General features: G+C 47.4%; 2 protein-coding genes across 4 annotated transcripts; one reads left to right on the forward strand and one right to left on the reverse strand.

Moving 5' to 3' along the window:
* Positions 1 to 23,010: 23,010 nt before the first annotated feature.
* On the reverse strand, positions 23,011 to 64,247 carry PI4K2B (phosphatidylinositol 4-kinase type 2 beta). 3 transcript variants are annotated; one of them, XM_063943466.1, is made up of 10 exons: positions 63,780 to 64,241; positions 43,550 to 43,704; positions 37,615 to 37,815; positions 36,307 to 36,438; positions 33,599 to 33,752; positions 33,261 to 33,352; positions 32,347 to 32,437; positions 24,966 to 25,099; positions 24,808 to 24,867; positions 23,011 to 23,570 (listed from the first exon to the last, which is right to left on the reverse strand). In XM_063943466.1, the coding sequence occupies exons 1-10, from the start codon at positions 64,075 to 64,077 to the stop codon at positions 23,397 to 23,399; spliced, it is 1,491 nt and encodes a 496-aa protein (XP_063799536.1). In that variant the 5' UTR covers positions 64,078 to 64,241; the 3' UTR covers positions 23,011 to 23,396. The 3 variants fall into 3 exon arrangements, with proteins under 3 accessions (XP_063799536.1, XP_063799538.1, XP_063799537.1); XM_063943468.1 differs by having other exon boundaries at positions 63,999 to 64,235; XM_063943467.1 differs by lacking the exon at positions 37,615 to 37,815 and having other exon boundaries at positions 63,780 to 64,247.
* Positions 64,248 to 64,526: 279 nt separating this feature from the next.
* Positions 64,527 to 73,836, forward strand: ATP5MG (ATP synthase membrane subunit g). Its single transcript, XM_063943469.1, has 3 exons — positions 64,527 to 64,777; positions 71,859 to 72,019; positions 73,635 to 73,836. Exons 1-3 carry the CDS (start codon positions 64,714 to 64,716, stop codon positions 73,731 to 73,733), a joined length of 324 nt encoding a protein of 107 aa, XP_063799539.1. The 5' UTR covers positions 64,527 to 64,713; the 3' UTR covers positions 73,734 to 73,836.
* The last annotated feature ends 70,343 nt before the right edge of the window (positions 73,837 to 144,179 follow it).

Consider the following 144,179-nt stretch of genomic DNA (forward strand, 5'->3'; position numbering starts at 1 on the left):
AACAGGACAGCACCCCTAAAAGCAGACAGGACAGCACCCCTAAAGAGCACACATTGACTCGACCCGACGCCACCACCCACAGAGAGACAGAGGTCTGTCTCCCTCACTCTCCAAGTCAAAAGTGAAAATGGTGGCGGCACACAGCTCCTTATATGGAATCCAAAAACCTGCGAGAATCCGACTGCGGGATGATGATGTTTTGCCTCATTCTGGGATCCGAGTCTGGCGGGAAGGATCATGAAGTTCAGGGGGGGTTCAGAACTCTGAGATCCGAACCCGCTTTTATCTACAGCATATACATTTAGAAAATAGGTGTACAACTTTTTGGGTACTAGAGCCACAATGTACTGTGCAGGGTATGCTATAAAATGACATTTGCTTAAATATACGACTACAGGAAAAGAGTTATGTCCTACATTCAGGGCCGTTTCTAGCCAATTTGGCTCCCAGTGAGAGATTTAAAAATGACCCCCCCCCCTCCCCCCTCCCCCCTCCCCCCATAGATATAAAGAGTAAAAGCTCCCGGCAAGGGGGCGTGGCCTCGTTAAAATGGCCGTGGCTTTGTTAAGATGGGCGTGGCCTCATCTGATCTCATCATCACGGCCACCACAGGATTAAAAAAAAAAAGTCCCCATTTTACACATTACAGCAGGCACGCGACCCCATTTTACACAGCACGGCAGGCACGTGTCCCCATTTTACACAGCACGGTAGGCAAGTGTCCCCATTTTACACAGCACGGCAGGCAAGTGTCCCCATTTTACACAGCACGGCAGGCAAGTGTCCCCATTTTACACAGCACGGCAGGCAAGTGTCCCCATTTTACACAGCACGGCAGGCAAGTGTCCCCATTTTACACATTGCGGCAGGCACGTGCCCCCATTTTACACATTGCGGCAGGAAAGTGTACCCATTTTACACATTGCGGCAGGAAAGTGTCCCCATTTTACACATTGCGGCAGGAAAGTGTCCCCATTTTACACATTGCGGCAGGAAAGTGTCCCCCTTTTACACATTGCGGCAGGAAAGTGTCCCCCTTTTACACATTGCGGCAGGCACGTGCCTCCATTTTACACATTGCGGCAGGAAAGTGTCCCCATTTTACACATTGCGGCAGGATATTGTCCCCATTTTACACATTGTGACAGGTACGTGCCCCCATTTTACACTTTGCGGCAGGCTTGTGCCCCCATTTTACACATTCCGGCAGGCAAGAGTCCTCATTTTACACATTCCGGCAGATAGGTGTCCCCATTTTACACAGTACGGCAGGTGGTGGTGGTGGGGGTGAGGGAGGGAGAGAGAGGGAGGGAGAGGGGCTGACTTACATTTGAAGCGGTTCTTCCCGCTCTTCAGCCGCCTCTCCCTCGTCTGCGCGATGCCGCGGCTTGGCTCCACCTTCTCCCTCCTCCCGAGTGCCCAGCGATTGCGTCGTGCCGTCACGATGCAATCGCGTCATTCCGCTAAACCCCGCCCCCCGAGCTGGGCACTCGGGAGGGGAGGGGGGGATTGAAAGTTCTCAAGAAGTGCCGCGGCGGGCACCTCGTGCGGTTGCACGGCTCGCCCGCCGCAAGAAACGGCACTGACTGCATCTCCCAACAATGCTAAAGAGTCCCTGCTGGAAAGCTGACATGCTTAATGTTAGTCCTGTTGGAGAAAGAGTGCTATATATTATTTTATCTGAAAAGCTGGTAAATGTAAGGGCTAATGGCAGGGCTGCCATCAGAAATTGTGGGGCCCGGGACTGCCAGAATAGGCACGGGACCACCCCCTCACCTTCCGCTTCCCCTGCATCCCAACACAATGTACCGATCTGTGCACCAGTTGCCACTCCCGGGACAAGGCCGCAGAATGCCAGGTGGTGCCCCTATCAGGAACTGCCACTGCAAATTCAAAATACTGCCAGTGCTGCCCCTCTGAGGCAGCATGTGGTGCGTGCCAATCCACACCACTGCCATGTGGGCCCTCTTGCGGTCAGGGCCCGCTATTGCAGTACCTGCAGTCCCCCTTGATGGCAGCCCTGCTCACGGGAGAGAGCTATAGAAGAGATAGTCAAAATTGACAGCCAAAATCGCACAAAGTCAGTATCGCAAGCACACTGATTATGTGCTTGCGATGCCGACCTAGCCCCTGTCGCATAGTGAGAATCGGGCATAGCCCGAATCTCACCGTGTGTATGGGCCATTAGACATGTTAAGTTTAAGAGAGCACTGGGACATCCAAGAAGAGATAGCAGAGAGACAGTTGGCTACAGGATTGAGCAGAGTAGGAGAGAGGTCAGGGGAGGAAAGGTAGATTTGAGTATCATCAGCATAGAGATGATATTATAAGTCAAAAGAGCTAACGAGTTCTCCTAAAGAGGATGTATAGAGAGAGAAAAGGAGAGGACCAAGAACAGTGCCTTGGGGGGACACATACAGTTAGTGGTGGGGGGTAAGGTGGAGCCATGAGAGGAGACAGAGAAGGAACGGTCATAGAGGTAGGAGGACAGCCAGGAGTGGGCAGTTTGACGCAGGCTAAGGGAGTGAAGGATTTGCAGAAGGAGAGGATGGTCCACAGTGTCAAAAGCAACAGAGAGGTCAAAAAGAATAAGCAAAGAGTAGTGACCCTTGGATTTAGCAGATAGGTCGTCATTGCAGACTTTTGTGAGGGCAGCTTCAGTGGAGTGGAGAAGACGGAAGCCAGACTAGAATGGGTCAAGTAGTGAGCCTGAGTAAAGAAAGGCAGTCAGGAGGTTATAGACAATATGCTCAAGGAGTTTGGAGGCAAAAGGAGATGGGTCGATAGTTGGAGAGAGTGTGTGGATCAAGGGTAGGTTTTTTAAGAATAGAGGAGATGAGTGCATGCTTGAAGGCAGAGGGGATAGTGCCTGATGAGAGGGAGAGTTTGAGGAGGTGGGCATGATGGGAGCAGGCAGAGAGAGAGAGGTAGCGGAGGAGGTGGGAGGGGATAGGGTTAAGTGGGGAGGTGGAGATACATGGGAGAAAGATGTCAGAGTTGGTAAGAGGGAAGGAGAGGGGTGGTAAAGGATAGGCGGTGACTGGTTGCTGATTTTTAGGCGGGATGTAATGTCCTGATGTATGGAATCAATTTTGGATGTGAAGTAAGTGGCAAAGTCAAGAGCAGAGAGTGAGGGGGGGAGACGAGGTGGGAGTGGGTAGAGGAGGGAGTTGAGAGTGGCAAAGAGGCACCGGGGGTTGGAAGACTGAGGTTCTTGAAGCATGACTGTTTAGCGAGGGAAAGGGCAGCACTGAATGATGAGAGCATAAATTTGAAATGGAGGAAGTCTGCCTTAGAGCACGATTTTCTCCACTGTCGCTTAGCAGTACGTCAGCATTTTTGCAAATATCTGGTGCATTTGGTGTGCCAAGGTTGAGGTGTTGATCTGCAAGGGGGAATAGTGGTTGGTGAAGCGACAAAGTTAAGAGAAGAAGAAAGGGAAGCATTGTATGTGGAAGTGGCTTGTTCAGGGCATGAGAGAGACAGTATAGGAGAGAGAAGCGAGTCGAGTAGGGAGGATAGGAAAGTGGTGTCATAATCGTGGTGTGATAGTGATTAGTATCTACTGCTGCTACTTGTAGTGAGTTTGCTACTATATTAGCACTGTTTACTGCAGAGATGGGGAGCCCTCCAGCTGTTGTTGAACTAGACATCCCAGCATGCCCTGCAACAGTTTAAGCATGGCCAAATGGCAAAACTGTAGCAGGGCAAGCGGAGATGTGTAGTTCAACAGCAGCTGGAGGGCCAAAGGTTCCCCACCCCAGGTTTAATGAATAGACCCCTTAGGACCAGAACAGGGGCATATTACGTGAGGAGGGAGCCCCGTGTGCAGTCTCCATCCATCAAGTTTGCATGGTCTCTTGGAAAATGGCGCAGCGGGCATTCTCCTGGTGATTTTTCCTACTGTGCATGTGAGAAACATTGGGAAAATGTCCACTGTGCCATTTTCCCAGTGATTTCTGCAGCGCTACTGCCGCTGTGAGACTCTGGAGGGGTAAGTTATGAAGAAATGGGTGCAGCATGTGTGATGCGAGCCTCCCTAGAACCAGAGGCCCGTGTGCACCACACACCCTGCACCCATTATAGAAACTCCAATGGACCAGAAGTGTCTTGGAACTCAGATTTTTATGAATTTCGTAATATTTGCATACCATAATGAGATATCTTAGAGATGGGACCCAAATCTAGACTCTGAATGAAGTCATGTTTTATATACACCTTATATGCATAGCCCGAAGGTTATTTTATACAATATTTTTAATAATTTTGAGCAGGACACAAAGTTTGTGTATATTGAAGTATCAGAAAGTAAAGTTGTCGCTATCTCAGTTGCGTTGCAAAAATGTTTTGAATTTGGATCAATTTGGATAAGAGAAACTCAACCTCTACACTATTTTGGTAGCCTTGTATCTGTGCTGCATGACTCATATGGATTCTGCATCTTTAATATAGACATGATATAGATAATACAATATAGGTGGACTTGCGCACAAATGTGAGTTTTAGGTAGACGCCTGATGTTGGCAATTTAGCCACTAGATTTAAAGCTCTTTTTTTTTTAAAGGCAAAACTACTGTAGGGTTGTATAATTTGCTATTTTATTGTCCGTTACTTTATGTCACTTAAACTGAGATTAAATTACATTTTTACAAATAAGTGACCTGGTGTGGATAAAGACCTCTCAAACACATGATCCAGGAGCCCATCCATCATTAGATATTCAATATTAGTTCAAACTCAAAAATAAACTGGAACGCTTACATGTTGTTCTATTAAGTCATCCGTTAATAAGTTAAAAGGAAAAACAAAATTGTGGTCAAATTACTGTAGTAGCCTGCATATTACAACAATATAGACTGGTATTGCAAAGCACTTGTGACATGAACGCTGGCCACAAATATTTTGCCTCTAGACAGAACTTTTTGTAACATGGAAATATAAAAGAATGAGAAAAAAAATCCTTGCAAAAATAAAATAAAAACATTAATAGCTCAACATTTTGAAAAAAAGCATGACTTTATATAAAGTATCTTTTTCTTTCTTGTTCAGGTATATCAAGCTCTTGGCCTTACTACAATAATTTTAGCGTTGACTGGGCAATTACTCAACGTAGCCCTTGATGCTAATGGCCTCCTCATTCCAGTCCTTAATCTTACTACTGACCTGGTTAATACTGTTGGCGGTGTTGTTACTAGCCTAGTTGGTTGAGTATCCTGCATTACAAATTACAGGTAAAAATATTATTTTTCCTACAGTAAGAGGGGTATACAAGTACCCGGGGGCCGGGGCTTATCAGGGTGTTTTGTTTCACCTGCCTCAGGCAGCCCCATGTTTGCACGAAAACAAGGCCGCGGCCAGTGAAAACACACAGGTTTCACTAAACCTGTAACACACGTTTCTTTGCAGCTAATTGGATACCCCCCTAAGTTAAATATAAACAACTTCAATCTGACAGACAACACACAATTTATAAATAAAATTCTAGGATTAAAAACAATACTTCAATGCTACATTTCCAATGAAAACAAAGTACACATAAAAAAACTGACATATTGCAAGACAAGTACATGGTTAATAAACATTTGTGCATCACTGGTCGTAGCACTCAAATAAGCAGCAGAGTGGTGGAAACCAAGGGTTAGGTGTGTTGACGGGAGTATGGAGTTGATCATAGTATAAGTAGGGAAAGGCACAGCACGAGGGAAGAGGACCCTGCTCATGAGAGCTTACATTCTAAAGGGGAGGGATGGACAGACAGTGGTGACACAGATGGAGTAGGCAGTGAGCAAGGAACAGAGTGTTAGGATGGAAGATGGCTAGGTTTGATGAAGAGGTGGGTTTTGAGAGCCTGTTTGAAGTTTTGTAGAGAGGTGTGGAGAGTTTTACAGGGAGAGGGAGAAAGTTCCAGAGGTAGGGAGCAGCACAGGCAAAATCTTGGAGGCAGTCGTAGGAGGAAGTAATCCGTTGGCAGAATAAGCTGTGTTCATTTGCGGATCAAGGAGGGTTACTGATGGTAACATTATAAATTCTTGCCATTATCATCTATTTGAATTAAATGTGACCCAAAACATGTGAGAGCCATGATTTGTAGAAGCCCGACGTGTGACTTCCGAAATATGATATGTAGCATCATTCTTAGATCCAAACGTAGAAACAAGAGCAGAGTATTGACCAGTATGAAGTATTAAAATGTCAATTATTATTAATTCATTAAATGAAACACATCTTGGGAATGTCAAGCATGCTGTACAAGGAACTTGCACAGGTGTATATCAGTCTCAAATGTATCGTATATGGAAGAGGTGGAAACCGTAATCCGATGATCGCACACATTTTAAAACAAACAAGACTGATTAGTCTGGAACTATAGTTTGGAAATAATGGACCCTTTAATTTAGCTAGCTCAAAAGCAGAATGTCAGCAGAAAGGTCTCACCAGGCATCTGCAGTACATTGGATGGGGAAGCAGGTGATCACCTGTTTACTGAAAGACTCATCAGCCTATCATATCCAGTGCTTGAAGTCGAAGCGGAGATGCCCCATAATGAGACAATGTGTCAGTCCATTAGAATACAGGGCGTCACCATTCAATACAGCATGCAGAGAATTATAGTATGCCAGGGCATGTCCTGGAATATAGGAGACTCCAGGCCAAATGTAATAGAGTGAGAGTTTCAGAAAGTGAGAGATTTGGTAGGTTTTGCAGTTTTTTTTAAAGTGGCAATCATTTACACTGCAAAACCAGGTTGATCTTGCTGTGTAAATGATTGGCACTTTAAAAAAAAATGCAAAACCTTACCAAATCTCTCACTTTCTGAAGCTCTCACTCTGTTACATTTGGCCTCCATGTCATGTTGCATCATCCCATCACATCACATCACTGCTCCATTAGGCCGGGTACACATCAGGACGATCTCGGCAAAATATGTAGTATGTTTTCCAGACAAATCGGAACACACACGGTGTGATACGTTGCTCGTCGGCTAATGGATCAGCCAGGAACACAGAGTTCTAATGCGTAGCCAGCCTATCACGCATTTTCAGAAATCCCAGATATTCGTCTACTCACTGGGGAGTCAATAAGGTCTCAATTATTCTAGTGTTGCCTGGACATTTTGGGGAGGGAGGGGGGGGGGGGGGGGGGGGGTTGAAGTTGCACCTACACATAATAGGTTAGTTGATTAATAATATTCTTATTATTACAAATTTAACCACTAAACTGGCTAATATTTTTATCAGAAACCAGTAAGAAATTGTTATTTTTTTAATGATGGACTTTGGTTAAGAACATCTATTTAAAACTTATGCCACACTATTTTATAAAAGACAATAACTATAATACACAATTTTTTTTTTTACAATTGTAAAATATAGATCTTTCAGAACATCGATAACTGATAAATCAGAATATTGCAACATCGCAACTTTGCATTTACCCAGCAGCTGCTCCTCCTTACAGGTGCCAGGTGGGGGTGGCACTGAGCTGCCTAATCTGCAGTGATTGGCTTCACAGCAGGCACTTGGGGAGGGAACAACGAAGCAGAGGGGCCAGGAGGTCCCTCTGAGGAGACAGCCGCTGGAAGATAATCTTCCAGCAGCCGCGTGGGAGTTTCTGACTGGTCACAGTCAGGGAAAGTCAAGCTTGGCATGGTCGCACACCAGGAAGATGCTGACATTCAGAGGGGGATTGGCCATAGGGCGCACAGGGAAGTTTCCTGGTGGGCCAATGTGCACATGGAGCCTGTTTTGTTTGCCGAGATGTGAGAGGTGGTGCTGTCGCCATGGTTACACAGTATACCTCTGGTGCTGCCCACGTGAGGCCAGTTCTCCAAATTGTAGAACTGGCCTCACAGTGCTATTGTGTACAGAGATGCTGAATCATTTACATACGAGGCCAAACTCAGACAGTTACTCTGCACCTACCAAAGAGCGGGGGCAACTTTTGAAGGTGCAGAAGATGGTGGCATCTAAAGACGTGCCAAGCATGATTTCAGCATCTACAGACACACAAAATGAGTGTATCAGTCCTTGCACATTTGGTTGCATGACTGTAGACCAGGGAAGGGTGACAACTGCGGCACAAGAGGCACTGACTCAGAATGAGGCCCCAACTGTCAACTGTGCATTCCACTTCCACTCTAAGCTGATCCGGAAAGATTGTGATAAAAACAGATTTTGCTTGTAAAGATCCATGTTGTGAAAGTTTACAGTTAACAGCAGATTTTAATAGTTGCGCTGGGGATTAGGATCTTATTGAAATAAATGTTTTACTCTCCTACGTTTCTATAACTCAGAGGGAATACTGGTGCATGCTGACGCAACTGTTAGTGTTGCCTACTAAAATAAATTCAATAATATCCAGAAGCCTCCTTGAAGAAAGAGGCTCACTCTGTGCTCCACTGAGACATGAGAGAGCTTCGTTGATACTCCTACCCTTCACTAAGAGAGCACTTTGGAAATGTTTTCTGGGCAAGCTGTGGTAGGAGACCCAAATGTGTGTTCAAGCCCGCTCCCCCCTCCATTTCCGCCTCTCTTATTTTGCACTTTCTAGTGTATTTGCTTATTGTGATGCGACACTCATGCATTTCATTGTATATTCAGCCGTATACAAGCATTGTGCATTTCTTTTGTAATTTCATGTTTCAATAAAGTAAGAGTTGTTTACAAAATAATAATTACTATGTTACAAGATACTGTACAGTAGTTTTACTATCACTTGATGAATTGTTATTAAAACATTGTTTATTTTCCAGGCACCATGATGATTTGCCTGAGAAGAACAAGAAAATTATCTGTCCTCTGTATGAATCAAATCCGGATGAATTCTCTAAATGACTGTCGATGATTTACTTTTCATTACGGAATCAAAATTAATAAAGTAGACATGTAGAAGTGCACATTGCTTAGTGTTTATCCCAATTACTTGCCATTTACCTTGCATGTACTTCAGGTAAAATCTAAATTTGTCAGAAGGAGTGTAAACAGAGAGCAGCAGTGGCCAACCCTGGTCCTCAAGAGCTACGAACAGTTCATGTTTTCCAGGCCACCTGTGGATCTGTAGAATGGGTCATTTAAGAATGCACTGTTTGAAAATGTGAGTTAATAATGACTACACCTGTGCACCAGCTAGGTCAGGCCTGGCCAACCTGTGGCTCTCCAGGTGTTGTGAAACTACACATCCCAGCATGCTCTGCCACAGTTTTAGCATTTCCTAATAGCAAAACTGTTGCAAGGCATGATGGGACTGTTTTACAACAGCTGGAGAGCCACAGTTTGGCCAGGCCTGAGCTAGGTGGTCTGGAAAATGTAAACTGTTGGTAGCTCTCAAGGACCAGGTTGGCTATCCCTGAAAGGCTTCCTAGGCACCAGAATTTTGGCCCGATTCAGAGGTGTACCCAATGACAGCCTTAGCTGCATTTACTGGTGGTCACCCATCTGCCACTTTATGCAACAGACTCAACAAAGCCCTTCCTGGGTGCACATCTGAGCATAAGAAGGTGCCAGGACGCAGACAGAGACGGTGCACTAATCGGGGTTATCGATCACTTCACGATGAAAACTACACCAATTTTTTTTTTTCAAAACTCATGTCAACCTATTTCAGGTGTCGCCCTAGTCACTGTCCACCCTATGATCAACACTCCTTAAAATTACATATTCCAAGACTAATCCAGAGCTCTCTTGTACCATTTTGGGTTGCTCTTCTGAAACAATCACACAGAAAGTTGGGGTGACCAATAGTAACTAATCAGAGTTAGTCACTTTTCTCCTACTGGATTGGGGGGGGGGGGGCTGGGTTTAAACTGCACACCCTAATTTTAAACATAGTAAGAGGTACTACCATGCAGAAAATAGAATGCTCTAAGCACTAAAAGTAATTATAATAAATATTTCAGTATACAGTGCATCCGGAAAGCATTCACAGCGGTTCACCGTTTCCACATTTTGTTATGTTACAGCCGTATTCCAAAATGGAATAAATTCATTTTTTTTCGCTCAAAATTCTACACACAATACCCCATACTGACAGCGTGAAAAAGGTTTTAGGATTTTTGAAAATATATTAAAAATAAACTAAGAAATCCCATCTACATAAGTATTCACAGCCTTTGCTCAATACTTTGTTGATGCACCTTTGGCAGTAATTACAGCCTCAAGTCTTTTTGACTATGATGCCACAAGCTTGGTACACCTATCTTTGGCCAGTTTTACCCATTCCTCTTTCGACCACCTCTCAAGCTCCATCAGGTTGGATGGGAAGCGTCGGTGCACAGCCATTTTCAGATCTCTCCAGAGATGTTCAATCGGATTCAAGTCTGGGCTCTGGCTGGGCCACTCAAGGACATTCACAGAGTTGTCCTGAAGCCACTTCTTTGATATCTTGGCTGTGTGCTTAGGGTCATTATCCTGCTGAAAGATGAACAGTCGCCCCAGTCTGAGGTCAAGAGCGCTCTGGAGCAGGTTTTCATTTAGGATGTCTCCGTACATTGCTGCATTCATCTTTCCCTCTAGCCTGACTAGTCTCCCAGTTCCTGCTTCTGGAAAACATCCCCACAGCATGATACTGCCACCACCATGCTTCACTGTAGGGATGGTATTTGCCTGGTGATGAGCGTTGCCTGGTTGCCTCCAAACATGACGCCTGGCATTCACGCTAAAGAGTTCAATCTTTGTCTCATCAGACCAGAGAATTTTGTTTCTGATGGTCTGCAAGTACTTCGGGTGCATTTTGGCTCCAGAAGGGCGGCCATGTGCTTTTTACTAAGGAGTGGCTTCCGTCTGGCCACTCTACCATACGGGCCTGATTGGTGGGTTGCTGCAGAGATGGTTGTCCTTCTGGAAGGTTCTCCTCTCTCCAGAGGAATGCTGTAGCTCTGACCGAGTGACTATCAGGTTCTTGGTCACTTCCCCGACTAGGGCACTTCTCACCCGGTCGCTCAGTTTACATGGCCGGCCAGCTCTAGGAAAAGTCCTGGTGGTACCGAACTTCTTCAATTTACGAATGATGGAGGCCACTGTGCTCATTGGGACCTTCAAAAGCAGCAGATATTTTTCAGTACCCATCCCCAGGTTAGTGCCTTGAGAAAATCCTGTCTCTGAGGTCTACAGACAATTCCTTTGACTTTGTGGTTGGTTTGTGCTCAGACATGCACTGTCAAGAGTGGGACCTTTTGTAGACTGGACATGATTTGGAAAGGCACACACCTATCAACTGAATTTACCACAGACGGACTCCAATTAAGCTGTTGGAACATCTCAAGGATGATCAGTGGAAACAGGATGCACATGAGCTCAATTTTGAGCTTCATGGCAAAGGCTGTGAATACTTATGGACATGCGACTTCTTAGTTTTTTAGTTTAAATAAATTTGCAAAAATCTAAAAAAAAAAAAATTCACATTGCTATTATGGGGTATTGCGTGTAAAATTTTGAGTGGAAAAAATTAATTTTATTCCATATTGGAATAGGGCTGTAAAATAACAAAATGTAGAAAACGTGAAGCGCTATGAATACTTTCCGGATGCACTGTATGTAAGCTTTTAAAGCTGGCTACACACTGGAATGATGTGTATTCAGCCGATAAATCAGCGAGACGGGCTGACATATCAGAACCAGGGTACACATTGAGCGATGTTAATGAACGGAACGATCACTGCCCCTGTGCATCACATCAAACCCGCCGACTTCGTTAATGATATCGGTCACACACACTGCCCGTTATGCACCGTTGTGAGCGATATTTCGGTCCGAGCTACCGGATTGGTTGACATATTTGCTCAGTGTGTACCCAGCTTTAGTACAGCACGTTTGGCCAAAAATGCTTGCCTATCCACCATACCAAGATGAACCCCATGAGATGAGACCCTAACAATACTAGCATGTTATATCAATTTATCAAGGCCTTACCTATAATAGTGTCCATGCTAATACTGTATGTAGACAGCATTATAGGAACCTGTGCTGATAAAAATCACCCATACAAGGGGTGCTGATGCTAAGCAAACCAGATCTGCACCTGTGCAGTGCAGCTCCTGCGTATGGACAGAACTGAACACACCAGGGATTTATATTATCATCTAAATATTACATTTACGCAAATCTCTGAATCAGGCCCTCTAAGCACTAAGTATACCAAGAATCAAAATAATGTTGATAAACTCTACAACTGATATGAAGAATAAAGTGCTTACTTAAGCCTGCATTTTTTTAGCCATACATGTACTATAGACCATGTCAAAGTGAACCCCATCAGATGGGTCCCTAAAATCCCAAATATTAACACATTATGGGGCAGATGTAGGAAGCTTCAAAAAGTGATAAAGTGGAAAAACTACCAACCACTCAGCTCCTGTCATTTTTCAAACACAGCCTGTAACATGGCAGTTAGGAGCCGACTGGCTGGTACTTTATCTCTCTCCACTTTATCAGGCTCCAATGCTTTGTACATCTCTCGTTATATCAATTTATCTAGGACTTACCTATTATAGCCCCCCATTCTAATACGTAAAACAGCAGCAATGCAACAACAATTCAGGAACCTGGACTGATTAAAATTCCCTGAGGGCAGGCACGGATGGGTGCTAATACAAAGCAGGAGTCTCAATCTTCACATGCACAATATACACATAAATGTAGAGTAAAGGGGGGCTACTTGGACTGTACACCCTAATAAGAGGAACGACTATGGTGAGACTTGTAGTAGGAGTATAAGACACAAGGCCTGTTTATTGCTCGAAGCTCTAATAGCTTTATGGAAAGACAAGATTCCCGGTTCATTTAGGGCCCCAGGGAAAAAAAAAAAAAAAAAAAGTGTCTCTTGCATGACCGCCTCACAACCGAGTAGAATCCACTGATGAACCAGAAATTGGTGACCCTTGCCAGGTGAGACAATTGAATCCACCGCAGTAGAGTGGTCGAGCCTTTGGGAACAGTGAAAACATCGGAGACCTGATCTGAAAGAAAGGGCTGTTCCACTCACACATGTAAGGTCCTGCAATGAACCTGGGCAAACTCCATCATGTCAGAAGTGGACACCATCTTGCCCTGGACCCACATGCATTGATGCACCAATACACTGTGTACGGGACTAAATAAATGCCTGTAGCGAGACAATCTTGCCCCAGGGAAGAAACGCCCTTTGAATCTGGGTGTCCAATAGGACTCCCAGGTGCACAAGCTGCTGAGCGGGTTTTCAGACTAGACTTGTGCCAGTTGAAGAGCCACGTGGGGCATTGAAGAAACTGAATAAATAGGGAGAGAATGTTTTTGCAGCGTAAACTGTAATTGGGCTGCAAGGAGAAGGTCATCCAGGTATGGAATGATCCAGACCCATTTGAGCCACAGGGCAGCCATCACTAGTGATGAGCGGGTTCGGTTTTACTCGGTTCTCAAAACAGCATCTTAATGGCTCACGGATGTCACGTGTTTTGGATAGCCCATAAGGTTCTGTTTTGAGAACCGAGTAAAACCGAACCCGCTCATCACTAACCATCACTGACATCACCTTGTTGCTCTTGACAACCCAAAAGGTCTGTAAAGCACAGAAATCGCTGGTGATACACCAAAATAAAGTACAGGCGACGACTGCATGGGCTTACCTGCTGTCTGTGACGATAGTGGCTCATTCCACCGATGCCAGGTAACTGGACACCAGCTCAGTATGTTCAGGCACCAAGAAAAAAAAAAAAAAAAAAAAGCAGAAAAACTGAATGGCCAGGACAGGTAGCAGTGTATAAAAGGAGGGGGGGGGGAGGAGTCTGAGCCACCCTAAAAGGTGTCTTCTTAGCATCCAAACTCCTCCAGCACCAGTTATACTCCACGGTCTCTCCCGTATCCCCCATGGCGGAAAGAAATAAGAGGGAATCATTTAGTGAATGCTCACCTGTGGACACACTGGTTTGTCAACGATAAATAGTATCCACACAAAAATAAACGGAAGATTCTATATAGAAACAAGTTTGATTTAATATATCTGCTCCTCATACAGCCTTCTGCACCCCAAGGTTGGCAGAAGAAAAACAAACAAAAAAATATTCTTCTTGTACTTTGGGGGTAATTCAGACCTGATCGCTCGCTAGCGGGTTTTTTTTCAGCGCTGCGATCAGGTCAGAACTGCACATGCACTGTAATGCGCAGGCAACAATCTGTGCAATGGGTTTTACGAAGAATCCATTCACACGGCCGATCGCAAGGAGATTGACAGGAAGAAGGCGTTTGTGGGTGTCAACTGACCGTTTTCAGGGAGTGGTTGGAAAAACGCAGGCGTGTCCAAGTTTTTACAGGGCGGGTGTCGGACGTCAATTCCGGCCCCGGACAAGCTGAAATGATCGCAGCGGCTGAGTAGGTCCTGGGCAACTCAAGCTGCACAAAGTTTTTTGTGGACCGCTTGGCTGCACATGCAATCGCACACTTGCACACGGTGGGCAGCGACTATGCAAACGTAGGACTGCAAAAGAAAAAGCTAGCAAGCGATCAGGAATTACCTTCTTTGTCCTGTTGCATAAACAGTGTATGTGTATTAGAACCAAATAGTCAATTATGTCCAATTTTAACATTACTTTAGGACAGTGGTTCCCAAATGTTTCTGAATTGCGGCGCCCTAGCGTATTAGAATTTTTTTCACAGCACCCTTAGGCCAAAGGTGTCTTATTGAGAAATTTAGAAAGAAATATAAAATTAAAATTGTGTTTATATGTCCCCCTTAGATTTAATTGCGTCGTGAGGGACAAGATTTGCTTCTCTTTGTCCATGTATTTTATGATAGCATCACTAGTTTTACCTATTAAAATGACAATACATCATCTGAATTGGTCCTGGACCACCAATCCAAGGCACCTGTACAAGTGCCCTGAGGCACCCCAGGGTGTCACGGCACACAGTTTGCGAACCACTGCCTTAGGATGTTAAATATTTATTACATACATCTGGTTAAAAATAAACATATGAAATAAAACACCGTTAATAATAAGAATTTACTTACCGATAATTCTATTTCTCATAGTCCGTAGTGGATGCTGGGGACTCCGAAAGGACCATGGGGAATAGCGGCTCCGCAGGAGACTGGGCACAAAGTAAAAGCTTTAGGACTAGCTGGTGTGCACTGGCTCCTCCCCCTATGACCCTCCTCCAAGCCTCAGTTAGGATACTGTGCCCGGACGAGCGTACACAATAAGGAAGGATTTTGAATCCCGGGTAAGACTCATACCAGCCACACCAATCACACCGTACAACTTGTGATCTGAACCCAGTTAACAGCATGATAACAGAAGGAGCCTCTGAAAAGATGGCTCACAACAACAATAACCCGATTTTTGTAACAATAACTATGTACAAGTAATGCAGACAATCCGCACTTGGGATGGGCGCCCAGCATCCACTACGGACTATGAGAAATAGAATTATCGGTAAGTAAATTCTTATTTTCTCTAACGTCCTAGTGGATGCTGGGGACTCCGAAAGGACCATGGGGATTATACCAAAGCTCCCAAACGGGCGGGAGAGTGCGGATGACTCTGCAGCACCGAATGAGAGAACTCCAGGTCCTCCTCAGCCAAACGTGTTTGCCCCTGACCAAAGTAGCTGCTCGGCAAAGTTGTAAAGCCGAGACCCCTCGGGCAGCCGCCCAAGATGAGCCCACTTTCCGTGTGGAATGGGCTTTTACAGATTTTGGCTGTGGCAGGCCTGCCACAGAATGTGCAAGCTGAATTGTACTGCAAATCCAACGAGCAATCGTCTGCTTAGAAGCAGGAGCACCCAGCTTGTTGGGTGCATACAGGATAAACAGCGAGTCAGATTTTCTGACTCCAGCCGTCCTGGAAACATATATTTTCAGGGCCCTGACTACGTCCAGCAACTTGGAATCCTCCAAGTCCCTAGTAGCCGCAGGCACCACAATAGGTTGGTTTAAGTGAAATGCTGAAAACACCTTAGGGAGAAATTGAGGACGAGTCCTCAATTCCGCCCTGTCCGAATGGAAAATCAGATAAGGGCTTTTACAGGATAAAGCCGCCAATTCTGACACGCGCCTGGCCCAGGCCAGGGCCAACAGCATGACCACTTTCCATGTGAGATATTTTAACTCCACAGATTTAAGTGGTTCAAACCAATGTGACTTTTGGAATCCAAAAAAAAAAAAAAACTACATTGAGATCCCAAGTGCCACTGGAGGCACAAAAGGAGGCTGTATATGCAGTACCCCTTTTACAAACGTCTGAACTTCAGGGACTGAAGCTAGTTCTTTTTGGAAGAAAATTGACAGGGCCGAAATTTGAACCTTAATGGACCCCAATTTCAGGCCCATAGACACTCCTGTTTGCAGGAAATGTAGGAATCGACCCAGTCGAATTTCCACCGTCGGGCCTTACTGGCCGCGCACCACGCAACATATTTTCGCCAATTGCAGTGATAATGTTTTTGCGGTTACATCCTTCCTGGCTTTGATCAGGATAGGGATGACTTCATCCGGAATGCCCTTTTTCCTTCAGGATCCGGCGTTCAACCGCCATGCCGTCAAACGCAGCCGCGGTAAGTCTTGGAACAGACAGGGTCCTTGCTGGAGCAGGTCCCTTCTTAGAGGTAGAGGCCACGGATCCTCCGTGAGCATCTCTTGAAGTTCCGGTTACCAAGTCCTTCTTGGCCAATCCGGAGCCACGAATATAGTGCTTACTCCTCACCATCTTATCAATCTCAGTACCTTGGGTATGAGAGGCAGAGGAGGAAACGCATACCCTGACTGGTACACCCACGGTGTTACCAGAGCGTCTACAGCTATTGCCCGAGGGTCCCTGGACCTGGCGCAATACCTGTCGAGTTTTTCCCAACGGTTTATAATCCTGTGGAAGACTTCTGGGTGAAGTCCCCACTCTCCCCGGGTGGAGGTCGTGCTGAGGAAGTCTGCTTCCCAGTTGTCCACTCCCGGAATGAATACTGCCGACAGTGCTATCCCATGATTTTCCGCCCAGCGAAGAATCCTTGCAGCTTCTGTCATTGCCCTTCTGCTTCTTGTGCCACCCTGTCTGTCTTGCTAAGCTTAGAGCATTGTAAATGTCCCTTAGCTTCAGGATATTTATGTGAAGTGATGTCTCCAGGCTTGACCATAAGTCCTGGATATTCCTTCCCTGTGTGACTGCTCCCCAGCCTCGCAGGCTGGCATCCGTGGTTACCAGGACCCAGTCCTGAATGCCGAATCTGCGGCCCTCTAGAAGATGAGCACTCTGCAACCACCACAGGAGGGGACACCCTTGTCCTTGGTGACAGGGTTATCCGCTGATGCATCTGAAGATGCGACCCGGACCATTTGTCCAGCAGGTCCCACTGGAAAGTTCTTGCGTGGAATCTGCCAAATGGGATTGCTTCGTAGGAAGCCCCCATTTTACCCAGAACCCTTGTGCATTGATGCACTGAGACTTGGCTCGGTTTGAGGAGGTTCCTGACTAGCTCGGATAACTCCCTGGCTTTCTCCTCCGGGAGAAACACCTTTTTCTGGACTGTGTCCAGGATCATCCCTAGGAACAGAAGACACGTCGACGGAACCAGCTGCGATTTTGGAATATTGAGAATCCAAATCGTGCTGCCGCAACACTATCTGAGATAGTGCTACACCGACCTCCAACTGTTCCCTGGATCTTACCCTTATCAGGGAATCGTCCAAGTAAGGGATAACTAAAATTCCCTTCCTTCGAAGGAACATCATTTAGGCCATTACCTTGGTAAAGACCCGGGGTGCCGTGGACCATCCCTACGGCAGCGTCTGAACTGATAGTGACAGTTCTGTACCATAAACCTGAGGTACCCTTGGTGAGAAGGGTAAATTTTGACATGAAGGTAAGCATCCTTGATGTCCCGAGACATCATGTAGTCCCCTTCTTCCAGGTTCTCAATCACTGCTCTGAGTGACTCAATCTTGAATTTGAACCTCTGTATGCAAGTGTTCAAAGATTTTAGAATCGGTCTCACCGAGCAGTCTGGCTTCGGTACCACAATAGTGTGGAATAATACCCCGTTCCCTGTTGCAGGAGGGGTACCTTGATTATCACCTGCTGGGAATACAGCTTGTGAATGGCTTCCAAAACTGCCTCCCTGTCAGAGGGAGACGTCGGTAAAGTCGACTTTTGGAAACGGCGAGGGGGAGACGTCTCGAATTCCAATATGTACCCCTGAGATATTACCTAAAGGATCCAGGGGTCTACTTGCGAGTGAGCCCACTGCGCACTGAAATTCATTGAGAACGGGCCCCCACCGTGCCTGAGCTTGTAAAGCCCTAGCGTCATACTGAGGGCTTGGCAGAGGCTGGAAAGGGTTTCTGTTCCTGAGAACTGGCTGATCTCTGCAGCCTTTTTCCTCTCCCTCTGTCACGAGCAGAAAAGAGGAACCTTTTCTCCGCTTGCCAACAAAGGACTGCGCCTGATAATACGGCGTCTTATTTTGAGAGGCGACCTGGGGTACAAACGTGGATTTCCCAGCTGTTGCCGTGGCCACCAGGTCTAAAAGACCGACCCCAAATGTCCCCTTTCAAAGGCAATACTTCCAAATGACGTTTGGAATCCGCATCACCTGACCATTTTACTGGTAGAATTGGACAACGCACTTATACTTGATGCCAGTCGGCAATTATTCCGCTGTGCATCATGCATATATAGAAATGCATCTTTTAAATGCTCTATAGGCAATAATATACTATCCTTATCTAGGATATCAATATTTCCAGTCAGGGAATCCGACCATGCCAACCCAGCACTGCACCTCCAGGCTGAGGCGATAGCTGGTCGCAGTATAACACCAGTATGTGTGTAAATACCTTTTTTTGGATACCCTCCTGCTTTCTATCAGCAGGATCCTTAAGGGCGGCCATCTCATGAGAGGGTAGAGCCCTTGTTCTTACAAGCGTGTGAGCGCCTTATCCCCCCTAGGGGGTGTTTCCCAATGCATCCTAACCTCTGGCGGGAAAGGGTATGCAGCCAATACTTTTTAAGAAATTATTAATTGTTATCGGGGGGAAACCCACGCATCATCACACATTTTATTTCTCAGATTCAGGAAAACTACAGGTAGTTTTTCCCTCACCGAACATAATACCCCTTTTTTGGTGGTACTCGTATTATCAGAAATGTATAAAACATTTTCCATTGTCTCAATCATGTAACGTGTGGCCCTACTGGAAATCACGGTTGTCTCTTCACCGTCGACACAGGAGTCAGTATCCGTGTCGGCGTCTGTATCTGCCATCTGCCTGACGGCCTATGAGACGTCTGGACAGGCACAAGCTGAGTAGCCGGCTGTCTCATGTCAACCACTGTTTTTTTATATAGAGCTGACACGGTCACGTAATTTTCAACAGTACATCCACTCAGGTGTCGACCCCCTAGGGGGTGACATCACTGTTACAGACACTCTGCTCCGCCTCCACATCATTTTCCTCCTCATACATGTCGACACACACGTACCGACACCCAGCACACACACAGGGAATGCTCTGATAGAGGACAGGACCCACTTAGCCCTTTGGGGAGACAGAGGGAGAGTTTGCCAGCACACACCAGAGCGCTATATATGTATAGGGACAACCTTACAATAAGTGTCTATCCCTTATAGCTGCTTATATCTGTTATTTTGCCAAATAAGTGCCCCCCTCTCTTTTTTACCCTGTTTCTGTAGTTGCAGGATGCAGGGGAGATTCTGGGAGCCTTCCTACCAGCGGAGCTGTGTGGGAAAAATGGCGCTGTGTGCTGAGGAGATAGGCCCCGCCCCCTTCACGGCGGGCTCTTCTCCCGCTTTTTACTGGAAAACTGGCAGGGGTTAAATACATCCATATAGCCCAGGAGCTATATGTGATGTATTTTTCGCCAACTAAGGTAAATTCATTGCTTCCCAGGACGCCCCCCCCCAGCGTCCTGCACCCTCAGTGACCGGAGTGTGAAGTGTGCTGAGAGCAATGGCGCACAGCTGCAGTGCTGTGCGCTACCTTATGAAGACAGGAAAGTCTTCTGCCGCCGATTTATGGACCTCTTCTTGCTTCAGCATCTGTAAGGGGGCCGGCGGCGCGGCTCCGGGACCCATCCATGGCTGGGCCTGTGATCGTCCCTCTGGAGCGAATGTCCAGTAGCCTAAGAAACCCAATCCACTCTGCACGCAGGTGAGTTCGTTTCTCTCCCCTAAGTCCCTCGATGCAGTGAGCCTGTTGCCAGCAGGTCTCACTGAAAATAAAAAACCTATTTAAACTTTTACTCTAAGCAGCTCAGGAGAGCCACCTAGATTGCACCCTTCTCGTTCGGGCACAAAATCTAACTGAGGCTTGGAGGAGGGTCATAGGTGGAGGAGCCAGTGCACACCAGCTAGTCCTAAAGCTTTTACTTTGTGCCCAGTCTCCTGCGGAGCCGCTATTCCCCATGGTCCTTTCGGAGTCCCCAGCATCCACTAGGACGTTAGAGAAAATTGTTTACTAATTTTAACAGTATTTTGGAACGGCATGCATTCCTAAAATGTTGCCTTGCATGTAAAATTTCTTATACATATTTATTAAACAAAATCTTATTCACACACATACTGTACACGTTGGGAGGAATGCCCTCATTCCTGCACGGAACCCTTCTGCTGCCCATGAAGGATGTATATTGATGCCAGCTGGCGAATAATTACTGCTTTCTTAGCCGCTAGCAAGCGCAAATGAGCCCCTTGCAGGCACGGTGGCGCATGCTATTTATTCTTCCTCCTGGGAGGTCGTGGACCCCCAGTTATCGGTATGCCGGGTGTCGGGATTTCGGCACCGGTATACCAAGTGCCGGGATCCCAACAGCCGGCATACTGAATACCACCCTGCAGGATAACTGCTCTCTAACAGCAGTAAAAATGTTTAATGGACAGGAATAAACAGAAATGGAGCTTGTTCCAGAACTCCACTAAGAAACATTTGTGGGAAGAGAATGTTTCAATAGAGCCCACCTTTGTGGATGGGGATTGCAAACTTTGACAACTACAGATGTTGTACACATACATCTAGCCTCAATACGCCATGCAGAGAGAGAGGCCTGTTGCGAGTAAGCCATCAAGACGTGTGCAACCCTTCTAGAATCAGGTGTCTTTTATTGACTAAAAGGAATCTAGGACGCACCAGGAGAGACTGTGCAGAGTCATTTAATATGCAACACTTGTATACTGTGTGTGACTAAGGGCCTAATTAAGCATGGATTGCAATTGCAAAGCAGTTTGCAGCAGCATTGCAAATGCAATCCATAGCAATGCAAGTGCAGGAGATGTATACACACCTCCCTGCTACATGTGCAATCCCAGCTGCCACCATGATGCAGCCAGTGATCATCACGACCGTTAGTTGCGTAGTTCCTCGCAGCCATCGCAGGGCAGCTTGAAAGGCCAAGGAAACTGTCTCGCAACACAGTTTTTGGCCTCGCCACGCTTGGAGAATGAGGGCAATACACCTCAGTCATCCCCCAAATGCCTGTGCCTGTCAATCAGGTGCTTCTCTGCATATTGCCTCTTTAATGTATTGGAATTGTTTACCCTTTAAGATCGAGAATGCTAGTTATGGTTTTCTCTTATCCAATAGGATTGTTAGGGGAGAAGTTTGTGGAGTCTTAGCTGATGCTAGGCAGATTAGAGTGAGTGAGTGAGTGAGTGAGTGAGTGAGTAATGCATTGGCTCATCTCATGAGCCACTCAAATGAAGACCACATGCAAAAATGTTGACCACCACCTGGGGGATTCCCTTATAACAAGCTTTAAGAAGTCACGGCACTGTGCCTGTGGTCACAGCATAATAAAAAGACATGGTGTAAACCAGCCATCCCTGCCACCCCCCGTCCGTCATATTATCTTTCAAACAGACAGAAACCGTATATAAGTACATTTTTATTTCTCCAATTACTACATAATATCAAAAAGGATATGAAACAATTTCAGTTTTAACCATTAATAAAGGCTTTTCATTTTTACATAACTAAAAACACAGAAAGGCAGAAGCAGTTTACAAAAACCACCTTCTCGTACAGTACACGTTCCTTCTGTAGAGTACATCTTCATTCATTCAGTGTATATACACATTGATCTACAGGTTGCATACATGAAACACCATCAGAAACTTAGATCTCTGGATTTTTTGTGAACCTTCATTATTCAGATACGTTTTCCTGGTTCACATATGTAGGGATATTTGAAGAGAAGAGGCAACATGCTGCCATTCATATGAAATAAAGGACCAGAAAAAAAATGAACAGTTTTACCTCTGTTGGAGGAGGAAAATGCGAGCTATGGTAAAACTTACATCTGTTAACTATCTTTGAGGTCCATAGGGTCCACAGGAAATATCATGGTATTCCCTGTGGACCCCCTTATGGAACCCGAAGAAGAAAACAAGAGTGTTTTGGTTTTATATATTAAAAAAAACAAAAAACAAAACACACACCACTTACCTTTGTTAACTCCTTCTTTGAGGTCCATAGGGTCCACCCTATATACCATGGGGGGGTTGTAAGTGGTGGCAACGACCATGGTATTCCTTGTGGAGCCTCTATGGAACCCGAAGAAAAAATACCAATATTCCAATGTATAGCTGATTGTCAAATTTAAACGCAACATTCAAAAAACAATTGAAGATAAAAGTCTACGTTCAGGTCTAGAAAAAACTTGCAGACGTAGGAGTCATCTTAAACCGCTTTTCCCTCTTATCCGGTTACTTAGGAGGAATTATAATGCCAGCATTTATAGACCAGGGTGGCACCGGTTGAGTACACCGTTTGATTTTTGGTATGAGCCTTAGTTATTTGGGTTATATTTGTGTGGATGTTCGAGAATCTTAATGTGATGGCCAACCACCATTGCTTTCATTTAGAAATAAGAATGTTAAGATTTAAAAAAAAAAATTACAAAAATACAAATAAAATTTGGTCCCATGGTTACGGTGTTTTCTAATAATGTAAACCGGCAAAGGGATTTCTTTCCCCGACTTTAAATGTCAACAGGGCACTTTTTAGAAAAAGCAAAAAAAGTGCATGAAACAGTGAAACAATACTAGACCTTAATTTAATATGGTACACTTTCTTTTAACAAAATAGTTACTTTTACAATTATAAATAAATCAAAACCAATTTGCAAAAACAAGGACGCCCCATCCCTGCACTTATCAACTTTGTGGCAGAGGCAATTATTTCCTTCACAAATTTTCTTCCCCCACAGAAAACAAAGTCTGAAGGTATAAAATACAGTACATGTTTATGCAGTCTTACCTGAATCCCTGACAATATAGATTCACATAGGACAGAACTGTAAACCAAAATACATTCAAAGACTTTCCTTAAGAGAGTAAAGGTTTGGCAACAGTTTTCACCTATTACAGTACTTGTGCAAAACAGCAGCTTTGTGAAATTAAGACAGTTGTCCTCATGTCTGGCTACCAGGAGGAGAAGAACGGCTTCCTGCAGTGAAACGTCTGTGTGAATGCATTACTCAGGTGAACAATTCGGCCCTGACTTCCACCACGACTACGTTCCACTACGACTTTAGGCATCTGGACCAGCTGAATCGGAGATTTCTCATCCTTTAGTGCTTGTGTCAGATTTAGGATCTGATTGATAAAAAGCAAAAACATAAATATACACATAAAAAAAAAAAAAAAAATGTGGAGAAGACAAATATCAAATGCATACTACATAGACTAAAATGTTTAAACGTTCATTCTTTTCGTTGGTGGTAAAATTATGCCCAGATCACTTTATAGAATAGGTTCAAAGTTAAAGAAAACCAGGGTCATTCCATGTCCGTTCAACCAGGAATGTCCACCACCCATCTCAGATTTCAATTAAAAATTTTTAGTTAAGAGTTAATAGTCAGACAGTCCAGATACTAGGAAGAAATAATTTTGGCATCCGCTCTTAACTAAAACTGAGATGGGTGGTGAACACGTGCTTCTGTCGGAAATGGGGCCAAATCAGACAGGTTTTGGTTCCCTTTCCGACAAACTCAATCCGACTTGAAAACAAGTTGGATTGAAGTGAGGAGACAAGCGGTGCTGCAGGCAGCAGGGGGAGCTGGCTGTGGGGAGACATGTCTGCGGCGGCGGGGGGGGGGGGGGGGGGGGAGGCGCTGCAGGCAGAGACCTCTCTCCCTGCAGCGCCTGCCCCCGCCGGCCGCCGATCTCTGCTCCCCCCGTGGCCCGCAGGCCCCTCTTTCCCAGCAGCACCTCCACAGACAGCTCCGGCCACCGATCTCTGCTCCCCCCGCTGCCGTCCCGCTCACGCCTGCCGCCATCTGTACTCCTGGCCGCTGCTGTCAGCGCATCCGCAGCCATCCATTGAATAGGGGTTGTCGGATCCATTGAATATACCCCTACATCTTAGATTACAGTAAATGCTGCCAGAGTAATAAGCTTGACTGTCCCTGCTTGAGTTGCAGATTCTAGTGTGGCAAAGATGGTACTTTGCCACGTTCTAATGCTCAGAACAGGACTCACTCCCTAGGACAAGGAGCAGGTAAAGTTAAGAATCCTGCTCCTTACTACAGCAAAGGCAATACACACAGCTGCACTACGTGGGTGTGACGATATAAAGGTTTGTGGGAAACAGTGAGTGGGGCTTCCAACGCTAGTTAGTGCCCGGATGACAGAGGGCAAGTTTGGGATTAGCGAATGGTCAGGGTACCCATGTTTGCTGAACAAATGCAATGCAACAACGTTTGTGAGGAATAAAGAAGCCACTTGATAGAGCAACCAGAGTGAAGAGTTGCTCTTTGGAAAGCGAACCTTTAAAAATAAATAAGGGTGTTTTAAGTTATCTAACTTAGTTCAAAAAGATTCAGTAACATACCTGTCCTCTCATTACAGACATCTGTTTCTCAAATGTTGCCTTGTCAAATCCTTTATCAGTCTACAAATGTGACAAAGTGGGAAAATGACACTCACGCAACGGATAGCCACTTTCTCATGCACATTTTATAAAGACACGCGTTATGAAGCAATACACACTTTAAACAGCTCATAAAGATCCTCACAAAGGTCTTGCACAAAATTCATGTCAGAGATACGTGGAAGAATCAGATCTCTCGTTTCCTGGCTGAAAGTTACTTTAGCCTGAGGAAGCCAGGCCCAGAGGAATGGATCTAGAACACAAGAATACAGTCCATGATCTTCATGAAGCAAAGCTCCCTTACATTTTACAGAAGGAATAGGATTTGCATAGGTTTCCATACAGACTTTCTGATGCACACTCTTTGGGTTAAATTTACTAAGACGGGAATTCTATTTAAGATGGGATGTTGCCCATAGCAACCAATCAGATTCTACTTCTCATTTACCTAGCACCTTCTAGAAGGCAACACATGGACCCGGATTGGTTGCTATGGGCAACATCCCATCTTAAACAGAACTCCCTGAACTCTAGCGGAGACCGGACTCAATACAACAGCAGTGTGTCAGACCCAGATACTTACTGAAGAGGACAAAATAGAAAAATAAGAATTTACTTACCGATAATTCTATTTCTCGTAGTCCGTAGTGGATGCTGGGGACTCCGTCAGGACCATGGGGTTTAGCGGCTCCGCAGGAGACAGGGCACAATAATAAAAGCTTTAGGATCAGGTGGTGTGCACTGGCTCCTCCCCCCATGACCCTCCTCCAAGCCTCAGTTAGGATACTGTGCCCGGACGAGCGTGCATAATAAGGAAGGATATTGAATCCCGGGTAAGACTCATACCAGCCACACCAATCACACCGTACAACCTGTGATCTGAACCCAGTTAACAGTATGATAACAACGAAGGAGCCTCTGAAAAGATGGCCCACAACAAGAATAACCCGATTTTTGTAACAATAACTATGTACAAGTATTGCAGACAATCCGCACTTGGGATGGGCGCCCAGCATCCACTACGGACTACAAGAAATAGAATTATCGGTAAGTAAATTCTTATTTTCTCTAACGTCCTAAGTGGATGCTGGGGACTCCGTCAGGACCATGGGGATTATACCAAAGCTCCCAAACGGGCGGGAGAGTGCGGATGACTCTGCAGCACCGAATGAGAGAACTCCAGGTCCTCCTCAGTCAGGGTGTGCCCCTGACCAAGTAGCAGCTCGGCAAAGTTGTAAAGCCGAGACCCCTCGGGCAGCCGCCCAAGATGAGCCCACTTCCTTGTGGAATGGGCTTTTACTGATTTTGGCTGTGGCAAGCCTGCCACAGAATGTGCAAGCTGAATTGTACTACAAATCCAGCGAGCAAACGTCTGCTTAGAAGCAGGAACACCCATCTTGTTGGGTGCATACAGGCTAAACAGCGAGTCAGATTTTCTGACTCCAGTCGTCCTGGAAACATATTTTCAGGGCCCTGACAACGTCAAGTAACTTGGAGTCCTCCAAGTCCCTAGTAGCCGCAGGTACCACAATAGGTTGGTTCATGTGAAAAACAGAAAACACCTTAAGGAGAAATTGAGGACGAGTCCTCAATTCTGCCCTGTCAGAATGAAAAATTAAGTAAGGGCTTTTATATGATAAAGCCGCCCATTCTGACACACGCCTGGCTGAAGCCAGGGCTAATAGAATCTTCACCTTCCATGTGAAATATTTTAATTCCACAGTGGTGAGTGGATCAACCAATGTGACTTTAGGAAACTCAAAACAACATTGAGATCCCAAGGTGCCACTGGGGGCACAAAAGGAGGCTGTATATGCAGTACCCCTTTTACAAACGTCTGAACTTCAAGCACTGAAGCCAGTTCTTTCTGGAAGAAATTCGACAGGGTCGAAATTTGAACCTTAATGGACCCAAATTTTAGGCCCATAGACAGTCCTGTTTTCAGGAAATGTAGGAAACGACCCAGTTGGAATTCCTCTGTAGGGACCTTCTTGGCCTCACACCACGCAACATATTTTCGCCAAATGCGGTGAAAATGTTTTGCGGTTACATCCTTCCTGGCTTCGACCAGGGTAGGGATGACTTCATCTGGAATGCCCTTTCAGGATCCGGCTTTCAACTGCCATGCCGTCAAACGCAGCCGCGGTAAGTCTTGGAACAGACAAGGCCCCTGCTGGAGCAGGTCCTCTCTTAAAGGTAGAGGCCACGGTTCTTCCGTGAGCATCTCTTGAAGTTCCGGGTACCAAGTCCTTCTTGACCCAGCCGGAACCACGAGTATCGTTCTTACTCATCTCCTTCTTATGATTCTCAGTACTTTTGGTATGAGATGCATAGGAGGGAACACATACCCTGACTGGTACACCCACAGTGTTACCAGAGCGTCCACCGCTATTGCCTGAAGGTCCCTTGACCTGGCGCAATATCTGTCTAGTTTTTTGTTCAGGCGGGACGCCATCATGTCCACCTTTGGTTTTTCCCAACGGTTTACAATCATGTGGAAGACTTCCCGCTGAAGTCCCCACTCTCCCAGGTGGAGGTTATGCCTGCTGAGGAAGTCTGCTTCCCAGTTTTCCACTCCCGGAATTACACTGCTGAGAGTGTTATCACATGATTTTTCGCCCAGCGAAGAATCCTTGCAGTTTCTGCCATTTCCCTCCTGCTTCATGTGCCGCCCTGTCTGTTTACGTGGGCGACTGCCGTGATGTTGTCCCACTGGATCAATACCGGCTGACCTTGAAGCAGAGGTCTTGCTAAGCTTAGAGCCTTGTAAATTGCCCTTAGCTCCAGTATATTTATGTGGAGAGAAGTCTCCAGACTTGATCACACTCCCTGGAAATTTTTTCCTTGTGTGACTGCTCCCCAGCCACTCAGGCTGGCATCCGTGGTCACCAGGACCCAGTCCTGAATGTCGAATCTGCGGCCCTTTCATAGATGAGCACTCTGCAGCCACCGCAGAAGAAAACACCCTTGTCCTTGGAGACAGGGTTATCCGCTGATGCATCTGAAGATGCGATCCGGACCATTTTCCCAGCAGATTCCACTGAAAGGTTCTTGCGTGAAATCTACCGAATGGGATCGCTTTGTAAGAAACCACCATTTTTCACAGGACCCTTGTGCAATGATGCACTGATACTTTTCCTGGTTTTAGGAGGTTCCTGACTAGCTCGGATAACTCCCTGGCCTTCTTCTCCGGGAGAAAACATCCTTTTCTGGACTGTGTCCAGAATCATTCCTAGGAACATTAGACGTGTCGTCGGAAAAAGCTGCGATTTTGGAATATTTAGAATCCACTCGTGCTGTCGTAGAACTACTTGAGATAGTGCTACTCCGACCGCCAACTGTTCTCTGGACCTTGCCCTTATCAGGAAAGCGTCCATATTTCTTTTAGGAAGAATCATCATTTCGGCCATTACCATGGTAAAGACCCGGGGTGCCGTGGACAATCCAAACGGCAGCGTCTGAACTGATAGTGACAGTTCTGTACCACGAACCTGAGATACCCTTGGTGAGAAGGGCAAAATTTGGACATGTAGGTAAGCGTCCCTGATATCCCCGATATCCAGTGACACCATATCGTCCTGGTTCGCTATCACTGCTCTGAGTGACTCCATCTTGATTTGAACCCTTGTATGTAATTGTTCAAATCTTTTAGATCTCACCGAGCCGTTTGGCTTCAGTACCACAATATAGTGTGGGATAATACCCCTTCCCTTGTTGTAGGAGGGGTACTTTGATTATCACCTGCTGGGAATACAGCCTGTGAATTTTTTCCCAATACTGCCTCCCTGTCGGAGGGAGACGTTGGTAAAGCAGACTTCAGGAACTTGTGAGGGGAAGACGTCTCGAATTTCCAATGTACACCTGGGATACTACGTGTAGGATCCAGGAGTCCACTTGCGAGTGAGCCCACTGCGTGCTGAAACTCTTGAGATGACCCCCCACCGCACCTGAGTCCGCTTGTATGGCCCCAGCGTCATGCTGCGGACTTGGCAGAAGCTGTGGAGGACTTCTGTTCCTGGGAATGGGCTGCCTGCTGCAGTCTTCTTCCCTTTCCTCTAACCCTGGGCAGATATGACTGGCCTTTTGCCCGCCTGCCTTTATGGGTACGAAAGGACTGAGACTGAAAAGACTGTCCTTTTCTGCTGAGATGTGACTTGGGGTAACAAAAGTGGATTTTCCAGCTGTTGCCATGGCCACCAGGTCCGATGGACCGCCCCTTTATACGGCAATACTTCCATGTGCAGTCTGGAATCTGCATCACACTGTCGTGTCTATAAACATCGTCTGGCAGATATGGACATCACATCTACTCTTGATGCCAGAATGCAAATATCCCTCTGCGCATCTCGCATATATAGAAATGCATCCTTAAAATGCTCTATAGTCAATAAAATATTGTTCCTGTCAAGGGTATCAATATTTTCAGTCAGGAAATCCGACCAAGCCCCCCCAGCGCTGCACATCCAGGCTGAGGCGATTGCTGGTCGTAGTATAACACCAGTATGTGTGTATATACTTTTTAGGATATTTTTCAGCTTCCTATCAGCTGGCTCCTTGAGGGCGGCCGTATCTGGAGACGGTAACGCCACTTGTTTTTATAAGCGTGTGAGCGCCTTATCCACCCTAAGGTGTGTTTCCCAACTCGCCCTCACTTCTGGCGGGAAAGGCTATACCTCCAATAATTTTCTATCTGAGGAAACCCACGTATCATCACACTTTAATTTATCTGATTCAGGAAAAACTACAAGTAGATTATTCCCACCCTACATAATACCCTTATTTGTGGTACTTGTAGTATCAGAAATATGTAACACCTCCTTCATTGCCCTTAACATGTAACGTGTGGCCCTAAAGGAAAATACGTTTGTTTCTTCACCGTCGACACTGAAGTCAGTGTCCGTGTCTGTGTCGACCAACTGAGGTAAATGGGCGTGTTTACAAGCCCCTGACGGTGTCTGAGACGCCTGGACAGGTACTAATTTGTTTGCCGGCCGTCTCATGTCGTCAACCGACCTTGCATCGTGTTGACATTATCACGTAATTCCTAAATAAGCCATCCATTCCGGTGTCGACTCCCTAGAGAGTGACATCACCAATACAGGCAATTTGCTCCGCCTCCTCACCAACATCGTCCTCATACATGTCGACACACACGTACCGACACACAGCACACACACAGGGAATGCTCTGATAGAGGACAGGACCCCACTAGCCCTTTGGGGAGACAGAGGGAGAGTTTGCCAGCACACACCAAAAACGCTATAATTATACAGGGACAACCCCTTATACAAGTGTTTTCCCTTATAGCATTTTCACATATGTAATCATATCGCCAAATAAGTGCCCCCCCTCTCTGTTTTAACCCTGTTTCTGTAGTGCAGTGCAGGGGAGAGCCTGGGAGCCTTCCTCACAGCAGAGCTGAGCAGGAAAATGGCGCCGTGTGCTGAGGAGAATAGGCCCCGCCCCCTAAAACGGCGGGCTCTTCTCCCGGAGTTTGTGAAATCTGGCAGGGGTTAAATACATCCATATAGCCTCAAGGGCTATATGTGATGTATTTTAGCCATAAAAAAGGTATAATACATTGCTGCCCAGGGCGCCCCCCCCAGCGCCCTGCACCCTCAGTGACCGCTGGTATGAAGTGTGCTGACAACAATGGCGCACAGCTGCAGTGCTGTGCGCTACCTTATGAAGACTGAAAGTCTTCTGCCGCCTGTTTCTGGACCTCTTCAACTTCGGCATCTGCAAGGGGGGTCGGCGGCACGGCTCCGGGACGAACCCCAGGGTGAGACCTGTGTTCCGACTCCCTCTGGAGCTAATGGTGTCCAGTAGCCTAAGAAGCAAATCCATCCTGCACGCAGGTGAGTTTACTTCTCTCCCCTAAGTCCCTCGTAGCAGTGAGCCTGTTGCCAGCAGGACTCACTGAAAATAAAAAACCTAACAAACTTTTATTCTAAGCAGCTCAGGAGAGCCACCTAGATTGCACCCTTCTCGGCCGGGCACAACAATCTAACTGAGGCTTGGAGGAGGGTCATGGGGGGAGGAGCCAGTGCACACCACCTGATCCTAAAGCTTTTATTATTGTGCCCTGTCTCCTGCGAAGCCGCTAAACCCCATGGTCCTGACGGAGTCCCCAGCATCCACTTAGGACGTTAGAGAAATAACCCTTGGACTACAATTGATGAAGGTATAAATGATACATTAAGTTTTCAATGAATGCTATAGCCAAGCAAGGTTGGCCGTAAGTTGTTGTATCAAAGCCACTGATCTATTAGAGTGTGTAGACCAGTGGATCCCAAACGCGGTCCTCAAGGCACCCCAGCAGTCCAGGTTTTAAAAGATATCCATGCTACTGCACAGGTGACTTAATTAGTACCGCAGTCAGTTTGATTCACCATCTGTGCAGATGCATGGATATCATTAAAACCTGGACTGTGAGTGCCTTGAAGACAGTTTTTGAACCACTGGTGTAGACTATACCTTATTTCACTAAACAGAAGGCGAGTCTCCTTAAATATATATGCATAAAGGGAAAACACATCACATATATGCTGCAGCTATGGGATGTTGATCAAGTACGTATGGGCAGGAAGTTTGGGTGTCTACAAGTACCGGTATATACACACTTTCCATACCAAGCACAATAGAATTAATTGCAAATGAAATAAAATAAATTAGATTACAGTTTAGGCTGTCACTTTTCCCATGCAAACGTAAATATGTATTTACTATTTTCTTAACACTAACAATCCTATGATCAAAACTTCAGGTGATAGGGTTATTAGATTTCTTAGCACAGGCAAATAAGAATTTGAATGCTTTGTAACCTACAGCTCTGTGGTTAGGTCTGCAGCACCCTCTTGTGTGAAACACTAGAACACAGATAGTTAGGGAATAAGCATTGAGGAAGAGGGGTCTGGGACTCAGGGTCGACAACAAAAAGGTCGACGCCAATTGGTCGACACACCTTAGGTCGACATGGACAAAAGGTCGACAGGAACAAGGTTGACATGGAAAAAGGTCGACATGAGTTTATGTTTTTTTGGTGTCGCTTTCTTCGTAGAGTGACCGGGAACCCCAATTAGTGCAACGCGTTCGCTCGCCATGCTTCGGGCATGGTGCCTTCGCTTCGCTCGGCACAGATTACCGTTCCAATCGTAGTCCACGTGGATCGTTAAGTATGAAAAGGTTCGAAAAAAGAAAAGAAAAGAAAAAAAAAACATAAAAACTCATGTCGACCTTTTGTCCATGTCAACCTAAGGTGTGTCGACCAATTGGCGTCGACATAAGGTGTGTCGAGCTTTTTGTTGTCGACCTGGAGTCCGGATACCGAGGAAGAGGAGGAACACCTTGTCACACATGGAGAGAGCCCTGTGAACAGTCATTATGTTACATGATATTTGGGTGAACCTATTAATTTATTTCTGAGGATTTCACAACAATCAGTCACAAGAATCAAGTCACAACAATGTAAAACTAACAACGGTACCTTGTGCTACTTACATGCTCTCCACTCATCAGGGTGTTTAAATGGAAATGCCAAACCATTGTCTATGGCAGCGACTTGAATAATTGGCTCTTTATCATTCCAGTCCTACAAAAATATAACTAATTAAACATCAAACTATTGTCGTTAGGAATGAGCAAATCCACTACAAAAATTAGCAAGGAGAGGAACATCGGGGGTCATTCAGAGTTGTTCGCTCGTTATTTTTTTTCGCTACGGAGCGATTAGTCGCAAACTGCGCATGCGCAATGTATGCAGCGCGCCTGCGCCAAGTAAATTAGCACAAAAGTTTGGTATTTTACTCACGGCCTAACGAAGTTTTTTCATCGTTCTGCTGATCGTAGTGTGATCGACAGGAAATGGGTGTTTCTGGGCGGAAACTGGCCGTTTTCTGGGAGTGTGCGGAAAAACGCAGGCGTTTCAGGGGAAAACGCGGGAGTGTCTGGAGAAACGGGGGAGTGGCTGGCCGAACGCTGGGCGTGTTTGGGACGTCAAACCAGGAATGAAACTGACTGAACTGATCGCAATCTGTGAGTAGGTCTGGAGCTACTCAGAAACTGCTAAGAAATTTCTATTCGCAATTCTGCTAATCTTTTGTTCGCAATTCTGCTAAGCTAAGATACACTCCCAGAGGGCGGCGGCCTAGCGTGTGCAATGCTGCTACAAGCAGCTAGCGAGCGAACAACTCGGAATCACCCCCATCAGTGGCAGTGTGAGGAAAGGTCAGATCATTACTTTTTCTTTATGTATTTCAGGATAGATTTAGCAACCCCAGGTATCTAGATAATGGGTCCTAAAATAGTGCTCTCTAAAACAAAACCCAGCTAGTACAAGTATGACTGGATGCAATATTATGACTCTGCAATTCTACTGGATAAGGACCCCGGTTGTAACAGAAACGACATCATACCTTGGATACTGGAAAGTCATCCTCTTTCTCTGAACCTGCAATTACGTCACCCTGGCTTTCATATCGAATTAGCCAGTTATCATTCCCTCTATCTGCAAAACAAATCGCAAATTGTTAGGTGTCTGAATAAGAAAACGGATGTTACACATGTACATTAATATATTAATCTTGAATTAAATATGAAAAACTGCAACAATTTGGTTTGGATACATATTATTCTGTACTATAAAGTCAGACAAATGTTGTCAAAGAAACAAATCGTAAAAGATGAATCTTATAAATATCTGTATGTAGGAACTGATGGGTGAGCAAACCTGAAACATCAGAAAGAGACTTACCAGTGTTCCTAATGACATAGTCCAAAATGACGAGTCTCTCAAACTGAGACTGGAGTTGCTTTCGAGTATTCTCAGGCAGAGGTTCAGTTTCAAACCGACGCAGCCAGTGGTCAGCCTCCTTATAACCATCAACAAAGAGTTGAAAAGAACCACCCTAGAATAAACAAACCATTGAAATGCATTGCTCAGAATACTGCAGTTTTCATCTAAGTGTGCACAAACACCAATATCATACCATAAATAAATTGCCCATGGGCAATGGGGAAAGGGCACAGTAAAACCAAGACTTCAGTCTAGATCAGAGGACACATCTTGAGAACTGCCAAATAGCATTTGCTATGCATACATTAATGTGAGCAATGCCATGTATACATGAACAGGTGGTTTTACCCATAGCAAGTATATAACCAGATGATTAAATTATAATATATTACATATAAGCAGAATGACAGATATAACCTCTTGTTGTAATCATACCGAGGTGGGGGAGCAAAATATTTGTATATACATGTAATTGCTGCAAGGAGGCTTTGTTATCTTGATGTTTATTAGATTTGTGAACAAATTTCAAAATACTATCAAGATGTATTGCTGGTATTTTGAAGGATACAGGCATCACTTCACTGCAAGAGTTGTCCTGGCTGTAACCGGTGAGCAGTGGAGCCTGCACTGCAGTACAAGGGCCTCTCAGCAGCTAGTGGTGTAGACCATTAACAAACCTCTATGTACTTTGGTAGGGCTTCGGTCACAATTGCCAGCTCCCTACAACCCACGTTTAAGATATACAAAACCTGCCTTTTGATAGGTCATTTATTAAGGTTATTTTTATTCTCCATAAATCTAAGAATGGTCTACATTTATGCTAGAACAGCACTCAAATTACATTTGTTTGTTTTTTTCTTAATTGTACAGGGAACAACCGGTAAATGCGTTCCAGCACACAATGCGCTGGAACGCATTATCACCCACACTTTCGGGGTGCGTCACAACTGGAAAGATTGCATACGCCGGACATACATACGGGTTGGAATGCATACCATGGATATCGGAGTTTGTGGATCAGAAATACATTGAGGGAAAGGAGACTGAACATTCCCAAATGGGACACCATAATTATATATTTTTATACAGACAATCTTGGTGGAGACAGTGGGGACCGGAAACATGTTTTTACTCTGGGATTTATACACTTTATACACTTTTATGGTGCACACAATCTTTTGTTACAGTGCTTATGCATAGGTGAAGGGACCACCTATTGGCTGTTGCTGTACCTGCGCCGGTTTATCCCTTGTTTTATACATGCAATGTAGAGTTCCAATATGGCAAATCGCGTCCAGAGCTACAACAAGATTTCCTATAAAAGGTACGCAAGAAAGTGTTCTCTACCTGAACAGACAGGACACGCTGCACTCCAGGGGTATACCTGCCTTTCGAGAAATACGCCCTGCTGGCGTTGAAACGCGTTAAGGATACAGGCTTTCTATCACAAGGATTTATACTCTAAAGCTACGGGGAGCTGTTACACATAACAGCGATAAGCCCTGCATTTTCTGGATCCACGGCTCACCACTGCGACTGGGAACATCTATGCTGCATTTCTTCATCCTTTGCAGCCAGACCGCACACGCCAAGCTGAGCGGTGGAAGCTACGTCAGCCGCCTCTTCAAGTCCGGCACAGATCGGCGAACGGAGCCCCTGTCGGATGCCCGCCCAATAGAAGTTAGGCTCCTTGTGGGTCACACACACCAGGAAAGTTTACCTCATTCAACTCCGGATATACCAGCTAATAGCCCCCGTTTGCAAAGCACGGAGGTACCGGAGACGGTGTGAATTGGGCTAGGACGGCGCATTGAGACACCCCGCACGGCACGGCTTCCAGATTGTCCACTGAGGCTCTGGTGAGTGTCTCCGTCCGGACTGTGGGACAACACCGGGGAGCAGAGACCGTAGGAGCTCCTGCCCAGTGGTAACTGTGTGCACACAGCTATTAATATACACGTGTCTTTTTTCTGCAATAGCTACCCACTGTTATGAACTTACATTTTTACAACTGGCTAAAAGAAAACAGTTGCTAGTGACTTTTGTTCTATTAATTAGTAATAATAGTGTGCATATATATAACCCATAAAAGGCTGTTTACCTTCCAGGTGTTATTTATAAACTAATTACATGCTATTAATTAGGCTCATTCAATGTTAATCCAGACATTGTGTTGTTTTAAGATTTATCACCCCCGGGAGGTTGTTGTAATTTTTACATGCATTTAAGAAAATAAATGTTTTAATTTACTCTGGTTGTCCAGCGCCACTTGTTAATTGTTTTATTTGTTGTGTTTTAAGGGATTGGCAATTCCCTTTTTCAAGAGGCTGCTGACAACCAAGTGCAGTGCTATTCACCTGAGCGCATAGCTTTTTCCATTTTTTCCACGCAAGAAAGTGTGCACTAGTGGAGGTACAATAACTATACGCAGCCGAGCACCACTGTAATTCAATTCACCCCTTACAGACATTTCACTTCTAACATTACAAATCCTTCCAGCACACAGGCAGCAGAAACAAATGTGGTACAATGGTGATAAGTGCTATTGTGGAAACTAGGCTAATGTGGTGGCAATACTGGATCCAAGTGTAAAAATACAGTTCACTACTATGACAAATAATCTGGGAGTGTAAGAACAAAATGTACAACAAGTCATAGCCTCTTACCTTAGGGGGTAAGCCTACGCGATTAAATTTGCGACCTACTTGTGGCACTTTTTCTAGAGCATATTTTTTGCCTCTTGATTTGGCACGATCTATTGCGCTGTAATTGAACGTCTCACTGACCAGCCAAACCACCTTAACAGAACAAAACAATAAAATTAGGGTGTGAAAAAGATTAGTTTAATACAATTTATGGTGTATTCTATCGAAGTGACCATAATTAAATAGGTCTAGATTCATAGACAGAAGCAAGTACCATTAGACATCAGGTTATTTAAGTAATAACAGAATACATACATTAAAGGAGTCAGAGCTTCAAATTTATAGACCCCGCCATCTCTGGAATATCTACTGTTTGAGTCGAGTCCCTCTTGGTAGTTTGAGTTAACCAATAAAAATTATTATCACAAAACCTTGTGCAACATCCGTTCCATTACGTTCTAGCAGAATTTAGTATACTGCACAGATATCTAGTCAAAAATGCCACGAGTCCACATTATAGTAATAATAGTGCTTTTAAAATAAAAGTTCCATGTGGACACACACCAAAAAGTAATAATTTATTTTTTGTCCTAAATCAATTAATCTACCTGTATGTTTTTATGGATTGTGCGAGGAAATCATACATCCACAAGACATGGTAAGAACATACAAAACGCAGTACATATAGGGCTATGGTTGGAATCAAACTCATGACCTCAGCACTTACTTAGGTAGCAATGCTAATCACTGTGCCACTGTGGCGATACACTAGTTAAAACATGTCAAACAGAAGATGATGCTCCGTCAGCATTAAACAGGATTGTGTGAACTACGCCAGTAAGAGTAATAGGTTCTAATTTTAGAGGCGATAAATAATGCACGAAAAGTCCATTATTAAGCACTCGGATGGGAACATCTGCAACACTCAAACGACTGCTCTTATTACTGGTGCTGCAAACGGTTTGCCATCAGCCGATACCAGACTTGTTCTTTTCCACTATCTACATGCAGAATAGCCATATTATAAGATGTATTAGACCACTCCATAACCAACAATTACCAGGTGTAAGTAACAAGCAATACGTGGATTTGCAGGTTTACAAAAACATGTTTTCACATTTTTCCAGCTCTTGTTAGTAAATACAGAACCATGTTTATCTCAAACAAGGCTGCAGATTAACAGGAGATAAATACAAATGTATCTATTGTCAAAGATGCCATTTAGAATCTAAATATAAAACTCATAAATAATCGCTATAATGAGCAGTTTAAGACCAAGTCAGTCAGGTTTATGGAGTGTTTCAGGAACAAATAAAAGCCCACCATCACCTTAGTTTTGGGTACAACGCCTAATCCCAGTTTTTCATCTACTAGATATGCTCCAGCTTCTGACAGATATCCCTGGTTAGGGACAAGGCAGCCGCGGCCAAAGCAGCAAGGACAGCAAACTTTGTGAAAATATTTGGTCCATTTTGGGTTAAGGTGACCATAAGGCTCTTCTGATTTTGGTTTGAACACGCCAATTATTTTCTGGGGAAAGATGGAGAAATAAATAGAGGTTGACATAGAAAATAAGATTTTACACTTACCGGTAAATCTATTTCTCGTAGTCCGTAGAGGATGCTGGGACTCCGTAAGGACCATGGGGAATAGACAGGCTCCGCAGGAGACATGGGCACTTTAAGAACGACTTTAGACTCTGGGTGTGCACTGGCTCCTCCCTCTATGCCCATCCTCCAGACCTCAGTTAGAGAAACTGTGCCCAGAGGAGATGGACAGTACGAGGAAAGGATTTATGTTAATCCAAGGGCAAGATTCATACCAGCCACACCAATCACACCGTATAACTTGTGATAAACTACCCAGTTAACAGTATGAACAAACATAGTCTCGGTCCAAGCCGATGAACTAGAATATAACCCTTATGTAAGCAATAACTATATACAAGTCTTGCAGAAGAAGAAGTCCGCACTTGGGACGGGCGCCCAGCATCCTCTACGGATTACGAGAAATGGATTTACCGGTAAGTGTAAAATCTTATTTTCTCGAACGTCCTAGAGGATGCTGGGACTCCGTAAGGACCATGGGGATTATACCAAAGCTCCCAAACGGGCGGGAGAGTGCGGATGACTCTGCAGCACCGATTGAGCAAACAGGAGGTCCTCCTCAGCCAGGGTATCAAACTTATAGAACTTTGCAAAAAAGTGTTTGACCCTGACCAAGTAGCAGCTCGGCACAGCTGTAGTGCCGAGACCCCTCGGGCAGCCGCCCAAGACGAGCCCACCTTCCTAGTGGAATGGGCCTTAACCAATTTCGGTAACGGCAATCCTGCCGTAGAATGCGCCTGCTGAATCGTGTCACAGATCCAGCGAGCAATAGTCTGCTTTGAAGCAGGGCCGCCAACCTTGTTGGCTGCATACAGGACAAACAGTGCTTCTGTTTTTCTGATCCTAGCCGTTCTGGCCACGTAAATTTTCAAAGCCCTGACCACATCAAGGGACTCGGAATCCTCCAAGTCACATGTAGCCACAGGCACGACAATAGGTTGGTTCATATGAAAGGATGAGACCACCTTAGGTAGGAATTGAGGACGGGTCCGCAACTCCGCTCTATCCATATGGAAAACCAGATAGGGGCTTTTATGTGATAAAGCCGCCAATTCCGAAACTCGCCTAGCCGAAGCCAAGGCTAACAACATGACCACCTTCCAAGTGAGATATTTCAACTCCAGTTTGAAGTGGTTCAAACCAATGTGACTTAAGGAAACTTAACACCACGTTAAGGTCCCAAGGCGCCACCGGAGGTACAAAAGGAGGCTGAATATGCAGCACTCCCTTCACAAAAGTCTGTACTTCAGGCAAAGAGGCCAATTCCTTTTGAAAGAAAATGGATAAGGCCGAAATCTGAACTTTAATGGAGCCTAATTTTAGGCCCAAATTCACTCCAGTTTGTAGGAAGTGAAGAAAACGGCCTAGATGGAATTCTTCCGTAGGAGCATTCCTGGCCTCACACCAAGAAACTTATTTTCGCCATATTCGGTGATAATGTTTAGACGTCACGTCCTTCCTAGCCTTTATTAGCGTAGGAATGACCTCATCCGGAATACCTTTTTCCGCTAGGATCCGGCGTTCAACCGCCATGCCGTCAAACGCAGCCGCGGTAAGTCTTGGAACAGACAAGGACCTTGTTGTAACAGGTCCTGCCTTAGAGGAAGAGGCCACGGATCTTCTGTGAGCATTTCTTGCAGATCCGGATACCAGGTCCTTCGTGGCCAATCTGGAACAATGAGAATTGTTCTCACTCCTCCTCTTCTTATTATCCTCAACACCTTGGGTATGAGAGGAAGAGGAGGAAACACATATACCGACTGGAACACCCACGGTGTCACTAGGGCGTCCACAGCTACCGCCTGAGGGTCTCTTGACCTGGCGCAATACTTTGTAGCTTTTTGTTGAGACGGGATGCCATGTCTATTTGGGGTAGTCCCCACCGACTTGCAATGTGCGCGAAGACTTCCTGATGAAGTCCCCACTCTCCCGGATGCAGATCGTGACTGCTGAGGAAGTCTGCTTCCCAGTTGTCCACTCCCAGAATGAACACTGCTGACAGAGCGCTTACATGATTCTCCGCCCAGCAAAGAATTCTGGTGGCTTCCGCCATTGCCACTCTGCTCCTTGTGCCGCCTTGGCGGTTTACATGAGCTACTGCGGTGATGTTGTCTGACTGGATCAGAACTGGTCGATTGCGAAGTAAGATCTCCGCTTGACGTAGGGCGTTGTATATGGCCCTTAGTTCCAGGATGTTGATGTGAAGACAAGTCTCTTGACTTGACCAAAGTCCTTGGAAATTTCTTCCCTGTGCGACTGCTCCCCAACCTCGGAGGCTCGCGTCCGTGGTCACCAGGATCCAGTCCTGAATGCCGAACCTGCGGCCTTCCAGGAGGTGAGCACTGTGCAGCCACCACAGGAGAGATATCCTGGCTCTGGGAGACAGGGTGATCCTTTGATGCATTTGTAAAGGAGACCCGGACCATTTGTCCAGTAGGTCCCATTGAAAAGTCCTCGCATGGAACCTGCCGAAGGGGATGGCCTCGTACGATGCCACCATCTTCCCCAGGACACGGGTGCAGTGAAGCACTGAAACCTTTTTTGGCTTTAATAGGTTCCTGACCAGAGCTATGAGCTCCTGAGCCTTTTCCATCGGAAGAAAAACCTTTTTCTGTTCTGTGTCCAGAATCAGGCCCAAAAAGGTCAGACGCATTGTAGGAACCAGCTGGGACTTCGGAATATTGAGAATCCAGCCCTGCTGTTGCAACGTCCTCACTGACAGTGACACGCTGTCCAGTAACTTCTCTCGAGATCTCGCCTTTATGAGGAGATCGTCCAAGTATGGGATAATTGTGACACCCTGCTTGCGCAGGAGCACCATCATTTCTGCCATTACCTTGGTGAAAATTCTCGGGGCCGTGGAAAGCCCAAACGGCAACGTCTGAAATTGGTAATGACAGTCCTGTACCGCAAATCTCAGGAACGCTTGGTGAGGAAGAAAAATCGGAACATGAAGGTAAGCATCCTTTATGTCCAGGGAAACCATCCAATCCCCCCCTCCAGGCTGGCGATGACCGCTCTGAGCGATTCCATCTTGAACTTGAACTTTTTCAAGTACAGGTTCAGGGATTTCAGATTCAAAATGGGTCTGACCGAACAGTCCGGTTTCGGAACCACAAACAGGGTTGAGTAATACCCCTTTCCTTGCTGGAGAAGAGGAACCTGGACTATCACCTGTTGCAGGTACAATTTTTGAATTGCAGATAACACTAACTCCCTTTCTGACGGAGAAGCTGGCAGAGCAGATTTGAAAAACCGGCGAGGAGGCATCTCTTCGAATTCCAGCCTGTATCCCTGAGAAACACTCTATTGCCCAGGGATCCACCTGTGAGTGAACCCAGACGTGGCTGAAAAATCGAAGACGTGCCCCCACTTGATCTGGCCCCCCCAGGGAAGCCCCAGCATCATGCGGTGGATTTTGCAGACGTAGGGGGGGGGGTGGGGGGGGGGGGGGGGATACTGCTGCTCCTGGGAACTAGCTGTGTGCAATTTTTTTCCCTTGCCTTTACCTCTGGAAAGAAAGGACGATCCCCGTACCTTTTTGCTTTTATTTGAACGAAAGGACTGCATTTGGTAATGAGGTGCCTTCTTAGTATGTTGTGGGGGAACATAAGGTAAAAAATTCGATTTACCAGCCGTAGCAGTAGAGACAAGGTCCGAGAGGCCTTCTCCAAACAACTCCTCCCCCTTGTAAGGCAACGACTCCATATGCCGCTTTGAGTCGGCATCCCCCGTCCACTGTCGGGTCCACAAGAGTCGCCTAGCAGAAATAGACATAGCATTTATTCTGGAGCTTAGTAAACAAATGTCTCTTTGAGCATCCCTCATATATAACGCAGCATCCTTGATATGTTCTAGGGTCATTAGAATGGTATCCTTATCTAGGGTCTCAATCTCCGTAGACAAGGAATCTGTCCATGCTGCGACAGCACTACAAACCCAGGCCGATGCCATAGCCGGCCTAACAATAGTACCAGAATGTGTGTAAATGTACTTCATGGTAACTTCCTGCTTACGATCCGCAGGATCCTTGAGGGTAGCAGTATCCTGGGAAGGCAGTGCCACCTTCTTGGATAAGCGTGTCAACGCCTTGTCTACTTTAGGCGAAGATTCCCATCGTATCCTGTCCTTTTGTGGGAAGGGATACGCCATAAGAATCCTTTTGGGAACTTGTAGTCTCCTGTCTGGAGATTCCCAAGCCTTTTCGCACAATTCGCTTAGCTCAAATGAGGACGGAAAGGTGATCTCAGGCTTTTTCTCTTTATACATGTGTACCCTCGTGTCAGGGAGGTTCCTCAGTAATATGCAAAACCTCTTTAATAGCAATGATCATGTAACGAATACCTTTAGCCACTTTTGGCTGTAATTTTGCATCCTCATAGTCGACACTGGAATCTGAATCCGTGTCGGTATCTGTGTCAGTGATCTGGGATAATGTGCGTTTCTGAGACCCAGAAGGTCCCGGTGCCACTGGGACAGTCATGGTCTGACTACCTGACTGATCCCTAGCCTCAGTCTTGTCTAACCTCTTATGCAATAAATTTACATTAGCATTCAAGACATTCCACATATCCATCCAGTCCGGTGTCGGCGTTGCCGACGGTGACCTGACAATCATGCACTCCCCCCCTCCTCCTTAGGCGAGCCTTCGTCAAACATGTCGACACACACGTACCGACACACTCCACACACACAGGGAAACTTTTCTGAAGACAGGTTCCCCTTTAGGCCCTTTGGAGAAAGAGAGAGAGTATGCCAGCACACACCCCAGCGCTATACGAACCCGGAGAAAAACACAGAATGTTTACCCAGTAGCGCTGCTGTAATGTATAATCGCCAATTATGTGCCCCCCCTCTACTTTAAAACCCTCTTTCACCGTGTGTCAAGCAGGGGAAAGACCGGGGAGCTTCCTCTCAGCGGTGCTGTGGAGAGAAAATGGTGCTGGTGAGTGCTGAGGGAGAAGCCCCGCCCCCTCGGCGGCGGGCTTCTGTCCCGCTCAAACTTAATAAAATATGGCGGGGGCTCTTTTATATACATGTACAGTGCCCACCTGTACATGTATATAGTCATTTGCCATAGGAGAGGTATTCTATTGCTGCCCAGGGCGCCCACCCCTGCGCCCTTACAGTGACCGGAATGTACATTACAGATATAGCTTTAGGTAGAATTAAGGTGAGTGAAACAAAATACTAAAGCAATTGTTTGGTTCCCCACCCCAGGTCTAAAACCATTAAACAAGTGAACACACAAAATTCTTAACAGTTACATATAAGGTTTGCATATTTCTATATTGCATTATCTTGTATTTTAACTAAGGCTTGTGGCAGGCAATTGCATCTGTTGCACAATCTGCAACATCATGAGAAAGCATGTAGTTCATCCTAGCTTTAGCAGATGATAAAGGGTCGTCAAATGAACCACTAAATTATTTCGTTTTATTTAGGCTTTCTGAAATATTGGTGCTGAAGACAACTATGCACCAGAGTAGTTTTTGTGTATACCACATATACAGGGACCTGAAACTACTGTCCCTAAGATACAAGCACACTCAAAACTAGCAATCGCATTGCAATTGCTACACACCACACAGCAGAGGAATACCAAGAGCTGAATGCGTACCAGGCCATGTTCATAAACTCCTGTTTATAGTACATACCCCCTTTGGATCTTTAACAAAATAGCTTCCACTTGAGCCTTGTGAAATTCTTTCTGGAAACACACCACTTTCAATAGCTTGTTCGGCTCTGTGAATCACATCAGCAAATTCGATGTCATCCAAAAATACGTTCAGCTCTTCACTACCGCCATGACCTACAATAAAGAAAAGCAGAGGGTTTATCAAAAGGTGGATAGGTACAATATTGATACAGGTGTAGTGGTCATCAACTCTTCTATTGTAAAGCAAATACTGTGTGGTGGAATCCTCGTACAATAGAGACTAATAAAACAATTTAAAACGGAATCTGTTAAGTTTAAAGGGACGGAGTAGAGTCGAGGTAAACAAGGCGTTCAGTGCTGAAGCCACCACTAGCTCATGCTTCTGTCAAATCAGCTCTACTTCTACAGACTAGTACAAAAAAAAAAAATAAGAATTTACTCACCGGTAATTCTATTTCTCGTAGTCCGTAGTGGATGCTGGGAACTCCGTAAGGACCATGGGGAATAGACGGGCTCCGCAGGAGACTGGGCACTCTAAAAAGAAAGATTAGGTCCTATCTGGTGTGTACTGGCTCCTCTCTCTATGCTCCTCCTCCAGACCTCAGTTAAGGAAACTGTGCCCGGAAGAGCTGACACAACCAGGAAAGAATTTGGAATCCAGGGTAAGACTCATACCAGCCACACCAATCACACTGTACAACTTGTGATAACCATACCCAGTTAACAGTATGAACAACAACTGAGCCTCAGTAACAGATGGCTCATAACAATAACCCTTTAGTTAAGCAATAACTATATACATGTATTGCAGAGAGTCCGCACTTGGGACGGGCGCCCAGCATCCACTACGGACTACGAGAAATAGAATTACCGGTGAGTAAATTCTTATTTTCTCTGACGTCCTAGTGGATGCAGGAAACTCCGTAAGGACCATGGGGATTATACCAAAGCTCCCAAACGGGCGGGAGAGTGCGGATGACTCTGCAGCACCGAATGAGCAAAGGCAAGGTCCTCCTCAGCCAGGGTATCAAACTTGTAGAACTTAGCAAATGTGTTTGAACCTGACCAAGTAGCAGCTCGGCAAAGCTGTAAAGCCGAGACCCCTCGGGCAGCCGCCCAAGAAGAGCCCACCTTCCTTGTGGAATGGGCCTTTACTGATTTTGGATGCGGCAATCCTGCCGCAGAATGAGCTTGCTGAATCGTGTTACAGATCCAGCGCGCAATAGTTTGCTTTGAAGCAGGAGCACCCAGCTTGTTGGGTGCATGCAGGATAAACAGCGAGTCAGTTTTCCTGACTCCAGCCGTCCTGGCTACATAGATTTTCAAAGCCCTGACTACATCCAGTAACTTGGAATCCTCCAAGTCCCGAGTAGCCGCAGGCACCACAATAGGTTGGTTCAAATGAAACGCTGATACCACCTTAGGGAGAAATTGGGGACGAGTCCTCAATTCTGCCCTGTCCATATGGAAGATCAGATAAGGGCTTTTTACATGACAAAGCCGCCAATTCTGACACACGCCTAGCCGAAGCTAAGGCCAATAGCATGACCACTTTCCACGTGAGATATTTTAGCTCCACGGTCTTAAGTGGCTCAAACCAATGTGATTTTAGGAAATCCAACACAACGTTGAGATCCCAAGGTGCCACTGGAGGCACAAAAGGGGGCTGAATATGCAGCACTCCCTTAACAAACGTCTGAACTTCAGGCAGTGAAGCCAGTTCTTTTTGAAAGAAAATAGATAGGGCCGAAATCTGGACCTTTATGGATCCTAATTTTAGGCCCATAGTCACTCCTGACTGTAGGAAGTGCAGGAATCGACCCAGCTGGAATTCCTCTGTAGGGGCCTTCCTGGCCTCACACCAAGAAACATATTTTCGCCATATACGGGGATAATGTTGTGCCGTCACGTCTTTCCTAGCCTTTATCAGCGTAGGAATCACTTCATCTGGAATGCCCTTTTCCGTTAGGATCCGGCGTTCAACCGCCATGCCGTCAAACGCAGCCACGGTAAGTCTTGGAACAGACAGGGCCCCTGCTGTAACAGGTCCCGTCTGAGAGGCAGAGGCCATGGGTCCTCTGAGATCATTTCTTGTAGTTCTGGGTACCAAGTTCTTCTTGGCCAATCCGGAACGATGAGTATAGTTCTTACTTCTCTCTTTCTTACTATCCTCAGTACCTTGGGTATGAGAGGAAGAGGAGGGAACACATAAACCGACTGGTACACCCACGGTGTCACTAGTGCGTCCACAGCCATCGCCTGAGGGTCCCTTGACCTGGCGCAATATTTTTTTTAGCTTTTTGTTGAGGCGGGACGCCATCATGTCCACCTGTGGCCGTTCCCAACGGTTTACAATCTGCGTAAAGACTTCTGGATGAAGTCCCCACTCTCCCGGGTGGAGGTCGTGCCTGCTGAGGAAGTCTGCTTCCCAGTTGTCCACTCCCGGAATGAACACTGCTGACAGTGCTAGCAGGTGATTTTCCGCCCATCGGAGAATCCTTGTGGCTTCTGCCATCGCCATCCTGCTTCTTGTGCCGCCCTGGCGGTTTACATGGGCGACCGCCGTGATGTTGTCTGATTGAATCAGCACTGGTTGGTTTTGAAGCAGGGGCTCTGCTTGACTCAGGGCATTGTAAATGGCCCTTAGTTCCAGTATATTTATGTGTAGTGAAGTCTCCTGACTTGACCACTGTCCTTGGAAGTTCCTTCCCTGAGTGACTGCCCCCCAGTCCTGTATGCCGAATCTGCGGCCCTCGAGAAGATGAGCACTCTGCAGCCACCACAGCAGAGACACCCTGGCCCTTGGGGACAGGGTGATCAACCGATGCATCTGAAGATGCGATCCGGACCATTTGTCTAACAGATCCCACTGAAAGATCCTTGCATGGAACCTGCCGAAGGGAATTGCTTCGTAAGAAGCCACCATCTTTCCCAGGACTCGCGTGCAGTGATGCACCGACACCTGTTTTGGTTTCAGGAGGTCCCTGACCAGAGATGACAATTCCTGGGCCTTCTCCACCGGGAGAAACACCTTCTTCTGTTCTGTGTCCAGAATCATGCCCAGGAAGAGCAGACGCGTCGCAGGAATCAGCTGCGACTTTGGGATATTCAGAATCCAGCCGTGCTTTGCAACACTTCCTGAGAGAGTGCTACACTGACTAACAACTGCTCTCTGGACCTCGCCTTTATAAGGAGGAGATCGTCCAAGTACAGGATAATTATAACTCCCTTTTTCCGAAGGAGAATCATCATTTCGGCCATTACCTTGGTAAATACTCTCGGTGCAGTGGACAGACCAAATGGCAACGTCTGGAATTGGTAATGACAATCCTGTACCACAAACCTGAGGTACTCCTGGTGAGGTGGGTAAACGGGGACATGCAAGTAAGCATCCTTGATGTCCAGCGACACCATAAAATCCCCCTCTTCCAGGCTTGCAATAACCGCCCTGAGCGATTCCATTTTGAACTTGAACTTCCTTATATAAGTGTTCAAGGATTTTAAATTCAGAATGGGTCTCACCGAACCGTCTGGTTTCGGTACCACAAACATTGTGGAATAGTAACCCCGTCCCTGTTGAAGGAGGGGAACCTTGATTATCACCTGCTGGAGGTACAGCTTGTGAATTGCCGCCAGTACTACCTCCCTTTCCCTGGGAGCAGCTGGCAAGGCTGATTTGAGGTAACGGCGAGGGGGAGTCGCCTCGAACTCCAGCTTGTATCCCTGAGATACAATTTGTACAGCCCAGAGATCCACTTGTGAGCGAACCCACCGGTTGCTGAAGTTTCGTAGACGTACCCCCACCGCACCCGGCTCCGCCTGTGGAGCCCCAGCGTCATGCGGTGGACTTAGAGGAAGCGGGGGAGGATTTTTGTTCCTGGGAACTGGCTGCCTGGTGCAGCTTCTTTCCTCTACCCCTGCCTCTGGGCAGAAAGGATGCGCCTCTGATCCGCTTGCCTTTCTGAGGCCGAAAGGACTGTACATGATAATACGGTGCTTTCTTAGGCTGTGAGGGAACCTGAGGTAAAAAAGTTGACTTCCCGGCTGTTGCCGTGGATACGAGGTCCAAGAGACCGTCCCCAAAAATTCCTCACCCTTATAAAGGCAAAACCTCCATGTGTCTTTTAGAATCAGCATCACCTGTCCACTGCAGAGTCCATAATACTCTCCTGGCAGAAATGGACATTGCATTAATTCTAGATGCCAGCAGGCAAATGTCCCTCTGTGCATCCCGCATATATAAAAGATGATGTCTTTTATATGTTCTATGGTTAGCAAAATAGCATCCCTGTCGAGGGAATCAATGTTGTCTGACAGGGTATCAGACCATGCGGCTGCAGCACTACACATCCATGCTGAAGCAATAGCAGGTCTCAGTATAGTACATGAGTGTGTATACACAGACTTCAGGATAGCTTCCTGCTTTCTATCCGCAGGCTCCTTTAAGGCGGCCGTATCCTGAGACGGCAGTGCCACCTTTTTTGATAAGCGTGTGAGCGCCTTGTCCACCCTAGGGGATGTTTCCCAACGTAACCTCTTAGAAATCACTAGTTTCTTATCGGGGGAACTCCACGCTTCTTCACACAATTCATTTAATTCATCAGATGGGGGAAAAGTCACTGGCTGCTTTTTCTCCCCAAACATAATACCCTTCCTGGTAGTAACCGGGTTAGTATCAGAAATGTGCAATACATTTTTCATTGCAGTAATCATGCATCGGATGGCTTTTGTAGACTGTGCATTTGTCTCATCCTCATCTACACTGGAGTCAGACTCCGTGTCGACATCTGTCTCTACCATCTGAGCTAGCGGGCGTTTATGAGCCCCTGAGACGCCTGGGCAGGCGCGGGTTGATATCCCGGCTGTCCCAAGGCTGCTGCGTCATCGAACCTTTTATGTAAGGAGTTGACACTGTTGGTTAAGACCTTCCACATATCCATCCAATCCGGTGTCGGCCCCGTCGGGGGCGACACCACACTTATCTGCCCTTGCTCCGCCTCCACATAACCCTCCTCCTCAAACATGTCGACACAGCCGTACCGACACCGCACACACACAGGGAATGCTCTGACTAAGGACAGGACCCCACAAAGTCCTTTGGGGAGACAGAGAGAGAGTATGCCAGCACACACCACAGCGCTATATAACACAGGGATTTACACTATAATGAGTGTTTTTTCCCAATAGCTGCTTATTATCTTATTTGCGCCTAAATTTATGTGCCCCCCCCTCTCTTTTTTACCCTTCTTGTACTGGATACTGCAGGGGAGAGCGTCCTTCCAGCGGAGCTGTGAAGAGAAAATGGCGCTGGTGTGCTGAGGCAGAAGGCCCCGCCCCCTCAGCGGCAGGCTTCTCCCGCGTTTTGTATATCTTAATGGCGGGGGTTTTTGCACATATACAGTTTTTCAGACTGTATTATGTGCATAATATGCCAAAAGGTAATCTTATTGCTGCCCAGGGCGCCCCCCCCCGCAGCGCCCTGCACCCTACAGTGACCGGAGTGTGTGGTGTGCAGTGGGAGCAATGGCGCACAGCTGCAGTGCTGTGCGCTATTTTAATGAAGACCGGAGTCTTCTGCCGCCGATTTCATTTCCTTCTTCTGTCTTCTGGCTCTGCAAGGGGGACGGCGGCGCGGCTCCGGGAACGGACGATCGAGGTCAGGCCCTGTGTTCGAACCCTCTGGAGCTAATGGTGTCCAGTAGCCTAAGAAGCACAAGCTAGCTGCACGCAGGTAGGTTTGCTTCTCTCCCCTCAGTCCCACGTAGCAGTGAGTCTGTTGCCAGCAGATCTCACTGAAAATAAAAAACCTAACAAATACTTTCTTTACTAGCAAGCTCAGGAGAGCCCACTAGGAGCATCCAGCTCTGGCCGGGCACAGATTCTAACTGAGGTCTGGAGGAGGGGCATAGAGGGAGGAGCCAGTGCACACCAGATAGTACCTAATCTTTCTTTTAGAGTGCCCAGTCTCCTGCGGAGCCCGTCTATTCCCCATGGTCCTTACGGAGTTCCCAGCATCCACTAGGACGTCAGAGAAATAATATTCTCAGTTTAATTAATATTGTACTGCAACAAGGTATACAGCACAGGATTTATGCTGCGAAAGAGGTAGTCCAAAAAAATAACAACCAAGTATGTAATGGGTTTTTGCTGTTCTCCCAACAACCTTCGCAACAAACTAGTAGTTTAAGCTTTTCCACTTGACCTCACAATTTGGATTATCCATTATTTTTCAGATGCCACAGCACCCTAGTGTGTATACAATTGACATGCCAACACAACAAGGGGGGGGGGGGGGGGGGGGGGGGGGGGATTCAATAAGCCGTGTTAAGTTACCACAGGCTAATTGATCCCTAAGGGCTATTCAATTGTCTCTGAAGTCAGCCCACAGGCTGCATGTAACAGGGATTTTTCTTTGAACCTCAGCAGGCTTGAATAATAACCCGCATTAAATAGCCCGTTTTCACATAGGTTTTCGGATGCACTTAAATCCAGGTTAAGTTCCCAGACCTAATTTAACAGGTGAGAAAAAGGGGCTTTAACTGAATAGCGAGTGGCATTAAAGCTTGAGGCTACCGCCCCGGGTTATACTTGCAGTCCCATTACTTTTCCTTATAGCATCACACCTTTTAGACCGGTCATCTGTGACTCCAGAGTAAGGTTTAGAGAGTCTGTGGACTCTCCCTCTAGTCTAGGGATGGGCAACATGCGGCCCGCGAACCGATCCTGCCTGGCCCGCTGTCCCCCACCAGTGCGCAATGACAAGTGGCCCGACTGGCTGAGCCGCTCGTCATTGCACTACAGCAGCTCTAAGACGCAGCGCCACTGAGAAAATCCCTGTCACAGGGGCTGCTGACCAGGATTTCCTTTCAGACGTCAGGCGCTGGGCGGAGCCAAAGCAGAGGAAGCGGGCAGCAGCAGATGGGACCAGCGGATCATCTGGGCAGCTGGACGCCCGGCTGTCACCTGCTCCCTGGCTAACCACCTTGGCCAACTAGACCTCCTGCTGCAGGGGGAGCATCATGGAGGAACAGCGGCAGCAACTCTCCACCCCCCCCACCAGGGAGGAGGAAGAAGACCTTGGCCTCCCAGTCACAGTTCCGCCTCACACCCGAAATTACTGGCGGCGCAGCTCCATGGGGCTGCACAGCACTGGTTCAGTGACCAGCATGGATCCTCCTGGCCTGTACCAGAGTCCCGCATGCGACGCCCTGCAGCTCAGTGGATTGGTGCAGAGAGAGCCTGGGAGCCCTGTACCCACCTCCCCCGTGTGACTCACTGTACCTCTTACCTCTGTGTGTGTGACCCCCACTACCACCCTCACCCCTGGTGTGTGTCCAAGTACCCTCCTACCCCTGGGTTTGTGTGCGTTACACACCTTGTACTCCCCCCCCCACCATGTTTGATACCCAGTACCCCCTACCTCTGTGTATATGGCACCCTGTACCCCTACCTCTGTGTATATGGCACCCTGTACCCCTACCTGTGTATATGGCACCCTGTACCCCTACCTGTGTATATGGCACCCTGTACCCCTACCTCTGTGTATATGGCACCCTGTACCCCTACCTGTGTATATGGCACCCTGTACCCCTACCTTCCTGACAGTGTACACCCCTTGACACTGTGTGCGACACCCTGTACCCACCTACACCTGTGTGTGTGTGTTTTTGTTATACCTTGTACCTGTGCATGCTCAGGGAGAGAGGGGAGCTGGCAACTGTGCCCAGGGAGGGAGGGAATATTTTGTGTGCGGCCCACGAATATTCGCAGGAATGTGTTAAGTGACCCCCCCCAGCTGAAATAATTGCCCACCCCTGCTCTAGTCCCAACATGATCCCCATCACACTCCCATGCTGGGAAGAGCAATTAAACATAGAGGTAATATTCTGTAACTTTAGTGACAAAATGAACAATAATGTGTACGAAATGCTCCATAAAAGAAATAATTGCAGCAGAATTACAGTAATGCTATTTTAAACACTAATTAAAGAGGTGTTATGTGTAACCTTGCTCTACAGAAACACTGCAGAAAGAAAAGACGTGTTAATTAAATTTAATTAAGATGTGTAATGCACAGATAGTTTTACATAACAGCTTGCTGCTTTAAGGTCTTCTTATGGGGCTGTCCATAAATCTGGACCACAGATGTAATGACCAAATTTGTGTTTCAGTGATAGAAACAGGAACCAGATAAAGAGGCGTGAGGGGAGGGATTCAAACGGGCGCAAGGTTTGTCTCCGCAAAAAAAAAAAAAAAAAAACTTGCGCCCAATTTTGGATTTCCAGGGATATGTGCGTGACAAACACCCGCGGTTTCCAACCGCACCTGCGGGGGTCTTTGCTGCTCCCGGTTGTCTCTCTATCTGTCCAGTTCCGACAGCTGCTGCCTCCAGGGATGAATTACAAACCAATTAAGATAATTAAAAACTTCCAATTGTTTAATTGGTCCACAGGAGGGGTGCTGCAGAGGTACCAGAGCAAGTCACAATGGTTTTTCCCCAAACACAAATTTTACTAAAAATAAGATTTTACTTACCGGTAAATCTATTTCTCGTAGTCCGTAGTGGATGTGGGGACTCCGTAAGGACCATGGGGGATAGACAGGCTCCGCAGGAGACAGTGCACTTCAAGAAAGAATTAGGATACTGGTGTGCACTGGCTCCTCCCTCTATGTCCCTCCTCCAGACCTCAGTTAGAGAAACTAACTAGGAAGAGCCGACAGTACAAGGATAGGATTTTGGAATCCAGGGTAAGACTCATACCAGCCACGCCAATCACACCGTATAACTTGTGATAACTGGGTAAGTTTAACAGTATGAACAACAACAGAGCATCAGATAACCCTGATGCAACCACAACATAACCCTTATTTAAGCAATAACTATATACAAGTATTGCAGAAGAAGTCCGCACTTGGGACGGGCGCCCAGCATCCACTACGGACTACGAGAAATAGATTTACCGGTAAGTAAAATCTTATTTTCTCTAACGTCCTAGTGGATGCTGGGGACTCCGTAAGGACCATGGGGATTATACCAAAGCTCCCAAACGGGCGGGAGTGCGGATAACTCTGCAGCACCGAATGAGCAAACACAAGGTCCTCCTCAGCCAGGGAATCAAACTTGTAGAACTTTGCAAAGGTGTTTGAACCTGACCAAGTAGCCGCCCGGTAAAGCTGTAATGCCGAGACCCCTCGGGCAGCCGCCCAAGAAGAGCCCACCTTCCTTGTGGAGTGGGCTTTTACCGATTTTGGAAGCGGCAAGCCAGCCGCAGAATGAGCCTGCTGAATCGTGTTACAGATCCAGCGAGCAATAGTTTGCTTTGAAGCAGGAGCACCCAGCTTGTTGGATGCATACAGGATAAACAGCGACTCAGTTTTCCGGACTCTAGCCGTTCTGGCTACATAAACTTTCAAAGCCCTGACTACATCTAGTAACTCGGAATCCTCCAAGTCACGAGTAGCCACAGGCACCACAATAGGTTGGTTCATATGAAAAGATGACACCACTTTTGGCAGAAATTGTGGACGAGTCCGCAATTCTGCCCTGTCCATATGGAAAACCAGATAGGGGCTTTTATGTGACAAAGCCGCCAATTCTGACACACGCCTAGCCGAAGCCAAGGCTAATAAAATATCTCACGTGGAAGGTGGACATGCTAACTCCACGGTTTTAAGTGGCTCAAACCAGTGTGATTTCAGGAAACTCAACACCACGTTAAGATCCCAAGGTGCCACTGGAGGCACAAACGGGGGCTGAATATGCAGCACTCCCTTTACAAATGTCTGAACTTCAGGAAGAGAAGCCAGTTCTTTTTGAAAGAAAATGGATAGGGCCGAAATCTGGACCTTAATGGACCCCAATTTTAGGCCCAAAGTCACTCCCGACTGTAGGAAGTGAAGGAAACGGCCCAGCTGAAATTCCTCTGTAGGGGCATTCCGGGCCTCACACCAAGCAACATATTTTCGCCATATACGGTGATAATGTTTAGCCGTCACGTCCTTCCTAGCCTTTATTAGCGTAGGAATAACCTCATCCGGAATCCCTTTTTCTGCTAGGATCCGGCGTTCAACCGCCATGCCGTCAAACGCAGCCGCGGTAAGTCTTGGAACAGACAGGGCCCCTGCTGCAACAGATCCTGCCTTAGAGGCAGAGGCCATGGGTCCTCTGTGAGCATTTCTTGCAGCTCTGGATACCAAGTCCTTCTTGGCCAATCCGGAACAATGAGTATTGTTCTCACTCCTCTTTTTCTTATGATTCTCAGCACCTTGGGTATGAGAGGAAGAGGAGGAAACACATAAACCGACTGGAACCCCCACGGTGTCACCAGTGAGTCTACAGCTATCGCCTGAGGGTCTCTTGACCTGGCGCAATACCTCTGTAGCTTTTTGTTGAGGCGGGACGCCATCATGTCCACCTGTGGCCTTTCCCAATGGTGTACAATCATTTGGAAGACTTCTGGATGAAGTCCCCACTCTCCCGGGTGGAGGTCGTGCCTGCTGAGGAAGTCTGCTTCCCAGTTGTCCACTCCCGGAATGAACACTGCTGACAGTGCTCGTACGTGATTCTCCGCCCATCGAAGAATTCTGGTGGCTTCCGCCATCGCCACCCTGCTCCTTGTGCTGCCTTGGCAGTTTACATGAGCCACTGCGGTGATGTTGTCTGATTGAATCAGCACCGATTGGTCGTGAAGCAGGGTCTCCGCTTGACTTAGGGCGTTGTATATGGCCCTTAGTTCCAGGATATTGATGTGGAGGCAAGTCTCCTGACTTGAACACAGACCCTGGAAATGTCTTCCCTGTGTGACTGCCCCCCACCCTCGGAGGCTTGCATCCGTGGTCACCAGGACCCAGTCCCGAATGCCGAATCTGCGGCCCTCGAGAAGGTGAGCACTCTGCAGCCACCACAGAAGAGACACCCTGGCCCTGGGGGATAGGGTGATCAGCCGATGCATCTGTAGATGCGATCCGGACCACTTGTCCAACAGATCCCATTGAAAGGTCCTCGCATGGAACCTGCCGAAGGGAATGGCCTCGTATGACGCCACCATCTTTCCCAGGACTCTCGTGCAGTGATGCACCGACACCGGTTTTGGTTTTAAGAGGTCTCTGACCAGTGTCACGAGTTCCTGCGCCTTCTCAGTCGGGAGAAAAACCTTCTTCTGGTCTGTGTCCAGAATCATGCCCAGGAAGGGCAGACGCGTCGTAGGAATCAGCTGCGACTTTGGAATATTCAGAATCCAGCCGTGCTGTTGTAACACTTCCCGAGAGCGTGCTACACTAATCAGCAACTGCTCTCTGGACCTCGCCTTTATGAGGAGATCGTCCAAGTATGGGATAATTGTGACTCCTTGCTTTCGCAGGAGCACCATCATTTCTGCCATTACCTTGGTAAATAGTCTCGGTGCCGTGGACAGACCAAACGGCAACGTCTGGAATTGGTAATGACAATCCTGTACCACAAATCTGAGGTACTCCTGATGAGGTGGATAAATGGGGACATGAAGGTAAGCATCCTTTATGTCCAGAGACACCATAAAATCCCCCTCCTCCAGGCTTGCGATGACCGCTCTGAGCGATTCCATCTTGAACCTTCTCAGGTATATGTTTAGGGATTTTAACTTCAATATGGGTCTGACCGAACCGTCCGGTTTCGGTACCACAAACATTGTCGAATAGTAACCCCTTCCCTGTTGAAGGAGGGGAACCTTTACCACCACCTGCTGGAGATACAATTTGTGAATTGCAGTTAACACTATTTCCCTCTCTATGGGGGAAGCTGGCAGGGCCGATTTGAGGCAACGGCGAGGGGGCATCACTTCGAATTCCAGCTTGTACCCCTGAGACACAATCTCTATAGCCCAGGGATCCACCTGAGAGTGAACCCACTTGTGGCTGAAATTTCGGAGACGCGCCCCCATTGGGCCTGGCTCCGCCTGTGGAGCCCCAGCGTCATGCGGTGGATTTAGTGGAAGCCGGGGAGGACTTCTGTTCCTGGGAACTAGCTGTATTGTGCAGCTTCTTTCCTCTACTCCTGCCTCTGGCAAGAAAGGACGCACCTCGGACTTTGCCTTTTTGTGATCGAAAGGACTGCATTTGATAATACGGTGCTTTCTTAGGTTGTGAGGGAATATATGGCAAAAACTTTGACTTTCCAGCCGTAGCTGTGGAGACCAGGTCCGAGAGACCGTCCCCAAACAATTCCTCACCCTTATAAGGTAAAACCTCCATGTGCCTTTTTGAGTCGGCATCGCCTGTCCATTGCCGAGTCCACAGGACCCTTCTGGCAGAAATCGACATTGCATTTATTCTAGAGCCCAGTAGGCTAATGTCTCTTTGGGCATCTCTCATATATAGGACAGCGTCTTTTACATGCCCCAGGGTCAGTATTATAGTATCCTTGTCCAAGGTATCAAGTTCCTCAGATAAGGTATCTGTCCATGCTGCTACAGCACTACACATCCAGGCCGACGCAATTGCCGGCCTTAGCAGAGTACCTGAATGTGTATAAATGGATTTCAGGATACCCTCCTGCTTTCTATCTGCAGCATCTTTTAGGGTGGCCGTATCCTGTGACGGCATGGCTACCCTCTTGGATAAGAGTGTTAAAGCTTTGTCTACCCTAGGGGAGGATTCCCAGCGTAACCTGTCCGTTGGCGGGAAAGGATACACCATAAGCATCCGTTTGGAAATCTGCAGTTTCCTATCTGGAGATTCCCAAGCCTTTTCACATAACTCATGTGAAGGGGGAAAGGTCACCTCTTGCCTTTTTTCCCCATACATATAAACCCTCTTGTCAGGGACTGGGGTTTCGTCTGTTATGTGCAACACATCTTTCATTGCTATAATCATGTAGCGGATGGCTTTAGCCATTTTAGGCTGCAACTTTGCATCATCGCCATCGACACTGGAGTCAGAATCCATGTCGATATCTGTGTCAACAATTTGGGATAGTGGGCGCTTCTGAAACCCTGATGGCCTCTGCGCTGTAGGATCAGGCATGGGTTGAGACCCTGACTGTCCCAAGGCTTCAGCTTTATCCAACCTTTTATGCAAGGAATTTACATCATCATTTAAAACCTTCCACATATCCATCCAATCGGGTGTCGGCGGCGACCCCACATTCATTTGTACCCGCTCTGTTTCCACATAGCCTTCCTCGTCAAACATGCCGACACAAGCGTACCGACACACCACACACACAGGGGATGCTCTATTTGAAGACAGTTCCCCCACAAGGCCTTTTGGAGAGACAGAGAGAGAGTATGCCAGCACACACCCCAGCGCTAAATGACCCAGGAATCGCACAGTAACTTAGTGTTAACCCAGTAGCTGCTGTATATCAGTTTTTGCGCCAAATTTATGTGCCCCCCCTCTCTTTTCACCCTCTTTCTACCGTGATTCTGCAGGGGAGAGCCTGGGGAGCTTCCTCTCAGCGGAGCTGTGGAGAGAAAATGGCGCTGGTGAGTGCTGAGGAAGAAGCCCCGCCCCCTCAGCGGCGGGCTTCTGTCCCGCGTTTTGTGTATAAAATAATGGCGGGGGCTCATGCATATATACAGTGCCCAACTGTATATATGCTGCTTTTTGCCATGAGGTTCCCAATTGCTGCCCAGGTCGCCCCCCCTGCGCCCTGCACCCTACAGTGACCAGAGTGTGTGGGTTTAGTGTGGGAGCAATGAAGACTGGAGTCTTCTGCCGCCGATTTCGAAGTCTTCTTGCTTCTCACGCCGGATTCCGTCTTCTGGCTCTGCGAGGGGGACGGTGGCGCGGCTCCGGGATCGGACGACCAAGGGTGCGTTCCTGTGTACGATCCCTCTGGAGCTAATGGTGTCCAGTAGCCTAAGAAGCAGGACCTATCTTCTAATTAGTAGGTCTACTTCTCTCCCCTCAGTCCCACGTAGCAGAGAGTGTTGCCAGCAGATCTCTCTGAAAATAAAAAAACCTAACAAAATACTTTCTTTTTAGCAAGCTCAGGAGAGCTCACTAAGGTGCACCCAGCTCGTCCGAGCACAGATTCAAACTAAGGTCTGGAGGAGGGACATAGAGGGAGAAGCCAGTGCACACCAGTATCCTAATTCTTTCTTGAAGTGCCCTGTCTCCTGCGGAGCCCGTCTATCCCCCATGGTCCTTACGGAGTTCCCAGCATCCACTAGGACATTAGAGAAAATCAGATTTACTCTGGGAGGAGCTTGGAGAGAAAAAACGGAAGAAAAAAAAACCGCAGTGATGTCTATAGAAATGTCCGTATCTCATTTTCTCTCCTGCAACTGAATAGCAAAACACTGCACAGCAGGTTTTTTTATTTATTTTTATTTATCTCCCTCACTTAATTGAATTCCCCTACAAGCGGTTCATTGTTCCACAACCTGAGCATTAATCATTCAAAGTGGATCTTGTGCAATAAAAGTTCAAATACTATACGGTTCTGCAAGTCACCACAGGAAACCATAGGGACTTCCATGCAAAGGGGCCCTTTAAAAACACATGGGAGACTTGACTTCTGTCTCCCATACAAACACATGCAAAATTGATCTATTTGCTGCAACAGTTCCTAGAAGAGAAGGCAAAGTCAGTGCAGCGCCACAATTGACATCATTAAGGTACAAACTACATCTGGATAAGGTGGCTGAACCAAGATAATGAGCACATTAACCAAAGTGTCTCTTAGCAACAAACACCTCTACATAATACTCTCTATTGCTGATCTAACATTATCCAGAGCAGTGAGCACTGGAAACAAGAGACGGTGATTGTTAAGGGGTGGGTGTAAACGGTTAGGATTATTTTGAACAAACCTATTTACAAAGCAGCAAAAGCTTTATACATACAGCCCGGCAGCTTATTTGCCACTGTTGATATGAATGTAAATAATCAAACAATAACGCAGAAGCAAAGTCAATCCTGTTCTTGGAAGACAACGGTGCCCTATGTCAGCATTAAGCAACCAACAAGAAATATTTTGGCTCTGCCAGTTTATTAAGCCTCCTTCCAGAATACACATATGATCAAAATGTAAACAGATATTACTCTGTGTGAACAGGTACTGGTATGACTTAAAATATATAATAAATTAAAATAAATAAAAATAGTAAAGCATTTGGCAGCCATGTAGCAATCAAACCAGCCGAACAGAATTCTGACAGACATATATGACCATGTTATCACTCCATAATCAAATATGCAATGGCCATTCATTTAAAGTAGATAACAATGTCAGAATATGTTCTGATTGCTGCCTAATGAGAACACGAACACTGGCAGTGGATGGGGTGGTAAACAGCCAGGATAGCAGGATAGTGACTAGAGAATACCTACACAGGGCCCTGATACAGGACAAGAAAGCAGTTTGTTAATTAATTTAGTAAAGGGAGAATACTCAGAAACCAGGAGACATCCAGAGTTTACACTAATGGGCCCTACACATTTAACGATCGGCCGCCGAGCTACCCGACGGCGGATACGGCCGACCCGGCGGCAGGGTGGCAGTGATGGGGGGAGTGAAGTTCCTTCACTCCCCCCCGTCACCATAGAAGCGCAGGCAAATATGGACGAGTTCGTCCATATTGGCCTGCATGCACAGCCGACGGGGCACCAGCGATGAACGAGCGAGGGGCCGCACATCGTTCATCGCTTGAGCCTCCACACTGAAAGATATGAACGGTCTAACAAGGATGTTGTTATAAGGTTGTGCAAATCCTGAGGTTACTAAACGATACTGCAATGCATCTCCTCTTCGGGATTTATAGAAGGAGAAAATGAATAACTTTGGCACATACTGTATGTAGGCTGCGCTATACACATTACTTTGAAGAGTGAATGATGCTTAATCAGGAGTGGTCCATCTGTAAGCTTGCACGTGTGAAGCCGGTGGCTTTAGCCTTATTCAAGTGTGCTTAGAGTCTTAGGGGTCTATTCAATGCCTGTCGGATCCTCTCTGACTGAGGGGATCCAAAAGTTCAGTATTCAATTTGCAGGCATTTCCGACAGGTTTTGCCCGTTTGAGAATTCTGATCCGACTTTTTTTGAAGTTGAATCAGCATTGTCGAAATCGGGCCAAAAACCTGTCTGAAATGGCCGCAAATTTGACAAAATACGTGGATCCGCGGCTAATCGACCGATCCACGTGTTTTCTGACAAGTCAGAAAAACGGCAAATCAGTTGAATTGGTTGAATCCTGATTCGACCTAAAAAAAGTCGGAACCTGCCATCTTTCCGACTTGACGGCAATTCCGACTTCAACTTCCCCCTCAGACTCTCCATCTCCCTGCAGAACTTCAAAAGGGCTCTTAAGACCCACTTTACCAAACCTAGCCAAATCTCATCCTAACCCTCTGTTCTATGCTCAGTCTACCCCATCTGTGTCACCCCTGTCTGCCCCTCCCCTTTAGAATGTAAGCTCTGACGAGTAGGGCCCTCTTCCCTCATGTGATTATCCTTTTCTTACTTTAGTAATCCGCAACTGCCCAAATCCTGCAGTTTTTTTGCCACCTTGAAACTCATTTCTATGTCGTCTACTGGTGTAGTTATGCTTAGTTACCCTGTACTTGTCCTATATTGTCTTCCACTGTAATGGGCCCTACAGACATGGCGATATGCCGCCGAGTTGCTCGACCGCAGATGCAGAAGACGGGCGACCCAGCGGCGGGGGGGGGGGCAGTGAAGTTTCTTCACTCCCCCCGTCACACGGCTCCATACAAATGCAAGCAAATATGGACGAGATCGTCCATATTGGCCTGCATGCACAGCCGACGGGGCACTAGCGATGAACGAGCGCAGGGCCGCGCATCGTTCAGCGCTGGTGCCTCCACACTGAAAGATATGAACGGTATCTCGTTCATTAATCAACGAGATCGTTCATATCTTTCAGTTACATCGACAAGTGTGTAGGGCCTATAAGTCACTGTTTTCCTGTTTTGATTATGTGCATATGTACTCTAAATGGGCGCTGCGGAACCCTTGTGGTGCCATATAAATAAAAGGATAACAACTACAACTGAATAGACCCCTTAAAAGGAGGTTCAATTATCCATAATGTGCAGCTGCCATGCACACTGTAGGTAGTTACGGCACACAAACACTGCACCTTTTTCTGTGCAGGTAAGAGAAGCAATGTTGTACCTGCTATTTAACATTAAAAATGCATTGCGTTTTTCATGGATAACTGCAAGACAGGGCAGGAAAAAGCAAGAGTGATACGAGAGCTCCTTGTTATCAACTAATGCTGGTTCTCAGCTTTAAGCAAGGGAATAGAAGAGAATTGTTACTTGTTTGCAGGCAGGTTCAAAGAATTCCAGAGAACAAGTCACATTTAGCAGTATAAAACATGCTAATATAGATAGAAAATGGACCACAAGGAAATAGAGTTAGAAGATGTGGAAGAAATGCGGGTATCGAAGTGAGAAAGAAAGGGTTCACAAACCATTGATAGCCAAATACCATTTGAAAGCTTGGGGGGGTGAAGAGTACTTACAAGGTTCATATCACCAGACCGACCTCAATACTGGATCACAATGTTGCAGATGAATGACTTCTAATAGACCACTTTAACAGAAATTTTCACTGCCAAACAGCAGAAGACATAGGGGTTTATTTAAAAAGTGGCAGCTTATGAAAGTCAATGCTGTTCAGCGTTTTTATTCCCTGAAATTAATACCCCTTTCACACAGTCTAAACACCCGGGTTTTTGCCTATGCATGCACATCAACCTGGGTCTCAACAGAACCAAAATCGGGTCGGGGTCCCAGGTTCGCGACCCTTCTCAGTAACAGGGTTATTCCAGAGATAAACCCAGGCCACCTGTAACACGAACGGCATAACCTGGGTTGCGAGGACCCGGGTCATGCCTAAAAGGTGCAGACTGGCGTTCACATTGGTGCTTAGAGATAAATAATAACCCAGGTCCAACCATCAAGTGTGAAAGGAGGTAAGTAGGGAAACCCTGCCTTGAACGCGCGTTCAGTGTCCTGGGTCTGAGCTTGGTTACATGTGTGAAAGGTATATAAAGACAGCAGTAAGTTTAAGAGCAGAATTCGGACGCCGCTTAGTAAATAAACCCAGTAAAATCTAAGCGCAAAGTGGCAAAAAACATGGAAGCAGGATGAATGACTTTTTCCCTATTCAGGAACAGCCAAAGGGTATAAGTTTCAAAGGCATAAATTTCAAGATGGTACAGACAGGCTGTTAATGAAAAGGCTCTGATAACACCCCAGGGAAAGAAGAGAGGACGGCAAGTCAGTAGCTCACACATACAGGGAGGCTTAGTGCTCAGCCAGAGCAGTATCAGGCCTAAGAAGCCACAGATTACAACACAGGTTTGATGCTGCTGTATGGTCTGGTTTACACACCAGTTCCCTGCCCCATAAGACTGGATAGCCGGGCAAACCAGGATATGGATTCTCCAACCACTCAGCTTCTGTCATTTATCTAGCACAGGCTTTGAAATGACAAAAGCTGAAAAAGTTCTCCACTTTATCTCACTCCGAGGCTTGATACATCCCCCCTCTTACTCTGTGATGCTAAGTCAATGGGTCTAATTCAGACCTGATCATAGCCGTGCACAAGCAGCCACCCTTACATGCGGGGGGACACCTGCCGCACAGGTACAGAAGCATCGCACGGCGGCGATGCTTTTGTACCTGAGGAGTAGCTCCCTACCAGCGCAGTTTCTGCGCGCTGGCAGGGAGCTACCCATCCCTCTCCGGGTAGCAGCGGCTGCGTGTGACATCATGCAGCCACCACGGCCCGCCCCCCGCATGGTTCGGGCACGCCTGCGTTGCCCGGCCTACGCCCCCAAAACTAGCGACCTAACTCAGCCGGCCTGCTCCCTCCCACCCAGCGAACACCTCTTCCTGTCAATCAGGCAGAGGCGATCGCTGGGTGCCTGCGCAGTTCAGACCTGATCGCCCACTGTGCGAAACCGCACAGCAGCGATCAGGTCTGAATTAGCCCCAATGTGTGGAATAAGAAGTTACATGAGTAATGTGCCTTCCATGGATTCTCTAAGACAGCACCCTCCTATATCTCTTCAACGTAAAAAACATGACTTTTACGGACTGGTTTCCCAAGTGTTTTCTGTCTTCACAAGGGAAAAAGGTGTTCGGTGTGCCCAAATGACTCAAGGAACCTCTCATCCGTAACACAGTCTTAGAGAATTCCTGGAAAGCTTGACACAGAATAACGTATGATTGATGTCGGTGCTTCGACAACCCAGCCACTTACAATTTGCTGCTTCTGTTTTATTTGAAACAGCCCAAAAAGGAATACAGCTGACCCTAGGATAAGCCTGAAACTAACAACAATGGTGATCTGGCGTATTACAGCTCATCATTTCAATATAATATTTTACATTTAAAGTTGGACATTAACACAGCTATGATTTACTAGAACCACGGGTCTTTAACTTCAGCCGTCCAGCTGCTGTGGAACTATACATCCCAGCATGCCCTGCCTCAGTTTTGGTATGCCTTAATAGCAAAACTGTGGCAGGGGGCACGCTGGGATGTGTAGTTCCACACCAGCTGGAGGGCCGAGGTTGAAGACCCACGTGTAACTAGATGATTAAATCTGTTGCATTAACTCTACACCCAGGCAGGGGTACATATGGTGCAATGTTAGCTGGCCTAGGATAACATCGGGCGGCTGGGGCTACGACAACACCTGGCGCAGAGCCGGCTGGGGCTACGACAACACCTGGCGCAGAGCCGGCTGGGGCTACGACAACACCTGGCGCAGAGCCGGCTGGGGCTACGACAACACCTGGCGCAGAGCCGGCTGGGGCTACGACAACACCTGGCGCAGAGCCGGCTGGGGCTACGACAACACCTGGCGCAGAGCCGGCTGGGGCTACGACAACACCGGGCGCAGAGCCGGCTGGGGCTACGACAACACCTGGCGCAGAGCCGGCTGGGGCTACGACAACACCTGGCGCAGAGCCGGCTGGGGCTACGACAACACCTGGCGCAGAGCCGGCTGGGGCTACGACAACACCTGGCGCAGAGCCGGCTGGGGCTACGACAACACCTGGCGCAGAGCCGGCTGGAGCTACGACAACACCTGGCGCAGTGCCGGCTGGGGCTACGACAACACCTGGCGCAGTGCCGGCTGGGGCTAGGATAACAGCTGTCTAGCTGCATCACTGCGCCAGATAACCAGCTGCACATCCGGTGCATGGCTGCAGACGCATTATGTAGCTGTATTCCCCATGTCACGGAGCCTCACCCAGCAGCAGTTACCTGCGGAGGAATGCAGGCTGTCACGGTCTGAGGAGGAACTGAGCCGCGGTCTCCCCTTCCTCCCCGCCTTGGGTGAGGCAGACCCGGACCTCTTCAGCAGCGGCTCCTCTTCCCCAGCCTCCTCTTCCCGACCCCTTCCAGAGAAAAAACGGACAGCACTTCCGGGTGTCACCCTGCCCTGCTGTGCGGTGACCGGACCGAGCGGCGAGGCTTCCCCACCTGCCTCCGCTGAGGGCTCCAGGAATACCAGCAGCGGCGGCTGGCCAGCCCCAGGATCTTCCTGCGTCCCCTCTGCCATCGTAGCCCCGGGGAGCCGTGTATCAGAGACTCGCGTAACCAACAACCATTCTACCCAGCGCTCAGCGCTGTATTGGGAGGTGACACCGACCACGTCACCAAGCCCCGCACTGCTAAAACTAGCTGGCGGGCGCTTCCGATTGGCTGAGCAACGCACTATCACTGTTCCTATTGGCTGAGCAGAGCCAAAGTACTCCTCCTATTGGCTGAGCAGCGCCACAGCACTCCTCCTATTGGCCGGGGGTTACCCCCACCCCCTCCAACGCAGGCCGGCTCAGCCATTGCGCATGCGTGTCCTTATCTCATACGTTACCCAATGAGAAGTACCCTAACAGTAGCGACAAGTGAGCTAAGCCGCGCCCCTCAAGCTGACCAATTAGCTTTGTCGTTGTTCAGAGGACGTGATCTCCTCAGGACCACCCCGTCGTGACGTAACCTGCACTGGTTTTCTATTGCTCGTCGTCAGAGGACAGTAGGCGCCGCTCTATCCTCTGCCAGGGCGTTCTCATCTGCTCTGGGCGGGTGACATTGGGAAGACGCTCTATCACACTGACTTCCAGTCTCGCCGGCTCAGGAGGTGACTTTCCCTGTGCACAGTGCGGCAGCAGCAGGCCTCAGGCAGTCTCCGGTGTGCAGCATGGCTCAGGTGGCTCAGAAGCTCGTTAAGACCCTCGCAGTGAAGACGCCACAGCTTGTGAGCGGTGAGAGCAGGGGGAGCGGGGTCTATGAGCATCCGGGGGGCCAGGTTACTCTACCAGGGGTGCCCAGGCCGTGTACATGGCATCATGCCCTCTGTAGAGCCGATCACTTTGCATTTAACACATGAGTTATATATTATTTCTGTTATGGCAGCAGTGGTGGTGTAGGGTCATGCGCTGAGGTCATGAGTTCAGTTCCTGACCACGGTGGAGTTTGTATGTTCTCCCCGTATTTGTGTGTGTGAGATTCCTCTCACACAACCTGCGTAATGTGTGTGCCCTGCTCCAATGCATGAGTCAGATCATTGTCATTTTCTTTTTTTCAACTGCACATGTGCACAGTCTTTATTTAAACCCTAATGGCGCCTGTGTCAAAATATTATTGATCTTAGAGAAGATCAGTATTACTTTGCTAATCCCAGTATCAGGCCACAATTATTTATAGTCATCATACATTTGTTTTTTAAATAACCTTCATATGGTTATGGTTTCACAGAGAGCCAAAGCTGGGCACCCACTGGCCAATATATTGCTGGTCTGTCGGCCAGTGTGTACCAGCGATATGTCTGTGAACAACTGGAGAGCCTAATAGCGAGTTTATCAAATCTGTATCTGATCTTCTAGTGCAAATGAGCTGCTCCCAAACAACTTTGCCACCCCAGCTGAGCCACTGTTCTGGGCTAATTTTAAAATGACAACCTAATAATAAGAATTTACTTACCGATAATTCTATTTCTCGTAGTCCGTAGTGGATGCTGGGAACTCCGTAAGGACCATGGGGAATAGCGGCTCCGCAGGAGACTGGGCACATCTAAAGAAAGCTTTAGGATCACCTGGTGTGCACTGGCTCCTCCCCCTATGACCCTCCTCCAAGCCTCAGTTAGGATACTGTGCCCGGACGAGCGTACACAATAAGGAAGGATTTTGAATCCCGGGTAAGACTCATACCAGCCACACCAATCACACTGTACAACTTGTGATCTGAACCCAGTTAACAGCATGATAATAGAGGAGCCTCTAGAAAAGATGGCTCACTACAACAATAACCCGAATTTTTTGGTAACAATAATCATGTACCAGTATTGCAGACAATCCGCACTTGGGATGGGCGCCCAGCATCCACTACGGACTACGAGAAATAGAATTATCGGTAAGTAAATTCTTATTTTCTCTGACGTCCTAGTGGATGCTGGGAACTCCGTAAGGACCATGGGGATTATACCAAAGCTCCCAAACGGGCGGGAGAGTGCGGATGACTCTGCAGCACCGAATGAGAGAACTCCAGGTCCTCCTCAGCCAGGGTATCAAATTTGTAGAATTTTACAAACGTATTTGCTCCTGACCAAGTAACTGCTCGGCAAAGTTGTAAAGCCGAGACCCCTCGGGCAGCTGCCCAAGATGAGCCCACCTTCCTTGTGGAGTGGGCATTTACAGATTTTGGCTGTGGCAGGCCTGCCACAGAATGTGCAAACTGAATTGTACTACAAATCCAACGAGCAATCGTCTGCTTAGAAGCAGGAGCACCCAGTTTGTTGGGTGCATACAGGATAAACAGCGAGTCAGATTTTCTGACTCCAGCCGTCCTGGAAACATATTTTCAGGGCCCTGACCACGTCAAGCAACTTGGAATCCTCCAAGTCCTTAGTAGCCGCAGGTACCACAATAGGGTTGGTTCATGTGAAATGCAGAAACCACCTTAGGTAGAAATTTAGGACAAGTCCTCAATTCTGCCCTGTCAGAATGAAATATTAAGTAAGGGCTTTTATATGATAAAGCCGCCAATTCTGACACACGCCTGGCTGAAGCCAGGGCTAACTCGTCACTTCCATGTGAGATATTTTAAGTCCACAGTGGTGAGTGGTTCAAACCAATGTGACTTTAGGAAACTCAACACAACATTGAGATCCCAAGGTGCCACTGGAGGCACAAAAGGAGGCTGTATATGCAATACCCCTTTTACAAATGTCTGAACTTCAGGCACTGAAGCCAGTTCTTTTTGGAAGAAAATCGACAGGGCCGAAATTTGAACCTTAATGGACCCTAATTTTAGGCCCATAGACAGTCCTGTTTGCAGGAAATGGAGGAAACGACCCAGTTGAAATTCCTCTGTAGGGGCCTTCTTGGCCTCACCCCACGCAACATATTTTCGCCAAATGCGGTGATAATGTTTTGCGGTTACGTCCTTCCTGGCCTTGACCAGGGTAGGGATGACTTCATCTGGAATGCCTTTTTCCTTCAGGATCCGGCATTCAACCGCCATGCCGTCAAACGCAGCCGCGGTAAGTCTTGGAACAGACAAGGCCCCTGCTGGAGCACGTCCTTTCTTAGAGGTAGAGGCCACGGTTCGTCCGTGAGCATATCTTGAAGTTCCGGATACCAAGTCCTTCTTGGCCAATCCGGAACCACGAGTATAGTTCTTACTCCTCTCCTTCTTATGATTCTCAGTACTTTTGGTATGAGAGGCAGAGGAGGGAACACATACACTGACTGGTACACCCACGGTGTTACCAGAGCGTCCACCGCTATTGCCTGAGGGTCCCTTGACCTGGCGCAATATCTGTCTAGTTTTTTGTTTAGACGGGACGCCATTATGTCCACCTTTGGTTTTTCCCAACGGTTTACAATCAGGTGGAAGACTTCTGGGTGAAGTCCCCACTCTCCCGGGTGAAGGTCGTGTCTGCTGAGGAAGTCTGCTTCCCAGTTGTCCACTCCCGGAATGAACACTGCTGACAGTGCTATCACATGATTTTCCGCCCAGCGAAAATCCTTGCAGCTTCTGCCATTGCCCTCCTGCTTCTCGTGCCGCCCTGTCTTTTTACGTGGGCGACTGACGTGATGTTGTCCGATTGGATCAATACCGCCTGACCCTGAAGCAGGGGTTTCGCTTGACTTAGGGCATTGTAAATGGCCCTTAGTTCCAGAATGTTTATATGAAGAGATGTCTCCAGGCTTGACCATAAGCCCTGGAAATTCCTTCCCTGTGTGACTGCTCCCCAGCCTCGCAGGCTGGCATCCGTGGCCACCAGGACCCAGTCCCGAATGCCGAATCTGCGGCCCTCTAGAAGATGAGCACTCTGCAACCACCACAGGAGGGATACCCTTGTCCCTGGTGACAGGGTTATCCGCTGAAGCATCTGAAGATGCGACCCGGACCATTTGTCCAGTAGGTCCCACTGTGCGTGGAATCTGCCGAATGGGATTGCTTCGTAGGAAGCCACCATTTTTACCCAGAACCCTTGTGCATTGATGCACTGAGACTTGGTTCGGTTTTAGGAGGTTCCTGACTAGCTCGGATAACTCCCTGGCTTTCTCCTCCGGGAGAAACACCTTCTTTCTGGACTGTGTCCAGGATCATCCCTAGGAACAGAAGACAAGTCGTCGGAACCAGCTGCGATTTTGGAATATTGAGAATCCAATCGTACTGCCGCAACACTACCTGATATAGTGCTACACCGATCTCCAACTGTTCCCTGGATCTTACCCTTATCAGGGAATCGTCCAAGTAAAGGATAACTAAAATTCCCTTCCTTCGAAGGAATATCATCATTTCGGTCATTACTTCAGTAAAGACCCGGGGTGCCGTGGACCATCCCTACGGCAGCGTCCGAACTGATACAGTTCTGTACCATAACCTGAAATACCCTTGGTGAGAAGGGTAAATTTTGACATGAAGGTAAGCATCCTTGATGTCCCGAGACATCATGTAGTCCCCTTCTTCCAGGTTTGCAATCACTGCTCTGAGTGACTCAATTTTGAATTTGAACCTCTGTATGCAAGTGTTCAAAGATTTTAGATTTTAAAATCGGTCTCACCGAGCCGTCTGGCTTCGGTACCACAATAGTGTGGAATAATACCCCGTTCCCTGTTGCAGGAGTGGTACCTTGATTATCACCTGCTGGGAATACAGCTTGTGAATGGCTTCCAAAACTGCCTCCCTGTCAGCGGGAGACGTCAGTAAAACAGACTTTTGGAAACAGCGAGGGGAATACGTCTCGAATTCCAATTTGTACCCCTGAAATATTATCTGAAGGATCCAGGGGTCTACTTGCGAGTGAGCCCACTGTGCACTGAAATTCATTGAGAACGGGACCCCACCGTGCCTGAACTTGTAAAGCCCTAGCGTCATACTGAGGGCTTGGCAGAGGCGGAAAAGGGTTTCTGTTCCTTGGAACTGGCTGATCTCTGCAGCCATTTTCCTCTCCCTCTGTCACGAGCAGAAAAGAGGAACCCTTTTGTCCGCTTGCCAACCAGGACTGCACCTGATAATACGGCGTCTTATTTTGAGAGGCGACCTGGGGTACATCCCCTCTTTTAAGGCAATACTTCCAAATGCCGTTTGGAATCCGCATCACCTGACCACTTTACTGGAATAATTGGACAACGCACTTATACTTGATGCCAGTCGGCAAATATTCCGCTGTGCATCATGCATATATAGAAATGCATCTTTTAATTGCTCTATAGGCAATAATATACTGTCCTTATCTAGGATATCATATTTCCAGTCAGGGAATCCGACCACGCCAACCCAGCACTGCACATCCAGGCTGAGGCGATTGCTGGTCGCAGTATAACACCAGTATGTGTGTAAATACATTTTAGGATACGCTCCTGCTTTCTATCAGCAGGATCCTTAAGGGCGGCCATCTCAAGAGAGGGTAGAGCCCTTGTTCTTACAAGCGTGTGAGCGCCTTATCCCCCCTAGGGGGTGTTTCCCAACGCACCCTAACCTCTGGCGGGAAAAGGTATACTGCCAATAACTTTTTAGAAATTATCAATTGTTATCGGGGGGAAACCCACGCATCATCACACACCTCATTTTATTTCTCAGATTCAGGAAAACTACAGGAAGTTTTTCCTCACCAAACATAATACCCCTTTTTTTGGTGGTATTCATATTATCAGAAAAGTGTAAACTTTTTCCATTGCCTCAATCATGCAATGTGTGGCCCTATTGGAAATCACGGTTGTCTCTTCACCGTCGACACAGGAGTCAGTACCCGTGTCGGCGTCTGTATCTGAGGTAACGGGCGCTTTAGGGCCCCTGTATGAGACGTCTGGACATGCACAAGCTGAGTAGCCGGCTGTCTCATGTCAACCACTGTCTTTTATACAAAGCTGACACTGTCACGCAATTTCAACAGTACATCCACTCAGGTGTCGACCCCCTAGGGGGTGACAACACTATTACAGACACTCTACTCCGTCTCCTCATCATTTTTCTCCTCATACATGTCGACACAAACGTACCGACACACAGCACACACACAGGGAATGCTCTGATAGAGGACAGGACCCCACTAGCCCTTTGGGGAGACAGAGGGAGAGTTTGCCAGCACACACCAGAGCGCTATATATATACAGGGATAACCTTATATAAGTGTTTTTCCCTTTATAGCTGCTGTATTGTTTATACTGCGCCTAATTTGTGCCCCCATCTCTTTTTTAACCCCTTTCTGTAGTGTAGTGACTGCAGGGGAGAGCCAGGGAGCTTCCCTCCAACTGAGCTGTGAGGGAAAATGGCGCCAGTGTGCTGAGGAGATAGGCTCCGCCCCTTTCTCGGCGTCCTTATCATCCTTTTTCTGTATGTTTTGGCAGGGGTTAAATGCATCCATATAGCCCAGGAGTTATATGTGATGCATTTATTTTAGCCATATAAGGTTTTATCGATTTATTGCGTCTCAGGGCGCTGCCCCCCCCAGCGCCCTGCACCCTCAGTGACCGGAGTGTGAAGTGTGCTGAGAGCAATGGCGCACAGCTGCGGTGCTGTGCGCTACCTTATCTGAAGACAGGATCGTCTTCTGCCGCCGATTTTTCCGGACCTCTTCGCTCTTCTGGCTCTGTAAGGGGGCCGGCGGCGCGGCTCCGGGACCCATCCAGGCTGAACCTGTGATCGTCCCTCTGGAGCTAATGTCCAGTAGCCTAAGAAGCCCAATCCACTCTGCACGCAGGCGAGTTCGCTTCTTCTCCCCTTAGTCCCTCGATGCAGTGAGCCTGTTGCCAGCAGGTCTCACTGAAAATAATAAACCTAAACTAAAACTTTCACAAAGAGCTCAGGAGAGCCCCTAGTGTGCACCCTTCTCGTCGGGCACAGAAATCTAACTGAGGCTTGGAGGAGGGTCATAGGGGGAGGAGCCAGTGCACACCAGGTGATCCTAAAGCTTTCTTTAGATGTGCCCAGTCTCCTGCGGTGCCGCTATTCCCCATGGTCCTTACGGAGTTCCCAGCATCCACTAGGACGTCAGAGAAAAAGCGGTTGGTCACCCATCCAGTCACATCATATTGAGTCCACAATCTAATCCTGTACAAAAAAACCGTTACGGATCAGTAGATCTACAGTCAGGTCTACAATCGTTATGTCGACAGTGAAAAGGTCATTGGGTGGACCTATGAAAGGTCGACACAGGAAATGGTCGATGGATACAAAAGGTTGACAAGTAAAAAGGTAGACTTGGAAAATGGTCGACACATGAAAAGGTCGAAACAAAAAAAGTGCATATTTTTTTGGTGTCTTTTTCGTCGTCTTCACACGTGGACCCCCAATTAGTGTACTGCGTCCCTTTGCATGGCGAGCGAGAGTCGGGCAAGGTGCCTCACTCTGCTTCTGCAGTGCTCGGCACATGTTACTATTTCCAGTTTTAGTCCACGTGGATGGTAAAGTATGGAAAAAAAAAATGCATGTCGACCATAAACGCTGTCAACCTTTCACAGGTTGACCTAATGACCATGTCGACATTTTGACCTAATGCTTATTGACCATATGGTGTCGGCCTGTCTAACCAGACACTGTATATCTATTGACCACGTACCATAAAAACAATCCAAGGGTGAATATATTTTCAATTTGTTATTAAGATCATTTCTGCTTTTCACTGTTAAACATTAGTGATCTTTACAGTTTTATTGCCTTACCAAGCAATGGTTCTGCAAGTGGACCACATAGGGGGACTCTCGGTATAGAATGCACTGGAGGTGACAATCGCTAGCTGTCTGGACAGTTTCATGCCTGCAATCTAAAAGATTGTGTGTATTTTCTACACTTGCTGCTTCATTTGATCTAATGCTGTTGTCTTGTTTTCTGTAGCCGCTGTCAGCTACTCACGGCCACGACTTGCAACTTTCTGGTACTATGCTCGCGTTGAGCTGACCCCTCCGAGTCCTGCAGAAATTCCAAAAGCCATTGACAGCATGAAGGGACTAGTGCAGTCCTTCCAGAAAGGCCGGTTATCTGAAGTTACCGTCAAGGTAAGCAATTGTGTGACCTTAAAACTCAGCGCTCCATTTTTGTTTGGATCAGAGCTGCACCATATGTGATATTTAGGTGTTCTATACGGTACTTCTCCATAAAAACAGAGCAGCAGAGAGCAGCACACGGTCGGGATTAATGTCTTTACCATGTGTGTATGACTTTGTTACGCCCTGTATCATGCCCAACCCGTTATGGATTGCTGTGCAAAGTGGCCAGCCAAAGACAATTATGAAGTGGGAATGCGTCACTCGCTCGTTTGCCTCCTGAATCAAAAATAAAAGCACCCTTTAACAATCTTAATGCAAAACAAATGGCAGTGGGTATAAGGTCTAATCTGGTTTAGCCCTTTGGGTCATGGTCAAGAAGTTTGTGTAGAAAACGTGGTTTCGGCCATAGTGTTAGATCTTTGCCATAGCAACTAAACTTTTCTTCCTGTAGAATCATTTTAATAATTGTCTTGAAGGCTCTCGTGTAGTCCTTATCGGTTCCGGTATGAATGGTCGACCATTTTATGGTCGACAGTCATTAGGTCGACCACTATTGGTCGACATTGACATGGTCGACATGGACACATGGTCGACACATGAAAATGGTCGACACATGAAATGGTCGACATGGGTTTTTTAACCTTTTTTTTTGTGTCGTATTTTGCGTAAAGTGACTGGGAACCCCAATTAGTACACCGCTTCGCTCGCCATGCTTCGGGCATGGTGCCTTCGCTCCGCTGCCGCTTCGCTCGGCACAGATTACCGTTCCAATCGTAGTCCATGTGGATCGTAAAGTATAGAAAAGTTCCCCAAAAGTAAAAAAACTCATGTCGACCTTTCATGTGTCGACCATTTTCACATGTCGATCATGTGTCCATGTCGACCAATAATAACTGATCCCAGAGTGTCTGTTTTCATGGTCATATATGCCCCGCAGTCTTTTCCTGCCTGTTTGCCATTTGTGTACTGCTGTGCTAATAAGGCTCCACTACTCAAATGGAAACTTCATAAGTAGCCAATCAGGGCATGCTGTATTCAGTTAACTAAACTTTTTTATTTGAGACTTGTTACCAGCCCGGAAAAATTATGAAATGGTAATGTCCATACAGGCAGGTGTGCGCGCTGGAACAGAGTATCACTTAAATTGCTCTGTCGGGCACCTAGTGGTCGTCGTCTTCTCCTCTGGCATGTATTAATGTGTGGCGCAGGTTAGTTTTATACACCAGAAGTTGATATGTTAATAAAGCACGCTGTGTCCTACTGGAGAAAATCGTGCTGTGTAAATACAATTATTATTATTATTAATTGTCATTTATGGGTTGTGTACTTGATTAATCTCTCTCTCTCTCTCTCTCCCCCTCTCCATCTCTCTCTCTCTCTCCCCCTCTCCATCTCTCTCTCTCCCCCCCTCTCTCTCCCCCCCTCTCTCTCCCCCCCTCTCTCTCCCCCCCTCTCTCTCCCCCCCTCTCTCTCCCCCCCTCTCTCTCCCCCCCTCTCTCTCCCCCCCTCTCTCTCTCCCCCTCTCTCTCTCCCCCCTCTCTCTCTCCCCCCCCCTCCCCCCCTCCCCCTCTCCCTCTCTCCCTCTCTCCCTCTCTCTCTCTCTTCTCCCCCCCCCCCCCCACAGGATGCCCTGAGGAATGGACTGGTTGCAACTGAGGTCTTGTTCTGGTTCTACATTGGAGAGTGCATCGGGAAAGGAGGCTTGGTTGGCTACAATGTCTGAGACTCTTTAGTTCCAGTTTGTAAAGCCTGTGCTGTGACCTGTATCTCTAACATTATGGACTCAATAAATGAAACTGCAAGTGGCAGCCCCTCTGCACAACATATACTTGGCACCTACTGTCCTTTTTACACGTCCAGATAATGTTCATCATCAACCTTATGTTATATTAATATTGAGGACTGCAATATTTTCTGGAGCAGGACTCTCCTTCTGCAGGTATTAAGATCAGTTAAAATGTCCACTCTCCTCTAACGGTCTGCTTACAGGGGTGCTCCCATGCCAAATTACAGTGTGCTTCTATTTAAATGTAGCTTTGCGAAAAGCATTAGGGGTTGATTCTAATTTGGGAGCAAAGTAATTAAAGCAGGTGACTTTGTACCTGGAATAAAGCACATTGCAATGCTAGAGGTGCAAATACATATATTGTTTTTGTATGCAGGATAAATGTCTGCTTTTGCATGTAACCCACTAGAGCTGTTCAGCTTTATTTATACACTGCAATGTAAGCTAGGTACACATCGGACAGATTTGCTTACAACTACAAAAATGTAGACTATGGGTATGAGGTGTACACCCTGCATGATAATTGCTTAGTTTCAAACGGTCACCTTGGCTTCAGATTGTTGAGATGATGGGCCCATATACAGCACACGCACTTAACAAGTGGGTGTAGTATGTGTTGCCAGCGGTCGGGCTCCCGGCGACCAGCATACCGGCACCGGAATCCCGAACGACATCATACCGACAGCTGGGCGAGCGCAAATGAGCCCCTTGCGGGCACGGGGGCGTGCTACGCACGCCGCGCTATCCTCCCTCCAGGGGGGTCGTGGACCCCCAAGAGGGAGAAAAGTTGGAGGTATGCCGGCGGTCGGGATTCCGGCGCTGGTATGGTGATCGTCGGGAGGCCGGCCACCGGCAATCTGAAGGCCACCCTTAACAGGTCTCTACCCAATATCTGAAAAAAAACAAAAATGTTGGAAATATGGTCAGTTTATCGAGAATGCTTACACACTCAACATTAAGACAGAATTTTTTTTTGTCTTGGCTGACTGATTTGACATTAACCTGCAATGGAAAAATTCTCCAAAAACAAATAGCAGATTTATAAAGGCTATTGGGTGATATTTTCAGAAAACAGACTAAAAAAGTTCCATCGGGTACCAGTTTTCCGCAAACTCAAATTTTCGCTATTAGAATTTCCAGAATTACTATATTAAGCTTTAAAACAAAAAAAAATTATTAGTGCTTTAATAAATAAAAAAAATTATACTATCATTTGATCAAGGTTTTAAGAAGGAGCACTCTAAGATATTCCAAAACTTGAGCTTTCCAGATAGTCGGAAACTGGGGGAGATTCAATTGGGTGTCTGTTTTTTCCTATCTAGTAGACCGGAAAAAACAGACACCCAACCGACTTTTCAAACATTTGAATCTCCCCCATATTACACTTTTTCCCCATTTTTTTTATTCATTCTCTATGATAAAGAAAAACCTTATTCGATGGAGACATTTGGTGGCGATATTTGAAATTGGCTTGCCAAAACCGTAAGAATCATCCAATTACAGACCATTTCAATTACTCCAATTTTGCAGGCCTGTGTAATTAAAGGAGAGTGTTTGACTATGATTTCTCCAGTTTATCGGTTAAACACTGAAATGATCATATACACTATACAATAAAATAAGCTGAGCGCCAGAATATTGGCAAATTGGTCCTATAATTGTATACGGCAGGCATTCCGAACCTCAGTCCTCAAGGCACACTGACAGTGTATGTATTAGTGATAGTCAGTCTTCAGCACAGATGGTTAAATCAAAATAATGGAGGTACTAATTAAATGACCTGTGCTCAAGTAAAGATATCCTAAAACCTGGACTGGTAATGCCTGGTATAGTGTGTACCCAGCTTCAATCTCTGTCCACAAAGTGCAGAATGGTGTTACCAAGGTGCAGTTACTTGCTCCTTTTTTTTTTCTGCTGCTGGGTACACTGGGCTCCACAAGTCTGGACAATGGGATGTAGAGTAGGATCTTGATCCGAGGCACCAACAGGCTCAAAGCTTTGACTGTTCCCAGAATGCACAGCTCCGCCTCCTATATCACCCCGCCTCCCAGCACAGGAGCTCAGTTTGTCAGTTGGTGCTGCAGTAAGCAGGCACTAAACAGAGGTGCTGCTCCAAGCAGCCCTGAGAAAAGCTTTTTATGAGGTAAAAAGTGAAGACTTCAAGGGCAGCAGCGGTGGTAAATGTCTTGTGACATTCACTGCTGCAGCTGCAGCTCTCCCCAGCGGCACTGTACACTCCCGAGCCCTGGTTGCCGGGTGCCTACAGCGGAGGCTCCGGTTTTCTTCATGTTAGACACACACGGCTGGGGCTCTCCAGGATCGCGTGGCCGCGCTTCAGGAGGTGGTAAGTGGGTCCCGCTCGCGGGACCCAGTCTTTATTGCAATCCGGCGCGGTCAGTGGGAGGCGGGCCGCGCGCGCTGGCGGTGGATACAGGCGATCCCACTAGATCACCAGGGCATGGGCGCAGGTCAGGTTTTCTCTTAAAACAGATTTTAATATCGCCCACAGTACCCGGTGGTTTTGGCAGCAAGGGGGATAAGGCTTAGACCTGAAGCCCCTCCCCCAGCACCAGGGCGCCATTTCCAGCAAGTGTTCCCGCCCTGGAGCTGCATCTGTCTTTTCCTCACTCCCTGTCGGTGTCTGCGGCGCCATTACTCCTCAGCTCACTGTTCCTGGGACTGCTTGGGCAAATCCTCCTATGTAAAGCCGCCTGGTTGTCAGTGCTGTGCCTTTACATGACACTTAAGTATTCTACCTGCCTTTTTAGTCAGTGTTAGTAAGAAAGAGTGCATTTAGTCAGGGGTTTATAGTACAATTACCCTGTGATATACATCCAGTTTCTTACTGTGTACTGTTATATCTACTGTTTTATATAGCTGTGTAAGCTAGTCCAGTGCAGTATTATTGTCTGTAATAACCTCTGCATTGTACAAACTGTGACTATTTGTGTGTGCATTGATAGCTGAGTGGTGTCCATCTCGTGTCTTTCACTCAACTTGCTATCCCTATATTCCATAACCTGAGGGGGCTTGGTGCGTCAGGTTTTATCTAATATAGGATTTTCACAAAGATATACTGTATTACGTATTTTTCTCTGTGATTTAGTCACCATATCTCTCCTTTATCTCTGCTGGTGCTGACTACACTGCGCAGGGGTTTGGGTTTAGGGATATAGTGCTGCTAATAATTGTATTGTGTTACCTCATACTGCAAGTTATATCATGTCTGCTTCTGAGGGTAACGGTTCTGGGGCTGAACACACTGCTGGTGTTGCTGAAGCCACAGGCACATATCGGGAGAATATAGCAGCTGTGGGCTCTGGTCCTGGGGGCTCCTTGCCCCCCAGTGGGACTGTGGCAACGAAGGCACATACTGACCCTCCGTGGGCCGCTTATTCCACGCTTCTGCATACGCTAGTTCATAAACTAACACCCCCTATGGGACCCCCAATGCCGGTACAACCGTATGTGGTCCCTGCAGCTAACCCGCCGTGGGCGGACGATTTATCTGCTCAATTGAAGAAGTTGAACCAGTCCCTGACTACTAAAAAGTCTGACCAATAAGTCCAAGAGGTCCTCTAAGCGAGTGCTCGTCTCCTCACAATCCACTGCTGTCACTGACACCTCGTCTGATGAAGACAGCACATACACTGACCCCACAGGTCCTGACTCAGATACGGCTGATGGGGAGGGTAGTTCACATGTGGATGTTCCTGATCTTTTGGAGGCTATTAAGTAAATTCTGCAGATTACGGATGATCCCGAGCCATCCGTTCCTCCTAAGAAACCAGATAGGTTCAAGCGTCAGAAGGTGATTAAACAAGTTTTACCTCACTCTGACCACCTAGTGGATATACGTCAGGAACCATGGCAAAGCCCGGGTACGAAGTTTGTGCCTCAAAAGAAGATGCTGGCTCGCTATCCCCTCGCGCCAGAGCTGTCTAAGAATTGGGAAACGCCTCCTCCAGTACACTCACATGTGGCTAGGATGGTGGTTTCCTCAGCTCTACCTGTCACTACCGTCACGTCTCTAAAAGAGCCTACGGATAAACGTGTCGAGGGTTGTCTAAAAGCGATTTACACCCTCACAGGTGCTGCACAAAGGCCCACTATTGCAGCAACATGGGCGGCAGAGGCTATTGAAGCATGGGCCTTGGAGTTAGAGGCTCAAAATCTCCTCTGACCTTGCTAGACAATGCTTGTCATATATTGTCACAGCTTCTCGTTATATTAGAGGCGGCTTCTGATGCCGGTATCCTAGCAGCCAAGGCCTCTACTACGTCAGTCCTGGCTCGCAGGATATTGTGGCTGAGATCCTGGTCTGTGGATCTGGACTCTAGAAAAACCCTGGAGGTACTCCCTTTCAAGGGGGATATTCTGTTTGGGGAGGACTTAAATAAGATAGTGGCTGACTTGGCTACTTCCAAAACTGCCTGTCTGCCTAATACAGCTCCTTCTGTGTCGAAGGCCAAAGGCACGTCCTTTCGCCCCTTTCGTCCTTCAGGTAAAGCAAAAGGTCAGGCGTACCATAAGCAGGCCCGCACTTCCAACCCCTGGTTAGCCGAAGCCCAAAAGAGCCTGGGCTGCCCGTCAGCCAGCAGCCAAGACCGATAAGCCTGCCGCATGACGGGGCGGGCCTCCCCCTGGGGAATCCCAGGGTGGGGGGCCGGCTTCTAGGGTATACCCAGGAATGGTTGAAGACCACTTCAGATGCCTGGGTACGGGAAGTCGTCACTCGAGGTTACGCCATAGCCTTCAAAAACCGACCCCCTCATCGATTTTGCCAGACAGACGTCCCGTCGGACCAGACAAAGGCAAACACTCTGCATTCGGTGGTACAGATCCTCCTGGATACAGGAGTCGTAGTACAAGTGCCTCTTGCTCAGAGGGGCCGGGGGTACTATTCTCCGCTGTTTCTAGTCCCGAAACCGAATGGGTCCTCCCGGCCCATTCTCAACCTCAAGGCACAGAACAAGTTTGTGAAGGTTTCCAAGTTCCGTATGGAAACCCTTCGCTCTATAGTTCTAGCCTTGGAACCTGGGGACTACATGGTCTCCCTGGACATACAGGATGCTTACCTGCATATTCCTATAGCAGTGTCACATCAACAATACCTGATGTTCGCTATTGACAACCTCCATTACCAGTTTCGGGCGTTACCTTTTGGTTTAACAACGGCTCCGCGAGTCTTCACCAAAGTTCTGGTGGCTCCAGGACCGACAATTGTGCAGAGGCCGTTCCTTCTGGATATCCAACTGGGTCCTGTTGATGACAGATGCCAGTCTAAGAGGTTGGGGCGCGGTGCTTGAGCAGCACTCCTTGCAGGGTTGGTGGACCAAGGAGGAATCTCTCCTCTCGATCAACATTCTGGAATTGCGGGCGGTCTTCAATGCGTTGAACCTAGCCCAGCATTTGATTCAGAACCGTCCTGTTCAAGTACAGTCTGACAACGCCACCACAGTGGCTTACATAAATCATCAAGGCGGCACTCGAAGCCGTTTGGCAATGAAGGAAGCCTCACGGATTCTACATTGGGCAGAACGCCATCTACCGGCAATATTCATTTCGGGACTCCTGAATTGGGAAGCGGACTTTCTCAGACGTTAGGACGTGCATGCCGGCGAGTGGGGCCTCCATCCAGAAGTGTTTCAACTCCTCGTGGAAAGGTGGGGTCTTCGAGATGTGGATCTGATGGCGTCTCGACACAATCACAAGGTTCCGGTCTTCGGAGCAAGGACAAGGGATCCTCAAGCAGCATTCATGGATGCGCTGGCAGTGCCGTGGAGGTTTCGGCTGCCGTACGTGTTCCCTCCAGTGTCACTCCTGCCCAGGGTAATTCGGAGGTTCAAGCAAGAAAAAGGAAATCTGCTTCTCATAGCTCTGGCGTGGCCCAGACGGCACTGGTTCTCAGACCTGCAAGGCCTATCGTCAGAGAGTCCACTTCTACTTCCACAACGCCCAGACCTCCTCGTTCAGGGCCCCTGTGTCTACCAGGACCTAGCCCGGCTGTCTTTGACGGCGTGGCTCTTGAAGCTTCCATCTTAAGAGCTAAGGGTTTTTCTGAAGTGGTCATTAAAACTATGTTGCGGGCCCGGAAACCGGCCTCTGCTCGGATTTACCATCGGGTCTGGCATTCCTACTTTGTTTGGTGCGCATCTAACCATTATGACGCTTCCAAGTTTAGTACAGCCAAACTTTTGGCTTTTCTACAGCAGGGCCTAGATTTAGGCCTGCGTCTGGCCTCCCTCAAGGTTCATATTTCTGCCTTGTCGGTGTGGTTTCAGAGAAAAATTGCGACTTTACCTGATGTTCATACTTTCACTCAGGGTGTGTTGTGTATCCAACCTCCCTATGTCCCGCCTGTGGCTCCTTGGGACTTGTCAGTGGTTTTGGAGGCTCCATTTGAACCTCTTGGTTCAGCTGACCTTAAGTGGCTTTCCCTTAAAGTTGTGTTCTTGCTGGCTATTGCCTCTGCTAGAAGAGTTCCGGATTTGGGTGCCTTGTCTTGTAGTTCCCCATATCTGATTTTTCACTGTGACCGAGTGGTTCTTAGGACTCGTCCGGATATTTACCTAAGGTGGTTTCTTCGTTCCACCTTAATCAGGAGATTGTGGTTCCAGCTTTTGTCTCCTGATTTGTCTCCCAAAGAGCGGTCTTTGGATGTGGTACGGGCTCTCCGTATCTATGTGAAGAGGACTGCTTCTATTCGAAAGTCTGATTCTCTCTTTGTTTTGTTTGGATTTCACAAACGTGGCTGGCCTGCTCACAAGCAGACCCTGGCCAGGTGGATTAGAATGGTGATTGCGCATGCTTATGTGAAGGCTGGTCTGTCAGCTCCTGTTCACATTACGGCCCATTCTACTCGGTCTGTTGGACCTTCTTGGACGGCCCAACGTGGTGCGACCCTTGATCAATTGTGCAAGGCGGCTACGTGGTCCTCCGGGAACACGTTCATAAGGTTCTATGCCTTCAATACTGCCGCTTCCCAGGATGCTTCCTTTGTGCCCGCTACAGTGTGTCCCCTCCCATAAGGAGCTGCTTTAGGACATCCCCATTGTCCAGACTTGTGGAGCCCAGTGTACCCCGCAGCAGAAAACGAGTTTTATGGTAAAAACTTACCCTTGTTAAAACTCTTTCTGCGAGGTACACAGGGCTCCACAAGGCGCCCACCCTGACGCACTTAGCTTCTTTGGGTTGATATGGCATTAGCCACTGACACTTCTCTTGTCGTGAGAGTGTGGTGTATGTGGCTAGTAACCGTTGTCGTCTCTTTTCCTGCTACTGCATTGGGCTGGTTAACTAAACTGAGCTCCTGTGCTGGGAGGCGGGGTGATGTAGGAGGCGGCGCTGTGCATTCTGGGAACAGTCAAAGCTTTGAGCCTGTTGGTACCTCGGATCAAGATCCTACTCTACACTTCTTTGTCCAGACTTGTGGAGCCCAGTGTACCTCGCAGAAAGAGTTTTAACAAGGGTAAGTTCTTACCATAAAATTCATTTTTTTAGTGTGGCTGGAGAGACACTATTGAATACTAATCAATAACATTAACAAAACAACAACAACAAAAAATATTACGATATATGACCATAAAGAGGTGACTGTTCCATCTTTATCCTTCTGGATCTGTCTGCAGCATTTTATACCATGGACCATGGGCTTCTGATTGAGCTCCTGATCAATTTCTGTAGACGGGATGGCACAATCCTAGGCAGGTTCAAATTTCTTACAGGCTGATCGCAGAGAGTCTCATTTGGAGTATATTCCTCACCATCAGTGCCAGATGATACACAACTGTACTTGTCCTTTGCTCATGGCACTGAGAAGCCAATAACAACTCTAAATTGCTGCTAGCTGAGCTCCAGGAGTGGATGAGTGCCAGTTGGAGGCAACTGAGTCCGGATAAAACAGAGGTCCTTATGATAGGACCGCAACATCAAAGGACAAGACTGCAGCATAGCCAAGCAGCTGAACTTACAGTTGAGGATTCAGAATTACAAACCACTCGTCATGTGCGGAATCTTGGCGTTGTCCTGGATGGTCGCTTGACACTTAAACATCAGATAGCAGCCATATTCAAATCCTCACACCTTCATCTGAGGAACATAGCCAGAATCAAGCACTTAATTCCCTCAGAAAATCTGCTAAAAGTATGTCGTTATCGTTTATTATTTAGTCCGAAATTGTCCAGTGTGTATGGGGGTGATATTGGTGAACGATGCACGCTCCATCAATATCGTGCTGAGCTTCATGTTCGGTAATTCTGCCGATGTCATTGAAAGTTATCGTTGAACGATAACGTTCAATGTGTACGCACTATATCGTTCAACGATATAGGGGGGTATGCAATTAGCTCCGTTTTATCACCTGGGTGAAAAAACTGATCTTTCTCTGGCTGGGTCCACAGGATAACATTGGGATATTGTCGAGCGACAGCGAAAATGGCACCAACACGGTCACAAGCTTTCTGGCCTCCCAGGATGCATTGGGGCCTTCACCATATAGTCCCACCCCCTGACTCAGTCAGATCAGTTTTTTGCTTGGTGCGGCAGGAAGCCGCATGGTCACAGGGCTGCTGTGAGAGCAGCCTCAAGCTTTTATTATTTTATTTTTTATAGACTTGCTATATTGTTTTTTTTTAGCGACTTATCTTAGCGTCTTAAACGCATTCTAGAAAGAGTCGCTCCAACAACTCCCCACCGGGTTGCAACAACGCTTACCTTCGGGTATCCGTGCTGTCTCGACGGGCGTCTGTGTCTTACTAGAGGGGTCAGGACACAGCTACACTGATTTTGGTGGAGACTACAAACAGTGTGTTGATGCGCCGAACATCTAGAGTGCGACAGCGATACGCTCCGGGGATCATAGGCGCCAGCACTAGGTAGAGGCCGCGATCCGGGGAGTTTAAGTCAACGGGGATTCAGACGCTCTCCTGGCTGTCCCTCCTCCGAGTTCATGGCCAGTTCCCGCGTGTTTCTCGTTTCATGAACTAAATGACCTCACTTCCGGCTCAGACGCTACCACGAGGTAACTCGGTCGCAGCTTAGACGCTGCGGTTGTGTACACTGGAGATGAACCCGCCCAGACCGAGTCGCAGGCCTTAGCGTCTGCATACACGTGGAAGTCGCTCAGCGTCCGTGTCCGTTGGTGAGCGTCTGTGTCCGTTATCAGTTATCAAGAGCGGCAGTGTACACCAGTAGCGTCTGAATCCACTCAGCGTCTTACGAGCGTATTTGCTTGGATATGGAAGTGTGATGAGTCTCCCTGTATCCCGCTCTACGGAGGCAGGGTATACAGTACTAAAAATTCTCTCTACTTCTTAGTATGCATTGTTAATTTTTAGTACCTATTGCACATGAGACCTGTCTATTACTGTGTTTTCTGCATGCTATGTTGAAAAAAGAACCAGTTTAAAACAGAAGTTCAATTTTTCTACTTATGTATAAGTTGTTATGGAGGTTGTATTCTCATGGCAATGTCTAATGCTTTAACATGTGACTGACTGCTAGTGTGTGTGCTGACTTTTCTGTGTAATGTCAGTCCTGTTCTGACCCTCAAATCAGGTGCACTGTGGTCAGATTGATCTCACCTCTATATACTGACATATAGGGTGATTTTCAGTCACAAATTGTGTAGTCAATAACTGGTTAATACCATGTCTGTGAGCGGCAAAAGTGATGAGGAGAATTTATCAAGCACTCCTACAGCCCTAACATGCTTATCTTGTAAGTCAGGGGTAATTGATATGAATCAATTGGTCACTTATGAGGGTTTGTGTGCAAACTGTTTCGCTTTTCAGCGAAGTAAAAAACAGGAGTTGGTTCAACCGCCAACAGAGCCACCATGGAATATGTTCGCAAAGACTCTGTCTTCAATAGCGGACAGGTTAGCTCCGGTAGCATCACCTCAAGGGTTTTGCTTTTGTCGGTGATATATTATTTGGAAAACCTTTATCGGATATCCTAGAATCAGAGGCTGAATCGAAAAAGGTCAGATTTCTGGCTGCTTATAACCCTAAGTCCAAGGGTTTAAAATTTCGCTCATTTCGTTGGCAAAGCTAAAGAGGAGCCTAAGCAACCCCAGTTTAAATCCAGGGGTAGGAAGCAGTGGGCTAGCAAAAAGCCAGCTTCAAAACCTGAACAGAAACCGTCAGCCTGAAGAAACGGGCCTCCGCCTGGAGGATTCCAGGGTTGGGGGCCGACTCCTTCTTTTTGCACACATATGGCAACAGTCAACAGCAGATGCTTGGGTGCAGAAGGTAGTATCTCAGGGGTATGGGTTCCCATTCAGGAGGCAGCCTCCTCAAAGATTTTTTTTTTGCACCAGCCCATCTCGTATAGAGTCGAAGGCCAATGCCCTGCAAGAAGCAGTCCAAAAATTACTGCAGTCAGGTGTGATTGTCCCAGTACCTCCATCACAAAGGTAACAGGGGTTTTACTCCAATCTATTTCTAATCCAGTAGCCAAATGGGTCATATCGACCAATTCTAAATCTGAAAATGTTGAACAGATACATATTTGTCCCGAAGTTCCACATGGAGACGTTACGCTCCATAATGTTGGCTATGGAACCGGGAGATTACATGGTATCTCTGGATGTACGGGGTGCTTACCTGCATGTGCCTATAGCACTGTCGCATCAGTGTTACCTCAGGTTTGCCACCCTCCAGGAACATTTCCAGTTCCAAGCTCTGCCTTTCGGGCTAGCTACAGCACCCAGGGTGTTTACCAAGATCATGGTGGTTATGGCAGCTTGTCTGCGCAAACAGAGGATAAGAATATTCCCATACCTAGATGACCTGTTAATCTTAGCACAGTCGCAAGATTTACTGTTGAGCCATCTTCAACAGACGATAGTTTGTTTACAGCAGGGGTGGGGAACCTCCAGCCCGCGGGCCGTATACGACCCGCAAAGCCGTTTGGTCCGGCCCACCAGCTTGTGTCAGTGAGACACGCTGCCGCTCAGTCCGGCGGCAGCGTGTCTCAGCTGTCAGAACAGGGAGACGGAGGAGAGCGCGGCTGTCGAGTGGGAGCGGCGGCGTGTAGTACTGCAAACCAGCCGCCGGTCCGTGAGCCAATCGGATCTCGCGGTCCGGCAGCCAATCAATGCCCCCCGCATTTGTATACCTGGCACTGTGGGGGGCATCTGTATACCTGGCACTGTGGGGGGCATCTGTATACCTGGCACTGTGGGGGGCATCTGTATACCTGGCACTGTGGGGGGCATCTGTATACCTGGCACTGTGAGGGGCATTTGTATACCTGGCACTGAGGGGCATTTGTATACCTGGCGCTGTGGGGCATTTGTATACCTGGCGCTGTGGGGGGCATTTGTATACCTGGCGCTGTGGGGGGCATTTGTATAACTGACGCTGTGAGGGGCATTTGTATAACTGGTGCTGTGAGGGGCATTTGTATACCTGGCACTGTGAGGGGCATTTGTATACCTGGCACTGTGGGGGCATCTGTATACCTGACACTGTGGGGACATTTGTATACCTGGCACTGTGGGGACATTTGTATACCTGGCACTGTGGGGACATTTGTATACCTGGCACTGTGGGGACATCTGTATACCTGGCACTGTGAGGGGCATTTGTATACCTGGCACTGTGGGGACATCTGTATACCTGGCACTGTGAGGGGCATTTGTTTACCTGGCACTGTGAGGGGCATTTGTATACCTGGCACTGTGGGGGCAATTGTGGATCTGGCACCGCACTATTGGGGGCATATGTGTATCACGTACCATTTTCTCTATCGTCCTAAGTGGATGCTGGGGTTCCTGAAAGGACCATGGGGAATAGCGGCTCCGCAGGAGACAGGGCACAAAAAAGTAAAGCTTTTACCAGATCAGGTGGTGTGCACTGGCTCCTCCCCCTATGACCCTCCTCCAGACTCCAGTTAGATTTTGTGCCCGAACGAGAAGGGTGCAATCTAGGTGGCTCTCCTAAAGAGCTGCTTAGAGAAAGTTTAGCTTAGGTTTTTTACTTTACAGTGAGTACCTGCTGGCAACAGGATCACTGCAACGAGGGACTTAGGGGAGAAGTAGTGAACTCACCTGCGTGCAGAGTGGATTTGCTGCTTGGCTACTGGACACTAGCTCCAGAGGGACGATCACAGGTACAGCCTGGATGGTCACCGGAGCCGCGCCGCCGGCCCCCTTGCAGACGCTGAAGAGAGAAGAGGTCCAAAATCGGCGGCTGAAGACTCCTGAGTCTTCATAAAGGTAGCGCACAGCACTGCAGCTGTGCGCCATTTTCCTCTCAGCACACTTCACACAACAGTCACTGAGGGTGCAGAGCGCTGGGGGGGGCGCTCTGAGAGGCAAATAAAAACCTTATTAGAGGCAAAAAATACCTCACATATAGCCCACAGAGGCTATATGGAGATATTTAACCCCTGCCTAACTTCAAAAATAGCGGGAGACGAGCCCGCCGAAAAAGGGGCGGGGCCTATCTCCTCAGCACACAGCGCCATTTTCTCTCACAGAAAAGCTGGAGAGAAGGCTCCCAGGCTCTCCCCTGCACTGCACTACAGAAACAGGGTTAAAACAGAGAGAGGGGGCACTGATTTTGGCGATATTGTATATATATATAAAAGATGCTATAAGGGAGAAACACTTATATAAGGTTGTCCCTATATAATTATAGCGTTTTTGGTGTGTGCTGGCAGACTCTCCCTCTGTCTCCCCAAAGGGCTAGTGGGTCCTGTCCTCTGTCAGAGCATTCCCGGTGTGTGTGCTGTGTGTCGGTACGTGTGTGTCGACATGTATGAGGACGATGTTGGTGAGGAGGCGGAGAAATTGCCTGTAATGGTGATGTCACTCTCTAGGGAGTCGACACCGGAATGGATGGCTTATTTAGAGAATTACGTGAGAATGTCAACACGCTGCAAGGTCGGTTGACGACATGAGACGGCCGACAATCTATTAGGACCGGTCCAGGCGTCTCAGAAACACCGTCAGGGGTTTTAAAAACGCCCATTTACCTCAGTCGGTCGACACAGACACAGACACGGACACTGAATACAGTGTCGACGGTGAATAAACAAACGTATTTCTCATTAGGGCCACACGTTAAGGGCAATGAAGGAGGTGTTACGTGTTTCTGATACTACAAGTACCACAAGAAAGGGTATTATGTGGGAGTGAAAAAACTACCTGTAGTTTTTCCTGAATCAGATAAAATAAAATGAAGTGTGTGATGATGCGTAGGGTTACCCCGATAGCAAATATTGGCGTTATACCCTTTCCCGCCAGAAATTAGGGTACGTTGGGAAACACCCCTTAGGGTGATAAGGCGCTCACACGCTTATCAAGTGGCGTTACCGTCTCCAGATACGGCCGCCCTCAAGGAGCCAGCTGATAGGAAGCTGGAAAAATATCTTAAAAAGTATATACACACATACGGTGGTTATACTGCGACCAGCGATCGCCATCAGCCTGGAGATGCAGTGCTGGGTTGGCTTGGTCGGATTCCCTGACTGAAAATATTTTATTCATGTAGAGCATTTAATAGGATGCATTCTATATATATGTATGTGAGATGCACAGAGGGATATTTGCTCTCTGGCATCAAGATAAGTGCGTTGTCCATATCTCCCAGAAGATGTCAGGGACACGACAGTGGTCAGGTGATACAGATCCCATACGGCAGATGGAAGTATTGCTGTATAAAGGGAAGGAGTTATTTGGGGGTCGGTCCATCGGACCTGGGGACCACAGCAACAGCTGGGAAATCCAACCTTTTTTACCCCAAGTTACATCTCAGCTAAAAAAGACACCGTCTTTTCAGCCTCAATCTTTCCTTTCCCATGAGGGCATGCAGGCAAAAGGCCAGTCATATCTGCCCAGACATAGAGGTAAGGGAAGTAGACTGCAGCAGGCAGCCCTTTCCCAGGAAAAGAAGCCCTCCACCGCGTCTGCCAAGTCCTCAGCATGACGCTGGGGCCGTGCAAGCGGACTCAAGGTGGGGGGGTAGTCTCAAGAGTCTCAGGGCGCAGTGGGATCACTCGCAAGTTGACCCCTAGATCGTACGAGTATTATCCCAGGGGTAAAGATTGGAGAGTCGAGACATCTTCTCCTCGCAGGTTCCTGAAGTCTGCTTTACCAACGGCTCCCTCCGACAGGGAGGCAGCATTGGAAACAATTCACAAGCTGTATATCCAGCAGGTGATAATCAAAGTACCCCTCCTACGACAAGGAAAAGGGTATTATTTTTCCACACTATATTGTGGTACTGAAGCCAGACGGCTTGGTGACACATAGTCTAAATCTAAAATGTTTTGAACACTTACATAAAAGGTTCAAATCGAGATAAAGTCACTCAGAGCAGTGATAGCGAACCGGAAAAAAGGGGACTATATGGTGTCCCTGGACATCAAGGATTACCTCCATGTCCAAATTTTGTCCTTCTCATCAAGGGTACCTCTGGTTCGTGGTACAGAACTGTCAATATCAGTTTCAGACGATGCCGTTTGAATTATCCACGGCACCCCGGGCCTTTTTACCAAGGTAATGGCCGAAAAGATGTTTCTTCAAAGAAAAAAGGCATCTAAATTATCCCTTACTTGCACGACCTAAAAAGGGCAAGTTCCAGAGAACAGTTGGAGGTCGGAAGAGCACTATCTAAAGTAGTTCTTCGACGGCACGACTGGATTCTAAATATTCCAAGAATCGCAGCTGTTTTCCGACGATACGTCTGCTGTTCCTAGGGATGATTCTGGACACGGTTCAGAAAAAGGTTTTTCTTCCCGAGGAAAAAGCCAAGGAGTTATCCGACCTGTCAGGAACCTCCTAAAACCAGGAAAGGTGTCTGTACATCAATGCACAAGAGTCCTGGGAAAAATGGTGGCTTTTTACGAAGCAATTCCATTCGGCAGATTCCATGCAAGAATTTTCCAAAGGGATCTGTTGGACAAATGGTCAGGGTCGCATCCTCAGATGCACCTGCGAATAACCCTGTCGCCAAGGACAAGGGTATATCTTCTGTGGTGGTTGCAAAAGGCTCATCTATTGGAGGGCCGCAGATTCGGCATACAGGATTTGATCCTGGTGACCACGGACGCCAGCCTGAGAGGTTGGGGAGCAGTCACACAAGGAAGAAACTTCCAGGGGGTATGGACGAACCTGGAAAAGTCTCTTCACATAAACATTCTGGTACTAAGAGCAATCTAAAATGCTCTAAGCCAGGCGGAACCACTCCTGCAAGGAAAACCGGTGTTGATTCAGTCGGACAACATCACGGCGGTCGCCCATGTAAACAGACAGGGCGGCACAAGAAGCAGGAGTGCAATGGCAGAAGCTGCCAAGATTCTTCGCTGGGCGGAGAATCACGTAATAGCACTGTCAGCAGTGTTCTTCCCGGGCGTGGACAACTGGGAAGCAGACTTCCTCAGCAGACACGATATTCACCCGGGAGAGGGGGGTCTTCATCCAGAAGTCTTCCACATGCTAATAAACTGTTGGGAAAGACCAATGGTAGACATGATGGCGTCTCGCCTCAACAAGAAACTGGACAAGTATTGCGCCAGGTCAAGAGATCCACAGGCAATAGCTGTGGACGCACTGGTAACACCTTGGGTGTACAAATCAGTATATGTGTTTCCTCCTCTGCCTCTCATACCAAAGGTATTGAAGATTATACGGTGAGGAGGAGTAAGAACAATACTAGTGGCTCCGGATTGGCCAAGAAGGACTTGGTACCCGGAACTTCAAGAGTTGGTCACGGACGACCCGTGCCCTCTACTTCTGAGAAGGGACCTGCTACAACAGGGTCCCTGTCTCTTTCAAGACTTACCGCGGCTGCGTTTGACGGCATGGCGGTTGAACGCCAGATCCTAAAAGGGAAAGGCATTCCAGAAGAAGTCATTCCTACCTTGATTAAGGCAAGGAAGGAAGTCACCGCGAAACATTATCACCGCATTTGGCGAAAATATGTCGCGTGGTGCGAGGATCGGAGTGTTCCGACGGAGGAATTTCAACTGGGTCGTTTCCTACATTTCCTACAATCAGGATTGTCTATGGGTCTCAAATTGAGATCTATTAAGGTTCAAATTTCGGCCCTGTCAATATTCTTCCAAAAAGAATTGGCCTCAGTTCCTGAGGTACAGACTTTTGTTAAAGGAGTACTGCATATACAGCCTCCTGTGGTGCCTCCGGTGGCACCGTGGGATCTAAATGTAGTTTTAGATTTCCTCAAATCCCATTGGTTTGAACCATTAAAAAAGGTGGATTTTAAATATCTCACATGGAAAGTGACTATGTTACTGGCCCTGGCTTCCGCCAGGAGAGTATCTGAATTGGCGGCTTTATCTTATAAAAGCCCTTATCTAATCTTCCATTCGGATAGGGCAGAACTGAGGACTCGTCCGCATTTTCTCCCTAAGGTGGTATCAGCGTTTCACCTGAACCAACCTATTGTGGTGCCTGCGGCCACTGGCGACTTGGAGGACTCCAAGTTGTTGGACGTTGTCAGAGCCTTAAAAATATACATTTTAAGGACGGCTGAAGTCAGAAAATCTGACTCGCTGTTGATACTATATGCACCCAACAAGTTGGGTGCCCCTGCTTCTAAGCAGACGATTGCTCGTTGGATTTGTAACACAATTCAACTTGCTCATTCTGTGGCAGGCCTGCCACAGCCTAAATCTGTTAAGGCCCATTCCACAAGGAAGGTGGGCTCATCTTGGGCGGCTGCCCGAGGGGTCTCGGCATTACAATTCTGCCGAGCAGCTACGTGGTCGGGGGAAAACACGTTTGTAAAATTCTACAAATTTGATACCCTGGCAAAAGAGGACTTGGAATTCTCTCATTCGGTGCTGCAGAGTCATCCGCACTCTCCCGCCCGTTTGGGAGCTTTGGTATAATCCCCATGGTCCTTTCAGGAACCCCAGCATCCACTTAGGACGATAGAGAAAATAAGAATTTACTTACCGATAATTCTATTTCTCGGAGTCCGTAGTGGATGCTGGGCGCCCATCCCAAGTGCGGATTATCTGCAATACTGTACATAGTTATTGTTAACAAATTCGGGTTATATTGTTAAGGAGCCATCTTTAAGAGGCTCTTTCTGTTATCATACTGTTAACTGGGTTTAGATCACAAGTTGTACGGTGTGATTGGTGTGGCTGGTATGAGTCTTACCCGGGATTCAAATTGCCTCCCTTATTGTGTACGCTCGTCCGGGCACAGTACCTAACTGGAGTCTGGAGGAGGGTCATAGGGGGAGGAGCCAGTGCACACCACCTGATCTGGTAAAAGCTTTACTTTTTTGTGCCCTGTCTCCTGCGGAGCCGCTATTCCCCATGGTCCTTTCAGGAACCCCAGCATCCACTACGGACTCCGAGAAATAGAATTATCGGTAAGTAAATTCTTATTTTAATTGGCCACACACATTTTTTTGGCGCGTGCGCGCCTCCGGCGCGCACACACAGTACCTCTAAGGGGCAGGGTAATTTTTTAAGTTGAGAATTTTTGTATGGCCTCCGAAGGATTTTATAAATATCCAAATGGCCCTCGGTAGAAAAAAGGTTCCCCACCCCTGGTTTACAGAGACACGGGTGGCTCATAAATTGGGAAAAGTCGTACCTGAATCCGTCACAGCGGATGGTTCATTTGGGAGCCATATTGGATTCAGACCTACAGAAAGTTCTCTTACCAGAGAAAAAAATAGTCAAGGTGCAGGTCATGGCTCAGGAAGCGTTGCAAGCCCAGACAATGTCAGTCCATGCAGCAATGCGACTGTTGGGTCTGATGGTATCAACCTTCGACATGGTGGAATATGCGCAATTCCACTCCACTTCCACTATCATCTGCTTCTTTATCGTCTGATGATTTCCATTCCATTTGGTCAGAATAAGGTGCTGCAATCAGCACCTTATTCTGACCAAATGGAATGGAAATCATCAGACGATAAAGAAGCAGATGATAAAGATTCCAGTAAACGTAAAAAGGTCTCTAGCGTGGTGGCTACAGACAGACCATTTAAACAAGGGGAGACCCTTTTGGATAAGGGTGGCAAGTCCTGACAACAGATGCCAGCCTGCAGGGCTGGGGGGCGGTACTCGGAAGCCTATGGTTCCAAGGAAAATGGACCGCAAGGGAAAGTCGCCTGCCAATAAATCTGTTAGAAATAAGAGCCATTTATATGGCTCTAGTTCAGGCAAAGGACAATCTACAAGGAAGACCAGTCCAGATCCGCTCAGACAATGCGACGGCAGTAGCATACCTCAATCATCAAGGAGGAACTCGCAGCAAGAGATTGATGAAGGAAGTAACTCCCATTCTAAAATGGGCAGAACTCCATCTCCCGGCATTGTCAGCAGTATTTGTCCCGGGTGTACTAAACTGGGAAGCGGACTTTCTCAGTCGGGACACCATTCAGGAAACCGAATGGGCACAACACCCAGAAGTATTTCAGACACTGGTGAACAGATGGGGTCTACCGGAGATAGACCTTATGGCGTCTCGTCTGAACAACAAAGTTCCAAGGTATGGATCGAGAACAAGGGACCCAGGAGCGGTCCTTGTAGACGCACTGTCAGTAGAATGGAGGTTTCAGCTGGCGTATCTGTTCCCGCCAATATCTCTGTTACCCAGAGTAGTGAGAAAGATAAAACAGGCAAAAGGAGCAATCATTCTAATAGCTCCAGCTTGGCCAAGAAGGCATTGGTACACAGATCTGCTAAGAATGTCAGTGGAAGCACCGATACTGCTCACTCAACGTCCAGATCTGGTAATGCAGGGTCCTTGTTGTCACAGTCATCTGGATCGCCTGTCTTTGACGGCGTGGCTGTTGAAACCTCTATCTTAGAGGCTAAAGGTTTTTCGAAACAAGTAATCTAAACTATGCTTAGAGCAAGAAAGCCTTCTTCGGCCTGTGTGTATCATAGAATATGGCAAGCCTATATTCACTGGTGTACTGGAAAAAATTTAAATCTGAGATCTTTTAAAGTAGCTAGGATTTTGGATTTCCTTCAGGCAGGATTGGATAAAGGGTTGAAAATTGCTTCCTTGAGGGTTCAAGTTTCAGCGTTACTGTATGGTTTCAGCAGAAGATTGCTGATTTTACAGGATGTACGTAATTTTTTTCAAGGAGTAGTACATATTCAACCATATTTGTTCCTCCTGCAGCTCCCTGGGATTTGAACTTAGTTCTAAAATTTCTCCAGGGTCCTCTGTTTGAACCACTTGAGAGAGCATATCTTGGTTAACGGTTAAAGTTCTTTTTTTACTGGCAATGGCGTCAGCCAGAAGAGTGTCAGATTTAGGAGCATTGTCATGTAAGTCTCCTTTCCTAAGTTTTTTTCCAGACAGAGCAGTTCTCAGAAGAGATCTAGCTATCTTCCAAAGGTGGTATCAAGGTTTCACCTGAATGAAGAGATTGTAGTCCCAGCTTTTCAGGTATCGGGACTATCTGCGGGAGAAGTGTCGCTGGACGTGGTCCGGGGTTTAAGAATCTACGTAGATCGTACTAGTGCCATCAGGAAAACAGATTCTCTCTTCATCCTCTACGGATTCCATAGAAGAGGTTGGCCTGCTAGTAAACAGACGCTGGCGAGATGGCTCCGAATGGTAATATCAGAAGCTTATTCTCATGCAGATCTCCCTCTTCCGGCTAATGTCTCTGCACACTCTACACGTAAGGTAGGTCCTTCTTGGGCAGCACAACAGGGTGCTTCAGCAGAACAGATATGTAAGGCAGCCACATGGTCTTCCATAAACACATTCATTAGACATTATGCCTTGGATACTTTTGCCTCTCATGACGCAGACTTCGGGCGAAAGGTCCTCCTGTGCAATCAGGAGTGTCCCCACCACTAAAAAGGCTTTGGGAATCCCAATGTTATCCTGTGGATAATCCTGTGGACCCAGCCAGAGAAATATACGTTATGGTAAGAACTTACCGTTGATAACGTGATTTCTCTTATGTCCACAGGGATCCCACCCTGACGCATCTGATTTGAGGATCTAGACAATCACTAAAATCTCTTCCTTCTTGTATGGAAGGGTGTGCATGTGTGTTCTTATCGCCTAAACAGGTCTCTACCTGATCCTGCCTAAAATCGCTGTGGAAAGAACTGATCTGACTGAGTCAGGGGGCGGGACTATATGGTGAAGGCCCCAATGCATCCTGGGAGGCCAGAAAGCTTGTGACCGTGTTGGTGCCATTTTCACTGTCTCTCGACAATATCCCATTGTAATCCTGTGGATACCTGTGGACATAACAGAAATCACATTATCAACAGTAAGTTCTTACCATACCGTATATTTCTCTTACGTCCTAGAGGATGCTGGGGACTCCGTAAGGACCATGGGGGTATAGACGGGCTCCGCAGGAGATAGGGCACCTAAAAAGAACTTTGACTATGGGTGTGCACTGGCTCCTCCCTCTATGTCCCTCCTCCAGACCTCAGTTGGATCTTGTGCCCAGAGGAGAATGGGTGCACTGCAGAGAGCTCTCCAGAGTTTTCTGTGGCAAAATAATTTTGTTAGGTTTTTTATTTTCAGGGAGTCCTGTTGGCAACAGGCTCCCTGCATTGTGGGACCGAGGAGAGATAAGCAGAGCTTGCTTGTTAAGTTGGGCACTGCTTCTAAGGCTACTGGACACCATTAGCTCCAGAGGGAGTCGGAACACAGGTTTCACCTGGGGTTCGTCCCGGAGCCGCGCCGCCATCCTCCTCACAGATGCCGAAGATAGAAGCCGGGTGAGTATGAGAAGGCAAAGAAGACTTCAGGCGGCAGAAGACATCAGATCTTCATGAGGTAAGCGCGCAGCGGTAAGCTGCGCGCCATTGCTCCCAGTCACACACACCCAAGCAGGCACTGAAGGGTGCAGGGCGCAGGGGGGGGCGCCCTGGGCAGCAATATTCCTCATATTTGGCATGGATAAACATGGATTAGGCTATGGCACAGTAAATCCGGTAACCCCCGCCATTTTTCTATACAAAGTTGATGGGACCGAAGCCTGCCATCGGGTGGGCGGGGCTTGATCCTCAGCACTAACCAGCGCCATTTTCTCCACAGAGACTGCATGAGGAAACGCTGGCTCCCTGTTCTCTCCCCTGCTGAGCTTCACAGGCTGGAAAAAAGAGGAGGGGGGCACTTTGGCGACGCAGTGAGTGGAGATTACAATTATATACATATAACAGCGCTATCTGGATATATTCCAGTGTTTTTAAGCGCTGGGTGTGTGCTGGCATACTCTATCTCTCTGTCTCTCCTAAGGGCCTGGTTGGGGTTTTGTCCCCTTATAGGTAACTCCCTGTGTGTGTGGGGTGTCGGTACGTGTGTGTCGACATGTCTGAGGCGGAAGGCTTCTCCAAGGAGGAGGTGGAGCAAATGAGTGGTGTGTCCCCGTCGGTTGTGCCGACTCCAGATTGGATGGATATGTGGCATACGTTGCATGCAAGTGTGACATCTTTACATAAAAGGCTTGATAAGGCTGGTTTAGGGGGGACATCAGGCGGTCAATCCTCAGATTGGACCGACTCACAGGGCCCGTTGGGGTCTCAAAAGCGTTCCTTGACACAAGACACTACTACAGACACGGATTCTGATTCCAGTGTCGACTATGACGAAGTAAAATTGCACCCTAGGGTGACAAACCATTCAGTGCATGATTGTGGCAATAAGGGATGTGTTGCATATTGTGGATGAACCCTCTGTCCCCGACACAAGGGTACACATGTTTAAGGAAAAGAAACAGATTATTAATTTTCCCACATCTTATGAATTAAATGAGTTCTTTGGAAAAGCTTGGGAGACTCCGGATAAGAGACCGCAGATCCCCAAAAGAATTTTTATGGCATACCATTTCCCTAAGCAGGACAGGGAGATTTGGGAATCACCCCCCATTGTGGACAAGGCCCTGACGCGCTTGTCCAAGAAAGTGGCGCTACCGTCTCCTGACAGCGGCCCTTAAGGACCCTGCAGATCGCAGGCAAGAAACTACATTAAAGGGTATTTATTCTCATACGGGTGCTGTGTTAAGACCGACGATTGCGTCGGCATAGGTGTGTAGCGCAATTGCAGCTTGGACAGATGAGCTGACAGATTAATTTGATACTATGGATAAGGATACTATATTCCTAACTCTAGCCCATATAAAAGACGCAGTCTTATTTATGAGGGATGCTCAAAGGGACATTGGATTGCTAGCTTCCAGGGCCAATGCCATGTCTATCTCAGCGAGAAGATCCTTATGGACTCGCCAATGGACGGGTGATGCGGATTCCAAAAAACATATGGAAGTACTAACCTATAAGGGTGATGTATTGTTTGGGGATGGGCTGACGGACCTGGTTTCCACAGCTACAGCAGGTAAATCTAATTTTTTACCATATATTCCCCAACAGCAAAAGAAAGCAACACCCTATCAGTTGCAGTCCTTTCGGTCGCACAAGTCCAAAAGAGGTCGGGGATCCTCTTTCCTCGCCAGAGGTAAGGGCAGAGGCAAGAGAGCACCTGCTTCGGCAGGTGCCCAGGAACAAAAGTCCTCCCTTGCTGCTCCAAAAGCCACAGCATGACGCTGGGACTCCCCTGAGGGAGTCCGCACCGGTGGGGGCACGTCTTCGACTTTTCAGTCAGGCCTGGGTCAGTTCGGACCTGAATCCCTGGGTGTTGGAAATAGTTTCCCAGGGTTACAAATTGGAATTCGAGGATGTGCCCCCGCGCCGATTTTTCAAATCTGCCCTACCAGCTTCCACATCGGAAAGGGATGTAGTGTTAGCTGCAATTCAAACGCTGTGTATACAGCAAGTGATAATCAAGGTTCCCCTGCACCAGCAGGGAAGAGGTTACTACTCAACCCTATTTGTGGTCCCGAAACCGGACGGTTCGGTCAGACCTATTTTGAATCTGAAATCCCTAAACCTGTACATAAAAAGATTCAAATTCAAAATGGAATCTCTCAGAGCGATAATAGCCAACATGGAGGAGGGGGAGTTTATGGCGTCTCTGGACATAAAGGATGCATACCTTCATGTCCCCATATATGCCCCCCAACAGGAATACCTGAGATTCGCTGTACAGGATTGTCATTACCAATTTCAGACGTTGCCGTTTGGACTTTCCACGGCCCGAGGATTTTCACCAAAATAATGGCGGAAATGATGGTGGTCCTGCGCAAGCATGGAGTCACAATTATCCCATACTTGGACGATCTCCTGATAAAAGCGAGATCAAGGGAGAAATTGCTGAGCAGTGTGGCGCTCTCTCCGAGAGTGCTCCAGCAACACGGTTGAATTCTAAATCTACCAAAGTCACAGTTGATTCCGACAACTCGACTACCGTTCCTAGGTATGATACTGGATACGGAACAAATGAAGGTCTTTCTCCCAATAGAGAAGGCCCAAGATATCCAGAACATGGTCAGAGACCTGCTAAAACCGAAAAGGGTGTCAGTTCACCAATGCACTCGAGTTCTGGGGGAAATGGTGGCGGCCTACGAGGCCATTCCCTTCGGAAGGTTCCATGCAAGGACTTTTCAATGGGACCTTCTGGACAAGTGGTCAGGGTCCCATCTGCACTTACATCGGAAAATAACTCTATCCCCGATTCCACAGGGGCCACTGGACGCCCACCCTGCGCTTTTTCCTCCTGCTTCACTTATCGGGTTGCATGTCACTGTGTGACTGTGCGTATTGTTCATGTTACCCTCTCACTATGTTTCCAGGTTTCCTTGGGGTTATCCTGTTTTAGTTGACTTAGCAAACCTCCTCTACTTTAACGTTGGTCTTTTCCAGCTCTCCTCGGGCACAGTTTTAATTAGACTGGCTTGGAGGGGGGACATAGTAGGGGAGGAGCTAGTCACATGGTTATAAATTTAAAGTGCCAGCTTCCAGTTACAATGGGGATATAGTAGGCAGTATCTGCACTCCAGTGGCCCCTGTGGAATCGGAGAAAGGGATTTATCGGTAAGTACCAAAATCCTGATTTCAGATAATTCTGATGAGGATGGGGAATATAGAGATCCGTCAGACACTGATACAGTCGCTTCTGACGAGGAACCTACAACTCAGGTTGACCTAGTGGAGGCTATTAAGCTGATTCTACAAATTGATGGTAAGGTAGATCCCACTATTGTGTTTAAGAAACCAGATAAATTCAAATTTCGGAAGGTTACTAAAGTAATCTTACCACATTCTGACCATTTAATTGACATTCGTCAGGAATCCTGGTATTCTCCAGGAAAGAAATTCTCCCTGTCTAAAAAGATGCTAGCTCGCTATCCTATCCCTGCGGAGTTGAGTAACAAGTGGAAAACTCCACCACCGGTAGACTCTCATGTCGTCTGTCTTGTGGTGTCATCTACTCTGCCCGTCACCACTGTCACTTCACTGAAGGAACTGACGGATAAGCGTGTGGAGGGATGCCTGAAGTCTATTTACTCCCTTACAGGAGCTGTACATAGACCCACTATAGGAGCCTCCTGGGTAGCAAAAGGAATTGAAGCATGGGTTCAGGCATTAGAGATTGAGCTGCCTCAGGATTTTTCTGACACTGCCAGACAATATCTGTCTCACATTCCCACAGCCTCCCACTATATTCAGGCGGCGTTCTCTGAGACGGGTATAATGGCAGCCAAGGTGTCTACTACGTCTATACTGGCTCGCCGAATTCTGTGATTAAGGTCCTGGAAGGTGGACCTAGACTCCAAAAAGACCTTGGAGGTGCTCCCTAACTACTTAACTGGCATGGTCAGATTTCATGCAACTGCATCGTCCCACCCTGTCCCCCTGTTTTTTACGAGGAGATCCGTTCTGCAGATGTACATAACATTAATATTTAAATATTTAAAAAAATACTTTCAACTTTATTAAATAAAAGAAATTTTAAAAAACAATGTTTTTAACACTTTTGAAGGGAAAAATCGTCAGTTAAGTGGATTTTATGGGAGACATCCTATTTGGAGGGGATCTGAATAAGATTGTGACTGACTTGTCGACTGCTAAGACTGCGTTCTTCCCAAGTACTAATCCTTCTGCACCGAAGGCTAAGCATACTACTTTTCGTTCCTTTCGACCTCCAGGAAAAACAAAGGGTCAGGCATACCCAAGACAGGCTTGTACTTCCAAAACCACTAAGCCCAAACCTATGAATCTTGGGCCGCCTGCCAGCCTTCTTCCAAACAAGACAAGCCTGCTGCATGACTGGGCAGGCCTCCAACCGGGGAATCCCGGGGTGGGAGGCCATCTTCTGCAGATCGCCCAGGCCTTGTTAAAGACCACTTCGGAGGCCTGGGTGCGAATCCGTTAAAAGCGCAAGCTCAACACTTGGTTGTGCGTTCCATTCTGGATACAGGAGTGGTAGTGCTGGTACCTCTGTCCCAGAGAGGCGGAGGATACTATTCGACCCTGTTTTAGTACATAACCAAATGGGTGTTTCCGACCTCAAATCATTGAACAAATTTGTGAGGGTGTCCAAATTCCGTATGGAAACTCTGCGCTCTATTGTACCCAAAAACTATATGGTATTCCTGGACATACAGGAGGCTAACCTGCATATTCCTATTGTCATATCACATCAGCAGTATCTGCGGTTTGCTATTGGCAACCTACATTATCAATTCCAGGCTCTGCCATTTGGATTGACCACGGCCCCTCAGATTTTTACCAAGGTAATGGCCGTGATGACGGACTATCTCAGTCAGGGAATCAGGATCCTGCTGTATCTGGACGATTTGCTGATCCTGGCGAACTCTCAAGATGTTCTCCGCAGTCATCTGGAACTGACGGTCCAATTCCTACAAGCCCATGGGTGGCTCATCAACTGGAGAAAGTACTCGCTGGTGCCTGCACAGAACATGGTGCAACTGGGGGCACTGCTGGACACACACAGCCAAAGGCTGTTTCTGTCTCTGGAGAAAGTTTTGAAACCAAAGGACAGAATCAGATACTTCCTTTCTTGCCCAAGAGTGTCGCTCAATTTCATTCCCGTCCTCTGCAGAGGTTAATCCTTTCCAAGTGGGATGGCCTGCCTCATCGGATCAGGTCTCACATGATCTCCTTGATTCCGGAGGTTGTTCTGTCACTGAGCTGGTGGCTGCAGGACCAACAGTTGAGCAGGGGCCGTCCCTTCTGGATCCCCAACTGGGTCCTACTGACTATGGATGCCAGTCTGAGGAGTTGGGGAGTGGTGTTGGAGCAACACTCTATAGGGTTGGTGGACCAAGGAGCAATCACTACTCCCGATTAACTGCTTTGACTCTTGCCCTGCCTCTGCTACAGAACAGGCCTGTTCAAATACAATCAGACAACGCCACCATGGTGGCTTACATAAATTATCAAGGCGGCACTCGAAGCCGCATGGCAATGATGGAAGTGTCAAAAATCCTTAGTTGGGCGGAACGCCATCTGCCATCCATATCGGCAGTGTTCATTCCGGGAATCCTCAACTGGGAAGTCGTCAGGACGTGCACGCCGGAAAGTGGAGTCTTCATCAGGAAGTCTTTCAACTCCTTGTGGGCAAGTGGGGCCTACCAGATGTAGATTTGATGGCGTCTTGAAACAATCACAAAGTTCTGGTCTTCTAATCAAGGACAAGGGATCCTCAAGCAGCGTTCGTGGATGCACTGGCAATTCCATGGTACTTTTGGCTGCCCTACGAGTTCCCTCCAGTGTCACTCCGGCCCAGGGTTCTGCGGAAGTTCAAGCAAGAAGGAGGAATACTACTTCTAGTCGCTCCTACGTGGCCCAGATGGCATTGGTTCTCAGACCTGCAGGGTCTATCGATAGAGCGTCCTCTTCTACTTCCTCAATGTCCAGATATCCTCATTCAGGGCCCTTGTGTCTACCCAGACCTGGCCAAACTAGCTTTGACAGCGTGGCTCTTGAAGCTTCACTCCTGAGATCCAAAGGATTTTCCGAGGTGGTTATCCAAACTATGATTAAGGCCCGCAAACCGGCTTCTGCACGGATTTATTATAGGGTCTGGAATTCTTACTTCACCTGGTGGGCTACTAAGAATTACGATGCTTTCCAGTTTAGTACTTGCAGACTTCTAGCTTTTTTTGCAACAAGGTCTGGACTTAGAACTTCGTCTGGCCTCCCTCAAGGTTCACATATCTGCCTTGTCGGTGTGGTTTCAGCGGAAAATGACATCTATTCCTGACGTTCAAACATTCACTCAGGGCGTATTGAGAATTAAATTTCCCTATGTCCCTCCTGTGGCTCCGTGGTATATGTCTGTTGTCCTGACTGCCCTGCAAGAGTTTCCATGTGAACCTCTTGAGACGGTGGACCTTAAATGGCTCACTGCCAAGGTCCTCTCTTTGCTGGCTATTGCCTCTGCCAGAAGGGTTTCGGACTTAGGCGCTTTGTCCTGCCGTCCACCCTTTCTGATATTTCATTGTGACCGGGCAGTTCTTAGAACTCGCCCAGGTTATTTGCCTAAGGTGGTGTAATCTTTTCACCTTAACTAAGAGATTGTGGTTCCGGCCTTCGTCTTTTCTGACTTGTCCTCCAAAGAACGGTCTTTGGATGTGGTAGGGACTCTCCGTACATACGTGGAAAGGACTGCCTCTCTCTGGAAGTCAGATTCCCTTTTAGTACTTTTTGGTTTTTCACAAACGTGGCTGGCCTGCTGTCAAAGTCAGAAAAATATCATGCTACACGTTGCCATATATTCACCTCATGCGCTTGCCCGCTGCACATGCACTTTCTCTGGCGTGCGTGCACATATTCGCAGTTGCGTGACGGCGCCTCTACGGGCGTGCGCTCGAGCGCATGGTATGTGCATTTACGGTAGAATTTGTGTGCGTCTAGCGGGCGACACAATCGCTACTTAATAAATCCATATAGCAGGTTTAATAGATAATGTTCCCCTTAATAGTAACAGTAAGTTTGGTTAGTGTAGTTGGTCCCTGGACAAAGGAATTCCTCTTTTTGTTGTACGAAGGGCCAGACAGGGTTTGAGCAGATGTGTTTGGTACCTAACCGAAGAGTATTTTAATAGCAACAATCCGGTGTTGGTTAGGTAAAGATTAATCGCTCCTGCGTATAGTTATGGCCATTAGTAGATTCTGGACATTTCATATATTTGCAGTTCATTATCCATGCGGCGGGAATCCGGCGATTCCCTCCCACCTGAGCAGTTTGTAATAGTCACAGCCCACCTGTTCAAACTAACCTATGACCTTTTGTTATGATGCGAGGAGACATTCCTGTGTCCAATGAACAATGAGATTATAGGTCCCTTTGTAGTGTACTGTATGCAGTGTATATAAGATCAGCCAGCCTGGGCAGCTCATCCTCTGACTCTCCACAAACGGTTTTCATATTGACTAACTTGGAGCTGGTACCAGAAGAAGCTGCGCAGCGATCGTTCCCAGTGTGTGTAAGTAATTCTCTGTAATCAACTCGCTCTTTGTTTGTAGTGGCCATTCATTCTCTCTCTCTCTGTTATAGTATAAGATTGTAACGTTGTATATTTCTGTCTAGATATTCTGTTAGAATTATATGTTAGCTTGTAGTGTATGACTTGTAAACTGTTTACCCCTTTTCGATATAACTAAAAGCTTGTTAGTAAAGGTGTTGGAACCTTAGCACGGTATCGTGTGTTTATTACATTGCAGAGGGTAATAGGAGCGTCTCGATCGCTCAAACAGCTTTAGTATTAACAAGGTTAAGCAGCGTTATATCGCTACAGTGTTTCAGTACAAGGTTTACAGTATAAGAGTATCCTTTCTGTGTGTTACATTCAAGGTTTACTGATTGTCATCTTGTGAGCGTCTGCGCCGCTCGTGATCTCCTCGTGGTCTCGAGCGTCCGCTACGCTGGTAGCGTAGCATTACGGTAGTCGCCCGCCTATAGCGTGCTCGACACCACGCATTAAGCTGTGAGCGAGCGTGCCGCATGTGCGTCTCGATCACGGCCGAGCGTATGCTACGCTAAGCGCGTACCCTTACGGTACCCCATACGCCAATTGCGTACTGAGTCTCTTACCCATATAGTGAAGGTTATAGGGTAATCATAATCAGATTATCAATTGGCGGCTCGTCCGTCCTCCACATATCCACACTGACGAAAGCAGACGTGATCTGCCAGCAAGGGCGGGAAGGCAGTAGTGCTGGCTAGATAAGCGTCTGTTTCGCTACGTTGTAGTAGTGCTGGTGGAATCCGGAACCGGAGGTAAGAACAATACGCTATTGTCTTTTTAAAACTGTTTATTTCTGTTTTGCGTACACACGCACGCATACATCTGCATTTCTTTTCATTTGTGTATTTTCACATCACTTTCCTGTTTACCATTTCACAATTGATAACGTGCTGAGAAAGATTTGTTGCTATTGGTAGTTAAAAGTAATATTAATACGTTAAGGAGTAATTTGTAAAACACGCGCACGGCTTGCCTAAGATACAAGGAAGTTCGGTGTGGTGTTCAGTAGATGATTACGGTTAAAGATCATCTACATTGATATAAACGTGTTAATTGTATTTCTGTGGATATACCTGGCTTGCGTACATGTGTCTCTAACAAAGGGCGGGACTAGCGTACGCGACGCAAGGGCCGACGCACGGAGCGTATATTACGCAACGGAGCGTCTGGGTACGCCCACATAATACAAATCACACGATAGTATTATTTTAAATAGGCGAAAAGGAGGCAACGCGATAATAGCGCAAATCGATCTCAGTGTCCAAAATTTTAAGCTAATAGATCCTTCTCTAATTTGCGACTCATCTGGACTAGACTGTGTTACTGAATGAAAGGGATTTCTGCGCAGAAACAAAAGTAAAGAGCATATGAGGTGAAAGAGTGTGTATACATATATATAAGTTTTTAAAATTTTGGGGGTTGAACCACAGGAAATCATCGAGTTCTCATGAGGTACATACGTGTAAGTGACTGCATGGTGGCTTGGAAAGGCATCCCTTGTTAAACATTTAAAAAAAAAAAAAAAAAAAAAAAGAGCATTAGAGTATAGCAGACCAGGAGGTCTGCTGTAGCACAGACCAGGAGGTCACAGACCAGGAGGTCTAGGTACAGCAGACTAAGAAGTCCGCTATAGATGTTGGTATACCCATATAGGCCATTAAGCTCTGGCTGAAGGAATTCGCAGCCACAATTTTCGATTCCACTGGTCGCTCCGCACATAAGATTAGTTGCTTATGTGCAGAAAGATTGTACCGCACGTAATTGTGTGCATTAGTTAGTAACTTGACCCAGTACCATTTGCGTACGCTAGAGGGGTCACAAACGCTATTTGTACATTCTAACGTGATTTGTGTAATTTTTTTTATTTTAAGGGAGGTTCGCTGGTCACTCGGGAACTATCCAACAACCAATAGTTACTGGAAAGGGTTAAGTGCTCTTCGGATCACACCCACATGTTCCAGTAAATAGAGGTTCAGGTCGCAGGGGCCATAGGTTGAGTACGCCAGCGCTAAGGCAGTGTGTGGGCGTATTGGTCGACGTGGGCGAGTGAGTGGAGTACTCGGTAAACTTCCGCCGCCGGCCTACCCAGGACATCTTGGTTTTTGTAAGGGTTCGCTGAAGACCCTGATTTGAAGGTCAGAGGTAGTGAAAGCAGCACCTGCAAAGATGGGGGCCAGTTGTTCAGGTAGGGGGCGATCAACCTCTGTTCGGGTTGACTTAGTAAACCGACCAATAGAGTCGGCAAGGATAACGTGTGATGCAGACCGGGAAGTCCGAAATAGATCACACACAAAGGTATTATGCAATGAATGGGAAAGAATGACTGTGCATGACGGGGAAAAGTTCCCACGGGTAGGCAGTTTTAGCCCAGATGTGTTGCAAAATCTAAGGAGAAGGATATGTCTCATTAAATCTGCAAAGAGACGGATCAAACATAATGATTATTTACAGTTATGGCAACAGGAAGGTGAAATACAAGGAGAATTAGCTTACACAGCTGACTCTCACTTTGGTAAGAATGTGGCAGCGAGAGAGAAGGTGGTTACAGAGAATGGCACACTGGTGAATGATAAAAATGCACTTAGCAACTGTATTATAGATGATAAGGATAAGTGTAATAAATGTAACAATGATAATTGTAATACTGTTAAATGTACAACTATTAACCCATGCAAGTTGCACCCCATGTTAAACTTCCCTCAGGATTACCAGCAAGAAAGTGAGCCCAGCACGATGTCGGCACCTTTTCCAGCAGCCATCCTACAAGACATCCAGGTGGACGCGACCAAATTGGTAAAGATAGTAATCAAACCCCCTAACGGAGGGTCAGGTGAGGTCGTGTCCACAGGTACGTACGGTGTTATATATCACGCACAAACAAATGTACCTCATATTGTAGAACCAACACAAGATGATGTAATTGAATTTAACCCTGTCAGGGTGATCACAGTCCCCAATGGGAAGACTGACGCTCAGGGAATCATTCCCGTCAAGGACAGTGCAATGCGCCGTCCCTGGTCTCGGACAGAATTAAGGTCAATTATGTCTGAATTTCCTGATCCTAGGAAAGATCTAGTTACATGTCAAAGGTTTATTAAAGAACTAGGAAACTCCACAGAACCCACCAACAAAGATTGGCGGACAGTGCTGAGGGCATGTTTGCCCTCCAGTGTTGACCCTGCGAAATTTATTGCTGATTGTAAATTAGACACGGAGGTACCTTGTACGGAGGAACACAATCAGGAATGTATTAAGCAGATCAACCGACAGTTAGAAGTATATTTCCCAGCCATTGTCGAGTGGAACAAAATCTTCTCCATAAGACAAAACGAAGGGGAAAGTACTTTTAATTATTTCCACCGGGCATTGCAGGACATGACTAGGTATACAGGTATAGAAAACATCGAAACAAGTGTACCGCACAGAGAAGTAGCAGTATTTGTGTTAATGGATGGTTTAAAGGAAGTGTTGAGAACAAGGGTACAGACCACCAACCCAAACTGGAGAAATATCTCGGTGGCTGCATTAAGAAAGTCTGCTGTTGGGCATGAGCAAAACATCAGCAAGCACAGGGAAACACAGAGACGTAAGGAGCCTCAGATCCCGATGGGTAAGTCAAAGGTGAAAAGGTGTTATAATTGCCAGAAGGAAGGTCATTTTGCACGTAATTGTATGATCAAAGATTTACAGAAGGTATATCAACTCCCTAGACAACGACATGACCATGATATCCAAGGAATCAGGGAAGTACAGGGAAAGCGGTTGATGGTGATGAGCATCCAAGCGTTTGAGGAGGCATCAAATCAACCAAGACCCCAGGTCATTGGCACTTATAGGAAGCCAAGGGTTTGTTATCATTGTAAAAGGGAAGGGCATTATGCCAGTAACTGTAACAGCCCACATAAAGTCAGACCCCCTAGACCACGACATGAAAAATGAAATTGTAATCAGGTACCACATATGTAAAATTTTGAGTTACACCTATAAGTTGCAATCAGGAAAGGTGATCATTAGGACTGACAGTAAATCTGAGGTTACAGTTAATGAAATTGGGAGGTCAGTTCCTTGTAGACACAGGAACGGCCGGGTAAACGTTGTAAATTTATCTGTAAATGTTCTTTTTCCCCATCTCTGATGTTCATCGGCAGAACTCAAACATCACATAGCTATTTGGTCCTTGCAGAAGTCTACCAAACCCCAGTGTGACCTACCGACATCGGAGTGTCCTGGCCAGGCGCAAAACGGTGGGGAGTGGAAATACTGGTGGGGAGGGGACTTCGCAAGGACACCAGTGGATGTGTTGGTGTGACAGCCTGATGGTGATCAGAAGATCTGACGATGTTTTTTTTTGTTTGTTGTTTAATGTAAAATGTGATGAATTGTTCTCTCTCTCATTTGTTTTTGTTTTTCCTTCTCTCTCTTCTCTTCTTTCCCATGTTTTAAAGATGATATGTCACACATCAGTTAGACAAATGGTAATGCAAGATTTTTGCTCCTTACAGAGAGATCGCTGATTTGGAAGGAATATTGTATCACCGGAGCGTTCGTTTGGAAGACTGAGAGACAGCACCTTTGAGATGACAGCAGAGCAAGAAGAACAACAAGACTAGAGGACATAAGACATCATAACATTTTTCTTTCCCCTCAAAGTATTTTTTTTTTTTTTGTACCCCCATTACAAATTTCTTTCTCCTCCTGTAAGATGGACTCGCCCCAAGAGACTGCAGTCCGTGTACCAGAGCAGTCTGTCTCGGTGAGAGTACCAGTGAGGTCGAGAAAGGATCCGGAATGGGTTTCTGATGACAGAGACGGAGGCGTAAATTTCCAATAGCAACACAATCACCGAGCAAAGGCGAGTACCGGAAAACGATCTAGCAGCCATGTTATTTATAGACATTGTGAAGGATTGTTAGCTAAAGAGAACTGCATCTGTAGACACTGTGACAGTATAGTCGAGGATGGGTGCATCAAGAAATGTCAGTCCAGTTTTAATATCCATACGGACCGGCATCCATTGAGTGACTATCACTCATTAGTGGGTAAAGTGTTAAATAAGACAGACTGTTGGGTATGCTCTCAAGTACCTCAAGGCCATAGCAAATCAGGACTAGTACCATTCCCTTTAACTGTAGGAGAGGTACTTGAGCTAAGTGGTGGGAGGCCGGTGGACAGGAGGTTTAATATCTCCAGTCCTCCTAGTTTGAAGCTCCACCAATATCATGTGGATAGGTCCTTAGTATGCTTTAACATTTCCAATCCCCGAAAGCCGGGAAATTGGGAAGTGTCATGGAGTAATCAAACCATGACATTTTCACATAGAGCCGACAGATTGCCCGTAGATACAGAACTTACACGCCAGATAGCCGACCATAGGAAATTCTTTCGGTATAGGTACACCTTAGGAAGTAGGATCATGCGAGTTGGAGAAGAAGTATCACCAGGATACTGTGCACAGATCATACAAACTGATACGTGCACTAAACAGATGGGAGAATTATGGCTAGGAGAGTTCATATGGAAAATTTGTAACATGGTAATGTCATACTCCGTCCCATATGTTCTCCCCGATGATGCATATTTCATATGCGGGAGGAAGGCGTATAAGTGGCTTGCCCCAAACTCAGAAGGGTTATGTTATATTGGAAAAGTACTGCCTGAGGTAATGACTGTATCCCACACTAAAATGAAAGATATTCACCGTGGTGCCCAAGCTCCTTACACTCACACTCATTACGAGCACGTCGTTAAAAGGCAACTGACAGAAAGAACAGAGCATCCGGCCTCTGACCTGATCCATGAATCCACCGGGATTCAATTCCTAATCGCGTTAGATATCACTCGTACCGCCAGAGGAGTGTTAAACTATAGATATATATCTGCGCTTGCTAATTTATTAGACAATATCACTGAAATGTATGACGACACATTCAGGTATACTGGAAGAGAGTTACAAGCCTACAAAACAGAACTGGTTCAGCATAGGATGATTCTCAATTATCTCACAGCAGTGACAGGCGGGTATTGTGTCACCTTGGCTACTCAATATGGAATAAAGTGTTGCACGTATATTACAAACAGCACTGAAGACCCGGTCGAGGTCATAGACCAAAAGATGGATGACATTTTACAATTAAAATGGGAGTTCCGAAGGAAACACAATCTCACCCTTGCTGCTGTGGGTAATGAGCTGACCAGTTGGGTGTCATGGTTGAACCCACGAAATTGGTTCTCTGGTTTAGGAGAATGGGCCCAAGGTATTATTATGGATGTAGGGAAATTTCTTTTGTGTATTCTGGGTGTCATCATATTGGTCGGTCTGATATTTAGATGCGTTCAGGTTTTAGCGAAGCGTAGAAACAGTACCAGGGTGATGAGTCTAAGGAGCGAGGACACTGTACTAACAACGACTAATTTGATTTATGACCCAACGATAGAGACAATGTTGTGATGAAAATGTGATTCCACGGTCCGTTTCTTTCACCCGTTTCTCCTTTGTTTTCCTCAAAGGTACAAAGACATCCGCTTGGAAGAAGAATTTGACAACCTTTTACACAGACCATTGATGGACAATGCCATAGACTCCCATTTTCCCTAGTGACTTTAACTTTTACGATAGCCCAATATTTTAAAGATTGTAAGTCTATGGACATTGAGAGAGCTTTTTGCTCGGCATTTATAGCAAAAGCATCGGGAGACTACAGTCAACATGTACATCGAGACAAGACATCAGACAAGACCTCAATCAGCAAATGTATATTAAACTCACATAGTTTGACTGCATTTACCATAATTGCTTCTTATCTTCATTTCTACAACCTTCAGGTAATGACACACATAGTCGATAGGGAATATAGGCACAGATATCAGCACTCACATATCCCCCCATTCATGTATCATCAACTAAAATGTGCTCCCCCATTTTGTTGCAACCAAAAGCCGAAAAGAGCTCGGTAAAGTTTGACAGCCCATCCACAGGCCCTTAATACGGGATAAGAAGGAATTCAAATGTATACTTCGCAATACCTCGAAGCTTGATTTAAAACACGTACGGCACGATGATACATGACCCCTCAAACATGGACTCATACACACATGCTTCTACTATTTCACTAGGTCATATTTTTTTTTCCCACCTTCTTCTCTTCTCCCTTACCCAATCATAGAAATGTATTTACATATGACATATATTTTTCTCTTTTTGAACTGTTTTAGGAAGTGGCAGTTATTGATGACTGCCAAAGGGTGGACTGTCAAAGTCAGAAAAATATCATGCTACACGTTGCCATATATTCACCTCATGCGCTTGCCCGCTGCACATGCACTTTCTCTGGCGTGCGTGCACATATTCGCAGTTGCGTGACGGCGCCTCTACGGGCGTGCGCTCGAGCGCATGGTATGTGCATTTACGGTAGAATTTGTGTGCGTCTAGCGGGCGACACAATCGCTACTTAATAAATCCATATAGCAGGTTTAATAGATAATGTTCCCCTTAATAGTAACAGTAAGTTTGGTTAGTATAGTTGGTCCCTGGACAAAAGAATTCCTCATTTTGTTGTACGAAGGGCCAGACAGGGTTTGAGCAGATGTGTTTGGTACCTAACCGAAGAGTATTTTAATAGCAACAATCCGGTGTTGGTTAGGTAAAGATTAATCGCTCCTGCGTATAGTTATGGCCATTAGTAGATTCTGGACATTTCATATATTTGCAGTTCATTATCCATGCGGCGGGAATCCGGCGATTCCCTCCCACCTGAGCAGTTTGTAATAGTCACAGCCCACCTGTTCAAACTAACCTATGACCTTTTGTTATGATGCGAGGAGACATTCCTGTGTCCAATGAACAATGAGATTATAGGTCCCTTTGTAGTGTACTGTATGCAGTGTATATAAGATCAGCCAGCCTGGGCAGCTCATCCTCTGACTCTCCACAAACGGTTTTCATATTGACTAACTTGGAGCTGGTACCAGAAGAAGCTGCGCAGCGATCGTTCCCAGTGTGTGTAAGTAATTCTCTGTAATCAACTCGCTCTTTGTTTGTAGTGGCCATTCATTCTCTCTCTCTCTCTGTTATAGTATAAGATTGTAACGTTATTGTATATTTCTGTCTAGATATTCTGTTAGAATTATATGTTAGCTTGTAGTGTATGACTTGTAAACTGTTTACCCCTTTTCGATATAACTAAAAGCTTGTTAGTAAAGGTGTTGGAACCTTAGCACGGTATCGTGTGTTTATTACATTGCAGAGGGTAATAGGAGCGTCTCGATCGCTCAAACAGCTTTAGTATTAACAAGGTTAAGCAGCGTTATATCGCTACAGTGTTTCAGTACAAGGTTTACAGTATGAGTATCCTTTCTGTGTGTTACATTCAAGGTTTACTGATTGTCATCTTGTGAGCGTCTGCGCCGCTCGTGATCTCCTCGTGGTCTCGAGCGTCCGCTACGCTGGTAGCGTAGCATTACGGTAGTCGCCTGCCTATAGCGTGCTCGACACCACGCATTAAGCTGTGAGCGAGCGTGCCGCATGTGCGTCTCGATCACGGCCGAGCGTATGCTATGCTAAGCGCGTACCCTTACGGTACCCCATACGCCAATTGCGTACTGAGTCTCTTACCCATATAGTGAAGGTTATAAGGTAATCATAATCAGCATTATCACTGCGAATAAGCAAACTTTGCCCAGATGGATTAGAATGGTGATTGCACAAGCTTCTGCGCAGGCCGGGCTCCCGGCTCATGCTGCTATTAAGGTCTATTCTACTCTGTCTGTTGGACCTTCTTGGATGGCCTTCCGTGGCATGTCCGCAGAACAGTTGTGCAAGGCGGCTACATGGTCCTCAGTGAACACGTTCCTTAGGTTCTATGCCTTTGATATGTCTGCCTCCCAGGATGCTTCCTTTGGACGCCGGGTTCTTGTACCCGCTATGGTGCGTCACCTCCCATGAGGAACTGCTTTAGGACATCCCCAATGTATTCCCTGTGGAATTTGTGTATCCCGCTGCAGAAAAGGAGATTTATGGAAGACTTTCCATAGTTCAATCTCTTTCTGTGAGGTACACTGGATTCTACAGGGCGCCCACCCTGACGCACTTAGCTTCTTTGGGTTTGTATGTCATTAGCCGCTGGTCCCTTCTCCTGTCGTGAGAATGTGGTTCTTTGTGACTAACATCTGCCCTCTCTTTTACCTACTACTGCATTGTACTGGTTAATGAAACTGTGCTCCAGTTAACGGAGGTGGGGTTATAGCGGAGGCCAAACAATGCATCCTGGGAACAGTCAAAGCTTTAGCCTGTTGGTGCCTTGGATCACGATCCAACTCTACACCCCGATGTATTCCCTGTGGAATCCAGTGTACCTCGCAGAAAGATTTAATCATGGTAAGTCTAGCATAAATCTCCTTTTTTCGCTTTTTTAGTTCGAAAGGTGAATCGCCCTATGCAATAGCAGGGCTGGATTTTCGCCTAGGCGAATAAATGTGTCAGGGGCAGAAAATGCGTTGATTAGCGAATCCACTTGTTTTCTATCGTAAATACTGTCCATTTTCGCAGATTTTGAGGCATTTTTCGTCAACGCCTTTTCACTTAATAAAAAAGGTGAAAAGGCTTTGGCGAAAATGCCTTAAAAACGGCCTTAATTGAATACCCATGTGGGGCGAATTCATTAGCTCCAAAATGATGGGAACTAATTGCATACCCCCCATAGTCGTCCATCGACTGCAAGTCCCCGTCGTGTAGTGTAGATTAGACTACTGCAAGACTACCTTGGTCTCCCAGCAAAAGAATTGCACCTCTTACAGCTGGTGCAAAATACAGCTGCCAGGCTGTTAACCAACCAGCCCCTTTCTACCCACTTAACATCCATTCTCTACTCCCTGTAAAATGGGAATCCTCTTCAAGATTGGCTTACTGAGTTTCAAAGCGCTACATGACCAGGGCCCAAGGTATCTGAAGCAGCTTCTAATTCCATACTGCCCCACTCGATTACTATGATCTGTAGATGAAGGACTTTCAGCAGTACCTAGAATCTCCTGTAATTCATCTGGTGGTTGAGCTTTTAGTCATGCGGCTCCAACTTTATGGAACTCACTTCCCCTCACAGTTCAAGAGACCTCCGCTCTAGACTCATTCAAAAACAGACTCAAGACTTTCCTGTTTACTCAAGTATTTCCATAATGTCCCTTTAGTAACTCCATGCTCTCTGTATTTATGAAAAGCTTTTCTGTACTTCAATGTTTCTGTACTGTTATGTTCATTCTATCTGTTAATCGTCTCGAGTCCTTTTGGAGAAAGAGAGTGCTTTTATAAATAAAAATATTATTTGACCTTTTATTTTGGTAATGATCATTGGTGCCGATTCAATTGCTGTTTTGCTTTATGTTTAACATTTACTCCACATTGTAGTTACATTGATATTTCTCTAGCATCCATAGGGGGAGACTTAGTACGATGGGGTATAGACGAGGTCCAAAGGAGCCGGTGCACTTTAAATTTCATCACTGGGTGTGCTGGCTCCTCCCCTCTATGCCTCCTCCCACAGGCAGTTAAGAAAAAAGTTCCCTCAGGATAGGATGCACACTCTGGAGCTCCAGAGTTTTCTTCAATTTGTTTTAACCTTTTATTATTTTCGGTATGCTGTTTGGGCATCAGCATACCTGCACGATAGGAGTTGTGGGGGGGTGGGCGGTCACCGGCCTTGCGAGGTGCAGAGCCGCTTCCCCACTGCAGGACCACCGTCCTGAGAGGTTGTTTGTTCAGCGGGACACTGCGCTTTGGCTGTCACAATCGCAGCACGCTGATCACCCCTAACATATGCCTGAAAGTGACATCTGTGGTGAGTACTAGCCGGGGGCCCCACTAGGGGGGTCCCCCGGTTCAACTTGCGGCTGATTGCAGGTGTGGCATATGGAACCCTCCTGGGGGGGACCCGCTAGAGCCCCCCCGTGTAAACTGGCTCAAGATGGCTTAAACTAGCACCTGTGTGATGGTTATTAAGCATGATGGGAGACATTGCCAGTATAAAAATTCACTGTAGCTCCGGTGTCATTGGGGGGGGGGGGGGACCAGAGGCATTTTGGTGCCTTCCTCTGCTCACTGCAGCAGCAAACAGCACACACAGCGCTTCCTGACTCCCAAGACATTCTGGGAAACTGGTATAGGGTGTAGCAAAGGGGGAGAGCCGCTATTGTACACGATCTGTGTCCTCTACAGAACAGAAATTACTAGTGTTTCACTGTGATTAGTTAGCTGACACTGGGACTGTGCAGCTAGGGGTGTGCTGGTGTCTTTCTCTGTCTTCTCTCTCATACAGTAAGGGCAGGCTTGATCAGTATTGCTAATGGAAAGTAACAAGAATTGGTTGGATATCAGTGCGCTGTCTACAGCTGCTATTCGGGTATCACTATGCTGTCTGTGTGTATGTGTATGTCATTGTGATTACTGTTAACATGGGTAAACACAAAATCTGTAGCGTATGCCACACCAGATTCTCTCCCTTATCTACTGATTCTGTTTCATGTGAACAATGCAGCCAATCTTCACAGATCAGTGAAGGGGCTGAGGAAGTGGGTCCAGAGCCCTCCTGGCTAGGGGCTCTTAAAACTATGATGTCTGATATGTCATCACAATTCACTGCTAATGTGCAGAAAACTCAGCTACTACAGGCTGTTGCAGACTTAGCTGCTAGGGCAGATGTTACACAGCCCTCTATCTCTCATGCAGGTCCACAGAAACGTGGTTTACCTGCTCTACTCTGATTCAGATGAGGATATACAGAAGGATGGGAGGACTTGGATCTCATTAGTGGGGATTCCGATTCTGCTCAGGATATTGAACCCCTCATTCTGGCTATATGGGATGCCTTAAAGCTCCCTCTAGAGGATGCTGCGTCACAGCAGTCTTTAGGCTTTTTTTGTGTAAAAAAAAAAAAAAAAAAATGTCACTTTCCATGATGACCTATTCAAGTTGGCCTGGAAAAATCCAGACAAAAAATGGCAAGTGTCAAAAAAAAGTTTTTGCGCACTTTCCCTTTTGCTCCTGAAGGTAGGAAATTCTAGGAAGAACCCCCGAGGGTTGACTTATCAATGTCTCGACTGTACAAAAAGGTCTACACTCAAATCTATTTACATGGCAGCAGGTGTATCGCATAGGCCGGCCATAGCTTGTTGCTGGATGCCATTCATACATGGGCTACTCAGGTTCAGGAGGGCCTCTCCAGGGCTATGCCTCTGGTCACTATGGTGACTCTCTTCAAGCACATTCAGAACTCTACACGCATCCTGTGTGACTCACTCAAGGAGATGGGGAATGTTAATGCTAGGACTTCTGCCATGGCAGTGTCGGCGCGCAGGGCTTTGTGGTTGCGTCAGTGGATAGCGGATGCACAATCAAAGCGCAGTGTGGAATCCCTCCTCTTTTCTGTGGAATGGCTCTTTGGAGTTGAGTTGGATACGTGGATTTCCAAAGTCACTGCTGGAAAATCCATGTCTCTCCCCTCTGGGGTCCCGCCGGCTAGGTGTTCCTACCTGGGGCCGACTGTTCAGTCCTTTCGGTCTAACAGATTTTGATCTAGGGCCAGAGGTGTCTCGAATGTGACTAGAGGCACCAGAGGCAAGTCAAAAAGACCTGCAACCACCGGTTCTCGGGAACAGAGCACCAGTTCTGCTTCCACTAAGTCCTCAGCATGACTGTGCCCACCCACCCTGAGGGGATCTCGAGGTGGGAGCTCAACTGCGTCACTTCACCGCATCTGGGAAAGCTCTTGCCAGGATACCTGGGTAAGGGACCTCATTTCTCAGGGCTTTAAACAGAAGTTCGACTGTGTTCCTCCCCAACGATTTTTCAAATCAAGCTTGCCAGCTTTGGAGGCTGTGCAAGTTACGTTGCAACAGGCCATCCAAAAGTTGGTCCGGTCCCAAGTCATTGTTCTAGTACCGATACCACAGTGGGGCAGGGGGTTATTGCTCCAACCTGTTTGTGGTACCAAAGCTGGACGGCTCGGAACAGACCATTTTGAGACTGAAAGTCCTTGAACCCTTACCTAAAGGTTTTCAGGTTCAAAATGGAATACCTGAGGGCAGTGATTGCGAGCCTGGAAGAACATGAATTCCTGGGTTCCTTGGATATCAAGGACGCCTACCTTCATATTCTAATTTGTCCACCTCATCAGGCTTATCTGAAGTTTGGTCTACTGGACGTTCACTACCAGTTCCAGGCACTACCCTTTGGACTGTCCACGACTCCAAGGGTGTTCACAAAGGTGATGGCGGAGATTATATTCCAACTCTGGGTCCAGGGGGTCAATGTTGCCCCTTACCTGGACGATCTTCTGATAAAAGCAAAATCCAGGGAACTTTTATTGCTCCATATCGACAACACTATCCAACTTCTCAATCTACAGAAGTCCCACCTGGAGCCGATTCTACGGCTCCAGTTCCTGGGGATGTTACTGGATATGGTGGCCCAAAAGGTGTTCCTCCCTGTGGAGAAAGCGAGAACACTTCAGGAGATGGTCCGCATGGTGCTCCGACCGACTCGAGTATCCATCCATCTTTGCATCAGATTGTTGGGAAAGATGGCTGCCTCATACGAGGCAATCCAATATGGGGAGGTTCCATGCCAGGACATTTCAATTGGATCTCCTGAGCAAGTGGTCCGGTTCACACCTGCAGATACATCGGATGATTCAGCTGTCACCCCAGGCCAGGATTTCCCTCCTATGGTGGCTGCAGTCCTGCAACCTACTGGAAGGCCAGAGTTTCGGGATTCAGGATTGGACCCTCCTCATGACGGATATGAGGATGGTGTGCCGTCACCCAAGGTGCACAGTTCCGGAACAGGTGGTCAGCCCTCGAAGCCCTCCTTCCGATCAACATTCTGGAACTTCGGGCGATCTACAATGCTCTGCTTCAGGCCTCTCCTCTGCTTACGGATCCCACGATCCAAGTTCAGTCGGACAACGCCACAGCAGTGGCGCACATCAGTCGGCAAGGAAGGACAAAAAGCAGAGCCTGCATGCGAGAGGTTTCAAGGATACTCCTCTGGGTGGAAAGAAATGCAAAAGCAATGTCCGCAATCTTCATTCCGGGTGTGGACAACTGGGAAGCGGACTTCCTGAGTCATCACGTTCTCCACCCGGGAGAGTGGGGACTCCACCATCAGGTGTTCCAGCAGATAATCCACCGGTCGGGCTGCCCACAGATAGACATGATGGCTTCTCGACTCAACAAGAAGCTTCACTGATATTGCTCACGAACCAGGGACCCTCAGGCGAGGGCAGTGGATGCACTGATGTCGCCTTGGCCTTACCGGCTGGTCTACCTGTTTCCTCCTCTTTTGTTGCTTCCAAGGGTGCTCAAGCGAATCAGAAATCAAGGAGTCCAGGCAATTCTTATTGCCCCAGATTGGCCTCAGAGGGCGTGGTACGCGGATCTTCTGGACACGTCCGTTGAAGACCCTTGGCCTCTACCACTAAGAAGCGATCTTCAACAAGCACCGTTCGTCTACCCGGACTTACGGTGACTTCGTTTGACGGCATGGAGGTTGAGCAGAATATCCTAGCTCACAAGGGCCTTTCCAAAAAGGTAATTGCTACCATGGTTCAGGCCAGGAAACCTGTGACGTCAAAACACTATCATCATATCTAGGGGAGATATGTTTCTTGGTGCGAGGAACGCACGTACAGTATCCACCTGCAGAGTTACACTTGGGACATTTCTTACGTTTCCTGCAGGCTGGTGTGGCTAAGGGCTTACATCTGGGTTCCATTAAGGTCTAGATTTCAGCTCTCTCCATTTTCTTCCAGAAGAAATTGGCAGTTTTGGCTGAAGTTCAGACCTTCTTGCAAGGGGTACGCCACATACAACCTAAGAAGGATTTAATGTATACATGCTTTTGTCCCGCCTACAGCACCCTGGGATTTTTAATGTGGTGTTGGAATTTCTACAGTCCTCCTTGTTTGAACCTCTGATGACGGTAGAAGACAAGTATTTCACATGGAAGATGGTGATGTTACTGAACCTGGCTTCTGCTAGACGTGTCTCAGAATTGGGAGCATTATTGTGTAAAAGTCCATACTTGGTCTTATTCGAGACCAGAGTGGAGCTCAGGACTAGGCAACAATTCCTGCCGAAGGTTGTCTCTGCGTTTCACCTGAATCAACCTATTGTGGTTCCGTCCAATTCTGACACTTATGCTCCTCCGGAGACATTGGATGCTGTGCGAGCCTTAAAGATCATTGGTGCAGATATATTAACCTGTAGAAAGCATAAGGAAGTGATAAGCCAGTGATAAATGCAAGGTGATAAACGCACTAGCCAATCAGCTCCTAACTGTTAATTTACATATTTGAGCGGATTGGCTGGTACGTTTATCACCTTGCATTTAGCACTGGTTTATCACTTCCTTATGCTTTCTCCAGGTTAATACATCTGCCCATATGTCAAGCGTATAGCTCGGATCAGAAAGATAGATTCCTTGTTCGTGCTCTATTCGTGCTCTGGAATAATGGTGGTCCTTCAAAGCAGTGCATTGCTCGTTGGCTTAGGCTTACTATCCAACAGGCCTATGTGTCGGCAGCCTTACCTGTTCCTAAGACTCTGAAGGCCAACTCTACAAGATCAGTGGGCTCTTCCTGGGCGGCTGCCCGTGGTTTCTCAACCTTGCAACTATGCTAAGCTGCTACCTGGTCGGGGAATAACACTTTTGTTAAGTTCTACAAGTTTGATACCCTAGCCAAAGACGATACCCAGTTTGGGCAGGCGGTGCTGCAGCAGTCTCCGCACGTTCCCGCCCGTTCTGGAAGCTTTGGGACGTCTCCATCGTACTAAGTCTCCCTAATATCCCTTATGGATGCTAGAGAAAATAGGATTTTAATTACCTACCAGTAAATCTTTTTCTTGTAGTCCATAAGGGATATTGGGCGCCCGCCTCAGTGCGTTGACTTTTCTGCAGGTTCTCTTTTCTGTGGTTACCTGTTCAGCTGTTGCTGTTACCAGCCGTTGCTGGTTGTTGTATGTTAGTGGTGTGCTAGGATATGAATCTCACCACTCCTTGTTTTATGTCCTTCTCTCATATATGTCCTTTCTCCTTTGGGCACTGTTTTACCTATAACTGCCTGTGGTAGGGGGCATAGAGGGGAGGAGCCAGCACACCCAATGAAGAAATTTAAAGTCCACTAGCTCCTTTGGACCCCGTCTATTCCCCATTGTACTTAGTCTCCCCAATATCCATTATGGACTATGAGAAAAGGATTTACCATTAGGTAATTAAAATCCTATTATTCTTAGATGGGTCCACCTGCCATTTATTTGTATACATCCCCAAACTCTGGCCTTTTACATGCTCCTTATAACGTATATATTCATTCCTGTTCTCCAGAATAGACTGAGAGTGAAGCAACTTATATTTAATACCTGACAATGGACAATTAAGATATTCCTCAATGCAGCGAATACACCTGATATAGACTTACTTTTAAATGGTAACGTCATGTCTTAGTGTATACGTATGTTTGGCTTTCCTGTCATACATGTTTTTGATTTAAACATTTTCAAAATTAGACATGCCACATATGGGTGTGTACCGCTTGATCGGCGGGCAGGAGACTGCCGATCAACATCCCGATGCCGGGATCCCGGCATTGCGATGGCGGGGAGGGGGGCAAGCGCAACGAAGCCCCTTTCAGGCTTGCCACGCTGCGGGTTCGGTGGCAAGCTGTGCTCACCACATGTTCTATTCCCACTCTATGGGTGTCGTGGACACCCACGAGTGGATATAGTTCCTGTTGGTCAGCATTGTAAGGGGGCAGGATGTAGGTGCCGGTATTGTGACCGGTGGTCTCCTGACTACATTCTGCCACATACAAGCTAATTGTAAGGATGAGAAAGTGATCATGTGAATACTGTATGTGGCCTTCTCAAAGCATTTCATTTCTCATATGTCCTAGAGGATGCTGGGGTCACTTCGAGAACCATGGGGTATAGACTGGATCCGCAGGAGACATGGGCACTTTAAGACTTTCAAATGGTGTGACCTGGCTCCTCCCTCTATGCCCCTCCTCCAGACCTCAGTTTTAAAATCTGTTCCCAGTGAGACTGGATGCACTCTGAGGAGCTCTACTGAGTTTCTCTGAAAAAGACTTATGTTAGGTTTTTTTATTTTCAGGGAGAACTGCTGGCAACAGTCTCCCTGCTTCGTGGGACTTAGGGGAGAGAAGTCAGACCTACTTCTGTGAGTTTAAAGGCTCTGCTTCTTTGGTTACAGGACACCATTAGCGCCTGAGGGTTTGATCACTAGGTACGCCTAGGGGTTCATTCCCAGAGCCCGCCGTCACCCCCTTTGCAGAGCCAGAAGTCAGAAGACAGGTGAGTAGAAGAAGAAAAGAAGACTTAAGTGACGGCTTCTGAGCAGTAGCGGATCTTGCCACGGGCAAGCAGGACTTTTGCCCGGGGCGCCGCCTTCTGGAGGGCGCCGGCGCCATCCGGAGGGCGCCGCACCATGGCAAGATCCGCTGCTGCTGTGGTGCCCCCCGCTGCCCGCTGTCCTGTGAAGGGAAACTAGACGCTACGCATCTAGTTTCCCTTCGTGGGCTGCCCTCTGTGAAGGGAAACTAGACGCTACGCGTCTAGCTTCCCTTCCCGGAGAGGACCTTAACTGTAATGATGTGCTGTGCGCGTTGACGTCATCGCGCACCGCACAGCAAAGGTCTTCTCCACGAAGGGAACTAGACGCTTAGCGTCTAGTTTTCCTTCGTGGAGAGGACCTTTGCTGTGCGGTTCGCGATGACGTCATCGCGCACCGCACATCCTACTACAGTACAGGGGGCGTAACTGACCATGCCCCCTGTATGAAGCCACGCTCCCTAATGCCGCCCGCGGCGCAAGAAGCCCCGGAACAGGCCCTGCTTCTGAGGTACTGCACAGCGATCGCGCTGTGCGCCATGCTCCCACACACAGCTGCACTGTAGGGTGCTGGGCGTGGGGGGGGGGGGGGGTTGGGGCGCATTGGGCAGCATATAAATCCTCATGTGGCTGGAAAAGATTGGTATGAGTGCCTGGGCACTAAATCCTGACCCCCACCAGTATAAATATAATGAAAAATAGCGGGGCTGAAGCGTGCCATTAAGGGGGCGAGGCTTAGCCCTCATAGCTCTCATCAGCGCCATTTTCTCTCCACAGAGTTGTAGAGACGCTGGTCCTTCCTCACACATAACAGAGTGAAAAACGGGGGGGGGGGGGCACAGCTGTTTTGGTGCAATATAATTTAGTTATAAAAGTGCTACAGGTCTGATTATATGAAGGTTTTCAGAACCGGGATTGAGCGCTGGGTTGTGAGCTGGAAAACTACATCTTTGTCTCCCTGACAGACTTTACTGTGGGTCTGTCCCCTATATGCCCGGTGTGTTGGTGGGTGTTTGGTACATGTGTGTCGGCATGTCTGAGGCTGAGTGATCTTCCCACAAACGGCTGTGGGAGTGACCCTGTCAGCACCGCCGACTCCTGATGGGGCTTGGTACATGTGTGTCAACATGTCAGTGGCTGAATGTTTTTTTCCCAAGTGGAAAATATAGTGGGGACATAGTCGGGTGTGGGTGGCCCTGTCGGCACCAATAATATCTGACTGAGTAAAAATTGGCATGATAATGTGATACATATCAGAAAGGCTCTATATATGCATGTGTGTATATGTATGTATGTATGTATGTATGTGTGTGTATATATATATATATATATATATAAACACAAATTCCCAAGTGCGCTAAAGTGGAATGTAATTACACAGTTCTTCCAGTGTTATTTTCGTCGGAATGTAGACTGGAGGGTATTTAAATCTGGGGACCTGTAACAGACACCCCTCACCAAATAGTCACCCAAACAAGAGGCCAGCAGGCCAATTAGTAAAAAGTTATTTTAATAACGTATACACAGTTCAAAGTATAAAATTGTGTCAATAAAATGCAACTAAAAGAGTACACAGCCAACACGTTTGTAAGGTGGAATCTAGATATCCCCTCACCTTTTGCAAGGTGCGAGCTCGACAGGGAGTATCTTTACAGACTAGGTTGTGATTCTCTGACTGACAAAGCCAACGCGTTTCGTCTTATCGACTTCATCAGGGGTAACGAATATAGGAAAAGGCTAATTTGCTCATGATGAATTAATATAAAAGATCATAACCTCTAATGTACGATTATTCAGAATCTCCTATATCTGGACTTAGTGGATGAAGCTCTTATATCAGGGCTCCTGATTAGAGCTTAAGAGGTATTCCTTCTTAAATGTGTAATCGATTGGATAATGGTGTTTTGTATAAACTACCTTAAAACTAATTGGGCGTAAATCCTTACAGGGTCGCCTAGGAATACTATTGGTTATAATCTCTTAGGGGTGCTGACAAACATATGTCGGCATTTTTGCAAACTACCTAAAGTGTGGTGTCCAATTTTAAATTCAAGACTATTTCTGATTCGGATGTTGACCCACGTACAACGAAATTCAAGAATTATATAGCTGGTTTAACAATCTCAAAAGTATAATTGGTGTGGCTTCCTCAATAGGTCTCACAGAATAGATCTTTTCAGAAAAAAGGAAACATTGTCACTAATTTCCAAAGGGCACAGTCAGTGCTGTTTCTTGCGGCGGGTGAGCCGTGCAACCGCACGGGGCGCCCGCCGCAGCACTTCTAGAACACTTTAAAATCCCACCTCCTCCGTCCTCCCGAGTACCCAGCTCGGGGGGCGGAGTTTTACGGAATGACGCGGTGCATCGTGACGTCACGACGCAATCGTGTCATTCCACAAAACTCCGCCCCCCCCGAGCTGGGTACTCGGGAGGACAGAGGAGGGGGGAGCCAAGCCGGCGGCGCCGCGAAGAGGAGGGAGAGGCGGCGAAGAGCGGGAAGAGCCGCTTCAACTGTAAGTCAGCCTCTCCCTCTCTCTCTCCCCCCCTCCCTCTGCCACCTGCCATCATGTATACAAAGGGCACACTTGCCTGCCATAATGTGTTAAATGGGGACACCTGTCGGCATACTGTGTAAAATGGGGACACCTGCCTGCATACTGTGTAAAATGGGGACACCTGTCTGCGTACTGTGTAAAATGGGGACACCTGCCTGCATACTGTGTAAAATAGGGACACCTGCCTGCATACTGTGTAAAATGGGGACACCTGCCTGCGTACTGTGTAAAATGGGGACTCTTGCCTGCGTACTGTGTAAAATGGGGACACCTGCCTGCCGTACTGTGTAAAATGGGGACACGTGCCTGCCGTACTGTGTAAAATGGGGACACGTGCCTGCCGTACTGTGTAAAATGGGTACACTTGCCTGCCGTATTGTGTAAAATGGGTACACTTGCCTGCCGTACTGTGTAAAATGGGGACACGTGCCTGCCGTATTGTGGAAAATGGGGCCTCTTGCCTGCCGTAACGTGTAAAATGGGGATTTAATGTATCAAGGGCATTGCGGTGTATGGCGTAATATATATTTTTTATTTTTTTCCTGTGCTCACCGTGATCTGTCTGTGCAAGGTCAAAAAATGGGCTGTAAGGTAGTCTTTTCAGATGAGACCACGCCCATTTACAGAGACCACGCCCGTTTTACAGAGGCCACGCCCCTTTGACAGGAGCTCGCACCTTCGGCGCGCGCATACCTTTTACTTTTTATATCTATGGGGGGGGCGCATTTTTAAATCTCGCACTGGGAGCCAAATTGTCTAGAAACAGCCCTGGGCACAGTTCCTGGGAGATGTTTGGCTGCATGCAGCCAAATCTCTCCCAGGAACTGTGACCTTTGGAAATTAGTGACAAAGTTTCCTTTTTTCTGAAAAGATCTATTCTGTGAGACCTATTGAGGAAGCCACACCAATTATACTTTTGAGATTGTTAAACCAGCTATATAATTCTTGAATTTCGTTGTACGTGGGTCAACATTCGAATCAGAAATAGTCTTGAATTTAAAATTGGACACCACACTTTAGGTAGTTTGCAAAAATGCCTACATATGTTTGTCAAGTCTCCTAAGAGATTATAAACAACTAGGTGATTCATCGCGCCCTACGGGCGCTCTTCACACCGTCGTTAGGGGCTACGCCCCGTTAACCTCTGCACGCCTTTGAACATACGCAGGGCGGTAGATAACAGAATCAGAAACGCAGGGCAGTATAGAGGGCATACAGAAATGGGTTCCGGTTGAGATAAGATAGAGAGGCGTAGGGGGAGAGAAAGGGAATGTACAGAAACGCTGTGCGATCGGTAAAGGATAGGGAGAGGCAGGGTGGTAGGGAGAGGATAAAGAGAGGGAAGGTGTTAGACAGAAAATACCGTTACAAGGGGCTACGATTCATTATCCCCTGCACAGGCTTCAGCTGTGCTATAATTGTTATTATATGGAGTATTACCTGGGTTTTTTTTTTATGGCAGTGGGTAAATATTGTAAGGGGGGAGGGCGTGCGATTGTCAAGGGGGCGTAGGCCTTTGTGAGGGCGTGCAGAGTGGCCGCAGGGCACAATGAATAACATAGTGTAGAGTGTAGTATATATTGCTAGTGTCTGCATTATGAAGTACCAGATGAGTAACAGCAATGCACTGTAGATAAGATACGAAGGTGCTGTGGCCACAGGTAGCAGAGCCGCTTATACACACAATGGCCACAGGTAGCAGAGCCGCTTATACACTCAATACCCACAGGTAGCAGAACCGCTTATACACACAATGGCCACAGGTAGCAGAGCCGCTTATACACACAGTGGCCACAGGTAGCAGAGCCGCTTATACACACAATACTCACAGGTAGCAGAACCGCTTATACACACAATACCCACAGGTAGCAGAACTGCTTATACACACAATACCCACAGGGGGCAGAGGCGCTTATACACACAGTGCCCACAGATAGCAGAGCCGCTTATACACACAATACCCACAGGTAGCAGAACCGCTTATACACACAATACCCACAGGTAGCAGAACCGCTTATACACACAATACCCACAGGTAGCAGAACCGCTTATACACACAATACCCACAGGGGGCAGAGGCGCTTATACACACAGTGCCCACAGGTAGCAGAGCCGCTTATACACACAATACCCACAGGGGGCAGAGGCGCTTATACACACAGTGCCCACAGGTAGCAGAGGCGCTTATACACACAATACTCACTGGTAGCAGAGCCGCTTATACACACAATGGCCACAGGTAGCAGAGCCGCTTATACACACAATACCCACAGGTAGCAGAGGCGCTTATACACACAGTGGCCACAGGTAGCAGAGCCGCTTATACACACAATGCCCACAGGTAGCAGAGCCGCTTATACACACAATACCCACAGGTAGCAGAACCGCTTATACACACAATACCCACAGGTAGCAGAGCCACTTATACACACATTACCCACAGGTAGCAGAACCGCTTATACACACAATACCCACAGGGGCAGAGGCGCTTATACACACAGTGACCACAGGTAGCAGAGGGGCTTATACACACAATGGGCACAGGTGGCAGAGCCACATGTACACACATTACCCACAGGTAGCAGAACCGCTTATACACACAATACCCACAGGGGGCAGAGACGCTTATACACACAGTGCCCACAGCTAGCTGAGCCGCTTATACACACAATACCCCCAGGTAGCAGAGGCGCTTATACACAGTGCCCACAGGTAGCAGAGGTGCTTATACACACAATGGGCACAGGTAGCAGAGCCACGTGTACACACAATACCCACAGGTAGCAGAGCGGCGTATACACACAATACCCACAGGTAGCAAAGCCGCTTATACACACAGTGACCACAGGTAGCAGAGCCGCTTATACACACAGTGTGCACAGGTAGCAGCGCCACTTATACACAATGGGCACAGGTAGCAGTGTTGCTTATACACATAATGGCCACAGTATTAGTGTTTCTAATTAATCCAATGTCCATTGGTAGCAACTATACTCACAAAAGTTTGGGGGGTTTGGAAAGGGGGTGGGTTCAGTGAGGTTCCTATCCGTGGGAATCACTTGTAGCGGCTGTGGATGGTGATTCGAGGTGCTACGTGTGGTGGAGGGTTGGGTGTGGGAGGGGGTCCAGAGGTGTTGTAGGTGGGTGCAGGGGCATGGATGGCGTAAAGGGTGCAGAGGTCCTGTGGGTGGGGGAGGGGGAGGTGTAGAGGGGGCGCGGATGGGGAGTGTAGTTGCTGTTGGTGGGGGAGGGGTGGGGGAGGGGGACTGTGGATGAAGGAGGGGGTATGGAGGTGATGTGTGTGTGGGAGGGGCGATGTAGGGGTGTGCATTTGGAGGTGCAGGGGGGGTGAGCTTAGGTGATGGGTTTCAGAAGTGTTGTGGGTGGGGGAGGTGTGGGATGGCACGGATGGGGGATGTAGATGTTGTGGATGCGGGGGAGCTGTGGATGGGGGAGGGAGTCCGGAGGTGGTTCGGGTGGTGGTCCAGAGGTGTTGCGGGTGGGGGAGGGGCAGGTGTGGGAGGTCCGCAGATGTGGAGGGTGCCTGTAGATAATGCGGGCGGGTAGGTGCTGTGGTTGTGGGAGTGGCGGGGGTGTTGCGGGTGGGGTACGTGATCTGGATGGGGTAGGTGATGTGGATGTGCGGTAGCTAGGGGAGGGGCGGGTGCGGGGATGGCAAGGATGGGGGAGGGGGTCCGTGGGCGCTGTGGATGAGTGAGTGGTGGGTGTGGGGTTACGGCGGTTGTAGTGGGCCAGGTGTGCTGCTGCAGTGGGTGGGGGAGGGTGCCGGTGCAGGGATACCGCAGTTGGGGTAGGGCGGTTTGTGCAGCTGCAGCGGGTGGGGCAGGGGCGGGGGGTGCTGCAGGTGTGGGAGCTACGGGTGGGGGCGTGAGTGCCGCGGGTGGGGGAGGGGCGGGGGGTGCTGCAGGTGTGGGAGCTACGGGTGGGGGCGTGAGTGCCGCGGGTGGGAGCGGATGTGGGGGATGCGTTGGGTGCCGCAGGGGGGGCTGGCGGGTGTTGGTGCTGTGGGTGGGGGAGGGGGCAGAGTGCCACGGGTGGTGCGGGTGTTGGTGCTGCGGGTGGAGGAGGGGGTGGAGTGCCACGGGTGGTGGGTGGGTGTCGCGGGTGTTGGTGCTGCGGGTGGGAGTGCCGCGGGTGGGGGGCGAATGTGGTTGGTTTGCCTCGGGTGTTGGTGCTACCGGTGGGGGAGGGGGCGGGAGTTCCGCGGGTGGGTGGCGCGGGTGTTTGTGCTCTGGGTGGGGGAGGGGACGGGAGTGCCGCGGGTGGTGGGTGGATGCGGCGGGTGTTTGTGCTACGGGTGGGGGCGGGAGCAGTGGCGCCACAACTTGGGTGCGGGCCGCACCCGGGTGTTACCCTCTGAGGGGTGACACCAAAGTGCCGGCTCCTGTCACAGTGCAGAAGCCAGCACTGCAGATTCAGCAGTGTCCGGGTGAAGGCCGTATGCCCCGACCCACAATGTGCCGAAAACGGGGGGTCGGGACGCGAAGCCACGCCCCCTTTTCACCCGCGACCGCGGGTGTCGGGTGGATGCCGCGGGTGGGAGGCAGATGCGGGTGGTTGCCGCGGGTGGGAGGGGGGGCGAGTTGTGCCGAAAACGGGGGTCGGGACGCGAAGCCACGTCCCCTTCCGCGAAGACACGCCCCCTTTTCACCCGCGACCGCGGGTAAGTGACGGGTGGATGCCGCGGGTGGGGGGCAGATGCGGGTGGTTGCCGCGGGTGGGAGGGGGGGCGAGTTGTGCCGAAAACGGGGGTCGGGACGTGAAGCCACGCCCCCTTCCGCGAAGCCACGCCCCCTTTTCACCCGCGATCGCGGGTAAGTGACGGGTGGATGCCGCGGGTGGGAGCATGTCCCCCTGAACTCTGCAGCAGCCGCTAGACTGTGAGGCGGGTAGTGTGAGTTCCGCTCACAGTCAGCGGCTGCGGTGTCACCAGAGAGTGTACGGGGAGAAGGGAGACAGGGGACTGGGCGGAGATGGGGAGGGGACTGGGCGGAGAGAGGGAGGGGACTGTTCCTGGACAGATCTGTGCCTGTGACTCCGCCCAGCGTTACGGGCACAGAGTCACAGACTTGGGCAAATATATAGGAGATAGTATTCCTAGGCGACCCTGTAAGGATTTACGCCCAATTAGTTTTAAGGTAGTTTATACAAAACACCATTATCCAACCGATTACACATTTAAGAAGGAATACCTCTTAAGCTCTAATCAGGAGCCCTGATATAAGAGCTTCATCCACTAATATTAGTAAGGTTGCAAAAATCTGTGTCCCAGACATAGAAATATCTATGGAAGATCATAGCTATATTTCCCTCAGACCCCTGGGGGTCGCATAACAGATTATTTTGCCCAGTTATTACTCCCTGATATCAACACGGATACTGTTTCCTATGTCGACCATAATGTTTCCTGATTAGATCCACAAAAAAATAAAAAATAAAAATAATAGAGCATTCAGTATATGATTAGTGCAAATTAAGGACGTATTAACGTCACTGAGGACCCTGCTGTTACTGACAAAAGGGTGTGTATATATATATATATATATATATATATATATATATATATATATAAAAATTATAATGAAAGCTGAGGTAACATTCCTCCTTCTCATGTGCTGAGCGCTCTGTGTGAGAAAGTCTAGGTCAGCCCTGACAAGATGGTTTCAAATCCTCAAGTGGATTCCGATTGTTTATTCTTTTCCCGCCGCGGACAGAATAAAGTGGGAGTCACCCCCTGTTCTGCACGGGGCCCTGTCACAAATCCAGCCGATCGTATGCGGGAAGATATGTTATTTTCTGGTTATGTGTCCACGTGTACGTTAGATAGACCTGCCATTACATGCGCATGGGGGAGTAGTAGTATTCAAAAATTGGTCGGATTACTAGATACCCTCCTTACGTTGGGTCATATCAAGAACACTGCAGCATACTTTCGTGCGACTGCAAGGGATATGGAACTATTGGGTTCACAGGCCAATTCCATGGTGGTCTCGGTTAGGAGGGCGTTGTGGATTCACCAATGTAATGCTAATGCTGACTCTGAGAAGAAATAGAGTCTCTGCCCTATGAAGGTGAAGCCTGGTTTGGTGACGGCCTAGTTAATTTGATCTCGACAGCTGCCGCTGGTAAGTCTACCTTCTTGCCCTATGTTCCCTCACAACGGATGATGACGCATTATTGTCGGATGCAGTCATCTCGGCCCAATAGACACATATTACCTTTTCTTTGCAGATAGAGGAGGGAGAAAAGGGAAGATGTCCGCAACCTCTTCAAGATCACAGGAGCAGAAATCGTCCTCTGTTCTGCCACATCCACCGCATGACGCTGGGACTCCCTTGCGGGAGTCCACACCGGTGGGGCCACGTCTGAAAACTCTTCAGTCAGTCCCGGAACCGGCGGTTTTACGAATAGTGTCCCAAGGGTACATACTGGAGTTTCCAGGCGTTTTCACCTCACCAATTTTTAAAATTAGAGATTCTCTTACGGACGGGGAGGTAGTATGCGACACAATACTAAGGTTGTATTAGGATCAGGTCATTGACGTGGTTTTCCCCTGTCACAACAGGGTGAAGGTTTTTGTATTCAAGCCTCTTCGTGGTCCCGAAACCAGACGGCTCGGTCAGACCAATCCTAAATCTGAAATCCCTCAATTTCTACTGAAAGAACTTCAAATCCAAGATGGAATCTCCCAGGGCAGTGATCTCCAATCTAAAAAAAAAAAAAAAATATTTCCATGATCTCAGTAGACATGAAGAACCTCCGCATTTGACTTGCCTGAGGTTTGCAATTCAGGGGTGTCATTACCAATTTCAGATGTTGGCGTGGGTCTGTCGACGGCTCCAAGGATTTTCACGAGGGTGATGGTGGTAATGATGTTTCTCCGTCGCTGGTCAGGGGTCACAGTTATCCCATACTGGGACGGTTCCCTGATAACGGCGAGTTCAAAACGTTGCACTCTCCCTGACAGTTCTTCAACAACAAGGTTTAGCTCCTGAACTTGCCAGAATCACTGTTGGTCCCAACGACGCGATTGTCTGTTTGGGAATAATACCAGACACAGAACTGCAAGGAGTTTTGTTCTTCCAGTGGAAAAGGCTCTGGAGATCCAGAGTCTGGTCAAACAAATTCCGAGACCAGCAAGAGTGTCAATTCATCAATACATTTGGTTGCTGGATAAGATGGTTGCGGCCTACATGGCCACTCAATTTGGCAGGTTCCATGCCAGGGTGTTCCAGAGGGACCTGTTGGACAAGGGGTCCGGTTCCCACCTACACCGGAGGATAATCCTGTCTTCCAAGACCAGAATCTCACTCCTGTGGTGGCTGCGCAGTTCTCGCCTCCTAGAGGGGTGCAGGGTCGGGATCCAGGCCTGGATCCTAGTGACCACGGATGCAAGCCTCCGATGCTGGGGGGCCAGTCACTCAAAAGGAAAACTTCCAAGGAAGATGGTCAAGTTAGGAAACTGATCACCACATTAACGGTCTAGAGTTAAGGGCCGTTTACAGCAATTTTCTACAACGAAAAACAACAGAAATGGCAGAAGCCACAAAGATTTTCCGTGGGGCGGAAAAACATGCAAGCGTTTGTCAGTAATGTTCGTTCCAGGAGTGGACGACTGAGAAGCAGACTTCCTCAGCAGACAATCTCCATCCAGGAGAGGGGAGACCTCTTCCAAGTAGTCTTCGAAGACATGTCATTGGGATTTCTTCAAGTAGGAATGATGGCATCTCGTCTCAACAAGAAGCTTCAGAGTTCCAGGTCAAGGGACCCTCAAACAGGAACAGTGAAGACACTGGTGACGCCGTGGGTGTTTTTAGTCGGTATATGTATACCCTACGTTTTCTCTCGTTCCAAAAGTTCTGGGTTTATAAAAAGGCAATTCAGGCAAGCCTCATGGTCCCAGAATGGCCAAGGAGAGCTTGGTATCCAGATCTCAGGAATTACTCATAGGAGATCCCTGGCCTTTTCCTTTGCGCGAGGACCTGTGGTGGCAGGGGCCATGCGTGTATTAGGACTTACCGCGGCTACATTAGACGACATGGCAGTTGAGCGCCAGATCTTAGTCCGTAAGGATATTCCCAAGGAAGTAGTTCTTACACTTATTCGGATTAGAAAAGGGGTAACGTCTAAAAATTACTACCGGTTTGGAGAAAATACGTTTCTTGGTGTGAATCCAAGAAGACGCCTAAGGTAGAGTTTTCAGCAATCAAAATCGGCCTTATCGGTTTTCTTTCAGACTCAATTGGACTCCCTTTCAGAAGTTCAGACTGGCGTGAAGGGAGTGTTGCACATCCGACCTCCTTTTGTGCCCCAGTGGCACCAGGGGATCTTAATGGGGTGTTGCAGTTCCTTCAATCACTTTGGTTCGAACCTTTACGTAAGGCGGAGTGAAACTCCTCACTGGTAAAGTGGTCGTCAGGTTGGCCTTGGCATACAAAAGGCGAGTGTCTGAGTTAGCGGTCTGGCCTCACAAGGGATCTTATTTGATCTTCCATGAAGATAGAGCAGAGTTGGAAACTCGTCAATAATTTCTACCGAAGGTGGTTTCTTTCTTCCACATATACCAACCTCTGGTGGTGCCTGTGGCTATGGACGCCTTCGCTGAATCGAAGTCTCTGCATGTGGTCAGAGTTTTTGAAAATTTATGGCGCCAGGACGGCTCTGTTTAGAAACACAGCCTCTCTTTGTCCTGTTTGCTCCCAGCAATATTGGGTGTACTGCTTCCAAGCAGACCGTTGCGCGCTGGATCTGTGGTACGATTCAGCATGCTCATCTCACGGCAGGATTGCCATTACCGAAATAGGTGAAGGCCCATTCTACTAGAAAGGTGGGCTCGTCCGGGGCGGTTGACCAGGGAGTCTCGGCATTGCAACTTTGCCGAGCGGCTATTTAGCAAATAATTGGGAAATGTTTTACAGCTTTAATACCTTGTCTGAGGTTGACCTCACATTTGGTCATTCGGTACTGCAGAGTCGTCCGCACTCTCCCGCCCATTCTAGAGCTTTGGTATAACCCCATGGTTCTTGAAGTGACCCAGCATCCTCTAGGACGTATGAGAAAATAGGATTTTAATACCTACCGGTAAATACTTTTCTCTTAGTCCGTAGAGGATGCTGGGCGCCCGTCCCAGTGCGTACTGTATCTGCAGTTATTGGTTGTGGTTACACACAGGTTGTGTTACAGTTTTTTGTCAGCATATTGCTGCAAATTCTCCATCCTGTTGGCTTGTGTTTTGTTGTATGCCACTTTCTGCGGCATGCTTGAGGTGTGAGCTGGTAAGATGGTCACCGTGGTTTAACAATAAATCCTTTCCTCGAAATGTCCGTCTCCCTGGGCACAGTTCCTTAAACTGGAGTCTGGAGGAGGGGCATAGAGGGAGGAGCCAGGTCACACCATTTGAAAGTCTTAAAGTGCCCATGTCTCCTGTGGATCCCGTCTATACCCCATGGTTCTTGAAGTGACCCCAGCATCCTCTACGGACTAAGAGAAAAGGATTTACCGGTAGGTATTAAAATCCTATTTTCTGAGGTTTGCCAACTCGTTTGATTTATATTTTATTTAATTTTTCACTTTCATCCACTAGGGGACACTGGAACTCAGACATCTGGTGTGTGAAGTATGCAGACCCGGAGGTGGCACAATCTAAATAAAAAATTATGCACAGCCGGCTCCTCTCCCTTCACGCCCCGCAATCCCTCACTTTGAAGAATTGTGCTGGAGGTGCAGCACACGAAGAAGCTCCTGCTCCAATTAAGTATTATTTTTTTCATATAATAATCTGTCTTGGACTGAGCTAACCTATATGAAAGGGGGGCGAAGGTTCCAAAGTATAGGAGAGACAAAGATCCTGTTTGAAGAGTGCAGTCTCAGCAGAGTTTGTACTAAATATCATCTGAGGGGATACAGCGGTTAGGTGCTGGGCAGCAGAGCGATTTCCCCCGCTTTTGAGCTATACCGTGTAGCAGGCGCAGTACTATTTTGAGCTGCGTTAGCAAACGCACAGGTCCTGCAGATAGGCCGCTGGGTGAGTTGAGACCCAGCCAAGCCAGAAAGGAGATGCTGCTGGAGCTGTAGTGGTTCGGCAGCAGGGAGGACCGGAGGCTCCGGAGCAGCGGTAAGAGTGTAAAAGCCGCTGATAAGATCCCGGCAGGCAGGAACTAAGCGGGAAGTGTTTCCGCGCTGACAGAGGGCGGCAGGCTCCTCTGAGGGGAGAGATGATGTGCTCGCAAAATTTTAGTTGCGCCATTTTGTTTTTAGTTTTAGGCGTGCAGCTTCAGCGGGCTTTCCTCTCTGAGGAGGCAGAGTACAGGCACAAAAGGGGAAATAGTGATAAGAATCAGAGGCATAGCTAGGGTTTTCGGAGCCCAGGGCAAGATGCAAAATGGCGCCTAACACCTTCCCCCCCCCCCCCACACACACCAAAAGATGCATTTGCGCGCCAAAAAAATGGGCGTGGCCACACTCCAGAAGGGGTGTGGCCACTGAAAATGGCCCACAGTGCCAGTTACATTGCCCCACAGTGCCAGATACAATGCCCCACAGTGCCGGTTACATGCCCCACAGTGCCAGATACATTGCCCCACAGTGCCAGATACATTGCCGCACAGTGCCAGTTACAATGCCCCACAGTGCCAGATACATTGCCCCACAGTGCCAGATACATTGCCCCACAGTGCCAGATACATTGCCCCACAGTGCCAGATACATGCCCCACAGTGCCAGATACATTGCCCCACAGTGCCAGTTACATGCCCCACTGTGCCAGATACATGCCCCACTGTGCTCTCCCCCCCCCCCCCGTCACTCTGTGCCCACGCCACACCACATCCACACAGCTATGTACACACAGTACACCACACTAGCCCCAGCCACACAGCTATGTACACACTGTACACCCCACTAGCCCCAGCCACACAGCTATGTACACACTGTACACCACACTAGCCCCAGCCACACACACACCACACTAGCCCCAGCCACACACACACCACACTAGCCCCAGACACAAACACAGTAGATTACACACATACAGTTTAGCCTGCCCTGCTCACCTCCTGCACCTCCCTCCGAGGCCACACGCGCACCTCCAAAGTCGTGCACGCGTGCACTGTAGTCTTTGCAGGAGGGGGGGGAGGCTCCTGGCTGCCGCTGCCTGTATAGTGTGACAGGCGCAGCAGCCGGGGAGACAGGGAGAGCGCCGCGGGTAGCGCCGGCGGAATCCCTGTCGCATGGGGCGAGTGGGCCGTGCAGGTGCCGGTGGCGCCCCCCCTGCTGGGGCTGCCACGGCGCCCATGGCACGTGCCCTGCTCGCCCGGTGCTAGATACGCCTCTGATAAGAATATAGAGTAAGATAAGTGCTGAGGCTCGATACTGGTATTAATGGCGCTGTCAGATTAAGAATCTCTGCTGCTGAGATCGCTCTGAATAAAATTTATCTAAAACTACACGTGAGAATACAGAGAATACGTGAGAATACAGTCCGATAATGTGATGGTGGCAGCTTACATAAACCGTCAGAGAGGAACTAAAAGCCTCATAGCTTTAAGAAGACCACAAGGATCCTGTCTTGGACAGAAAAACGCAATGTAATCCTGTCAGCAGTCTTCATACCGGGAGTAGAAAATTGGGAAGCAGACTATCTCAGTCGTCAAGATATGCATCCAGGGGAGTAGTATCTACATCCACAGGTTTTCGAGACAGTAGTACAACGGTGGAGTCTACCGCAACTAGACCTAATGGCCTCTCGAAACAACCATCAGGTACTGAGGTATGTAACCAGGACACTGGATCCAGCAGCAGAGGAGGTGGACGCGCTGGGTATTCCTTGGCCATACCATCTGGTGTACATCTTTCCGCCGTTTCCCCTGTTACCGAAAGTGTTAAAGAAGGTAAGGAAAGTGCATAGGTGATTTTAATGGCACCAGACTGGCCTTGCAGAAGTTGGTACTCGGACCAGGGGGGGCTCCTGGCGGAGGACCCTTGGAGACTGCCACAGAGGGAGGACCTGTTGCCACAAGACCCATGCCTTCACCCAGACCTGAACCGGCTATGTTTGACGGCATGGTTCTTGAGACCAGGATTCTAAGAGTCAGCGGAATTCCGAAATCGGCTATCCCCACCATGTTGGCCGCAAGGAAGCCAGTCACTGCGGCACATTACTATAGAATTTGGAAGAGGTACATAGACTGGTGTCAGTATAAGGGTTGAAATTCCAGAGAGTTCCGCATCAATAGACTTTTGAGATTTCTTCAAAATGGTTTAGATGGAGGTTTGAGGTTAGGATCCTTGAAAGTACAAGTCTCTGCCCTCTCTATTCTTTTCCAACAATGTCTGGCGTCCTTACAGGAGGTCCACACATTTTTACAGGGTGTGTTGAGAATACAACCACCTTTTCGTCATTCAACGGCCCCGTGGGATCTAAATTTGGTGCACAAATTTTTTTTAATCGGCAGATTTCTAGCCTTTGGAGAAGGTAGATCTCAAATACATATCCAGGAAGGTTACCCTGCTTCTAGCTTTGGTATCAGCAAGAAGGGTCTCAGAGTTATGGGCTCTGTCGTGTAAGAGTCCCTTCCTCATTTTTCATGAGGACAGAGCGGAGCTCCGTACAAAGGCGGAATTCCTCCCTAAGGTGGTTTCAGGTTTCCATATTAACCAGCCCATTGTGGTTCACTCCTTCCAGGGAGTTGCGGAGGGGGACTTGTCTTTAGATATAGCCAGAGCCTTAGGAATCTACGTACAGGCTACGACCTCTATTAGAAAGTCTGACACTTTTGTTTGTTCTGTATGCTGGGCCCAAGAAGGATTGGCCGGCTTCAAAACAGACTCTAGCCAGATGGATATGATTTACTATCAAGCAGGCTTATATCTCTAGTGGTAAGAGGGTCCCTTTTCAGGTAGGTGCTCATACCACCAGATCAGTGGGTGCTTCATGGGCAGCAGAGGAGCCTCTCCAACCAACTTTGCAGAGCTGCAAACGTGGTCATCAGCACACACGTTCATTCGATTCTACAAGTTTGATACGTTTGTATCTAGGGATACCAGGGGGTATATTTACAAAGATTCGTGTTTTTGCCGTTTTGAAGGGTGTTTGAACTCGAATGGTATCGGGTGCATTTTACTGCAACTTTTTAAATCCTGATACGATCATTCACTAAGCTGCCAACTTTTCCCAATTCGTATTTTCCGATGTCGATGTGATTCGTAATGTTAGACAAAACATAAGGAATCCCGGCCGGATCTGTGAGATCCGTGCAGGACTTCATTGTGTACCTTAAAAAGGTGTTTTAAGTAGTAAAAAATCCGGAAAAAAATTGCGTGGGGTCCCCCCTCCTAAGCACAACTAGCCTCTGGCTCTTTGAGCCGGTCCTGGTTGACAAAATATGGAGAGAAAAATGACAGGGGTTCCTCCATATTTCATCAACCACCACCGGGCTCTGCACCTGGTCCTGGTTCCAAAAATACGGGGGACAAAAAGCGTAGGGGTCCCCCGTATTTTTGTAACCAGCACCGGGCTCCACTAGCCAGGTACATAATGCCACAGCCGGGGGACACTTTTATACTGGTCCCTGCAGCCCTGGCATTACATACCCAACTAGTCGCCCCTGGCCGGGGTACCCTGGAGGAGTGGGAACCCCTTAAATCAACGGGTCCCCCCCCCCCTCCAGCCACCCAAGGGCCAGGGGTGAAGCCCGAGGCTGTCCCCCCCATCCAAGGGCTGCGGATGGGGGGCTTATACTCACATAATCCAGTGTAGATTGTGTCCAAAGTATAATCCACGTACTTGGCAAAACAAAAAAACGGAAACCCGACCACGCACTGAAAGGGGTCCCATGTTTACACATGGGACCCCTTTCCCCGACTGCCAGGACCCCCCCTGACTCCTGTCAAAGAGGGTCCCTTCAGCCAATCAGGGAGCGCCATGTCGTGGCACTCTCCTGATTGGCTGTGTGCTCCTGTAGTGTCTGTGAGGCAGCACACGGCACAGATACAATGTAGCGCCTATGCGCTCCATTGTAGCCAATGGTGGGAACTTTGCGGTCAGCGGTGAGGTAACTTTCGGTCAACTGCTGACCGCAAAGTTCCCACCATTGGCTACAAAGGATTCTACATGGAGAAGAGGACCGAGCCTCGTGGGAACATAGGTAAGTATGTATGTATGGAGGTGTGCATGTATGTAATAAACTTATACTTTCACGGTGTGTGTGTCCTGTTTTTTTGGGGGTATTTTTTTAGTAGTAGTACTACAGGTACCAGCGGGCCAGGTTTTCAACCGCATGCTGGTACTTGTGGTTCTCCAAGTACCAGCTTGCGGGGGAGGCTTGCTGGGACTTGTAGTACTGCTACTAAAAACAATATTCACATTTTTTACACATGGCTATCAACCCCCTCATCCGCCGCCCTTGGATGGGGGGGACAGCCTCGGGCTTCACCCCTGGCCCTTGGGTGGCTGGAGGGGGGGGGGACCCATTGATTTAAGGGGTTCCCACTCCTCCAGGGTACCCCGGCCAGGGGTGACTAGTTGGGTATGTAATGCCAGGGCCGCAGGGACCAGTATAAAAGTGTCCCCCGGCTGTGGCATTATGTACCTGGCTAGTGGAGCCCGGTGCTGGTTTCAAAAATACGGGGGACCCCTACGCTTTTTGTCCCCCGTATTTTTGGAACCAGGACCAGGCGCAGAGCCCGGTGCTGGTTGATGAAATATGGCGGAACCCCTGTCATTTTTTTCCCCATATTTTGACAACCAGGACCGGCTCAAAGAGCCCGAGGCTGGTTATGCTTAAGAGGGGGGACCCCACGCAATTTTTTTTTATGTTTTAACACTAAACAGACCCTTTCCCATAGATAACCATGCACAGATCTCACTGATCCGTGCATGGTTATCCAAACTCGACTGGAAAAAGCAGGTCTATTTTTTTGCTGCTTTTTTTAACGAATCGAAAAAAAACAGATCCGCACTTGAGCACTCAGAGACTAACACCCAAATACGAATGAATAGTGAATGCCCGTATTGTATGAAATAACAGCCGTGTTTGACCGATGGTCTATTCATTCGTATTTCTGAACTTTGATAATCAAACCATTACGAATAGTCCAAACACTGCCGAGATTGGTGCTTAGTGAATTCCCGGATTGGGACTTAGAAAAAAAAACACAAATCGGACAAACTCGAATTCTTAGTAAATATTGGCCCAGGTTTGGAAGTTTGGTTCTACAGGCTTTGGACTGCATTCCCGCCCATGGGCGTATCTTTGGGATGTCCCCAGCTGTCTGATGAGTTCCAGTGTCCCCTACTGGATGAAAGAGAAAAGAGGATTTTTGTACTTACCGATAAAGCCATTTCTTTGAATCCACTCGGAGACACTGGACACCCACCTCAGTGCGGTCAGCCTGCGTGTTATTGTTAAATTTAGTTGAAACGATTTTCATTATTATGTTAATGTTTCTTGGTTGCTGTTTGACTTGTTGCTACGGTTGTTTCCTCTCCATAGGGCCTTTGTTTTCATGTTCCCTCTTCTCTCCATAAAATTTTTCAAACTGAGGGATTTGGGGGCGTGAAGGGGGAGGGGCCGGCTGTGCATACATTTTTTATTTAGATTGTGCCACCTCCGGTCTGCATACTTCACGCCCCAGCTGTCTGATGAGTTCCAGGGTCCCTGAGTGGATTCAGAGAAATGGATTTATTGGTAAGTACCAGAATCCTCTTTTTTTATTACATGAGCACTCTTACTGGGGAATTCAGTTGATCACTATATTGCACCCAACGGAGCAATTCAATTGTTGATCCGTTAGGAAGCAAGTAGCAGTGCAGGAAGACATTTCAGGTTGCAACCTCCTGAGGTGGCGAGCTGAAAGGTGTGATAAATTAGCACTATGGGCACTTTAGATGGGTTTTGCATGGTTAAACTCTGTACTAATGGGAGCACTCACACCTCATGGGGAAGAACAACTGAATTGCTCCGGTGGACACATATTACTTTTGGGGGAGGAGGGGGGACAGGGATGAAATGCTGACAAGTAAAAAACATAAACAAAAATATAGACAATATAATTGATAGGGGGGTCACAAGTGCAAGTTAAGAGAAAAAAAAATGTTTTTTGGGGGTTGCATAGTCACACAGCAACAGCACCCTTGCTAGGACTAATCTTCCTGTTCACAAAAATACTCTTCAATTATACCCATTTGTAGTTCACAACATAAAAGAAATCAATTGTTTTGGAACGAGATGCTGCGCAGGTTAGAATGGACACAGTTATTTTTTGCAGCGTCCAATCTGATACTACCTCACAGAACAATACCCAACTGTAACATATAGATTTTAAAATTACAAAAATATTTTGTTTATTATTTTTTTGTGTTACTGTCATGGACAGAATTCCATGTAAATAGCATCCTATTACCGCTAACATTACTGATGATGATACTGCCCCTCACATAGCAATAACCAATGTAACCACTTGGATTTTAACCAGGTAAAATATTTTTTTGTTACTATTATTTTTTTGTGGGGCATTAAAGTGCAGTCACAAATCCACAGCACCCTTTTGCTGCTTGCTATCATAGATGTGACAATAATGCCCCTTACGCAACTTGGATTTTGTAAAAAATAATTTTCTCTCCTTCAAGGCTGGGGGACACTGAATTATGGGTTGTAGGTTGGGATTGTGAAGCTGGCCCTTAAATAAACTTAAACAGTAGCTTTAACACCTAAGTTCCTCCCTCTCTACAAGTCTCAGCATGCCACTGTTCTTTAAGTGCCTTCGGAGAAAGTCAAATTTTAGGGGGGTGCTGGACAGACCTCTTTAGCTATACAAACAATAAAGGGAATCTTTACCCTTAAAAGCACCACAGTTATATCTAAAAACAGTTATAAAATATACATTTCTTATATGACTGACTGTAGCCTTCCTCCTTTTGTTTTTCTGCTTGTCCATTGTTTCAAATGTGATGATCCAATCTTGGATAATATGTGGAAGAGAGACTCAGACAGAGGAGGCAATGTGTAATATTGTTTCATATAACTTTTTCATTAGTTAAGAATATCCTCATACCATAAATTTAGGAAACAGAAGGGAGAAGGAGAGCTTTAAATGGACAGGGAATGAGCATACCCCAACTCACAGTAAAGTCCAATATTTGTGCTTATACAAGGTTTCTTTACTCTTTTCAATCCCTTTGTGTGGATTCCACCAAAAAGGATAGATAGGGAGCGTACTCATCTGACTTCAGATATAAGTAAATGGAACATATAAAGGTATCTTTTTTTTCTTTATGTAACAATAGATAAGTGTACCACACTCACGGATTCAATGGTAAAAGGACTCTTATCTGGGTTTCTTTACAATACACACTTCGCTCAATGTGCTGTTTCTCAGAGATTCTGGTGGGTGTATATTCATAAAAACCCGATGGACAAATAAAGTGCAATACAAAAAAAAAACAGCATTTGTAAAAACAGTCTTTCTTTTAAACTTTAATAAAAAAGGAATCCAGATCCCCATAAAAGGAAATACACCAAAAGACTTGCACGGAGGATGGAATCCGGACCATCAACAATGCAAGCAGTGCTGATTTACCTTAATCTCCATATCCTGATAAAAAAAAGATGTCACAGTGCCCAGTAGTTGTCGACGCGTTTCGGCTCCGCTGGAGCATTCGTTAAGACATGTGGACACTGTGAGACCCCATGCTATTTAAATGAATCATGGCCAATAAGAAACACAGGAAGTGACGTCGTCCATAATTACCCTTTTACATGATTTTTTTCATCAAAATAACATTAAAATATCTGCAATTTTACTTAGTATATAGTTCCTTTGTTCTATACTGTTATGGTGAGATAGAGATCTTCTTTCGGAGTTCAATGTAACTCGTAGATCTGCAGGCAGTGACCCTTGTACACCTGAGGTTGAGAATCATAGAACGCACACAGCAGGTCTTCTTGCCTATAAGAGCCGCTTTTCCCATAACTTCCTTTAACAGGAATAATGCCACTGGTGGTGGTATGAGCTCAACCCCAAGGTGACCTGAATCAAAGCCGTCAGGAACTGAAACCCTAAGATTACTAAGTGGGTAGCAAGGATGAACAGGGAAAAGGGAAGGTAAACTATGGCTGAGTTACAAAAACTAAAGTACTGGGAGGATAAGGTTCTGCCAGGCAGGGCGAGGTATATACTAAAGGAGACTAACACAAAAGACACCCCAAACTGGGGATAACCTCCGGGCTAGGAGGAACAGTACTATTACTACAGCTACTACTAAATTAATACCAAAGAAAGGCTAAGGCATATAATTCAGCAAAATAATAATTAAAGGGCTGGTACAGAACAAAGGCTTGAAACCAGAGCTGACACCCTAAATGATCACTGAGAAGCAGGAGAGAATTCTGTAGACATGAACTGGAACTCAGTGATGAGGGCTCCCGCAGCAAGTAGGAACTATGACCAGCACAGCACAATGGTGGTCATTCCGAGTTGTTCGCTCGCTAGCTGTTTTTAGCAGCCGTGCAAACGTTAAGCAGCCACCCTCTGGGAGTGTATCTTAGCTTAGCAGAAGTGCGAACGAAAGGATCGCAGAGCGGCTACAAAAAAATGTGTGCAGTTTCAGAGTAGCTCCAGACCTACTCAACGCTTGCGATAACTTCAGACTGTTCAGTTCCGGATTTGACGTCACAAACACGCCCTGTGTTCGGCCAGCCACGCTTGCGTTTTTCCTGGCACTCCAGCGTTTTTTCAAACACTCCCTGAAAACGGTCAGTTGACACCCAGAAACGCCCTCTTCATGTCAATCATTCTGCGGCCAGCAATGTGACAGAAAAGCTTCGCTAGACCTTGTGTAAAACTGCATTGGCCGTTGTGAAAGTACGTTGCGCGTGCGCATTGTGCCGCATACGCATGCGTAGAAGTGCCTTTTTTTGCTTCATCGCTGCGCAGCGAAAATTTTCTGCTAGCGATCAACTCGGAATGACCCCCCAATTAAATAGGTAGTACTGACCAATGATCAAGATTCATGCAGACAAGCTTCTTAATTACTAATCCTGTGCACTGTACATCCACATTAAGCTCTAATTAAATCCTTTGTGCAGCTTGAGCACTGCACATAACGTCAGCCCCCTCCCGGCATCCCTCGTCACATAGCGACCGCAGGAAGCCACCGGCAGAAAGCTCCTCAGTGTCCCAGTAACTTAGCAACAGTCGGGAAAGCTAGGGGAAGCGAGCCGGCAGCTCGTAACAGTACCCACCCCCCCTCTTGAGAGGGGTCAACGAACCCTTAAAACTTGGTTTCCATGGAAACTCTTTAAAGAATGCCTTCTTCAATCTGGGCACAAGCAAATTTTGTTCTAAGATCCAGGATCTCTCGTCTGTTCCATACCCTTTCTAATGGACCAGAAATTTTAGGTGTCCCCGGACCAGCCTAGAGTCTAAAATCCTTTCCACCATGAACTCCAATCCATCCCGACCTGACACCGGAAAAGGTCTCTGGACACGACTCCCTCTAAAACATGGAGCATGGAGCACCGGCTTCAGAAGTGAGCAGTGAAACACGTTGTTAATATTTAATGACTTAGGTAGTAACAGACGAAAGGCGTTTACCCGTCCAATAATTTTAAATGGGCTAATAAATTTTGGACCAAACTTTTGTGACGGCTGTCGCAGCTTGAAGTTCACAGTAGACAACCAGACCATTTCCCCAACACTGAAAGAACATGGTCTCCTGTGCTTGTCAAAAGATCTCTTTGACCTTAATGAAGCCAACTGCAAAGCTTGATGCACCTTTCTCCAGATACTCTTTAACCTAGTGACCAAACCAGATGAGGAAGGATAGTTTTAAACAGGATCAAAGGCATTGGCTTTGGGATGACAACCAGAAACACAAAAGAACGTAGATACTTTGGAGGCAGGATGACATGAGTTATTGTATGCAAATTCAGCCATAGGTAGAACCTCAGACCAATTGTTATGGCACTTGGAAATGAAACAACACAGATACTGCTCCAGAGACTTATTGACGCGCTCTGTATTTCTATTGGACTGAGGATGGTATCCAGACTTCAAGCTCACATGCATACGCAGATTCGAACAAAATGATCTCCAAAACCTGGCGACAATCTGAGATCCCCTATTGGACACAATATCCTGAGGCAGGCCATGAAGTCTGAATATATGATGGATAAACAGTCCAGCCAACTCCTTAGCAGAAGGAAATTTCCGTAAAGCCACAAAATGAGCCATTTTACTAAACCTATCCACTGTGACCCAAATGGTAGTATTGTGTGAGGAAGAAGGCAAATCCACCTCCAAATCCATGGAAATATGGGTCCATGGTTTGTTTGGAATAGACAGTGCAAGAAGTTGACCCATGGGTGCTGTTCGATTTGTCTTGTTCCGGGCATATATCTCACAAGAAAGGACAAAGTGTCGGATGTCCTAAGTCATGGACCACATGTACCAATTGTTCCAATGTCTTGGTGAACCCCGGATGTCCAGCAGCTTTATTAGAAGGAAACCACTAAAATGGCCTTCCGAATACCTCTGGGAATGAATAGGCGCCCGGCTGGAGTCTCAGTAGGAGCCTGAGCCTACACAGATAATACCTACGTGATCAGATCCTGCATTAAACCAGCATGTATAGCAGAAGTGGGAACAATGGATGCCTCCAAATCTTCTGAATCCTGCACTGTAGGAAACTGCAAGTCAAGGCATCGGCTTTAATATTTCTGGAACCTTGTCTGAATGTGATCACAAAGTTGAACCTGGTGAAAAAAGCGAGCCCAACGAGCCTGTTTTTTGTGATCAGTGAATACGGTGATCACATGAAGTGCTCCCGCCAACTAATGGCGCCAGTCCTCAAAGGCCCACTTAATCGCTAGCACCTCCCGGTTGTCCAAATCCATAATTCCTTTCAGCTGAGGAAAACTTCGGGAAAGGAAAGCACACGGATGAACCTTCTGGTCCTCAGGATCTCATTGCGAGAGAACTGCTCCAGCTCTGACATCAGAAGCATCCACTTCCACCAGAAACTGCAAATCTGGATTACGATGGTGAAGAACTGGTGCAGAAGTAAACGCCTTCTTCAAACCTTCAATGGCTAAAATAGCCCGTGGAGACCAATGCTGAGTGTCCGCGCCTTTTTTGTACACTCCACAATAGGCGCAACAATGGAAGAAAAAGAGTGAATAAAGCGTCTGTAATAATTTGAAAACCCAAGAAAGCATTGAATTGCCTAAAGATTGGATGGACGAGACCGAGACAGAACTGCTTGACCTTTTGCTGGGTCCATAGAAAAACCTTTGGGAGAAATAATGTAACCCAAGAAGGACACATCTTGCACTTCAAACTCACATTTCTCCATCTTGGCAAAACGATTATGTTCACGTTCAATGTGGAACTGGCTCCGCAAGGCAGCATCATTCCAGCCGGAATCCACGGCTCCACTTTGGAATTCCTTGCAAGAAGATTCCGCAGTTGCACAGCCCTGCCTCAGGGAGTGAAGATGGGCCTCTGCCGAGATCGCATGATCCGCGTCGTCATACAACAGAGCAGAGAAGAATGAGTCGACTGAAGATAGATTTTCCGAGCCAACCGGCAGACCAAAAGCCCAGGTCTGAGGATCCCCTTGGAGTAAGGATATCACAATTTTGACCCGCTGGCCTTCGTTAACCAGAAGATTCTGGTCTAAGAGAGAAATACAACTTGCAACTCTCACGAAAATTAAAGTATTGCTCCCTGTCTCCTTAAAGCCGGTCAGGTAAATTAACCTGTGGCTCCTTTATTCCCTGTAAGGCAAATCCTCATCTAATTGTCCGTTCCTGAGAGGTCACCTTGATGGATAGTTCCTGGAATTTTTGCGTAAGTTCCTGAACCTGGTTTGCCAGGATTTGAGCCAAGATCTGTGAAGAGGGATCCATCATGACTTTGCAATTGAAGTCAGTAATTGATTCCTCCTATACTTTTTGGCTGGTCACAAATGTTATGGTGAAATAGAGTTCAATGTAGCTCGTAAATCTTCAGGCAGTGACCCTTATACACCTATGGTTGAGA

This window comes from Pseudophryne corroboree, chromosome 10 (assembly GCF_028390025.1).
Source record: "Pseudophryne corroboree isolate aPseCor3 chromosome 10, aPseCor3.hap2, whole genome shotgun sequence".
Lineage (NCBI taxonomy): Eukaryota > Metazoa > Chordata > Amphibia > Anura > Myobatrachidae > Pseudophryne > Pseudophryne corroboree.

Excerpts from the sequence above, each read along its gene's own strand:
- PI4K2B (XM_063943466.1), bottom strand. The coding sequence starts at position 64,077 with ATGGCAGAGGGGACGCAGGAAGATCCTGGGGCTGGCCAGCCGCCGCTG. Across the intron at positions 24,868-24,965 it reads ATCTTTATGAGCTGTTTAAA|ACTGATAAAGGATTTGACAA; the intron begins GTGTGTATTGCT and ends TCACATTTGTAG. Across the intron at positions 23,571-24,807 it reads TGTCTGTAATGAGAGGACAG|ATCCTAAATCTGACACAAGC; the intron begins GTATGTTACTGA and ends TTTATCAATCAG.
- ATP5MG (XM_063943469.1), top strand. The coding sequence starts at position 64,714 with ATGGCTCAGGTGGCTCAGAAGCTCGTTAAGACCCTCGCAGTGAAGACG. Across the intron at positions 64,778-71,858 it reads GACGCCACAGCTTGTGAGCG|CCGCTGTCAGCTACTCACGG; the intron begins GTGAGAGCAGGG and ends TGTTTTCTGTAG. Across the intron at positions 72,020-73,634 it reads TATCTGAAGTTACCGTCAAG|GATGCCCTGAGGAATGGACT; the intron begins GTAAGCAATTGT and ends CCCCCCCCACAG.